Genomic DNA, 123058 nt, shown 5'->3' with positions numbered 1-123058 from the left:
TCCTCTCGGTTGGAATCATCTGAGCTTAATATGTTAAATGTGTTGCTTATTTGCTGCCTCTAATGAATGAAAAATCATTGCAGAACGACATGCGCATGGGAGGGAGATCCGTTGTCATTTCATTTTAGATTTAAAAGCAGCCTATTAGCCTACTATTGACTGTACTACAATATGGCTTAGTAACATGAACATGAACTTGGACGCATCACAGCGCCACGCCTTGTGAACTAGGAGATTACATATTTTCGAAGAAACTATAGCATTTAAGGAACTAGGAAAAAAATTAAGCATCCGTGCGCAACTTGGAGCTCTCCAAATTGCCACATTCAGAAGGATTTTTCTCACCTAATTCACAACAACTGTCTGTGATTCTAAGGTGTCTGTCACCACCAGAAGTATGATGAAATTACATTTTCACCTTAATCTGTCCATTTACTATAACAGTCCACTTCATATGCCCATAAATGAAGTCTTCAAGATGCGTCCATGAGATGAGATTGCGCACAGCTGTCCACCGACAGCCTGGTTTGGTTTGATATTAGACCAGACTGGACAGTGGACACTGTGTCTCAAACCAAACGAGGCTGTGCGTAAATGCTGTGCAGTGCAATAAACAAATTGATGCTATTATTATTATTAAGGTTTCGAGGCCTATCAGGCTTCGAAGCCTTATTGAGATTGTTGGCTTTCACTATTATTCTTCCGCCGGTTTTGGCAGTTCTGGCCTAACCGCGTGGTCACTTTTTATGAAACTCGGCAATATGGTAGAGGGCTATGCCAAACGGCGAAGACCCGAAACTCAAAACCATCGGCCAAAGGGTGGCGCTGTAGCAATCAATTGAAAAATGCCAACTTTGAACAGGTACCACTCATGCCCTGTTTGACCTACAACCATGAAACTTCGATACACACATGCGTCTCCTCATGCCTAACAACTTTCACTGTTTGACTTTTGACCTCTGACCTTTAGATCTCCCACCATTTCGAATTATGAAAAGCAGTAAAAAGCAGTAAAAATGACTCTCCTCCTGGGATTTTTGAGCAATCTGTACGAAACTGTCTACACATGAACTTTGGACCAATGCCGACAGACGTGAGCAAGCGGATTTTCCATACGTGAAAACGTTAAGCTTTTATAAGCCAATGAATATTGCAGTTTTATGAAAATGATTCATCTGCCCCTAACACATACATGCAGACTCACATGTGTTTGAAACTTTGCAATAATGTAGAGGGTCATTCCAGGTATCACTGAAACCAATCTTACTCCAATTGGTCAAAGGGGGGCGCTATAGCAATTTTTTTTAAATGAAAACTTTAAACAGGCAAAAGTCATGCCTCGTTTGGCCGACAGCCATTAAACCTGCTTACACATGTGCCTTGACTCATGAGGAACATATCTATCACTTTGACCAGTAAGCCCCGCCCTTAGAATGTCTGCAATTTTGAGCAGTTTGAAAAACATTTAAACCAAGGATTTCTGAGCAATTTGCGTGAAACTGTGTCAAATAAATGTGTGAGGACATTTTTCACGGGTTCAGGTGTGTTGGTCCAATAGGTTGATCGCTTAATCATCTGCCTTGAAACCACTGGGTTGCCGGTTCGATTCCCACCTCATGTAGACTTCATTATAATTGCATTGCACACAACATGACTGTATCAATGAATGCATGTGCAATTGTTAAAGTTAACGTGAAATGCTTACTTGAAAGTAGTTATTTTCAATGTATGACGTACTTCATTCGCCCTTTTGTTTTGTTTTGTTGTATTCTCGTTTCTCACTGTCTAAGGCTGTGTATTGAATAGCTCCATCAGTAGAGTGTGAGCCTCATGTGCCGAAGGTCCCTGGTTCAAATCCCACTCATTACAGTTTACATTTAAATTGCATTGTACAAAACATGACCCTGTTAATTCAGACGTGCAATTTTTAGACAATAACATGAAATGCTTTTGAGAGTAGTTGTTTTTTATGTATGACATACTTTCTTGTGAAAATAGCCGATCTACAATCTCACAACTTTTCAGATAGCAACGCGTTGTGAGCTTGTAGATCGACTATTTTCACTAGTTTCCATTTCGAGGAGACAAAAAAAAAACTTTATTGCTAAATGTTTTGTGAACCAGTGATCTACAGTAGTTAGCGAAACAGAGGCTTGGTTAGTTAGTTAGTTAGTTTATTTATTTCGGTCATGATTTCTTTTTACAACAAAACATTTGAACAGTACATCTTAGTCAACATGGTGACTATTTGGCCGAAAAGGTATGGGCTGAAGCCGAAGCTTATTTTGCCCACCTTATTACTATTTAAAATAAATTATCATAGTAGCTTAAAGAAAACGTAAGCGCAAACAAAAGAAAATGAACTAACACAAACTTCAAATATTACATTTCAGAACAGATGAAACAAAACAAAACAAAAAAATGAAGGAATAAAATAAATAAAATAAAAAAATAAACATTTTAATTTACATTATCTTTTCAGACGTGATCAATTTGTACCTTTTGCAAATTTAATTATAACAATATCTTCTATCACTAGTATCGTTGTTACTATCGCTATTTAGAATTCATTACTATTTTTATTTACTTAATAATTAAATTTTCTATTTTCTTTCAAAATACTAGGTTACATTTGTATCAATATATATCTTCTTACACATGATTTATGCATTCAAATACACATCCATAAATATATGTATATGTGCATATGAAAGTATGCAAAAACACATAAATGGATATACACTTTCATGTTTTTACTTGTTCATTACATTGATGCTTTATATCTATCAATTACATTTGCTTTATATAATTTCTTATATGTTTTAATTGAGTTGGACATTTTAATATCATTTTCCAATGAGTTCCACAGATTTACCCCTATGACTGATAAGCATCTCCCTTTGGAGTTGGTCCTTGCTTTTACTTTCTTGAAGATGGCAGTTCCCCTGAGCTCGTATCTGCATTCCCTGGGCTTGAACAGCTCCTGCATGCAGCTTGGAAGTAACCTATAATGTGCCTTGTACATTATTGCAGTGGAGTTAAGGTTGACCAGGTCTTCTAATTTTAGTGTGCGGTTTTCAATGAATAGTGGGTTGGTTGGTGCATAATAATCAGACATATTAACTATTCTTATTGCTTTTTTTTGTAGCATGAAGATAGGATGGATGATTGTTTTATAAGTATTTCCCCACACTTCCGCACAGTAAGTTAAATAAGGTAATAGTAGGGAGCAGTACAGTGTCTGGAGTGATTTTTTGTTAATGATACCTTTCATTTTATGAAAAATTGCTAGTGTTTTGGATAATTTTCTTTTTAAGATGTCTATATGCGGCTTCCAGGTAAGTTTATTATCAATAATGATTCCTAAAAATTCAAGTTAAAAATTAACTTGCTCTAATTCAATATCATTTATGGTTAAACGAATTGGAGATTTTATTTTTTTATTTCCAAAGATAATGAAGTTAGTTTTGCTGATGTTTAATGACAATTTATTTATGTCAAACCACTTTTTTAAGGTTTTTAAGTCATTTTCCACTGCATGCAGGAGCTGCCCCAGGTCTGCACCCGTACAGTACAAACTGGTGTCGTCTGCAAACAGAACACAGTGCATATCCTTCAAGGCTTTGCATATGTCATTTATGTAAAGAATAAATAGTTTTGGACCCAGAACCGAGCCCTGAGGAACTCCAAATGAAGCTTGCAAGATGTCTGAGTCAACTCCATTTAAATTAACAAATTGTTTTCTGTCTTTTAGGTAGCTTTCAAGCCAAGAGAGGGCAATACCCCTGATTCCATACCTCTGCATTTTTTTTAAATAATATCCCATGGTCAATGGTGTCAAAAGCCTTTTTTAAATCTATGAAGACCCCTACTGTGTATTCTGTATTGTCTATTGCTTTTGAGATGTTTTCCACCAGTTCTATTACTGCCATCGAAGTAGACCTTTTGGCTCTGAATCCATATTGGTGAGTGCTTAGTAGGTGGTGTTTTTCTATGAAGTCATCAAGCCTTAACACAAAAAGTTTTTCCAGGATTTTTGAAAATTGGGATGGGAGAGAGATCGGTCTGTAGTTTGTTAATTGCTGTTTGTCTCCGGTTTTGAATATGGGTATTACTTTAGCCGTTTTCATTTTATTTGGGAAGATACCAGTTTGGAATGATAGGTTGCAGATATGGGTAAACGGAGTTACAATGGTTTCAATTATGTTTTTTACTATCATCATGTCAATATTTGTATGGTCAGTCGACTTTTTATTTTTGAATTTGTTGACAATTTGTAATATTTCATATTCATTTACACTATTGATGAAGATGGAATGTGAATTTGACTTAATAAGACTTTCATCCAAACCGTTCTTATCTCTCGGCTCCTCAATCTCCGCCAGATTAGGACCTACATTTACAAAAAACTTATTGAAGTCATTTGCTATTTCCCTTGGATTTTCCATTATTTTATTATCATTTTTAAAAAACTTTGGGTACTCAACCTTTCCAATGCCTTTCTTAATTAAGCTGTTTAGTATTTTCCAGGTTCCTTGTATGTTATTTTTCTGTTGTTCCAGTAACTTATGAAAATAATATTTTTTACTTGTTCTTATTATATTAGTTAGTTTATTTTTATATTTCTTGTATTTGTTTTCTGTATCCTTGTTTCTATTCTTTAAGAAATTCTTGTAAAGTACATTTTTCTTTTTGCATGCATTATTTATACCTCTGGTTAGCCATGGTTTTTGCTTGTTTTTGTGTATGTTTTTTTTTCATGGGACAATGTTTGTCATATAGATCCATTAATACAGACAAAAAGGCTTCATAGGACTTATTGGGCTCTATTGCAGCATATACCTCACTCCAGGTCTGATTTTGGAGGTCAGCTTTGAGGGCATTTATAGCTTCTGGTTCATAACGGACTGAAAAACCTTTAGATATCAACAGACACCATCAGGGAGGCCATATTTCTAGCTCAATAAGAAGAGAGGCAGCCTGTGAATCCATAGGTCGCTGGTTTGATCCCTGTCCCCAACAATGCATTGAGGTGATCTGTCTGTCTGTCTGTCTGCCTCTCTCTCACTCTGTCACTGTCTGTCTGTCTCACTGCCTCTCTCTCACTCTGTCACTGTCTGTCTGTCTGTCTGTCTGTCTGTCTGTCTGTCTGTCTGTCTGTCTGTCTGTCTGTCTGCCTCTCTCTCACTCTGTCACTGTCTGTCTGTCTGTCTGTCTGTCTGTCTGTCTGTCTGTCTGTCTGTCTGTCTGTCTGTCTGTCTGTCTGTCTGTCTGTCTCTCTCTCACACTGTCTGTCTGTCTGTCTGTCTGTCTGTCTGTCTGCCTCTGTCTGTCTGTCTGTCTGTCTGTCTGTCTGTCTGTCTGTCTGTCTGTCTGTCTGTCTGTCTGTCTGTCTGTCTGTCTGTCTCTCTCTTTCTCTCTCTCGCTCTCTGCCCTATTCTTGAAACCGCTTATTGCTGCTTGCAGCTATATTTATTATTATTATTGCTCTAGTCTAGACGCTAGCATCGTTAGTCTGAAGAGGACTATTAACCACATGAACTAGTATCTCTATTCAGTGGTGAACATTCTGTGAAAATAGCACATCTACAAGCTCACAACTTGTTACAGTGAAGCATTGTTGTGAGCTTGTAGATCGGCTATTTTCGGCAAAGAGATTTGGTGTAAAGGGGAAAAGGAGGAGCCTTAGTATGGACCCCGAGGGCAGTGGTTCCCAAACTTGGGGTCGGGACCCCATCCTAGCAGTATAGGCCCCGGGGGCCATGGAAAAAGACATTTTGATTCTAACACCTATGGTATTGTATTGTATGTATTAGTTGAAAAATAGCAAAAGTAGCAGATCTACAAGCTCTAAACGTGTCGCTGTGCACCGTATTTCGAGCTTGTAAATCTGCCACTTTTGATGCTTTGGTGTGACACTATAGTATGATCGAGTACGGCGTTAATTACAACAAAAAAAACACAACAAGTTAGAATATGGAGATAAGAGGTTTCTGCCCGACAGCAACGATATGTATCACTGCTGAATTGAGTACAATAGACCATAATGGAAACAAGCCCCTGGTTCTTTTTGTGTTATCCTTTTTACTGTTATCCTTTGACTGTACTTGTACTTTTACTGTTACTGCTAATAAAGTATTAATTCAATCAATCAATCAATCAATCAATCAATCAATCAATTGTATGTGGTCCTTATTATTTCATTCATGTATAAAGATTAGAAGCATTGTGTGTGGTTATTATTACATTAGGGAAGCATTTGCACTCAGTAAAACAAGTTTACTCTCTAATGTTTTATTAGGAATCATGCCACAAATGGTGTACACGTTTTAATTTTTAACAGAGTAGATGTCATTTCCTGTGTTCTGGTGAATGTTGGGAGTTTGATACTTTTATCAGGCTTGCTTGATACACTACTGTGGCAGTGTGGCTCAGTTGCAGCCAGGAGCTTTTACCTTCAATGTTCCTGCATGGATCTCTGACATCTAGTGGCGCTCAGCGGTACACAATTAAATTGAAAACAATCTCTGCATAATGTATATAAATGATTCAACTCAAGACCAGTGCTGGTGCGAAGGTCTCAGCATGAAATGCTTAAAGCAATACCACCAATTACACATATTTCCATTATAATTGCTCGTTTTGAGGTTAGCCTGCTATTGTTCTTTAAAAAATATATATAAATCACCACCAATTCTCACTATATACATCTTCCTCCAACCATGAGGCTGTTGTTTTGAAAACCTACCCTCTCTTCTGTCATCTTGTCCCCTGTTTAGACCACTGTAGTCTACTGTTAACATCATATGATTATTGTATAATGTTTACTGTAGTCTACTGTACTATGATCATTGTTTTGATTGTAATAATGTTTAGTCCACTGTAGTCTGCTGTCACTATTAAACATGTCTTGGTTCTGTGTAGCCTATGTACTGTAGCTGACCGCCCAAGTTTCTCCCATTAAAGAGCTTTGTGACACCAAGAGGGAGTTTAAGGGGTTTATTCTTCACTTCATCAATGCCATGGTTTCTGACAACAAAGCAAAACCATGTAAATACAAATAAATACAGATAAACAAAGACACTGAGCTGAGGCTGGAGAATAAGTGAGGGCTTCTGTAGTGACACACACCTGACTGACATTAGTTAATGACACTAACTCATTTAGTGCCACTGGACGTCAAAGACGTCCGTTCTAACAAACGCCCTGAGTGCCAAACTCAGAGGCAAACTGCCATAAATAAGCTGGGGACTGAGTGGCCATGGCAGACACCTGTCTCTCATGATAAGAGTGGAACTGTGCAGAGGCTGTAGACAGCACAGGGGAAATAGGCTCTATGTGCAGCAGACATATTGTAAAGACATTGGGCCTCTTCCATACTTCCTTCACAGGTCTTACCAATGATACTAATGAAGGCTCTGTTCCATTCTGGTCAAACAGAGTCAGGGTGCTGATATTGTGCATGTTGGCTCACTGGAAACACTCTGCTACCGCAGTGGGTCTCAACGTGTAGTCCAGGGACCCTCATGGTGCCTTGAGGGGGTTCCAAATGGCCCTTTACGGGTGTGTAACTCTGAGTGTACAAATGGAACCCTTATGGGTCCACTTGGTTCCATTTGTACACTCACAGTTATGGGGGTCCTTTGAATTAAAATAAGTCTGTGATACACTATGGAGCAGTATAAGTGATAGTCTTATCACTTATACTAATTAAGGCTCTGTTTCTGTGAAGGAAGCAAGGAAGAGGCCCACTTTCTTTCCAATATGGCTGCTGTGCATAGAGCCTATTCTCAACAGTCTCATCATAATATGATCATTGTATTGATTGTAATAATGACATCTAGACAGGTTGTGGTTGCAAATTGAACACCAGGGGGCGCCAGGACAACATCACTCAATGTAAAACTATTATGCAGTTTAGTTTGGATGTTGAAACAAAGGGCCAAATAAATTGCACTTAAGCTAAGTGCAGTACTTGAGTAAATGAAGTTTACTAAGTTACTTTTCCCCACTGTTATACCACACATGTACTTAAGTCAGGGGTCTTCAAGGTTTTCCAGACCAAGGACCCCTTAGCTGAGAGAGGGATGAAGCAAGGACTATAAGGATTATATCATACTATCATATATATCTTACACTATTATATGTGCTACTACTGTTACTGTTACTACCTGCACTGTATCTCTTTCTGTCTCTCCTCTGTCTCTGTATCTCTCTCTCTCTCTGTCTCTGTCTCTCTCTCTCTCTCTCTGTCTCTCTCTCTCTCTCTCTCTCTCTCTCTCTCTCTCTCTGTCTCTCTGTCTCTCTGTCTCTCTCTCTTCTTTCCCCCGACACGGTCGAGGCAGAAGGCCGCCGCCCTAGAGCCTAGGGTCTGCCTGACGTTTCTTCCAGTTAAGAGGGAGTTTTTCGTTGCCACTGTCGCAAAAATTGCTTGTTCAGGGTGGGATTGTCGGGTCTCTTCTCTACATGTAAAGTGTCTTGAGACAACTTGTTGTGATTTGACACTTTAATAAAATTGAATTGAATTGAATTGAAAGGACCCCCAATACATATTGTATAACATTGTGTTGCAGAATAAACTTTTTCATAGTTGTCATATATAGTTTCAGACTTGTTTGACAGCACTATCATCAGTGTTTGATTGTTTGTTTGTTTACACATTATCTTTTCTATTAGATGTTGGATTCATGTTAATGAGTACTTTTAGACAGTTAACCACTTAAACTCTAAATCATTTCTCAATACTCTTTTTTCCAACTATACCAAACCTATTTGCCGAAAATGCTAGGGTTCAAGTGGTTAATGTTAAACAAAGTTCCAATCACACAAAGATTTGGATTTATTATTATTACGGGGCCAGGCTTCCAGCATGGACCCGTTTTGATATTGGCATTATTCCATTTCTTCTGCCACTTTTAGCAGTTCTGGCTGAACCGTGCATACGCTTTTTACGAAACTCGGCCATATGATAGATGGTCATGAAAAACTATCAAGAAATAAATCTCTCAATCTTTCGTCAAAAGATGGCGCTATAGCACTCAATTGAAAATGCCAACTTTGAACAGGTACAACTCATGCCCTGTTTGACCTACAGCCATGAAACTTCAATACACATATGCGTCTCCTCATGCAGAACAACTTTCACCCTCTGACTTTTGACCTCTGACCTTTAGATCTCCCACCATTTTGAATTATATGAAAAACAGTTCAAATCTATGGAATCCTGGGATTTTTGAGCAATTTGCACGAAACTGTTTACACATGAACTTTGGACCTATACCGACAAAAAATAGGGAGCGGATTTTTTCTAAGTGAAAAAATGAAGCTTTAATCGGCCAATGAATATTGCAGTTTTATGACAATTATTCATCTGCCCCTAACACATACATGCAGACTCACATTTCTTTGAAACTTTGTAGAAATGTAGTGGGTAATTCCAAATATCACTCAAACCAATCTTACACCAATTGGTCAAACGGGGGCACTATAGCAATTTTTGGAAAAGGCCAACTTTAAACAGGCAAAAGTCATGCCTCGTTTGGCCGACAGCCATTAAACCTGCTTACACATGTGCCTTGACTCATGAGGAACACATCTATCACGTTGACCAGTAAGCTCTGCCCTTAGATTGTCCACAATTTTGAGCAGTTTGAAAAACACTTAAACCCAGGATTTTCTAACTATTTGCGTGAAACTGTATCATCTGTGTGATCTCCTTTTTAACAGGTTCTTGTCTGTTGGTCCAATGGCTTCTCGCTTAAACGTGTGCCCCACAGCCTAAGGGTCGCCAGTTCAAGCCTCACTTGATACAGACTTCATTAAAGTTGCATTGCAGACAACATGATTGTGTCAATTAATACAAGTGTAATTGTTAAAGATAACCTGAAATGCTTATTTGAGAGAGTATGTTTTTTCAATGTACAGTATGACATACTTCATTGTGAAAATAGACGATCTACAATCTAACAACAGCTTGTAGATCGGCTACTTTCACGAGACAAAAAAAATCTTTATTGCTAAATGGTTTGTGAACCAGTTATCTAGAGTAGTTTAGGACACAGAGGCTTGGTTCATAATGGACGAAAGATAATTATAGATGTCAACAGACACTGTCAGGGAGGACATATATCTAGTTCAATGAAAAGAGAGACAGTCTGTGAGTCTGTGGGTCACTGGTGCGATCCCTGTCCCTGACAATGTATTGAGATGATCATGATTTGGCATTCTTGGGTTTACACATAGTGTTTCTTGAGGATAGGCATAGGCGTTGTTTTACTGAGGTTAGGGTTAGTGAGGGTTTAAAATGCTCATTTGTTAATTGCATGGTCTTCTTTCTTTCAAGTTCAGTCTTCTATGTTTCTATGGCTTATTGTGCATATTACTTATCATTGCTTCTTTCTAGGGAAGCAGTGATCTAGAGTAGTTAACAAAAAAGAGGCCTGGTCCGTCAGGGACGGAAAGAGTTATATATATCAACAGACACTACCAGGGCTATCATATCTCTAGCTCAATGAGAAGAAAGGCAGCCTATGAGTCTGGCGGTCACTAGTTCAATCCCATGTTTTTGCAATGTATGACATACTTCATTCTGAAAATAGCCGATCTACAATCTCAAAACTTTTCAGATAGCAACGTGTTTCTGAGCTTGTAGATCGGCTGCTTTCACTGGTTTCGGTTCCGAGGAGACATACACTTTCTCTATTGGTAAATGGTTTTTGAACGAGTGATCTTAGTGTTAGTGAAACAGGGTTCATGACAGAAGGCAAGAGTTTATTATCTTCAACAGACACCCTCAGCCTGGACAAAGCTATAGCACAATAGGTAGTGTTGCAGCCTGTGAATCTGAAGATTGAGGGTTCGATTCCTGTTAATGGCAATAGGTTGAGATGGCCAATCAATCCATTCCGTTTCCATCTCTCTCTCTTCAATCCATTCCGTTTCCATCTCTCTCTCTTCAATCTATTCCGTTTCCATCTCTCTCTCTCTCTCTCTCTCTCTCTCTCTCTCTCTCTCTCTCTTCAATCTATTCCGTTTCCATCTCTCTCTCTCTCTTCAATCTATTCCGTTTCCATCTCTCTCTCTCTCTCTTCAATCTATTCCGTTTCCATGTCTCTCTCAATCTCTCTCTCTCTCTCTCTCTCTCTCTCTCTCTCTCTCTCTCTCTCTCTATTATTACGGGGTCAGAGCTCAGCTCTGGACCTGTTTTATTCTTCCCCTCTTTCTGTCGATTCTGCCACTTTTCGCAGTTCTGGCTGAACCGTGCTGTCGCTTTTTATGAAACTCGGCCATATGGTAGATGGTCATGAAAAACGATCAAGAAATAATTCTCACAATCTTTCGTCCAAAGGTGGCGCTATAGCACTCAATTGAAAATGCCAACTTTGAACAGGTACAACTCATGCCCTGTTTGACCTACAGCCATGAAACTTGGCTAAGCTTTGGGCTTGCTTCTAAAGTGCAGCTAAGCTCCATCTCGAAAGTCATGGAAAAAATAGTCTATGAACAGGTCGATAAGTACCTTGCTGAGAACAATCTAATTTACAAATTCCAATCTGGTTTCAGAACAAACCACTCCACTGACACATGCCTTCTCTATTTGAACGACTCTATCAAACAAGATGTCGACAAGGGCAAATATTGCGGCATGGTCATGCTGGACTTCCAGAAGGCCTTTGACACCGTTAATCACCCAATTATGATCAATAAGCTCAAAGCAATAGGTTTTGATGATACGTCAGTAAACTGGATGAGATCCTACCTGGAAGGGAGGGAGCAAGTGGTGGAAGTAAACGGCACCCAGTCCCCTCCCCTCCCAGTGACTTGTGGAGTTCCTCAAGGAAGTATACTAGGACCTTTACTGTTCCTGATATATGTGAATGACATGTCTTCAGCTTGCGACTGCAAACTGTTCCTGTTCGCAGATGACTCGGCTCTGCTGGTCTCGGACAGGGACAGGCTGCAGGTTGAGAAAACTCTCAGCACTGAACTCAGCAAGATCTGCATCTGGCTCTCCGACAACAAACTTTCATTACACCTGGGTAAAACTGTATCCATCCTCTTTGGGTCCAGTCCTAACCTTAGCAAGGCTGAGAGTTTCACGATCAAAGTGGGTGATGATGTTATCACAAGAAAGGAGGAAATTACCTACCTGGGTTCTATCTTGGAGGCAAACCTCTCCGGTAACAAACACGCCGAAAAAGTGAACAAAAAGGTCATCCAAACAACACGCTATTTGTGGAGGATTGATCGTCTAGTCAGTAAGAATACTCTGAAGATTCTTGCAGCGGCCCTCATACAAGGTCATTTTGATTATGCATGCACGTCATGGTATCCCAACACCTCCAAGGCCTTAAAAACAAGGCTCCAAACATCCCAAAACAAACTTGTAAGGCTACTCTTGGCCTCAATTACAAAACCCATCTAACCCATGCTCATTTTGCTAGGATTGGATGGCTTAGGGTTGAGGACAGAGTACAGCAACTTGCTATGGGCCTGGTCTTCAAGATACACCACAACATTGGGATCCCCCTGTATTTGTCAAAATACTTCCAAAATGTTAATGAAGTCCATGATCATAACACCAGAGGCAGCTCCACTAATCATGTTCAACCCAGATTTGGCTCAACTAAGGGAATGAACTCGTTCTCATGCTATTCATCAAAAATGTGGAATGCCCTACCAAAAGGAGTAAAGGAGTGTAAAACCCTACTCACTTTCAAAACTGCCCTAAAGATACACCTTCAGGAGGCTGCAATTGATAAATGGCCCCTGTCCAAGTCCTAACCTACCCCACCCCCTACCCTCCCTCTCTCTTTCTTCTTTTGTACATATTTTTCACTTTTCATACCAGTAACCTGTAAACTGATTGTATGACATTCTATAGTAGTGTGTTTATCTGTCTGTCTCTTATATGTCATCATGATTTGTGTGCGTGGGGAACTCATGAAACAAGCTCAGTGCTTTAATGAGTCTTCCAGTTTAGTAGACCTTGTATTGTGAATTTGTACTTCCATGTACTGTTGTTCTCATGTCTTACTAAATAAAGTACATCAATCAATCAATCAATCAATCAATCAATCAATCAATCAATCAATCAATCAATCAATCAATCAGCTGCTTATTTGGGCTCGTTTCCTAATGTTGTTGAAACCAGTGGTTAAACATTTTCAAGTCAAAGACCCCCAAATTAATATATTTGTCTGCGGACCCCCATCTGAAAACATTTTGTATGCCAGGGACCCCCATACAAGATTTATGTTGTTAAAATGTTTTAAAAATAATCCACATTTAAAAAATATATATATATTGTTGAGAATAGCAGACCTACAAGCTCACAACGCGTAGTGAGCTTGTAGATCGGCTATTTTAGTTAACTTTACAAGGTAAAGGGCTCGCTTCTTTTGGCCTTTTCATATACCTGGTTGATTGTTTCTCTCGCGAAACCTGGCAAAGCTGACCGGCACTTTCTGATCCAGTCTGGGTCTAAAGCGGATACGGAAACGGTACTTGCATTAATGTGTGGGTACAAATGACAGGATACGGTAGACGGGCTTTAGACAGGATCAGAGCACAGAGCAGCAAATAGAAACCACGCAGTGTAAAACACAGCGGTGACCTGAGAATGAACCACCTTTATCTGGATGCGGCTTTCTGAAGTGAAAAACAAACAATTGCCACTTTTGAGACTTTGAGATCTTTGATGAATGGACACTTGCTGACACGGATATTGTCATCCTCTGATGATGTTTTGTTGCACAAAAGTACTGAAAATAGCAGATCTACAAGCCGACAACGTGTGACATGCTGTCAGCTTGTAGATCTGCTATTTTCACTATTGTAGCAGATCTACAAGCCCACAACATTTTCACTGTTTTTAAATGGGCTTAGTAATAAAAAAAGAAACGGTTTTGGACATCCACTCAACTTCCACCCAACAGTATGTAGGCCTATATATTTGTTGTCACAATGTTGTGTAAATTTATAGATTAAAAGTATATTTACTTTTCATGCCGTTGAATACCTTTTTTATTTAGTGAATGTAGCCTACTTTTACCTCAAGGATCCAGACTACTTCAATGTGTAACATAACATGCATTCCTCTATTTCCCTGCTCCACTACATTACTGTTCAATTCGTTATTTGCTGTAAATCATCCTCTGGAACAGTGTTCTGAGACTTCAGATAAATCTTGTTCAGGTGTCATAATATTCAAGATGTTTATTTATTACATCTCATACAGAGTAAGATAAAATATAAATAAGTAGTAAAAAGTGTGTAGATTTATCATAATGGCAGCAGCATTAGTTAGAATGAAATACAAGGTAGGCCTACATTTAAGTAAATTTGTTTCAAACCAAGATTATATAATAGATTAGATATCTAGATATCTAGATATATCTAGATATAGCTAATATAATAAGAGGTGGATCTCTGAATAAGTGAAAATAATTATGTACAGTCTAACAATAAATATAAAATGTACAGGGAATATATACATTTATATATAATGTAGTGAGTACGTCACCAGTGCAGTGAATATATGAATAGATCTACAATATAATAAGTCATGAATGAAGTACAGACTAGTCTCTGAAGGGTTATGCTTAACAGGCATCTGTCAAAGTTTGCCAATGTAGGCCTACATATTGTAATAATACAATTGTACAAATAGATAATGGTGAAAAAGGCGATTTCTTGGTCTATTTAGATGGTTAAAACAATAAGGATTTTCTTTTTTTAAATCATTGCAGGGTTTTTTTTCACGGCGTAGGTGGGGATCGAACCCATGACCAGCCCCGACCTTTGGATCCTCACCAAGCATACCTAAAATTGACAAAGTCCCAATTTTCATTAATCTATCATGTATACTTATAAAGAACTTGGATGAATCACTGGGAAGAAGCACAAAAAGACGGGCCTGTTGCATTTTTCATCTTTTCCATGTTTGTTTTCTTTTTCTTTCTCTCTTTCTTCTCTTTTTTCTCCTTCCCCCTTCTCCCCCTCTCCCCTTCCATATTTTCCCTCTTCCCCCCCTTGGTAGGCGTATGTCGGTAGCGCCTCACAGCTACACGCCTCACAGCTAGAAGGTCCTGGGTTCGATTCCCGCAGGGGACGCTGTGGGCGATACACACATGCGTCTACTCATGATGAACAACTTTGATGGTCTGACTTTTGACCTCTGACCTTTAGATCTCCCACCATTTTGAATTATATGAAAAACAGTTAAATACTATCTCCTCCTGGAATTTTTGAGTAATCTGCACAAAACTTTTTACACATGAACTGTGGACCTATGCCGACAAAACGTTAGCGGCGGATTTTTGAAGAGAAAAAATGAAGCCAAACCAATCTTACTCCAATTGGTCAAAGGGGGGCGCTATAGCAATTTTTTGAAAATTCTAAATTTAAACAAGCAAAAGTCATGCCTCGTTTGGCCCAAAGTCGTGAAGCTTGCCTACACTTGTGCCTTGACTCATGAGGAACACATCTATCGGTTTGACCAGTAAGCTCCGCCCTTAGATTGACTGCAATTTTGAGCTGTTTGAAAAACACTTAAACCCAGGATTTGTGAGTAATTCGCCTGAAACTGTGTGAGCTCCTTTTTCACTGGTTGTGGTCTGTTGGGCCAATGGCTCTCTACAGCATCTGCTTCAAATACAATTTCTCTATCGGTAGATGGTTATGGAACCAGTGATCTAGAGTAGTTAGCAAAACAGAGGCTTGGTTCATCAGGGACGGAAAGACTTATATATATCAACAGACACTGCCAGGGCTACCATATGTCTAGCTCAATGAGAAGAAAGGCATCCTATGAGTCTGGAAGTCACTGGTTCGATTCCTGTCTCGACGATGTGTCGAGTGATCATGATTTGGCATTCTTAGGTTTACCCATAGTGTTTCTTAAGATTAGGGGAAGGCATAGTTTTACTAAGGTTAGGGTTAGTGAGGGTTTAAAATGCTTTAAGGTTTTAAATCAGGTTCAGTATCTGTTCCCATTGTTCCTTTTAGCACACCTTACATCTCACCCACGCATGCTTTAAGACTCTCTCATCAACACAGAATACCTGTTCACATGAATGGAAACCACAGCTATTAAAGCTACCGTGACAAACACACATCTGGTCAAACCTGATCTCCTCTTGTCCTCAACTAACACTGTCCTCACGCTGTGGCATCCACACACCTGCTTTATTATGATTTATTATTATCCACACACCTGCTTTATTATGATTATACATTATTATTATACTTTATTATTATTCACAAATCTGCTTTATTATGATTTATTATTATCCACACACCTGCTTTATTATTATTATTTATTATTATCCACACACCTACTTTATTATTATTATGTATTATTATCCACACACCTGCTTTATTATTATTATTATTATTATTATTTATTATTATCCACACACCAGCTTTACTATGATTTATTATTATCCAAACACCTGCCTCATTTCCTTATTTTATTTTATTCCACACCTGCTTTATTATTATTATTATTTATTATTATCCACACACCTGCTTTATTATTATAGGTCAGCTATTTTTCGGCACCAACTTGCAATAAAGTGTAAATGAGTCATAATAACTCTATCTCTAATCACTAAACTAAACCTCTAAATGTCTAACCCTAACATGAATATTGTCATAATTGTAAATGTGTCTCTAAAAATCTTTCTTAACCATAAAACAAACATATTTCTTGTGAGGACACACACACACACACACACACACACACACACACACACACACACACACACACACACACACACACACACACACACACACACACACACACACACACACACACACGGTGCAGAACATAGTCTTGGTCACGCCTTCGTCTTGGAGGAGACACACCTGCTTTACTATTAGGATTTATTATTATCCACACACCTGCTTTATTATTATTTATTATTATTATCTGCTATTATTACTAACACTTAATATTATTATTTATTATTATTATCCACACACCTGCTTTATTATTATTATTATTTATTATTATCCACACACCTGCTTTATTATTATTTATTATTATCCAAACACCTGCCTCATTTCTTTATTTTATTTTATTCCATTTTTGTCATATAAGCCAAGAGCCTAAAATAGCTGATCTACAAGGGCTTGTAGGTCAGCTATTTTTCGGTGCACAACACCAACTTGCAATAAAGTGTGAATGAGTCATAACTCACTCTAATCACTAAACCAAACCTCTAAATGTCTAACCCTAACCTGAATATTTTCATAATTGTAAACGTGTCTCTAAAAATCTTTCTTAACCATAAAACAAACTATTTATTATAATATATTATATTAACAAACAAAATATTTCTTGTGAGGACACACACACACACACACACACACACACACACACACACACACACACACACACACACACACACACACACACAGTGCAAAACATAGTCTCGGTCACGCCTTCGGCTTGGAGGAGACAATAATAATAATCTGATGGTAGTTAGGAGCCCTGGCATCAAACCACTGACACTGCATTCCTTTAAAAGGTCTCATACCTTCATTAATGTGTTATCAGGTTCAGTATCTGTTCCCATTGTTCCTTTTAGCACACCTTACATCTCACCCACGCATGCTTTAAGACTCTCTCATCAACACAGAATACCTGTTCACATGAATGGAAACCACAGCTATTAAAGCTACCGTGACAAACACACATCTGGTCAAACCTGATCTCCTCTTGTCCTCAACTAACACTGTCCTCACGCTGTGGCATCCACACACCTGCTTTATTATGGGGCCAGGCTCTGCAGAGCAAGGCTCCGTTTTATTATTGGCATTATTCACTATTTATGGGGCCAGGCTTCAAGCATATGGCTCCATTTTGATATTGGCATTATTCTGTTTCTTCTCCTTCTGCCGTTTTTGGCAATTCTGGCTTAACCGTGCATGCGTTTTTTACGAAACCATATGGTAGATGGTCATGAAAAACTATCAAGAAATTAATCTCACAATCTTTTGTCAAAAGGTGGCGCTATAGCACTCAATTGAAAGTGCACACTTTAAACAGGTACAACTCATACCCTTTTTGACCTAGAGCCATAAAACCTCGATAGGGTCATTCCAAATATCACTGAAACCAATCTTACTCCAATTGGTCCAATTGGCGCTATAGATTTTTTTTTTAAATGCAAACTTTAAACAAGCAAAAGTCATGCCTCGTTTGGCCGAGGCATGACATTAAACCTGCTTACACATGAGCCTTGACTCTCTCTCTTTGTCTCAATTTCAATCTATTCCGTTTCCATGTGCTATTATTGCACTTTGCTTTTTTGTCTGTCTGTCTCTCTCTCTCTCTGTCTGTCTGTCTGTCTGTCTGTCTGTCTGTGGGTGGGTCATTCCACTTTTTAATTGCATCGCACAAAACATGACTGCATCAAATAATGCATGTGCAATTTTTAAAGATAACATGAAATGCTTATTTGAGAGTATGTTTTTATAATGTGTGACATACTTTAATAGCCGATCTACAATCACACAACTTTTCAGATAGCAACCCTTTGTGAGCTTGTAGATCGGATACTTTCACTAGTTTTCGTTCCGAGGAGACAAAAAAAATTAGGCTTGGTTCATAATGGACGGAAATAATTATAGATGTTGTAGAGCCTTTACCTTTAAGCCTACTGTGAGGGGCAACTTGGTTGAGTTTAGTTAGACGCATGCATGAAATTCAATGTCCAGAGCTGTTGTATATTTTCGGATATGTCAATCCATTTATTGCCCATAAATCATAGATACACAATACTCAGACAGAAGCATTGAATGCCGACCTGTACAGCACATGAAACACGGTCAAAAACTGTGTGGCTTTTCCCCATTGCCACCTAGAATAAAAAAGAAGGATGGATTACAGGGGCGTGTCCCAGCGTAGTACCGGGGTATTGCACATGCGCAGTAAAATCCTGCCTGAACATACAAAAAGGCTCATAGATGGCAGCGTGTGACCCTTAAACGGTAGTGTTTGTTTTGTGTCACTTCAGTAGCCACGGAGACCTGCTGAAGATCTTTATTTGCTGAAATTAAATGTTAATATGGCCAAAACAAGTAGGCCTATTTAGTGCCATAATAGGCACAATTGTGTGGCATATCACTGAATGAATATCAGCCCAAAGTTATAGAAATCATTAAAATTCTTATCTACTGATGCTTTACTGTCAGGTATTTTGTGCAAATTGAAGTGCTCGAGATTCAGATGTGCTGTAGTGTGGTAATAAACAGCATTGTTTTTAATTACACAATAACCATGACCATACACATAAATAGAAATACTTTTAAATAGGAAAATGTTATTGCTCCGAAATTGCATTTGGAACTACATACAGAGTATGGCAACTAGTGTAGGCTACTTTATTGGATTTGTAGCCCACATATTAAGACACATATTATTATATTTGGAGTCGCTGCCTAGAAGAGATTAGGTAAAAAAATTATATATATATATATATATATATATATATATATATATATATATATATATATATATATATATGGCCTATGCGTTTACATATGCTCACAGTATAAAAACTTATATTCGTCTTCAAAATGTTTTTTTATTTGTTGATTGTGAACACCACATGATAGATATGCATATTAATAACTTGGATATGGGGGTTTATGTCACTTTGTTGTTGTTCTTTATAACTATGTAAGTCATTTAGTCCACTTGTGTATTAGAATTACAAACCTCCAGCTGTTTAGGTGCTGAGTGGAGAGAACAACAAACACACACCTCGACCGACTGAGAAGGGATCCTGGGGTTTTTTATGTAGCGCCTCTGCTGGAACACTCCGTCGTGCACTTCCTAATAACACTGCGCATGTGCAATACCCCGGTACTACGCTGGGACACGCCCCTGTAATCCATCCTTCTTTTTTATTCTAGATTGCCACCTGGACACAATCACCCACCAACCAGGTATAAATGGGTAACCACCCCCTGTGGTGGTTGCCATGGCTACTGACCATGACACACCTCTCCTGTGGTGGTTGTCATGGTGACTAATAATGACACACCTCTGAAATATGAGGTAGATATTAGGGCCACCCACTGTGATTTAAGAAGACATCAGTGTCATTATCACCAAGGCCACATCATTCATTTACATATAACAAGCAAAATAAATATAAAGGCATTTTGGCTCCAAGAGATGTCAACAGATGCTGTCAGGGAAGCCATATATCTAGCTCAATGAGAAGAGAGGCAGCCTGTGAGTTCGTAGGTCGCTGGTTCGATTCCTGTCCCCAACAATGTATTGAGGTGATCATGATTTGGCTTTCTTAGGTTTACACATAGTGTTTCTTGAGGATAGGCTTAGGCGTTGTTTTACTGTGGTTAGTGTTAGTGAGGGTTTAAAATGCTCATTTTTTAATTGCATGGTCTTCTTTCTCTCAAGTTCAGTCTTCTACAGTATGTTTCTATGGCTTATTGTGCATATTACTTATCATTGCTTTTTTCTTTCTGCATTCACTGGCCCTGTATTATCGCTGCTTGCAGCTATATTTATTAGTATTATTACCCTTAAAGATTGCATCAAAACAAGGTGACTTTCTTACAGTATGTGTTTATTAGAAAGTGTGTCACACATGATACACAGGTTACTATAACATAAGAGTTAATAAGCACAACATTGTACAACCCATCTCAATGTCCCATACAATGAATTCATAGGTCATTACAGACCATTTGACCAAACAAATGGCTTTGATAAGCACAATAAATCGATACAATCATAGGTCATTACATTACATTAAGAAAAGGCTGAGACTAAGGAATACAATCAATAGAAACAGTGGAATGATGATAAAAGGAGGATGTGGGGTTGATGTTTATTCTTCTCTCTGTATGTATGTTACCTTTCTCTTTGTAGAACCCATTTGTATAGTTATACCCAGGTTACTTTTTGTGTTTCTCCTTTGCTATAATGTGGAATGAACAACCCCAAAAATGTAATTCATTATTACATTAATTACAAATCTGGACTCTCTACCCAAACTCAAAGCTAAACGTGTGTGCGTGTCTGTTACTGTACCTCCTAGATCTGACACAGAGACACTGAGCAACCAGAACCCCAGCAGTAGAACCCAGCACAGAGTGGTTCAGTGAAAGTGGTCTGGTAGGTGTATAGGTGTATCAATGTGTTAGATAACACTTTGTAGAAAGACAGACTTCCAGCTGGATGGTCTACATACACTGCTACTCTGTTGGAGCGACGGAGACGGAGGACAGAGTCAAAGGAACGGACAGAGAGTTTAGTCGGCTCCCCATTGTGACGGACAGTGTAATCGTTGTTATCATCACCACGACATCTCAGACTCCAGGATGCGTCATTGCCTCCTAACTTACAGTCATTACCCCGTCCAATCCTGTTGATTCTTCTGTGTGTCACTGATATATGAACCCATTCAATCCACTCTACTTCCCAGAAACAGCGGTCAGGCAGACTCTCTCTACACAGAACCTGTTGCCAGTAGTCAAATCTGTCTGGATGGTCAGGATATGGTTGATTGTCCTTCACACGTGTCGCCTTCTTGTTGTTCTCAGACAGAGAGAGTTCTCTGTGTGCTGTGTTTGGATCCAGTGTGAATTCACACATATCTGATGAGAGAACAACACACAACACAACACCAGTTTACAATCATATAGAACTTTATAATAATGTACAAATGTAACTTATTAACCACTAGGAGCACTGTTTCAAAAATGTCAGAAAATGACAGATCTACAAGCTCTCAACGCATCACAGTGTAAGCTTGTAGATCTGTAATTTTAAGTATAATGTTCACCTACTCTATAATTACCAGTGGTGGAAAGTAAGTACATTTACTTAAGTACTGTACGTAAGTAAAATGTTGAGCTATGTGTACTTTACTTGAGTATTTCCAATTTCCAATACTTTTACTTCTACTCCACTACATCTCAGAGGCAAGTATTGTACTTTTACTCCATTAAAATGATTTGAAAACTTTAATTACTAGTTACTTTTCGGATATATATATTATGATATTATGAAACATATTATTTTGCTATTTGAAAACAGCAGATCTACAAGCTCATAGCGCATTGCATCACGACACGTTGTGAGCACGTTGTTTGCCAGAAATAGCAGATCTACAAGTTCACGACTGCTTTATTTTGCCCCCCTGCTCGGCGGGCAAAATAAAGCGGTCCAAGTACAGTTGTAACTCAGGTCTGTTTAAATAATAATACAGGGTTTAAGTGGTTAAGCCCTATTTCCAATAGGGCAGATTTTCAAGCTCACATGAGCTTGTAGATCGTCTGTTTTCACTATAATTTTTCCTGGAAAATAATTTACACACACACACACACACACACACACACACACACACACACACACACACACACACACACACACACACACACACACACACACACACACACACACACACACACACACACACACACACTATAGTGACATGCAGCCGTCACCAGGCTTAGGAATTGAACCCCAGACTCGCTGTCAGGAATCAGAGCCCATGTGGTACGTGCCTTTACCACTCGGCTATCAGTGCCCCAACAGGAAGCTATTGATGGACATCCCCAGATAGTTTCTGTGTCGTAATGTGTCTTAATGGGGAACTCAGGATGAGGCTGTTTGTTTTAAATCAATAGATTAAGTAAAAGTATAAATACTGCTATGTAGAAATACTCTGTTACAAGTATTTATACTTTTCAGTTCCTTAATTGCAATTAAAGTAATTTACTCAGTATTTTATTGCTTATAAGGTGTTTAAAGTAGGTCTCTTTTAGAGTATTGTATCTCCTAGATGTAAACAAACCAGTGGTTGTACTGATAAACTGTGTATACTGTATTTCAAAAAATCTAAAGACAGTGAAAGTAGCCGATATACAAGCTCGCAACGCATCATGATGCAACACGTTGCGAGCTTGTAAATTGGCTATTTTGGCTATTCGTCACAGGTCTTAAGTATAGAGACTCTGAAATATATGTCTCCCTAATAGTTAATGTTCATTATTTAAGCCCACATCAAACATTTTTTAATTAGAAAGAGGCTATCTTTAATTAAATCACTCCTGTTTGGCGTGTTCTTACAGGCCAGAGAGTTTACATTCAGAGATGAAGTGCTGAAAGCTTTGACACCATGGTTCCAAAACTAGATTGTTTTATATAATAAACCCCAGGAAATATAATGCATGTTTTTGTTAATATAAACATGTTACAGTTATGCTAAGTGAAAGTCACAAGCTGCTGTTTATATGAGCTGTTCTACATAGCAGGATGTGTGCTGCTTTGATTTTATTGAAACAGAATAAACACTTACACTTCCTCAAACCTGGTTTCAGCCAGCACTCTCCACCATGGTCAACACTGGGGGTGAAGGAGAGACAAAGTCATGCCTGTATATTCTATTTGATAATAGAAACAATGATAGATAATGCATTTATGCCATTAAACAATAAATACTACTATAGTGCGTGGGGCGTGGTGCGTAGAGTAGTAGTTCATAAAGACAAAACATTTACTTATTTGCCGACTACATAGTGAACAGGATGGATAGAAATTACCTTGTGCTCAACACATTATGGCAATTAAAAGTATGGCAAGCTACCTAGTACTTTTCTGCGAATGTACTGGGAAAATAAAATGTTCCCTGAAGTGAAAACACAGTAATTTTACCGGATAGCGTCATGACGTTGAGCATTGATTTCAACCAGAGAGAGTCAGTCAGTCCGTCACTTTGGATAGCAGCTGTCAGGCAGCATATGCTTAGATTAATGTGGTGCTTAATATCGAGACGAGAGAGAGCGTGTGACAGTCAGCCTGTAGCCAAAAACTGTTCAGTGAAAAAATGCTTCAGAGCAATGTTGACAATGCTCTGAGAAAGGTGAAACGTATATGTGTTGCATGAAGAATATGGCTTGTCCTAAGATGTAAGTTAAAGTTCTGTTTATAGGAAGAGGGGGGGGGGGGGGGCAGAGAAAAGCAAGCACACTGAGTAAAATGAAGGGATTGCGATTGCTTTTTATTTGTTGTGAGCTTGTATGCATATAGGTGCATATAGGTTTAAAGTGCTCATGTGGCCTTTAATAGTCACTTCTTTTGGGGTTGTTTTCATAGACCTGGTTGCTATTTCTCTCGCAAAATCTGGCAACACAAGTCACGACACAGCTGTCTTGTATGATGAATTAATGTGGCCGTTTAAAAAACGAACAATTTTGACATTTCAAGCTATGTCATCTGTAACTACAATGTTGCAAGTCTGCACCATTGTAATTCAATAAAGTATGTAATAGCCCGGAAGAGTCACATTTTACAACCTCCGTCACAAACCCCATGATCCACCTCAATCTGTAAGAATAGTGTCATTATTATGCAGCCTCTGACCCCCAACATGGCCCCTGTTACCAAGTTACAAGTTGACGCCCCCTATTGTTTGGTTTTTTTGCCAGACCCTATACAGCATCACGGTATGATTTCATTACTCTTAAACAACTAAGAACTGGCAGCAAGTCTCTCCCTACCTGAGGGTCTGCAGTTGTCCAGCAGAGCGCAGCGTGTCTTCTGATTTTCCTGGGTGATTGTAGCTTATGTCCAACACTTTTAGATGGGGGTTGGATCTCAGAGCTGTGACCAGATAAGAACAGCCTTTCTCTGAGACCATACAGCCTGACAACCTACACACACACACACACACACACACACACACACACACACACACACACACACACACACACACACACACACACACACACACACACACACGGGCCCATTCAATTTTTAAGTTGCTTGATTTAATATATATATTTGATCAGACACGCCCCCTTTCTATACAAACTGAAACTAAAGGTTCATGTCACTACATTGCTTATTTCTAGCCTAAATGTTTTCAGATACATATTTAGATACATATTTATGTATATTTACAGTATTCATTAATTTTAAAACTAGTAATAAACCGTTTGGACGTCATCTTGAATGAGATTCAAAAAGGAGTAGCCCTGTAATTAATCAGGTGTGTTATGATGCAGTACATTTTCGTTTGACATGAAGTAATTAAAATTGGCCTGTTATGGATTTATGGATACATCTCATTTATATAAAAGCTTAAGGAATACTGGACTGACCTGAGGGTCTCTAGTCTACAGTTTGGACTTGACAGTCCAACACAAAGCTTCATTATTCCTACATCCTGCAGATCATTATTAGTCAAGTCCAATTCTATAAGACTAGAGTTGGAGGTGAGAACTGATGATAACTCCTCACAGCATCTCTCGGAGAGGTTGCAGCCACTCAGCCTAAAGGAAAAATACCGCTACAATTAGATGTTTCTATTTTCTTTCCTATAAAAGAAAGATGACATAATATATATCCATGTGTTAGTTCACCTACAGAACTCTTTTGGAGGCTTTGACCACTGGCATCAGTCTTAGAAGAGCCTCTTCTGAAGCAGAGTATTTCTTCAGGTTAAACACGTCCAGCTCCTTTCCTGATGACAGCAACATGAATGCCAAAGCTGACCACTGAGCAGGAGAAAGTTTGTCTGTGGAGATACTTCCCGAGGTCATGTACTGTTGGATCTCCTCCTGTAGAGAATGATCATTCAGCTCATTCAGACAGTGGAGCAGACCGATTGCTTTCTCTTGAGAGAGATTCTCCATGATCTTCTTCTTGATGTACTTGACTGTTTCATGGTTGGTCTGTGAACTATTATCTGGCTGTTTGAACAGAACTTTTAAGAGAGTTTGATTGGTTTCCACTGAGAGGCCCAGCAGGAAACGTAGGAACAAGTCCAGGTGTCCATTTGGACTCTTTAAGGCCTCATCTACAGCACTCTGGTAAAGGTTCTTCTTAGATCTAAATGGATTGGACAACTTGGAGGTTGTTTGTGACATTAGGTTGAGACCATCATTCTTGAATGAGAGAAAGACATAAAGAGCAGCCAGAAACTCATGAACACTCAGATGAACAAAGTTGAACACTTTGACGTTGTGCAACCCACACTCCTTTTTGAACATCTGTGTGAACACTCCTGAGTACTCTGAGGCATCTCTGATATCAATGCCACACTCTTTCAGGTCTGATTCATAGAATATGAGGTTGCCTTTCTTCAGCTGTTCAAACGCCAGTTTTCCCAGAGCCAGAATAGCCTTAATATTCTCTGGATTCAAGTCCAAATGTCTCTGATCTCCGTCCATCCTGGCATTCTGATGATTGAACTGAACCACTATGAAGTGGATGTACATCGCAGTCAGGGTCTCCGGCAGTGCACCATCCTTCTCTATTCTCAAGATATTCTCTAGAACTGTAGCAGCGATCGAACAGAAGACTGGAAGGTAACACATGATGTGGATGCTTTGTGATTTTTTGATGTGTGAGGATATTGTTCTGGCCTTGCACTCATCATCAATAAATCTCTTTTTGAAGTACTCCTCCTTCTGGGGGTCAGTGAACCCTCTCAGCTCTGTCACCCTGTCAACAGAAGGGATCAGACTGGCGGCTGCAGGTCGTGTGGTTATCCAGATGCGGGCAGAGGGAAGCAGGTGTCCCTTAATGAGATTTGTCAGTAACACGTCCACTGACGTTGGCTTCGTGACATCAGTCCAGATGGCATTCTTCTGGAAGTGTAGAGGAAGCCTACTCTCATCTAATCCATCAAAGATTAACACAGTTTGGGTCTCTTTGTTGCAGATTCTTGCTGGGTTGATTACACCAAAAAAGTGTTGAAGAAGTTCCATTAAACTGTACTTCTCATCCTTCACCAAATTCAACCTTCGGAAAGTGAATGGAAACACAAAGTGGATATTCTGGTTGGTTTTATCTTCTGCCCAGTCCAGAGTGTACTTCTGAGTTGAGACTGTTTTACCAGTGCCAGCCACTCCCTTCGTCATCACTGTTCTGATTTCATCTTCTCCAGGTAAAGGCTTAAAGATGTCTTCAAGTTTGATTGGCGCTTCTGGTCTGAATGGTTTCCTAAATGCGGTTTCAATCTGACTGATCTCATGTTCATTACTGACCTCGCCACTCTCTTCCTTTGTGATATAGACCTCTGTGAATATCTGATTAAGAGCTTTGTTTGATGTTTGACCGATTTCATTCCACTCTTCCAAACACTTCGACTCCTGCTGAAGATTAGACTTGAGTTGTTGAGTTTCTAAATGACAAAAAAAAAAAAAAAAAAACGAGACAAAAACAGACAGCATCAGTAAGTGCATCTTATGGTAAATATGGTCCTCAAAAGAGAGGACTTGATCATTCTGAAGTTAAAAGGGCGATTGTTTGTCTGCTGTTGTTACCATAACAGTGGTAGGATTATGTACAGATGTGCCACTTCAAAACTTCACACGTTACTGTTCTTTCCCTGAAAGTGCCCTGAAAATGAGTTTTCCTCCCTGTTCTGCCCTTAAAAATGCACTGTTTTGCCACTGAAAATGAGGTTGTCACTACACACCCCCGTTTTCCCTTCAACAGACATCCATATACATGAGAACAAAAGAATGTGTGTTGAAGAAGGTGTCAGACTCATTATGAGGCGAAAGGTGATTTCAAGAGGTCCTTGACCAGTTGCTCAAATTAATTAGCATCATAAAAGCAGTGATCATCAAAATAATTCAGCATTTTAAATGCCCTTCTTTGTCCCTCTTATTGCCCTGGGAATCCCCTGAAAATGTACTGTCTTGCCGATGGCAGGACATTTGAAGTTTTGAAATGGCACATCTGTAGTAATCTTCCATTTGAGATCAGATGAATTATTGACCTATTTAAACAACAGTTCTAAAACCACAGATCGGATATTTTTGCTACTTTTGTGTGACATAGAAGTACGGCATTAATTTACGAAAAAAGTTAAAATACAGAGATAAGAGGTGTCTGCGCGACAGTATATGTAATGTGGCCCTCTGGAGTGAGTGTTGAAATATAGTTTAGATAAATATACCCTCTCCATCATCAAAGCTGCCCATCCCTGCTCTGTAGGTGTCACAGTCTGTGGCTCTGTGTGGGCGTACTGTGGCTCTGTGTGGGCGTAGGCTTGCCTCCCAACTTCCAGCTTTAGCACAACCGCCTATGGTCACTTCGTCTCCCTCAGTTGACACACCTGCCGGCCCTCAACTCATCAACCCTCACAGTATTTGAACCCTGGTCTTCTCTCCACTCATCACCAGATCATTGCACAACCTCCCATGGTAGTAGCATGACTCTTGGTAATTGTATTTGCTAGTGAAGTTACTAGTCTGTATTTGTAGTTGTGTTATCTATTCCTACTGTTGTGTTACCTGCAACTCAAACTCTTCTCCTGTGCTTCAGAACCCAGCTCACCTGTTCCACTGCCTGCCTGCCTACCAGGCCTCTGCCCTGCCTGCCTGCCTGCCTGCTCACTTCCACGCCTACTTCCACCTTGGTTTGAATAAAGATCTTTTAGCCTGACTCTGTGTTTAGTCTCTGGATTTGGGTTCACCAGTTTCCCGGTACCGTGACAGTAGGCTCACACACCATTTACCCTGACCTAAAAATTGGTCCAATGAAATGTTTTATTGAAAAAATAAATACACTGACAAGAAATGGCTAATTATTTTTTACATACAATATAACAATCAAACATTGCAGGTGGTGGGACGTTTTGTCATAGGTGGGTTATTTGGTGCATAGCAGAACAAGGTAAGGGAAGTGCTTGTTTTACTCAGGCGCGTCGGGGGGGACGGGGGGGTTTTGTCCCCCCCTAGCTTCAGATTGGACCCCCCCAAGTAATTTAGGATAATTAAAAAATACTTTTTTAATTTATGTTAGTAGAATCCGTACCCGCTTTTGAAATCATGACATGCACTAATAAACACTAATTTAGCAAGTAGTAGCCTATTTTAAAACGGTGAAAGATACCGAGGAAAAAGAAACAGAGATAGACCCCCGCCGACTCAAACTAACGACCACGGGAGTTTATCATCAAATCCAAGGATTCGTAGTGTATAATTATAAACAAACAACCTCCTGGTGCTTCCAAGTTGGGGGGTTTGACCAAAACCAAAGGTATTGAAGAGAAGGATATGGAGAATGTTACGGTCATCAGAGATCAAAGGATTTAGCCGCTGCCGTTCGGATAATGTTAGGAGAATGGACTGAATGGAGTGACACTACGATCAGGTAGGGTCCAACCAAGTGTTTCCAAATGGACTGCAGTCTGCACAGAACCCTATCCATCAGATCCAAGTACAGTAGGTATTTTTTTGCGTCCAAAAGACCATGTATTATGCAAGTACATAATGAAGTTGACCAAAGTTTCTCAGGTGCATTATATTTATTATTAGTGTCTGTCTATCCTCTGAAACAAACCAACTCCAAGTGCGGCTGCATCAGTGATGAGTAAGTTTACTAAGTTAATATAAAGCAAACTTCATGTTCTGAACAAAACTCACACGTCTCTGTGCCAAACCTTCTATTCGTTATATTTACAGTAGCTAGCTATTGATAATCGTAGATGGTTGATGCTCAATTCCTCTGCTCTGCTCATTATTTGAAACAGCCAGTGGTGGGTAAAATAGAATTTATAGTCCCAAAATTGGACCCTCTGTCCCGCACACGCAGAGCAATGTCCCGAAAATCAGAGATATGAAAAAAAAAAAAAAAAACATAGCCCTAACCTAACCCTAATCTTAACCCTAAAACCAAAATAAAGAAACCAAAAACTGGAGAAAAAAACGAACCCAATCCGCCCAGAACCGTGCCAAAAAAATCGTGCGCGCACGGGAGGTCCTCATGCACGCACGCGCGCTGCGCGTGCGTGCATGAGGACCGTGGGGACCCCCCCCAGCCTCAAGACAGATTGACGCCCTTGGTTTTACTTATAAGCCCTGGCCGTACGGGGCTTCTATGCACCGCCCGCACATGACTGTGAGTGACTGAGGAGATTCGGGAGGGGCTTGTATCTCTAATCTACCACATGTAATGTGAGTGATGTGTTGAATTTGGATGGATTTTGAAAGTGTGCGCCAAAATAGGTCAATGTTCTATCTAATGCGCTCTTTAAATAGCAGGGAAAAGCTACACTGGTGTAATGCACCGGGCTTTAGATGAGGTCAGAGCTGATCTAAGGTGCAACCACTTTCTGACTCTTCTCACTTTCTCCCATGGTGCACATATGGGTGCAAGTACATTTGGTACTGGGCGTGGAAATGGGTCGGATGTAAACTAGCAGTGACTCTTTGTGTCAGGTGTAATATAGGGCCACATAACACTACCTGTTGCCTGATAACGCAGTTCCTGTCACACTTGGAAATAAGCATATACAGTATATGTATGTGTGTAGTTTCTACAATATCCAGTTTTGTGTTAAAACTTCTATGAAATTAATATAACCTATTAAATCACATTTTTGTGTTAAAACTTGTGTAAACTCAATATAACTTATAGCCCACAATTACATTGCACGTACGTGATGAATTTAACCACATTGTTCAAAGACTCCAAAGGCCGATATACAACCTCACAATAAAATAAATGAATGAACGAATAAATAAATAAATACAATTTAAGTGAGATTGAGGGAATTAGATCGTAATGGTAAAAATGTTCCTTTGGGGGTATTTTCAAAGGTCTGTACTGCCAGACTTTGATCAAGTCTGCATCCATCGCTTTTTTTCATCAAAATGGTTTGAAACTTAAGAGGTTTTGTCTTTGGCCTTTTAAGACAAAGTGTTGGTGGAAGTTCCAGACTATTTTCAGTTCAGTCAGGAATGCTTCCATTTAGACCCTAGATGACCAGAGTCCCTCAGGGGGTCTACACTTGTTCCCCTCCCCTTTCCTTCTAAATCATCTTTGCTGAAAATATCCAATGAACAAGCTTACAAGGCGCAACATAGTGTGAGCTTGTACAAGTAGTTTTGCTGAATGTTTGCCTATGATATGCCCAGAATAGGGTTCATGTGGTTAATCCTCTCCATCATGTTAACGCTGTTAATAAAGACTTTCTTACTTCTCTCCATCATGTTAAAGCTGTTAATAAAGACTTTCTTACTTCTCTCCATCATGTTAAAGCTGTGACTTTCATACTGCTCTCTAGAAGGTTGGCAGTTAAATCAAATTTTTCATAACTCACCACTGTTAGCTGAGGTTTCTGATGGAAGTACAGCTCCTGCATAAGAAGAGGAGTAATGAAGTGAGTTATACATAACATTCATTGAATAGGATTCTTGTCATTATCTAGGGAGGAAGACATTCATATCTTGCCAGTAGAACTATCACAAGTTCCTGGTAACCAATATACAATTGGGAAAATAAGTATTTAATGTGTCAACCTTTTCCCCAGTAAATATATTTCTAAATGATGCTAATTAACACCTATGAAGAAATCACAATACTAACCATAAATAATAATAATGATGTTGAATGACACAGGGATACAATTATTGAAAATGCTAATTGAAATACATTTTGTATGTTTTTAATGACGCTTCTTCTTCTTGATGCGGCTCACAGGTGTATCTCATGATGAATCCCAGGCAACAAGCACGTTCGCAAAACTAATTATTTCCATCAGTCAGTTGCATATCAGGCTTTATATTTCCCTTCATATTTTTCTCACTCATAGCTGACATCAATGAACATGTTGATCAACACTTCAACAGTAACACAGCGACAGATATACTATGTCCCTTTATCTTAGTATCTTTTGTATTTGAACGCAATAAATTCGTTAATTAAACTTTGCACACACACTCCCATGTAGCAAAGGAAGAATGTTAACTCAAGAATGTGTTTTTGCGTTAATACCAATGTCTGGTAGAAATGTCATGTAAATAGCATCATTGGAAATAATTTACTGGGGGTAGTTTGATGCTTTCAATACTTACTTTCCGCCACTATGTTGGCTTGTGGAGATGAAAATAAGGTAAATTTGTCTGGACCATTAAAGTGACATTACTTCAAAATGAGGAGATTTCTATTCATTTCTTTGAGAACAGAAGCTCCAAATAAGGGCAACAATCTTGCACCCAGATCCTATTTTAATTAAGTTGAGGACATAATACTGTAACATGATGTTGGAGTGTGTTTTGTGTTTTTTCTGTGTTTTGATATTTTGAACATGATTTCCTCGAATATGACATCATAGTACAGAATGTCAGTTCTTTCTGGACTACAGCCCATGTTTCCTGTAGTTCCAGTCAGACCTTCCCCTCCAGTCAACCACCTTGTTAAAGGTCCGGTCACACATATGCGGGTTCAACTATGAACTATGACCCGGCAGTGCTAGGCACCAACCAAATGGGACAGATGCGTCATGTGTCACTGGGTGGGTTTTCACTTGTAGTTTTCTTTCAGTGATCCAGCAGCACTCCATATGCAGGGTGAATACAAGGCAGACGATCCCAAACAAACGGCCAGACACATGTATTTCAATGCAAACATTGTTATTGTTGATGAATGGCCTGAATACTTTGCACAGTTTACCCATCTGAATATCTTATGTGAGCATAATATAGAATAGCAAAATGAAAAATTATTATCCCAAATAAAGAAGAAGTTTGCACTAATTATTGAGTTTCACATACAAATGTGGGCTACAAAAAACAAAACACCTCAATGCTTTATTGTCATAAATTGCACCCTTCTACCATATGAATCTGCCATTCATAATTATTGATGTCATTCACATGCACTTGTCTTAAACCCTCTATTCTCAGTAAAAATGGACCAACGTTTTCTTGGACGCTTTTTTCTGCCAACACCAAATCTCTTCATCAAAAATCACACCCTGTGTGAAGGTAGCGGCGCCTTTGATACATTATGTCATCGATATGTGTTTATAATGTGTTTATAGCCATGTGTCACGTGAAGCTTGACCAATCACTTTGTTGACGTGTCTGACCAATCAAAACGTTGACGTGTCTGACCAATCAGAACGTTGACGAGTCTGACCAATCAGAACGTTGACGGGTCTGACCAATCAGAGCGTCGACGGGTCTGACCAATCAGAACGTTGACGGGTCTGACCAATCAGAGCGTTGACGGTGAACACGGACAAAGTCAGGTATAGAGCAGGATCCGCTCTATACCTAAAGGTATAGAGCGGCTAGCGCCGCTAAAAACTTACCTAGAAGGAGACTTTAGCCAAATGAATAATAAAATGAAATTACTAAATATTTCTAGATATTACTCATTGTTTATTTAGTCATTGTTTATATAGACATCAAATTCTATATTCATGACATCATAGTGATGTCATGAATAGTCCCCTTGCCTGACAAATCAGAACCTTGACGGGCCTGACCAATCAGAACCTTGACGGGCCTGACCAATCAGAACCTTGACGGGCCTGACCAATCAGAACGTTGACGGACCTGACCAATCAGAACCTCGACGGGCCTGACCAATCAGAACGTTGACGGACCTGACCAATCAGAACCTCGACGGGCCTGACCAATCAGAACGTTGACGGACCTGACCAATCAGAACCTTGGCGGGCCTGACCAATCAGAACGTTGACAGACCTGACCAATCAGAACGTTGACGGAAAAGCCAGGTATAGAGCAGGACCGCTCTATACTATGTATAGAGCGGCGCCAGCGCCGCTAAAAATAGCCAATCTACAAGCTCTCTACGCAACGCATGGTGAACTTGGTTCGCGTGGTTCTAGTGTCCACTTTACCAGAGATGCTGTCTTTGAATGGTAATATTCTATGTAGAGACATGTTACACTTATAGATCAATGGTATTGCTGAACCAGCAAGAAAGAGAATAGTGTGTAAATAGACAGTGGAACAGTTGTTGCTTAATGACAGCAACAGGAGCTGTGAAAAGACCCTGCAGTGAGTTTAAACCCCCTTGGTTCAAATACAGATAGTTAGATAGTACAGAAATGATTTTAGAACAGGTTGGCATTCTAAAATGTCAATATCAATTACAGAATGTTCCCCCCAGAATAGGCTCCAAGTTGTCAGGGAAGGTAGAGGGTGTGACGGAAGGGTTTTTTGTTAGTTTGGCTTTTGTTTTGAATGTATCTAGTTCATTATGAATTTGTTTTAACCTGTATTAGGTAAATAGTCATTTGTATTGTGTGTGCAAGTATCAATGATGTTAGATGGTGTTTACATATCGTCATAAGTTATTGTGGGAGTGTCATGGTGCCGTTCACTGTGAAGGTGCTGCTAGGCCAAGGTATATAAAAGAAGGTATGGCAATCTACGTCATTTTCGTCGGCCGGGAGACTGCAGCCATGGAATACATTGGAGTCTATGAGAGCCATGGTGGACCAGCTTAGAACAAACACTATTTATGAACGACGCCGACTTTTGTGAAATACTCGGCCCATGAAAATAAAAGACATATCACACATTGTTTTCTGCTGTGTCGCTTTTAGATGTGTACACTGTATACATTTATTGAACTATCTAAAGAGCACAAAGTAAGTTTCTGAACGTGCCAAAGTATCGCGAGACTGTCCATCATTGACCGCCTGACAACCAAATCTGCAGAGCCAGAAAACAGTGTTGCCATGTCCGCCTTTTTTTGGGCTTGTTTCTAAAGTGTAGTTGCTTACTTGGGCTTGCTTCACAATTTTTTAATTGTGAACTAGTGGTTCTCTGAACCCCCAAATGAATATGTATTCGTCCCTAACCCCCATCGGAAAATGTCTTGTGCCAGGGAGCCCCCCGTACCAGATTTGTGTTCCGTTGGAATGTTAAAAAAAAATAGCATATCTACAAGCTCACGTGTCGCGTAGTGACGCGTTGTGAGCTTGTACAGTAGATCGTCTCTTTTCAATGTTTACAGTATATAGGTTTAAAGTGCTCATAATGGCCTAGCGCCCTAGTTTCTTCTTTTGGGCTTGTTTTCCTAGACCTGGTTGCTTATTTCTCTCACAAAATCTGGCAACACTGCCAGAAACAATACAGGCCTCAGATACCTCAACACAATTATACAGTGTGCACATCGAAAAGAATTGATTGGAAAACAACATATGATATATTTTCTTTTATATTCCTGAACGGATTAACTGACAAAGCACGCAATCGTTCAGAAATAGTGTTTGTTCACAAGCTGGTCCAGCCGGCTGCCATAGACTTCAATGTTTGTCACCAAATGTCCGATTCCAGTTTTGGCTCCCATGCACGCCAACGGCGTCTGCCCGGCCCGTAGGCTTACTGTACCTTCTTCATTATAGCCTTGTTGTAGACCAGGAAGAACTGCATTCTGTACTGTGATGTCATAGTTGAGGAAATCATGTTCAAAATACCAAAACACAGAAAAAACACAAAACACACTCCAAAATCATGTTTATTATGTCCTCGACTTTAAAATAGGATTTGGGTGAAAAATTGGTAGAGTTTCCCTTAAATGAGGAATTGATTTCAGTGAGTTTTTTCTCCTGTCTTGACAGTACATTGTATTGCATTGTTTTCAAATGAAAACATATATATAATGTATAATTGATGTTGTTCAGAAATGTTGATGATATATTGTTGAAACTGATGTTGACTGACTGCATCAAAATTGCTCCTTGTTACCACGTGTGTCTAGTAATGTAGCTGATAGTAGCTGAAGGCCATTTTGGCTGAAACGTGTCCAATAGGACTGCTGAATAATAAAAAGGAGGGTGGGGGGTAAAGTCATTTAGTTACATATGTTCTTACCAAGGCTCTCCAACAGGTGGGGCTCATGTTGCTCAAGGGCACTGTAAAATGCTGCTCTGGTATCAGTTCCCCCTGGATCTAGCCTGGCTGTGTACAGTTCCCTCATTTGGTCCATGCTTGTCTTCTCAGCTTTAATCCTGGCATAGAGCTCAGGAGGGACCATTTTCCCTAGTCTGTCTACTATAGGCATGACCATGGAAACCTTTTGAATCAAGTCTGCCCTGTTCTGGATCACAAAATGTGCTGTTTGAAAGAGAAATAGACAGTTGCGTTAAATGCATCACAGGCAATTATGTCATATCAATCAAACATAAAGCTATCTGCATTGCTACATCCCCACATGCATAGTACTGTAACAACTGGTATTTATATTTTTGGAATAAGATATTGATGTACACACTAGCAAACACAAGGTTTGACAAGCCATTGTTTACCTCAAGCATTGAATTGTACCATGAACAGAAAAAGCTCACCTTTTTTTTCTGCATCCTTTTTTTCTGAAGTCAAGCTGTCAACAGCCTCCTGTTGTACACAATCATGTTGTGTCAATAATATCATGCCTGAAGTGCTATTAAAAGCAGCACTATGTAACTTTTCTATTCTACCCTGGATTTTAACCTGGTTTCCTGCGCAAATGCACAGTGTTTTACCATTGAGCTAATAAAGCCTGCCTGCTTGCTCAGGGAATACATTGAATCTTGACCTTCAGGTCAACCTTTTTGTCAGATCCTGTGTCTAGGTGAGGTGACACATGACCTTTGACACGATCTAAATGTCTCAATAGAAGAGCAGGAAGACAAAATACAACCACCCCAATTTTATAAGTTATAGTGTATTCACATAAGTTATACTGTATTCACATAGTGCAGCTTTAAACAACATTATGTCTTGTATGGTTTTGTATGTTTTGATGTTATATTTTATATAGAATAATCTAGAATAATTGGTCCTTAAGCCCATCAATTTATACATCAGGGTAAATGGTGTGTGAGCCTATAGAGCAGGGGCGTGCTGGGACCAAAACCGGTTGGTTTTTAGAGCAGGGGCGTGCTGGGACCAAAACCGGCTGGTTTTAACCCAGCAACCCTATGTAAATTACAACACTGCTGAAAAACGTCCCAGCACAACAGTAACGTAATTAATAATTGGGCCACGCGACCCGGAAATTACCGTAATAATCCTAAAACAGGAGCAAAACATTTTTTCAATAATATAAAAAAATGTTTTTTTTTTTTTTGGATGGACCACCGGCCGTTCTGGAATGTTCCCAAATGTCCAAGTGGCCAGCACGTCCCTGCTATTAATAGAGACACACAACATGCACTGTGCACATCCAGAATAAATAATTAAATACATGTCACCACAGGGCGATGCAGAGGCTGCAGACACAACTGGACTAGAGAGCATTGAGGTGGGAATGTGGGTCACTAAGGCGGCTTTCCATATGCATGGCCTCACCCTACCCCACACCACACCGCCCACTTGCCTCGGTTTCCACTACAATGAAGTGGGAAGAGTGGTGTGTAAGTGGTACTACACTGGTGCCTAAAAAGTACCCAGTCCTGGGTAGGTCTGAGCATAGATATATATAAAGGCTAGATGACTCACCCGCGCTGCTGGCCAATGGAGTACGACGTCGCCACATGGCGGCCATCTTGGGACGGTCATTCATAACATTATGTCTATGGTGCATATACTTTGAAATAACCATAGCGTGCTCAATTTTCATCCGATTTTCAAACGGTTTGGTGTTTTGTAAACACCAATGATGTAGTTATGATATTATTGTATTAAAAAAAAAACATGATTATAATTATAAGTATGCAGTATCATAACTACATCTTTGGTGTTTACAAAACACCAAACCGTTTGGAAATCGGATGAAAATTGAGCACGCTATGGTTATTTCAAAGTATATGCACCATAGACATAATGTTATGAGTGACCGTCGCAAGATGGCCGCGGTTGAGCTACGCTTGCGCCGCCCCCTTGAGCCATCTAGCCTTTATATATATCTATGGGTCTGAGCTGGGCTAAGCGGGGCTAAATCTGTGACCTATAACACTGCTGCTACTGTTTGGTCGGCTCACAGCTGTGTCTGTCCACACAGGTCGCTGTAAAATCTAAACACTACGGTAGCAGTGTTGCCATGTCCACTTATTATAAGCGACATTGGGCTTATTTTCTTTTTATTGTAAAGTTGCTTGTAAATATTGGTAGTACTTTTACTCCACTACAATTATCTGAAAACGTATTAGTTACTAGTTACTAGTTACTTTTCAGATATAAATGATTACATTATAAAACATTAACCACTTAAGCCCTATCCCTAGGCTATTTGAAACTAGCCGATCTACAAGCTCACAACGCATCGCATCGCATCATTGTAGATCTGCTATTTTCAAACATTTTAGTACTTTTACTTTTGGTACCTTAAGTACATTTTGATACCAATAGTTTTTGTACTTTTACTCAAGTAATTCCAGACTTTCACTTGTAGAGTACTTCTACATTGCAGTACTTTTTCCACAACTGCTTGTTTCTAAAGTGTAGTTGATTATTTAGGGCTTGTTTCCATATGTCGTTGAAAGCTGTGGTTCTTAAACATTTTCATGTGAAGGACCCACAAATTAACCCTCTAAGACCCAGCGATGCTTTTTAGCAACAATTATATTTTATAAAGAAAGGAGTTTAAATAATTTGTTTTTCTGTTATTTTTTAATTTTTTCACCTCTAAATCCTCATTGGGTCCTATAGGGCATCGCAGTTCCCGCCCACTTCCTGGTGCCACTGCAAAATACTCAATGCATTTCTCCCATTGACATTTCAAAAAATATTTATATCAATTAATCTAAGCCTAGAATCAAGCCATCTAGGGTCCTGGTGAATCATGACCATAAAACGTTTGATTCTGTGAAAAAACTTTTTTGAAAAAGGCAAAACAAAGGGTATTTATTAAATATAGTATATCATATAATTAAATATAAAATAAAATAAAATCACAGAAATAAACGTTTTATGGTCATGATTCACCAGGACCCTGGATGGCTTGATTCTAGGCTTAGATTAATTGATATAAATATTTATGGAAATGTCAATGGGAAAAATGCATTGAGTATTTTGCAGTGGCACCAGGAAGTGGCCGCATAACTGCGATGCCCTATTGTTTAGTCTTACAATGCCATTGGCCAGGATATTTGCATTACGTAAATACCCCCCACAGAGCCAGGAATCATCACAACTTGAAAAGAATCCGGGTCTTACAGGGTTAATATGTAATTGTCCAACATTATGTACATATATATTTCTTAAATAGCAGATGCACAAACTCACAATGCGTCGCATCGCTACGCATTGTGAGTTTGTAGATCTGCTATTTTCAAATAGAAGTAGATAGTCGCTTCTTTTGGGATTGTTTTCATAGACCTGATTGCTTGTTTTTTTGCTAAACCTGGCAACATTGAATGTGCGTTGATGAACGCTAATAATGTTTAACAAGGTCTTCCCAACAATAGCGAAGATTAAAGTCAGGGTGAACATGGCCAAATAATAACTTAATAGCCAAACTAGCTCTGAGGAAGCACGCTAGCATTTAGGCTAACTCTGTAGCCTGAGGGTGGCATAGGGGGGTGGGGGATTCTGCGAGGGGGGACTTTTTTGCAATGGAAACGCAAGACATTTTGAAGCGGTGCGGTGCGGTTCTGGACTGTGCGGGACAGTGTCGTGCTTAAGCTGTCATGGAAAGCCGCCTATAAAGCACCCTCCTCTAATGGAGTACCAAGTTTAAAGGGACACTTCACCCAAAAAAAACTTTGCTTCAATGGAATGGACTTGAATTGATGGATTTTTTTTGTTTGTTTTTTGTCTCATTCCTAAGACAATAATTTGATGACCGGCAGCAGTTCCGATAGGAGACACAACGACTCGTTGTGTCTCCTACCGGAATCGCTACCTACCGGTCCGCTGGTGTCCCTTTAAAGGACAACTTTGGTTTTTTTACAACCATGGTTTATATTTTAGCTTGTAATTAAAGTAAATAAAAGATGAGTGCTATTTTTTTTTCATTTACTGCTTTCTATAGTTTTAGCAATTTTCGCTATATTTTTTACAGTGGGCGGGGGCATTCTGTCCAGTGGTTAAATATGCCTTTTTTACACAATAAAACATGGTCCTGTGGTCTTTGATGGCCAGATGTGAGTTATTGGGGGCTAGAAGAGCTACTGTAAATAATAATTAAGAAAACGCCGGGTTATTGTGTAAAAAAAATACATATTTAGCCACCGGACAGAATGCCCCCGCCCACTGTAAAAAAAATATCGGGAAAATTGCTAAAACTATTGAAAGCAGTAAATTAAAAAAATGTAACACTCATCTTTTATTTACTTTAATTACAAGCTAAAACATAAACCTTGGTTGTAAAAAAACAAAGTTGTCCTTTAAGCAGCAGCAACAATGAGCTTTTGATGTTGCTTTTCAGTTTTTAATACAGAGATATTTATGAATATTCAACAGTTTAAGTAGCTATAGTTAATGCGAAGCCAATATATCGAGGGCCAATGTGAAAACAAAATGTATAAAGTTTGACCTGTTCCTTAGCTCTTTTTGAAGAACAACACTTAAGGTCCTTACATACCGGCGAATATGCGAATATACGCAAAATTCGGACTCGTTCCGAAAAATTAAAAGACGCTTTTTTCGCTCCGCGAAACTGGTGTGGAAGCTTGCATTGACTTTGTAAGGTTTAAAAAAAAACGTATTATTTGCATGAAAAAAATCGCCCCGGTGTGTAAGGACCTTTAGTGTGTAAACTGTAATGGACTTAACATGAGCTTGTACTTGATATAATGTGCAATATTTTTGACAAATAAATAATAATAATACATTTGGTAGATTGCAATATCAAATGTTGTAAAGCGAGCAGATCAGTCAAACATTGCACATTGGGTTAAATTGCGGAGTTTTAAGGTATGTTACTGTATATACTTATAGAAAATACAGACAGTAAACCTACTACAGTCATGATGTGTGTGGTCATCTGAAAGCTGTCTGAGGACAAAGGTTGAAGCTGTTTACCTGCTCTGAGGAACCTTTTGTTTCTCCACAATCATCATCCACTCTGGACTCCATCTCTTTACACTGCTGTTGAAAGAGGTGTTGATTTCATTATTGAAGAAACTGTGTGTGTGTGTGTGTGTGTGTGTGTGTGTGTGTGTGTGTGTGTGTGTGTGTGTGTGTGTGTGTGTGTGTGTGTGTGTGTGTGTGTGTGTGCGTGCGAGCGAGCGCGCTTGAGCGTGCGTGCGTGCGTGTGTGTGTGTGTGTGTGTGTGTGTGTGTGTGTGTGTGTGTGTGTGTGTGTGTGTGTGTGTGTGTGTGTGTGTGTGTGTGTGTGAGTGAGTGTTTAAAGTATAATATAGGGCATAAGTGGTTTTGACAACAAGGTGGCACTGCTGAACTATAGTCCCACATGGATTGTGGGACTGTAGGGAGAGAGTTTCACAGTTTTACATGACTAATGCATAGTATTGCACTTTTCAAAACAATCAAATATCATTATTTGTAATTCTTGTCAAAATGGCATTGTAATCTGGACAGGCATTGACTTTCAGGACCAAAAAGTGTGGTCTTTCAGGATAGAATACCGTATTATATCCACTGCTGTCATGAAGGCCAGAGAACAGATTAACAAAGAACTTTAAAGACTTCAAACTCACTTGTCATCTGGTAACAAGTGCTTTATTTTCTACATCCAGCCTGTATTAACAGTGGATAAAATACAATGGAGTCAAAGCTACAGTAGCTAAGTGGCGAGTCCAGCTCTGAGATGATGAATCAGTTTAAAACTCTACAGCAGAGAAATCAGAGATCAGGTGGTGTAGTTGTACAATGAGTCCACTACATGGTGCACATTAACCACATCAAACAACAAAGACTCATTTAGGGAAAGATAAAACAGTGTTACTGGGGAGGTGACGGTGTTTTTCACTTAATGAAGGTTTATCTATTGTTACCTGGTGTTTCATCTGGCCATCACTGAAAACAAAGAAAAGAAATCAGTATGCAAATGTTTTTTATACAATTGTGAATGTTCACTCATTCCATCTGTGCAAATGTGTTGTGCAGTTATTTGTAGACAATGACATACCCGTCACCTACTCATCACGTAAACATACAATTAATCAAATATCATATCCACATTTTAAAAGACTACTGTTTGTAGAAACAAACACAGACTTAAAGCTTTGCCAGACTATACTGTACAGTGACAGGTATTCACACACCCCGAATGAAAACAAACCCATGTTGGTATGTGAATTATGTCTGTTTCTCTCACCAACAACAATCACATCATCCTGTACTAATAAAACCCTTAAGTCATTTGAAGTAGCCTATTATTAAAGAGAAGAGCTTCAGCTGCAGACTAAATTCTACAGGGCTCACACTACTGGGATACACAGCTCCATAGTAACTTATGTTTCTATTAAACACAACTCCATAGTATAACTTACGTTTCTATATATTTATATTAAGCACAACTACACAGTATAACTTATGTTTCTATTAAAACCCATGCAAGACTGGAGCCTCGTTTTGACCTTGAGGATTGATCATACTTTCATAGAGTTTTGTTATACAGTGCAATACATTGTAATCTACAGTTCTAGCCGTTATCTTATAATTCAGTTCAGTATTTCATACAGTCAATTGTGATTATACATGTAATGATATGAGCAAATCCTATTTGCCTACTCGATTACTTTTGCCTGTGTTGATCAGTACATCCGTTGACTAGTAATGCCTAGCTAGGACACACAGAGCATGCGCAAGGAGATCATTCATTCATGTCTGAAAGCCCGCCAGTGAACGTTGTTGTTGTTGTGCCTCTCCTGTAAAACTACTACCAAGATTCAACCAGTAAAGAACCTCTACTCTTTCAATAACTTGTCTTCATTGAATGAACCCACAAACACAAAGTAATACAATACATACTACTAAACTACTCTACTGTATTGTATTACAGTAGCATAGCACAGTGGTTCTCAACCGTTTGCAGGCCGCGACTCCCCAAAATAATCATATTTGAACTCGGGACCCCTCAACCATGACAAGCACTTGAAATTGATTAAGAGCGTCTGCTAAATGCCTAAACTGTAATTGTAAGAGTTGAGGCATATACATTTGGTTTGACTCGGTTCAGATGAAAAATGTCAAAATAGACAATCTAAAAGTTCATAATGCCTTGCAATCAGCTATTTTCAAAATGTTTGCCTTTGTTCTTATATTATTAGAAAAAGAAAAAAAATCCAGACCTGCAGGTTGAGAAACACTGGCATGGCACACTCTTTAACCGAGGGTGACGGCACCATAGCGTACAGTACGTAGGTGTGAGACATCACATACCTGCATACAGATTCATGAGCAGAAAGCACATGTGACACATGTGACAGGTGGGAACACTGTGGGCGGGTCTGGAGATGACTTATGAGAACAGCCAGCCAATCAGGGCATCAATAAGTTCACCTGTTGACAAACCTCTGTATCAGTTGGTGTAAAATGCTGACAATCTCAATCATTGTCATTGGTTCTTTGTTTACCTTTGATCTTAGATTACTATTGCTATGCATTTGATGTATAACCCCGTCTTTGTGGCTCTGGATTAAGAGCGTCTGTTAAATGCCTAAATTGTAAATTGTTGTTTTGGGGGTATTTGCACATACCTGGAACATCTGTATTCAGCCATACTAACTATTAAGATCAGTGGTCAACTATTTTAACATTACCCATCCTGACTTTTAGGAGCAGTGGTCAACTATTTTAACATTTACCCATCCTAACTATTAGGAGCAGTGGTCAACTATTTTAACAGCACAAGAGGAGCAGTTACGGGTTAAGTGTCTCGCTCAATATTGTTATTAGATAGGTACGAATCAGCAATCTATTTTAACATTAATTAGAAAGTGCACTGCTTGGAGCACAGATATCCATTCCAGTCGGAATGGAATAATGAAAAATATCAAATATATTAAAAATATAAGTATTTTATTATTTTCTGTATAACCTTGATATTTCTTTTAGGAAAATTAACATACTGTGCTAGTTCCATTGATTCAAGCCAAAACCAAATTAATTGATTGATTATTAAAATGAACATTCCCTGTAAATGCATGTGGCGCACCCATCTGATCTTTGTCAGCTGGCTTAGGTATGATAAGGTGAACTTCATGGCCTTTTAGGGCACTGAATTAATAGCATCCCAAACTTGAACGGCTGCTCCTTATAGTTAGGATGAGTAAATGCACAGGACAAATTCCGCTTATGTGAACATTTACTGTGGCAAATACAACAACAACAGCTAAAGGGCACAAATATATGATGAATTTTCTTATTTACAAAAAAAAGTGGTGCAAGACATCTTTAGCATCAGCATCAACTAATGATGATAATAATAACTAGAACTAGAAAAAGTGTTCCTCGGAGCACAGGTCTCCGCCAGGTCAGGTAGGTTATTGTGTGGCAGCAATGTTCGGAATTCAGCAATCAGGATGTAATATGAAAAATTGGACGGAACCATCTTGACCACTTGACTATAGAGATAATGGGTACTGATTTGCATGATGTTGGGACACAATTTGTAGGAGTAATATAAAAAAGAAAACTGTAGCGCTGCCACACATGTGTAAAAGAGGATTTAGTTTTATAATGGCATTTAAAAGTTTATGCCTATGAATTAAAATAGTCCTTAAATTAACGCCATCCTTTAAGGGTAAGGTCCTATCGTTTGTGATGGTTATGTTTTCATTTTGTTATTGTTTTGGGGGGTTTATATGTTTATGCTTTCATTTTGATGTATTGTGATGGATTGATTGACATTGATTGATGGGTCTGTGACGGACGCACCATATAGTGTGCGGAAGTTGCCGGCCCTCAGGGGGGGGAAAAGAAATGACAGAGACAAACCGTCAGGGAGTCCACGGGAGACCTGGTTTAGTTTGATTATTTGTCTGTTCCTCGAAGCTATCAGTGGAAAATAGCAAAGGCCACATTATCTGTCAATACTCACCGATAAAGGGAAGAAACGCTGAGGACATTCTTCTATTGGTGAGACCGTTTATTTTGTGTTTGTATCCAGCGTGGATACGTTTCTTTTCTCCGTGGAGATCTGCCGTTTCTTTGGATTATTCCGCTTCTGGAGAGGATTACTTTTGCTTTTGGATTTCTTTTGGACTAACTTTTTTCGTGCTGTTTTGGGGGAGCGTTTGGGAGACGCTACAAGGAACAATATTGGAACAATAGGCGAGTGCGCGCGAGCGTGCGCGAGACGCGGACTTTACCGTCGGGCTTCACGATCTGCTACTTTTGCAATGCATGTATTATTTTCCTGTCATTTGATTTAGATAAAAGGGTTAACTTGACCACAAACTTTCGTGCTTTATTTCTGGCTGTGTTTATTTGTTGTTTATTTGTTGAAGTGCACTGCTCTCAACATAATCAATTGTATCTTTAAAGAGATCATTCAATACCCGTGATTTAAAAAATAGTAACAGTCAAATATATAGTATCTGACCGTTACATATGGTGGCCCGTACGGGGACTGATTTAAATTGATTTTGTTTTGTTTGTTTTGTATTGAACATTGAACAATATGGCAGAACACCCAGTAGATACAGCCGAGGTTATTGATACTCCATCTACTCCAGTGAATGAAAATATGCCTGTATTTGGTGACCCCGATTTCACCGCAGGACCTTTCGTCACAAGGAGAAATCCTACTGATGAAATATCCTCTTTATTGAGTGATTTGTACTTAGAAAATGACGGTCAAGACGTTAAAGCACTTGTTGGAAATAACGATGATAATGAGGATGATGATGATGATGATGTTGATGATGAGGAGGAGGAGGAGGAGGGGGTTGGTGATGGTGTTGGGGTTGAGGCTGAATTAAATGTTACTGGTGACAGACAGGGAATACAGTATGCTACACAGGCTGATTTTGGGCAGCTTAAAGACATAGTGAATGCTATGAAGGATTATGGGGAACTTAAAGGTGAGGTGAATTCTCTGAAGGAACAGGTGGTTAAGCTGGAAACTGATTTCAGAGATTCTGTGGACAGTGCCCTGAATAGAGAGACCCACCTAAGGAAATCCATTGACACTGCCCTAGCCAGGGTGGACGAGGGAACTGCAGCAAGCATACAGAGACTAGAAAGAGAGACAGTGAACTGTATGTTACGTAGGGATGACAAATGGAAGAAGGAGCTTGATGGCTTAAGACCAACAAGCACTCCTGTGGCAAACCGAACCAGAAATGTAGCGGTTTCTACAGATGTCAGCTACATAGCACCCCCTAGATCCCATAGTCTGCCTGGTGCACATTCACTCTCCTCTCCGTCGTACTCCAAACCTCCCGTGAAGTTGGAGTTTCCTACATTCGGCGCCACGACTGAAACTTCTGATGTCCTTGCCTTTGTCGAAGAGTGTGAGAACTTCCTTGGGCTCAGACCCCTCTCCAACCCGGAACTCTTAGGAGCACTGTCTTCTGTCTTCAAGGGGCCAGCACTCAGCTGGTGGAAGGCTGAAAAAAGCCAAGTTCATGACTGGGTCTCATTTAAGAGTGCCTTCATGTCTGCTTTCCTTCCCTCCGACTACATGACTGAAGTAGAGGAGAGATTGAGGGCCATGGTGCAGAAACCAGAACAATGTCTCAGGGACTTTGCTTATGATTATCGTGCACTATGTCTCAAGTGGAAGCGAGACATGCCAGAGGACGAGATAGTGAGACGCATCCTGAGTAATCTCAACCCAAAAGTGGCTGGCTGCCTGAGGGGGACTGTGACGACAGTGACCCAGCTGGTGAAGGTGGGTTCCATGGTGGAGAAGGACTTCTCAGGGTCCCAGGAGTACTGGCAGAGGGTGAAGGCAAGTACCGAAAAACAGGGAAAGAAGGAGAAGAAGCAGTCTCAGAAAACAGCAGAGCTTTCAGTAGTACAACACCAGGGCTACAAAAAGAAAGAACCCAGGATCCTGTTAGTCCCGGTTACCATCAAGGGAATATCAGTAGAAGCCGTTGTGGACACTGGGAGTTCATACACGCTGATTAGGGAAAGTCTGGGGAAGCGGATCATGTTACCCGACGAAACCTTCTTACCGGCAGGAGGACAAGGATTTGTCCTAGCCGATGGGACAACTCGCCACGCTTTGGGAAAGAAAGGTGTCTGCTTCGACTGGCACGGTATGAAAACCACTATCGACACCCATGTGATGCAGGACCGCCATCTTGTGTTCCCATTAATCCTTGGGCTGGACTTCCTTTCTGAAACTGGTGCCATTCTTGATCTGGCTAAGAGGAGATATGGGTTGAAATCAGGTAAAGGTTACACCTATTATCCATTCTTAAGCCAACCCAACCCCGACTCCAGCGTGTGGGACAAGGCTCCCTCCATCATGTACCAACCAGGCATTCGCCTCTACTACGCCTTACCACCAGGGGAGATGAGAAGTTGCTGGGCTTCCACTGTCCAGAGAGAGTCAGTGGCACCCTACGACACGGACAGCCCGGAGGAGCTACACCAGCTCATGGGAGACTGGCCCACCGTCACCTCCAGTATACTGGGGAAGACATCGGTGGAGAAACACACCATCTTCCTGCAGGATGAAGTGCCGGTGCGATCCAAGGCTTATCGTGTCTCCCCTCTGAAGAAGAAGGTCATCGAAGACCATGTGGAGAGAATGCTCGTGGATGGGATCATTGAGCCGTCGCAGTCAGCTTGGTCATCCCCTGTGGTCCTAGTAAACAAACCTGATGGATCCTATAGGTTTTGTGTGGACTATAGGCGGGTCAATGCCAAGACCTTACCAGACGCTTATCCGATGCCCATCATTCACGACATCCTTGAATCCCTGGAAGGTGCCTCCTGGTTCAGCTCTTTGGACTTGCAGTCTGGTTACTGGCAGGTGGCGATGGCAGAGGAGAGCAAGCCAAAGACTGCTTTCATAACATCTCTTGGCCTGTTCCAGTTTAAGGCCATGCCATTCGGTCTGCGGAACGCTGCCGCCTCCTTTCAACGTTTAATGGAGCGGGTCTTGGCGGAGTTGAGAGGAAAGCTATGCTTCGTGTACATCGATGACATCATTGTGTATTCTCGCTCCAAAGAGCAGCATCTTCGAGACTTGGAATCTGTCTTCCAGAAGTTGCATGCTGCCAATCTCAGCCTCAACATGAAAAAGTGCCACTTCTTCAAGCGGGAGCTGAAGTTTCTGGGACACATTGTCTCCAACCGAGGCGTGGAGGTCGATCCATCCAAGACCCAAGCTGTGTCGGACTACCCTGTCCCTCGGGACCTAAAAGCCGTACAGCGTTTCTTGGGGCTTGCGGGATGGTATCACAAATTCATACCCCGGTTTGCGGACATGGCAGCTCCACTAAACAACCTCAAGAGGAAGGGAGTGGAATGGAACTGGACCATGGAGTGCCAGGACAGCTTGGACGCTCTGAAAGAGGCGTTGAAGAGTACACCGGTGTTGGCTCAACCCAATGCCGCCCTGCCATTCCAGGTACATACGGACGCCAGCGAAGTGGGTCTCGGAGCCATCCTCTCTCAAATCACCGAGGATGGTGAGCACGTAATATCTTACGCGTCGAGGGGACTCCGAGGCCCAGAACGGAACTATTCCACTTCTGAGAAGGAGTGCCTGGCAGTGGTATGGGCGGTGGAAAAATGGAGGCACTATCTGGAGGGACCAGAGTTCAATGTCTTCACCGACCACGCTGCACTGTCATGGGCTTTCAACTGTCCGAAGACCACATCTCGGCTGACTCGGTGGACACTCCGTTTGCAGCAATTCACCTTCAAGGTTCATTATCGGAAGGGTTGTCTGAACGCCGCCCCGGATGCACTGTCCAGAGCTTATGAACCACTCTCCATTCACTCATCACCCTGTCTGGTCATCTCCTCCAAAAGCCACTCTGACCTACCGACCACGTTGGCAGAATTGGCCCAGGCACAGGAGAAAGACCAGGTAGTATGTGACTTGAGGAGGGACATCGGTCAGTCAACATCTCCGCCGGATCGCATCGGCTTCTTTGAACACCAAGGGGTATTGTACCGAAGAGTTCCGGTGAAAAACCAGGGAGAAAAATGGCAGTTGGTTGTTCCTAAGTCTCTGGTGTCAGAATTCCTTCGGTACTTCCATGACAATCCTTTGGGTGGCCATCTGGGCAGGCTGAAGACCCTGTTGAGAGTTCTGGAGGTGGCTTGGTGGGCAAATGTCCGCAAAGACGTATGGGATCATACGAAGACCTGTGCCACCTGTCAGCAGTACAAGGCAGACAACACCAAACCGTCAGGGTTACTGCAGAGCACCCAAGTCACCGCACCCGGAGTGATGCTGGGAATCGACCTCATGGGGCCATTCCCAAGGAGCAAAAGCGGTAACTGTTACCTCCTGGTGGTGGTGGACTATTACTCCAAGTGGGTGGAGATGTTCCCCTTGAGAGACAGCAAAACACCTCGTCTCATCAAGATCCTCAGGGAGGAAATCTTCACCCGCTGGGGTGTGCCATTGTACCTGGTTTCGGACCGAGGACCACAATTCACGGCCAACTTGCTGATGGACCTCTGCAAGGCTTGGGGTGTTGTCCAGAAGCTCACCACCAGTTATCATCCACAAACCAACCTTACAGAGCGTGTCAACCGGACACTGAAAACCATGATTGCATCATTCGTCGGCCAGCATCATAACACCTGGGACCAGTGGCTACCGGAATTCCGTTTTGCCCTCAACACCGCCCAACAGGAGACTACAGGCAAAGTCCCTGCTGAGCTTGCCTTGGGCAGGAAGCTCCAAGGACCACTGGAGAGGCTGATCAATAAACCACCGTCTCCTGAACAGCAAGCCGCTTATGATCTGGTGGAGAGACAGCAGAAGATGGCGGAGGAGGTCAGGAGGAGAGTGGGTGTGCACCAGGCTAGACAAGCTAGGTTTTATAATGCCCGCAGGAAAGATGCGCACTTCCAGCCGGGTGACCTAGTCTGGGTCAGGACGCATCCTCTCTCAAAAGCCAGTGACAAGTTCTCAGCTAAGCTTGCGCCGAAGTGGGAAGGGCCAGCGAAAATACTGAGAAAATTGGGGCCGGTAAATTACCGAATAGGATGGAATAACCCACCTGATAAACAGGACACAATAAATGTGGTCAACATAAAAAAGTTCTATGGCCACTCACCCTAGAAGCCGCTGGCTGGAGGGGGGGTCTATGTAGCGCTGCCACACATGTGTAAAAGAGGATTTAGTTTTATAATGGCATTTAAAAGTTTATGCCTATGAATTAAAATAGTCCTTAAATTAACGCCATCCTTTAAGGGTAAGGTCCTATCGTTTGTGATGGTTATGTTTTCATTTTGTTATTGTTTTGGGGGGTTTATATGTTTATGCTTTCATTTTGATGTATTGTGATGGATTGATTGACATTGATTGATGGGTCTGTGACGGACGCACCATATAGTGTGCGGAAGTTGCCGGCCCTCAGGGGGGGGAAAAGAAATGACAGAGACAAACCGTCAGGGAGTCCACGGGAGACCTGGTTTAGTTTGATTATTTGTCTGTTCCTCGAAGCTATCAGTGGAAAATAGCAAAGGCCACATTATCTGTCAATACTCACCGATAAAGGGAAGAAACGCTGAGGACATTCTTCTATTGGTGAGACCGTTTATTTTGTGTTTGTATCCAGCGTGGATACGTTTCTTTTCTCCGTGGAGATCTGCCGTTTCTTTGGATTATTCCGCTTCTGGAGAGGATTACTTTTGCTTTTGGATTTCTTTTGGACTAACTTTTTTCGTGCTGTTTTGGGGGAGCGTTTGGGAGACGCTACAAGGAACAATATTGGAACAATAGGCGAGTGCGCGCGAGCGTGCGCGAGACGCGGACTTTACCGTCGGGCTTCACGATCTGCTACTTTTGCAATGCATGTATTATTTTCCTGTCATTTGATTTAGATAAAAGGGTTAACTTGACCACAAACTTTCGTGCTTTATTTCTGGCTGTGTTTATTTGTTGTTTATTTGTTGAAGTGCACTGCTCTCAACATAATCAATTGTATCTTTAAAGAGATCATTCAATACCCGTGATTTAAAAAATAGTAACAGTCAAATATATAGTATCTGACCGTTACAAAACTATTGCAAAAAAATTGCCTCAAGGTGGCGCTATAATAGGGCAATGTTAGAATGGTGGCATTTGTTCCTCAACGTAGTGCGAATGTGCGAGCAAAGTTTCACTGCAATCGGACGCTGCGTTCATGATTTGCGGAATTTTGTTCAAAACGGGCCACTCCTGCAAACTTTAGATGTAAATTTTAGTCAATCAGGATGGACTATGAAACATCTAACAGATCCTTCTTGATCACACGACTATAGAGATCATGTGTACCGATTTGTGTGAAATCTGGATACAATCTGAAGGCTTACAATCAAAAAATGTGTTTTACATAAGTCGGCCTCCTGGTGGCGCTATAAAAGGCAGATGTGAAAAATGCAGGGCAAAGGTCTTTTGCCCTGCAGGTCATTGGCCTCTAGAGAGTGTGCATACAAAGTTTTACACAGATCGGTACAGTTATAGGCAAAAACACAAATCGGCCTGTTATAGCGCCACCATGAAATTTTCAAGTAGCATTTCTTCCTTGACGTAGTGGGAATGTGCGTGCAAAATTTTACGGAAATTGCATGCTGTGTTCATGATTTGAGGCATTTTGTTCAAAACGGACCCCTCCTGCAAACTTTGGAAGGCAATTTTAATCAATCAGGAAGGAATATGAAAAATCTGAAAGAAAAGTTTCGTTTAATGACTATAGAAATACGGTGTACCGATTTGCGTGCTGTTTGGACAAATTCTGTAGGAGTACTGTCAAGAAATGTGTTTTGCTGGATCTGGAAACCCCCCCCCCCCCCCCCCCCCACCTGCCCTTCACGCCGTCACACTGTCTTCCTGCCTTTGTCTACTTTGCTTTCTACTGGGGAGGAGGGGAGAGGGAGAGAAAGAGGGGGAAAGGAGTATTCTTAGGTTATGTTTTCTTTTTTCTTTTTTTCCTTCTCTTTTCCCCTTTATAACATGTTGTGGACTTTGCTGATTTAACATAATGTTTTTCTTTTTCTTAGGATCTTTTTTTTTTTTTTTTTTTTTTTTGTCTATTCATTTTCATGTGGTGAAACGAACGGGGACTGGAGACCCATGAGGGAGGGAGGGAGGGAGGGAGGGTATGGGGAGAATTGAATGTTGTGTCGAACTGAACCAGCCCTGTACTCTGAACCAGCTAAGTGTTAAACGTTATGTTTAGTGAATTGTACTGTACTGTCTGTCTTTGTACATATGAAAAAGAAAAAGGCATGAGTCTTATTGTATCCGCAACTATAACTATTGTAACCTGCTATTAATGCTGAATAAAAATCATAAACACAAAAGAAATGTGTTTTGCACCAATCGGCCTCCTGGTGGCGCTATAACAGGCCCCTGTGAAAAATTTGGGGCAGAGGTTCTGCTCTGGTATCCAGGGAGTGTGTGTGCACAGTTTCGCTGCGAGCAAGCCAACGGTGCCAGAGATTAGCTGTACACAGACAGATCGAATGACGGACACACGGACACACGGACGGACGGACGGACAGGGGGTAAAACATACTCTCTCGCCAGGCCGAAACAATAAAGTGCCCTTCGGGCGCATGCATATTTCCTGTGTGAACACATTGTTGTGTTATTGGGAGAGAACAGTAAAATTACATTTGGTAGCAATCTGTAGCACGTAGAAAAAAAGAGAAATGTTTGTATCAACATATACAAATATAAGAAAGACGTGATAGTAGTAAAATGAAATGACATAATGACAATAGTATGAACATTAACAGTGAAGTAGTCAGTAGCAGCAGCATCCAGGTAGTAGTAACAAAAGCAAAGGTAGGTTAAATACGGGCCAACAGCAACAATTCAAAAAAAGAATGATAAGAAGCCTCAAGAGTTTCACATACACATTCACTGGCGCATGTTAAGTTTTTTAGCGGCGCTAGCCGCGATCCTGCTCTATACCTGGCTTTTGCGTCAACGTTCTGATTGGTCAGACACGTCAACAAAGTGATTGGTCAAGCTTCACGTGACACGTGGCTATAAACACATTATAAACACTTATTGATGACAAAATGTATCAAAGGCGCCGCTACCTTCACACAGGTGTGATTTTTTATTGTGCTGTGGGCACAATACAGAGGCACACACAGAGAGAGACACTGAGGGTGGATTCAGACTGGGTCCGATTGATTCGAACCGTTCCCGAGTACGATTGGCCTCTCCCAGCTGGCCAGCATTCACATTGGCCAAAAGTCTTCCGTACTCGAGAACACTTCATTCAACAGTAATGGTAAATATGTGCATCATGGGGGCGCTGTTGACTATGGGGCTTTGGGAGATAGAGAATATCATTCACAGAAGAAGAGTCACTTGTCAGAGTTTAAAGTGAATGATAAAGTTTGACTGTGTTCCTGACGTTGTCTTGAATTATAATAGTGAGATAACAGAACAACAATACACAACCAAAGCAGTATGTGCATTGGTCTTTGAAACCTCAAAATGTACATTGTCTCTCGCGTCTCTGCTGTTATCAATATGATAGTAGTCTGGGAGGCATTGCCTCGGAGTTTGGACGGCGGGGGCGCGGCCACTGCGTTGTGATTCAAATCAACAGCCAATGAAGAAAAGGGGGCGGGATCCACATGCAGTGGATGCTGCATCTAAATAGGATCGACGGGAAGCAATTTCCCCTTGAGAAATTTCGGCCGCCATTGTTGTGTCCTGCTGTTTGCCTCTCGTCGGACTTTTTAGACGAGTTGCACAGCTCCAGACCGGTAAGAGGCGTGTCCGCTCAGATTCAGAGCGTAAATTACATCCCGCCCACAAATGCCAGGGCTCTGGCCCGGAAGTTCCTCGCCGAGCCGGCGAAAACTTCTGGGAACTCAGATTAATATGATAGTGACGTCACTGATGCATCCTTGGTATTTTAGCAGTGACGTCATGGACTAATCCTTGGTATATTTATCCTTATATACATGTTCGCTACACATGTGTTTTTGCCAGACCTGAAAGGTATGGCCTACATGAGCCTTTGTCACCATTTCGTCCATACATGGTATGTCCGTTTGTGGTTAGGTTCCTTTGTCCGGTTGTGCTTAGATTTCTTCTGCATGAGTAAATAGGCATAGACTACTCATGACATCACTAGTATGTCACAAGTACAAATACAGATGGTATACTGTAAGACACAAAGGGTTAGGCATAGACACAGGCTGACACGTCATGTGAAGTCCGGCTTAGGTCTGGCAGAACCAGGTCTCCTGGTCTTGTTTGTTTATGTTTTTTAACGGCTCGCGCTAGTTAAACACTAGCGGGATTATTATTAGTGTGGTTGCCCAACAGGGCAACCAGACTATAGTTATCTTCACACTTTATTATTATTATAGATAAACAATACTTTCAGCCGCATCTCCTCCCACAGTTTTTATCCCCTAATGTTGTGCCATATATCAAAATGACCGTCTAAATCGGGAATCGTGCGCGTGTATAGGGCTAAGAGATTGGTTAAATAGTTTAATTGATATTGATTTATTAGTGCATTAAATGTCCCCATCCACTTTAATGTAAAAGTGAAAAAACTCAAATTCAAGTATTTTTTTCTCAGAAACCGTAAGAGCTAGAGTTACTCAATTTGGAGGAAAGGTTCATAATATTGTCCGAAATTATTATAAAAATAATTAAACCAATCGGCCTCATGGTGGCGCTATAACAGCCCCCTTTACGTTTTGGCCTATAACTTTTGAACCGTAGGTCGTAAAATCAAAATTTTTTTCCCCTGGATTCCTTGGGTCATTACGCAACTTCCCATATAGGCCACGCCCATTTGCGTCTGGATAGATTTTCCGCCATTTTGAATTTTCTTCAAAACACACTTTTAGCTCCTCCTCCCATATATTTTGTCCAAATTTCACAAAAATCGGTACACATGATCTCTGGACCCATGCGATAATCTGGACCGAAACAGAATTTTGATAGTCCATACCGTTCGTCCGTAAATGGCTTCCAAAGTTAGCGGAAGGGGCCCGTTTTACAAAAAAGGCCACAAATCACGAACGAAACGTCCAGTCAATCCCAAATTTGAATCACATGTCAAGGGTGGTTTACTCAACAAATCCCCAAAAGCATTTCCACTTTGATCCATAGGGGGCGCCACAAATGCTCAAACTGTAACCGTTTGATGCAAAAACCTTATGTTGGGGGATCAATCCTCTCAAAATGAAACGCAAGTGATCTCAGGAGTTATGTGACAATGTAATTGGCGCAGCCTCTGATGGTATTCCTCCCAGCGTATTCCTCGAGTCCCGACGGCAGCGATCCGCGACTCGCGTCGGCGCAACCACACTCTGCAATTGCCCTGAATTGCGACGCGTCTAGTTTCTTGTCAACATTCAAGTAGAACTATGAGAAGGTAAAACCCAGCTAAAATAATGCGTCATTATAAAAATATATAAATGATATAGGATTAGCAGTCCACTTCCTCCTGTCGGTACGGATGGATTCACATTGCAGCGTATCGTACCCGAGACTACCTCGGGAGGTGGGCCCAGGTACTGTACGGTGATCCGTTTCGGGGAACGGTGCGCTACATTCACACTACCACAACATCTGCGATGTGGTCCGGGGTGCACACCCGGGACCATAGTCTGAAGCCGCCCTGAGAGACACCTCAGGACCCTCTCAGGGGCCCTGATTCAACCACATTTTGATTATGCTAGCACCTCCTGGTACTCCAACACCTCAGTGTCACTGAAGACTAAGCTTCAAACCTCCCAAAACAAACTGATTCGACTACTCCTCGGATTGGGGCCCATGAACCACCTTTCTCCCACCCATTTTGCCAGCCTAGGCTGGCTCAGGGTGGAAGACAGGGTAAACAACTAAAAATGGGACTGGCCTTCAAAATTGTAAATGAAAATTTGCCCAATATGTCCCCTATTCCCGCATATCTGAGTAAATACCTCCAAAAGGTTAGTGACACCCACAGTCACAATACCAGAGGGAGCGTTAACAACAATTTGGTACCACCCACCCATAAAACAAACATGGGCAAATTCTCCTTCTACAGCACTGCCACCCAGGATTGGAATGGTCTAACCCCATCCCTCAAAAAATGCAGTTCGCTGGGCTCATTTAAAAGAGCCTTAAAAAATCACCTTTCAGGGGGCCAAAAGAGGAGGTAGTACCATTTTCCCGTTAGACAGCCGACCCCCCCCCCCCCTGTTCTTGTACATATCTTTCCCCCCTTTTTTATTCCTTTTGTTGTACATAGTGTTATATAGATATATATATAATCTTTTTGCTGTTTTATTTTTATTTTCTTTGTGTAATGATATTCGAACTGTGGTTTCACTATATATGTCTATGAATTGAATACCAAGGCCCTCATTGGAAACAAGTCCGCAAGGACTTTTATGAACGGACCTGTTAGACAAAGTATTTTAAATGTAAATGTGTTGTTTTACATTCTTTTGCCTAATAAAATATTCAATCAATCAATCAATCAAAACACCAAGAGACACCGACTCACACAACTGAAGTCCACGCTGAAGTAATGAAATAAGTAGCGTGACTTCATATGAAGTAAAGAAAGTAAGGCAAGCACATTAAATAATTAGCTGTTGCTACAGTTCTGCTCAAACGAAGCGTTGATTGTCGGCTTTGCGTGTCCGAAAGTGCAGTGATGTGTTTTGTCCATGTCTCCATGGCGACGCAGCAGGCGTCCCTGTTTTACCCTATACCAGGGGTTCCCACACCTTTTTGACTTGAGAACTACTTGTAAAATGAGTACCTTTTTACCTGAGAGGGCGTGGGAATAGCGGCGCTGGCGTTACATATAAGACAAACACACTTGGAATGGGAAATAGTGGGGGAAAATAATTGTCTTCCTCCTATTCTGTATGGAAGTGTATGGACCCGAAAACCTTTGCCTCACACAATTTTAATATCTATGTAATGCTACTGACGTTTGCTCACAACACTCTTGAAAACATAGCAGTTTGACTACTATAGAAGTCGTGAAGGAAGCTGACAGGCCCTTCTTGATGTCAATCAATCAAGTCACCTTGATTCAAGTGGCAGATGACAAAAAGGAGGAGTTTTGTGATTTGTATTTATAAATATTTTTTTATATTTGAATTATAGTTTTTTAGGGGCATGTCATGTGGTCTACCTGCATAGCTTTGTGATCTACTGGTAGATCGCGGTCTACCTTTTGGGCACCCCTGCCCTATACGGTTCCAGTTCCTACGCCCCTACACCCCTAAGCCCCTGCGCTACGATGTAGTTGGAATGCTTGTGTGCTGGCAGACCCCTGACGAACATGGCTTGGCATTTCAATTTTAGTAGCTAGATAATAATAATAAAAACAACAACGATGCATCTATAGTATTATTATAATCATCATCATGCCACCTCGGGGCGACTGATTCCCTCGTCACTCAATGGTCCTTCTGGTCGATCGACACGGTCACAACTTTTTTCTGTTCTGGCCCCACAGTGGTGGAATGAACTTCCCACTGATGTCAGGACATCAGAGTCACTGCCCATCTTTCGCCGCAGGCTGAAAACCCACCTCTTCAGGAAACACTACCCTTCCTCTGTGCCTGGCTTACTTGTTGTTAACTAGCTGTACGAACTCTTGTTTTATTGTGGTACTGTTTTATTGGATCTTATTTAGTTGATACACTTTTGCTCATTTGATTTTGCTATTTTGTCTCATCTGTTTAAGAAAGTAGGTAGCTGATATAATATTGCACCTTTACCTTGGCGCTAGGTATACTCTTGGTTGCTTGTTTTTGCAGGAAATGCACTTAAGACTTCTGGTGATTAGTAGTTTCGTTCCCTACCTATGTTGAATGCACTTATTGTAAGTCGCTTTGGATAAAAGCGTCTGCTAAATGACTGTAATGTAATGTAATCATCATCATTATCATTATTAGTAATAGTAGTAGTAGCATACATTGCTGTGATGTCATACAAGGATATTGTGCATCTTTCCCTCTATATGTCCCATGAGCTACATTAAATCAAGCTTCATCTCACCGTCATATCATTCCTACAGTATATGTGCTGTATATCAAACAACCACATGACTTCATTCACCGTCATGGCCTGTACACAATCTGTGCTTGTTTTGAAGTAAGCTACAGTTGAAACATGGAATGTGGTTAAAAGGGTGTGTGGAATGGTGTGTTTCAGTCCTGGGGAGGTGAGGGTGTTTTGCTCACTTAATGAAGGAAACGTTCATCTGTTAAATTCACTTCATCTATGACTCACCAATGGGATGAGGTTTAGTAACAGTCTATTGTTACCCGTTGTTGATTCTATCTTCCAACACTGAAAATAAAACAATGGATCAATGTTACCGAAAGTACATTTAGATCACAAGTCAAGGAACAAATGTTGTTTATTCATCAAACATTAATCTGTACGGTCGTATGTATCAAATATGTTTTTAAACTATCACCATTATTGTATACAATTATTTCTTGCAGTAATACAGTATACATTGTAATGTCACATGAACTACTCATTAAAACAATTGTAATTTTCCTTTTTAGTATCTTTACCTGGTGAATTCACAGCCAGATCAAGTCAAATTTGACCCTCATCTGCAGAGGAGACATTGAAAAATAAGATCATATTCTTCACCTTCATCAGTATTGTACAGATATGTGGACTCCTGGATGCTTTGCATATTTAATGTATTCATATCCGTCTCACATTTCTTTATTTTGAGAATAAAAAATGTCAATGTCATATTGTGATTGTCATACTATACTGCATGTTAAATGTGATGTTTTAGATGTTGCTGTTTTATGTTTACAGCATATAGCACACACTTTAAGACCTCTACACACTGTACGATATTTGACCCGATTTGGCTCTCGGGGATATTTCTTGGTGATCGCCGACAGGACCACCGATCTCAGTCCAGATCGGGCGTTCCTCGGCGAGGTGTTGATCGCGCAGTGTGTAAGGTACTCAGAGAAGAAACACCCAGATAAATTGCGCTCGGCGAGCGGTTCCCGATAATTTTTAGTTTTCTAGCATCTTGGATATTTGGGTTTGTCGGACCCGATGAGAGCCGTGCTACAGCCAATCAGAGCTCAGTACCAGCCAGCGAGGTAGCTGGTGGGAAAACTATTTTATAATAAGCATGATTCACTGTTGAGTCTAATACAACAGAGACGCACCGTGGCTAGTCCTCCCGCATAGAACCGCAATATTACCGTACAGACAGTCCAGTCCTGTATTAGTTTAAACATGATAAACAGATTGATAGAGTGAGCGAGCCTGCACGACGATGTTTATTATTAGAGAAGAATAGGGCTTGCAGACAGAGAGAGCTGTGTGTGTGTGTGTGTGTGTGTGTGTGTGTGTGTGTGTGTGTGCGTGCGTGCGTGCGTGCGTGCGTGCGTGCGTGCGTGTGTGTGACGCACGTATCTCTGAACAGTATTGCCAGGTTTTGTGCGAGAAATAAACAACCAGGTCTATGAAAACAAGCCCAACAAAAGCGACTATAGGCTGCATGAGCACTTTAAACCTACAGTATATACAAATAAAATAGCCGATCTACAAGCTCACAACGCGTCGCAAGTATTTTCAAAGAAAAAAAACAACATTAAGAAATAAAGCCAAATAAGCAACTACACTTTGGAAATAAGCTAAAAAGAAACGCAACCACCAATATTTTTTACAAGCAACTCGCTTATAATAAGCGGACACGGCAACACTGCTTCTGATCTGAATTGGACTCTGGTTGACTTTTGAAACGTTTGTTTCAGAGAGGGAGAGAGAGAGAGAGAGAGAGAGAGAAATACAGAGAAATTGAGAATTATTCAATGTCAATCATTAGCGTCCTGTCTCGGTCTCGCGCATATATCACGGGAGGCTTTCACGTTTTCGTGAGACGTTTGGAATAAAAACAAATGTATGTATTGGATCGGGATCACATCGTGGTGAAATATTTTGCAGTCAGTCCAATCCAATCCAATCCACTTTATTTATAGAGCACATTTAAAAACAACAGTGTTGAACCAAAGTGCTGTACACTCAGTAAAAAACTAAACAAACAAGAGAACACACACAGTGAACAAGACATCGATTGACACAATGCCTGAGGGAAGCAGCAGCTTCTCAATCTGAATTTTCAAACGCCAAGGAGAACAAGTGAGTTTTCAAACGTGATTTAAACACAGGCAGGGTTTGAGACACTCTAACATGGGGTGGCAGTTTGTTCCACAGTGTGGGGGCGCTATGGAGGAAAATGATCTATCTCCCCGCGTTTTCAACTTTGTTGCTGGGACCTTAAGGAGTGACTGGTCAGTAGACCTCAAGACCCTTGTACCAAGTCAGTGAACCCCTGTCACCGACCAATCAATCGTGCGAGAATCACAACGATATATTTAGCCCGATTTCAAGAGAGAAACTTGTGCAATGTGAAATGCTTAACGATCTGTTCAATCGCCGACCGTTTCAAATATCGTACAGTGTGTAGAGGTCTTTAAGCCAGTGTGACAAAAACATAGCGTAGGTGTGAGACATCACATACCTGCATACAGATTCATAAGCAGAAAGCACATGTGACAGATTTATGTATGCTGGCAATCTACAGCTGGCAACACAGATTGCGTGCGTGAACCTGGCGCTCAGTCAGGGCTGAATAACACAAGTATTTTATTGGCATCACTGCATAACATATCAAAGAACATAAGGAATAATTCATTTAATTTAATAGTGGTAATAGTTTGTTAGTTTATGTATTTATTTATGTATGTAGAATATGAATATTATTTTGTTACCATATTATTTCACAACAAAAGAAAACCAGGACTGTGATGGCTTTGCATTTTAAAGGGTACAGTATATCTATCCATATACTGTAGCAAATGGCAGCATGGTGCTAGTTTGTAGTTTAATATGAATTGTTAGCACAGGCACAGCCTACTTTCAAGGTGGCTTTCTCTGCCCATTAAATGGTAAATTGTGCATTTATATAGCGCTTTTATCCAATGCGCTTTACATAGATTAGATTGTGCATTACATTCACCCATTCACACATAGATGGCGGAGGAAACCATGCAAGGCACGAACCGGCTCATCGGGAGCAATTAGGCAGTGGTGTGTTCTACCGTCAGATGCTGTGTACGGCGTATACCTTGAGATTTTTTTTCGTCTCTACCGTATACCTTCAAAAACTGTTTCATCCATTGAAAACGCGAGAGCGTATACCCACGACCACGCGCATCGTATCGTAGCATATACCTTCCGAAAAAAACTAGAACACAACACTGCAATTAGGGGTTCAGTGTCTTGCTCAAGGACACTTCGACACTAACTGTGGGGGTACCTGGGATCGAACTGGGAACCAGTTCACTCTACCCGGCCACTCTACCCCTGAGCCACTGCCGCCCATTAGACCAAAGACCCCCGACAGATCACTGTCTCCCAAACAGTGGGTCGTGAGTACCCCCCTTTTCTTCTTTAAAACATTGTAAAACATTGTTGTCATTGTGATACTGGTAAATACAAGAACTTGAAATATACAACGATAGTTCCATTTGGTCCAAGTCAGAACAAAATGATCAGTTGGATCATTAAAATGAACATTCTCTGAAAATAAACTCAGCCATCTGTTACTGTAACCCATTGGTTGGCTATTAAAAAATAGCAGATATACAAACTCACTTCGTGCCGCACTATGAGTTTGCAGATCTGCTATTTTTGAAAAATCGTAAAAATGTGTGCACATCTTTGTATTTATATATTTTTTATAACATTTGAACTCAAATCTTTGCTTTTATGGGTCCCTGGAACATGAGATGGGGGCCGGCGGACAAATACATAATACTTTTGGTTGGTTCTTGACATGAAAGAAAATTGAGCACCCCTGATATAGAAACATACGTTTTTTTCAGAACACTGTTCGACCTTTTTAGAATCGGCCTCAGGTCTTAATGGGTTAAATTCATTCAAGCTGTCAGACTCTCTGAGACTCACCACTGGTTTAGTAAGGTTTAGTAACAGTGAATTGTTACCTGCTGTTGATTCTATCTTCCAGCACTGGAAATAAAACAATAAATCAATGTTACTGAAAGTACAATTAGACCACAAATCAAGGAACAAATGTTCCTGAGAAAATGTTGAAAATATTCCACAATTTTAGAATGCTTCATCTCTATCATCCTGTAGCAGCACATTAAACTTCCAGAGTTGTAATTATTCAAAGCAATACTGTTCAAACATCAATTATCTGTATCAAATATGTTTTCAATGATCACCATTATCATATACAATTATTTCCTGCAGCAATACAGCCATAGTAGGCCTATACATTGTAATGTCACATAAACTACTCATCCAAACAATTGTAAATGTCCCTTTTAGTATCTTTACCTGGTGAATACACGTCCAGATCAAGTCAAATTTAACCCTCATCTGCAGAGGAGATATTGAAAAATAAGTATTTCTTTACCTTCATCAGTATTGTACAGAGATATGATGACTATATTATTTATTCATATCTGTCTCATACTGTATTTGTTTATTTTGTGAATACAAAATGTCAATCAATCAATCAATCCTTATTGAATGTGTCATACTGTGATTGTTAAATGTGACGTTTTAGATGTTTTATGTTTTATTACAGTACATTTAGCACTATTTAAGCCAGTGTGATAGCAACATAGCGTAGGTACCTGCATACAGATTAATGAGCAGAGAGCACATGTGACACATGTGACAGGTGGGGACCGTACTGTGGGTGGGTCTGGAGGTGACTAGAGGGAAATGCAGCCAATCAGGATGTCAGGACCTGTTGACAATCACTGAATTAGTCACGCTCATCCTGGGGATGGAATGTACCCAAAATGCAGAAAACACTCTTAACACAAACAAAGTTGGCATACTGAAACCTCTTAGCTGAAATCACAGGTACACCTTGCAGGGCAAAACTTAGAAATACTCTCAAAACAGAAACTGGAGCAGAAGAAGCAACTTAATTGAGCACACAGCACATAATAATTCATAATAATTTAGTCCCCACCCCTTGCGGAGTTCTTTGTCACTGTATATAATAATAATAATAATAATAATAATAATAATAATAATAATAAACTTTATTTGTATAGCACCTTTCATGACATGAAATGCAACGCAAAGTGCTTTACAGAGCAAGAATACAGTTAAAGTTACAACGAATTTAACAGTAAGCAAACAAAAATAAAATAAAATAAAATAAAATAAATATATGTATGCAGCACATACGTATATGTATGCACATAGGTGAAATTCGTACACTGCATTTACCCATCCTATAACTACTATTAGCAGTGAGCAGCCATTCTACCACACTCAGGGAGCAATTAGGCGTTAAGAGTCTTGCTCAGGGACACACATCAACACGTTGCTAGCCTAGCCTGGAATTGAACCTGCGACAACCAGGGGTTGGCCAGGCGGGCTCACCAGTGGCGTGCACAGACATTTTGAGGGGCAGGTGCTCAAGTAAATTATACTTTTTTTTGTCTGCTCTTTTTTCCCTCTACACCTATACCTCTTTGCCAAAAATAGCCGATCTACAAGCTCACAACGCCTCGCAGCGCGAGGCGTTGTGAGCTTGTAGATCGGCTATTTTTGGCTAAAGTTCTCCTCAGAAAAGGGATGCTAGGTTTCGAGTGGTTATGGTAAAAAGGAAAAATCACATAAAGATTTGGCGGACCCCCTGTAGTAACTCTGAGGACCCCCTAGGAGTCCCGGACCCCCTGTTGAAGACCCCTGCTGTAAACTGGAAAAAAAAAAAAAACATTTTTTTTCTTCTTTTCAAAAGGGCACTTCTGGTCAAGAGGGCAAAGGGCAGGTGCTCGAGCACCACCTAGAGTCTATCTGTGCACGTCCCTGGGGCTCACTAATCACTCAGCTATGGCCACCCCATCTTAAGTAACCTGACAGTCTCATTAACTCAGACGGACCACAGCTGGGTGCCCAGGTGGAACCAGTCCTCTCGATCAGGGCCACACAGAGAGGGGAGGGGGTGAGCAGAACAAGGGCAAGAACACACTGGGCACAAGGACAGAGTCACATTAGGGGCAAAAACTGGACAGGGAGGGGGACACAGAGCAGGGGCAGAGGCCAAGATCGTGACAGTATCAGTCTGTGGTGGGGAGGAAGAGCCTGCTTGTGAAATGCTGGCAATCTGAATGGTATGTGCACGTGCACAGCCACACTCTCTCTCTCTCTCACACACACACACACACGCACACGCACACGCACACGCACACAGGGTTGGACTGGGTTCTCGCTTCTCACTATAATACAATAGTAAATAAAGTAATGTGGCCACATTTTCACTGATTATCAGATCAATGATGTTAGAGATATATCTAGACAGTGCCACACACTTTATGTCCAGGCTAATGCTGCTTCGCAGGTTCAGTACAGTATGTGTTCAGAGGCTTAAAGTGGCCTACAATGATGCCCTGAGGATTCTGCTTAAAGTCCCTAGATGGCATAGTGCCAGCCACCTGTTTGTAATGTGTGGAATCCATACATGTGAGGCTCTCTTAAGGCACTCTGTGTATGGATTTGTGTCTCGCCTGGATGAGTCCTGGAACAGTGTTATTGAGGATCTAGTTAGAAGAGCTGTCTCCGGCACTCGTCCAGGCTGCGTAAACACTTGACGAGTCAGCCTCAATGATTTTAACTGTTTAATGTATTGTATGTGTTTTGTTTATTATTTGAATATTCGATGGACTGTCTGGAATAGTTTTACTTGAATCACCTTTACAAATATGAAAACATTATTGGCGACAGCACACCTTAAGTGACACACATGAAAACATTGGTGACAGTGCAATGGCAAAATAAAACCTTTGCACACCTATATATAAAAAAGTAAACATACATTTTGATGATGCAAAATGACACATATGACAGTGCACCCATGCACAGGCCTTCACACTGTATGTTTTGTTGATTATTAGTCAAATGAATAATACTGTATGTAGGCCTAAGCAGTGGTTTTCTCGTGTTGGGTCCTGTGTTTAGCGTCTAAGGTGGTCATGGACCTGGTGCCAATTACATTTAGTTGTTTAACCATATCAGCAGTTCATAAACTTTTTAGGGAATGCACCCCCTTCTACATCTCAACCTAGTCGACGCCCCCCCTAATGTCAACACTTTGAAAAAGCCAACATAGTGTATTTATAGAGACAATTATAGCCACATTATCGTTAATCAAATAATAACACATAACATGAAATAGGCCTTTTGAGCACTCACATTAAAAGAAAAGGTGGGGGCAATATATAGGCTAGTATAAATATACATTTCTGTGCTCACATTAGGGAGTGCACAATTAACTATGCATATGCTATCATAGCAGCAGTTATTAGAATAATACCACAATAGTTTTAATAAAAATGCAACTCCTCTTTCATGTATGATAACTTCAGATGTCCCAACGCTGTACAGTTTCCCCATCTGATTTTAACCAGTTCTGAATATTTGAATGACCTACTGTACATGCTACGCTGCCAAAAGCAATGAAGCAGGTAGGTAGGCTGCTGGCAGGTCAAGTGCATATTTGGTACATTTATTCACTTGTTAATTTATTTAAACATTTTAATACAAATTTTACAAAGGATTTTCTTTTATTTCATGATTTCGTATATCCTGTATAAGCTATAATATCAAGCCAAGGGTCACCCTCACAATAGGTGAGGCTGGACAGCCGAAACATTTGTCATTTAAAGGGTCTACACCATGAATTTTAACTTTTTCTTCTTTTTTGTGGGTGTTTGGTCTCCCCTACCTCTCTTCTATCCCCAAAAATACCCCAGTTTGAACACTCACGGTGCGTTTTAACAGCGGGCAACTCTGGGCGACGTCGCCCAAAAATATAATGAAAGTCTATGAGAGCCGGCGATCGGGCGAAGTGGGCGGGGGGGCGATGAAAGATGTATTTTCTTTATCTTTTTGGGCGATATCGCCCGGCATCGCCCGGAGTTGCCCGCTGTTAAAACGCAGGGTGAGGCTTTTCTTAAAACAGGCCAAACTGATTTGTTCCCTGACGTGACGTGACGTCAGGGTACAATACCTCCCGTTTTTCAGTTAAAAAAAAACAAAAAAAACTTGTTTTATTTTTGTTTTTCTTATTATTTTCTCTTTTTTTTTTTACTTTTTCCACAGAACCAGGAGATAACATGCATACAAACTGGCTCAATAGCGCCCCGTGCCAAACAGGATAATGTGGTATTGCAGGTGAAAGTGCTTTATAAGCCAGAGAGAAGTTAGTTGGAATGACTATCTGAGGCTTGATTTAGGCTCAAACCTTTTGAAAAACGTTTGAGGGGCATAAACAATATGATATTAAATATAATTATTATTTTTTAAATGCATGGTGTAGTCCCTTTAAGGCATAATGGAGAAACAAAATAAAAATCAACTGCTTATTCTGATTGTGACCGTTTGCTTTGATTGTTTTTATATTATTATAATTATTGATATGTTTTATGAGGACAATGTCGCATCAGAAGAGTCAGAGCATGGTGGTAACAAAAAAAAGTTTACTAGTACAGTATGTAGGCTATACACCACCATTACACTATTAATATCACACACCCCATACTTAGAGGCATACTTACTGCTAAATTTAGGCATTTAGCAGACACTCTTAATCCAGAGGGATTTACACTAAGCAAGGACAACACAAGATAATACATCAAATGCATAAAAATAGTAATCTATAGGATCATACTGTAGGTAAACTAAGGGCGGTTTCACACTATGGTCCCGGGAGCGCACCCTGGACCACTTGGCTGATGTTGTGGTAGTGTGAACGTTGCGTATCGTTCCCCGAAACGGATCACCGTACCGTACCCGAAACCACCTCCCGAGGTAGTCTTGGATCCGGATCATGCGTGCTCGGGTACGGAACGATGCAATGTGAATCCATCCGTACCAACAGGAGGAAGTGGACTGCTAATCATATATCATTTATATATTTTTATAATGACACATTATTTTAGCTGGGTTATACCTTCTCATAGTTCTACTTGAATGTTGACAAGAAGTAATAATCCCGCTAGTGTTTGATTAGCGCGAGCCGTGAAAAAACATAAACAAAAAACACATCTGTAGCGAACGCTGCCACTAGGATAAATATGCCAAGGATTCGTCGGTGACGTCACTGCTAAAATACCAAGGATGCATTAGTGACATCGTTATCATATTGATAATAACAGAGACGCGAGAGACACCGTTACATTTTGAGGTTTCAAAGACCAACGCACACACTGCTTTGGTTGTGTATTGTTGTTCTGTTGTTATTATAACTCAAGACAACGTCAGGAACACAGTCAAACTTTATATTATTCACTCTACACTGACTCTTCTTCTGTGAATGACATTCTGTATCTACCAAAGCCCCATAGTCAACAGCGCCCCCATGAGGCACATATTTACCATTACTGTTAAATTAATGGTCTCGGGTGCGCAAGAATCTTGGCCAGTGTGAATGCTGGCCAGCCATGCGTACAGGAACGCTTCGCTTCAAACGGACCCAGTGTGAAGCCGCCCTAAGAACCTATCATCAGTCTAACAGCAGAATATCCAGTAGTTTGATGCTATTTCATCTTTACTAGATAAAGTTAAGACATAATGGAGGAAAAGAAAAAACTCATTTAATTAACTGTGACTCTCAAAGGGTATTTATATACCGCCGACATTAAGGTGGAATGTTTTCATGCATGTCAATCAATGCATGAGTCGACATGATTCTGTCAACACACCTTATGTCAATATGACAACTTGGATTGTCTCCCTTGCATGAGATCAGGGGTGCAATGCTCACTGGAAGGCCTTGCACGGCGTGCAGGAACCTATTTGACCAGGAGCACGCGCAGGCACACGCATAGATTTGAAACTACTTTAAATTCACACTTCAACAAAGTTTACAAAGGCTCCCGACTCACACCAGGTACATTAACATAGGAATGAGCCTAGATGCATATCAATTGTGCATTGTGGACCTATAGTGTAGGTGTTAAGCGACGTGCGCGTCACGTCATTAAAATACAGTGCAAGCACATCCCAAATGAGCATAGCAACACTGCATGACATACACTTTAGTGATGATTGATTCTGCCAGCGCTTAAAAAACTATAAATGACTTTGAAACGGATTATGCAAACTGTGACAATTACACAGTCATTGCTCACATGTGTGTTCTGGAAACACAACACCCCTGTTGATCTGTACTTTTCAAATATGGATTTTAAAAACTATCACTGTTATCTATATATACAATTTGAATCCTGCGCCATGTCGGTTGTCCGTATGCGACGCCAGTGTGACGGTGTGACGTAATCTGACATCACGATGACAACGCCAGTGTGACGTAATCTCACGACAGCATGACATCACATGACATCACATCCTACCTATAAATTCTAGGATGCCGTCAGATCGCACCAGTTCGACGGCTTCCATAGTGATAAATAGTAATAATCTATACAAGGAACTCTCTCCACCACAAGAACTCTCTCCACCACAATGACGACAACTTCACCAAAGCCACAACGGCTGGAGATACAACGCCAGACATGGCGCACTGCAAAGTGAACAACGCGTCACGCTAGACGTTCGGGCCGCGTAGCGGCCCGAACTTCTAGTCTTATACAATCATTGCATACAGACATTTGCATTATACACTACATCACATGTGCCACACACTCATCAAACATTTGTAATATTCTCTTAGGATTCTTACCTTGTGATATACACGTCCAGTCTGCAGAGGAGACGTTGGAAATGAAGACAATGTTGCTTCACCTTCATCGGTCCTGAGTGTATGATTTGAAGGAGGGTGTTGTCACACATCCTTATACTTCACTTTCAAAGTCTTCCAAACGTCTGTGTGACGTCAAACTGCTCTAAACTGAATCAAAGTGTCAGGTTGCATCTGTCACCTTAAGACTAATCTCTCAAGACAGATCCTGAAAGAATATGATTATTATTATGATTATATACTTTTTTTTTACTCTTCCCCCGAATGGGTCTGGTTCACCCTAGTAACTGCTCCTGGGTGCTGTATTAATAGCACCCATTGCTCCTAATAGTTAGGATTATAGGTTATGGGTAAATGCAGAGAACAAGTTTAACATATGTGGTAATGTACAGTAATAAATATCTCAACAACAACACCCTATATACACTCTCAAGACATATTCAGCTAAAAGAAAAAAACAACTTTTTTTTTACCGAACGGGTTCCCAGATTGGTCCCCCTATAACTCCTAGATATGTGGCTTATTGGTGACAGTGCACCTTGACAAATATGACAACTTTGCATTGTCAACACAATAACCACACAAACAGAAGCACAAGGCATGGAACGGGGTGGAAAAAAGCACAGTTGATTGGTACTGAATGGAGGATGTCACGCACGCACGCACGCACGCACGCACACACACACACACACACACACACACACACACACACACACACACACACACACAGCGGCTTCTTTGGTCTAAGGAAACACGATTTGATGATGCTCTTTTCATTCTCTTTTTGCGCTTTTTGCACTCTTTCTTTAAATCTTTTTACGTTTTCTTTATTCTATTGTTATTACTTATGCTGCTGCATTGTCTGAAGGAAGCCAAACCAAAATAAGTTTTACTCTTATGTACCTGTACACAAGATGTAACAATAAAGTACATCCTTGAACACACACACAGCTGTTTGGGTGTCTCCACATACACTTTAACATTTAATGTTTTCAACAGGGCCACGCAATTGATATTTCTATGAAGTGCAATATTTAATATTCTTTAAAAATAAAACAAGTGTTATTCTCTTGCTGTGACCGCGACTGTCTGAGTCAGTCTTGAGCAGATCCACATGGGCACACATTCAACTTGAGGACGCACACACGTTGTGATTGCTCTTATTGCCTATAACGGTCTGATGCTATGGTGCCTAATTGTAGTTGTGTTTTTAAACCTGCATTTATATGAAATAATTCACCATTTAGTTATTGATGATTGGCTGATTTTGCCTTGCGGCGGTATTACTATAGTATTACTTGTGAGGACATCAACATTTTAAGACAGTGATCTACAAGCCCAGCAGATCTACAAGCCCACAACGGGTACGCACTGTGATACGTTGTGAGCTTGTAGATCAGCTATTTTATCAGACACCCACACAACTAAGTATTGGAAATCATTTTGGAACCAAATAGTGTAGAAAAATATATAATTTTAAAGTGTGTAATCTGGATTACAGTAACAGGGGTGTGACAACGGGGGTTACAGGCAGATTACATTCTCCCCTTCCCCTCATCAATTTTACAAACAAGTTATAAATTATTATACCACCAAACAACCGCCCACAAGAGGGCACACTCCGTACAGGCTGCAATGGATTTGTGGAGATGGCCAGGAAGCACAGCGCGCATCTCTCTCTACTAGACTATTACTGTCAACAAATCTCTGTGATTCTAATTTTACTATAATTAGCAGAAGGGAGGGTGTCAATTCCTTATTGTGTCAACCGTGTTTATATAAGATGATAGTCTATTTAAAGAAGACAATGTGTGCATCGCGCAATGCAATACTCCAATTTACACACTCAGTTTTATTCATCGATTACGCAGGAAATAATGAACTGATTACAAAAACATAAAATTCTCTCTAATCAGTAACATGTAGGGGCAATCAAAGTCCAGAGCTTAAGCCAAACATCGGGTGTGTGTGCTCCATGTAAAATCCCCACAGTGCGGCTCCAGAGTGGTTGCCAGAATTTGCGAGAAATAAGCAACCAGATCTATAAAAACAAGCCCAAAAGAAGCGACTAATAGGCCACATGAGCACTTCAAACCTATATATGTCGTCCAATAAACAATGTGCATATTTATATATGTTGGCTATTTGAAAATAGACGATCTACAAGCTCACAACCGTTCTACAAGCAACTTCAGAAAAACAAGCCCAAAGTGGCTTATAATAATCAGACCAGGCAATTCTTCAGACAGGGAGATAGGAGAGCGTATATTGGATTGGGGAGGAGTTTTTTTTTTTTTTTTGAAAAGGTCAAATAAAATGAGGATTTTTATTTAAAGAGTAGCCTACAGTATAAATATAATGTTCTAGAGCTGAGTTCTTTGTAGACTATATAAATGAGTCTTAACTGTCTAGTCAATGTTATAAACTCATGCCGTGTCTATCTAAATGAGTCGGCCGGGAATGTCAAAATGCTGTGTTAAGAGATTTTAGTTGCCACTGCTAAACTTTGACCACACATGGATGGAGTTTAGATCCCAAAGGGACGGTTGTTACTTACAATTGGCTAGTTGTTGGTTGTCAAACAATCAAAATGGTACTGTCGGTCACAATGCATTTTGTTATGATGTGTTATTGGTTGACACAATGACACTACAGTAATGTAACTGTTCACCGTTCAGAGAGGTCAAATTTTGAACAATGAAATGACCTTAACCATATTTCTGTTATCCTTATCTTAATTTCATAGGCTCAACATTCTTATATATCAATGGTAAAACTTGTTTTATCTAATTAAATAGTTCTGCTTAAAAGTAATCCAAAAGTAACTGAAAGTAACTAGTAGTTACTTTTTAAATTGAGGTACTCGGATTACATTACTGACTACAATGTTTAGCAAGTAATTTGTAACTTATTGGGGCCGCTCATTAAAAATAAAAAAAAATAAAAAACTAACGTTATTTGTATTGTTGACCCATTTCTACCATATAGAGCAGGTTTCGCTCAATTTCGACCCCTCTGTCACATGGTACTAATGTTTGTGTCCAGAATCACTGCGCCGCGGCAGCCTACTCACGCACAAAATATATGACACAAAAAATAGTACCATGTGACAGAGGGGTCGAAATTGAACGAAACCTGCTCTATATGGTAGAAATAGGTCAACAATACAAATGACGCTAGTTTTTTTAATTTATTTATTTTTAATGAGCGGCCCCCACCAAATCTGCTAATCTACCGGAACTACATTCATATTTATCAGAAACGGACCATAACTCTGACCACGGGACTCGGGCAATCAATAAATACCTTTGCAACCACTACATTAATGGTAAGTATTTCCTACAGAAAATACTCAAAAAATCTGAACTAACCCTTTAATTATCACATAGATTGGAAATAGGGGAAAACAATGAACCATACTCTGTACAAACTAAGCTAACAAAAGCTCATGAAATGAACACATCTCAGATAAGTTTTGTAGCTAATCTGCACAAAACATGAACCGTAAAACTTAAAGCAACAATTTATTGAAGGGGAGTGAACTTAACATGCTTGCTGCCTGTCTCAAATCAAGTTGTTTGCAGCTGGAAGGATAACGAGGTGGGAGCAGGGCAGCCATGGCAGCTTGTGATGGACATTTTCATTAATATTTCATTTATGCCACGGACATGCAAAATAATCATCTTACTAAAAACACAGTGGCTTAGCCCTAAATGTATATTAATGGACTCCTAATGTGTCATAGGGTCTATTCTAATGTGCTGCACATTTTAAAACAATAGTACGTCTGCATTAACTACTGAGCCACTTAACGACCAAACAATTGAATCCTAATTATTTTGTATAATAATTATTGAGTCTCATCAGTACAGACAGTGCTTCAACCTCAAAAGGGCCACTTAGCTGCAAAGGTGAGTGGGTGCGTATAATACATCATATGGCTAATATAGAGATGGCTGGCTTTTCAAAAGACAGTGTTACTTGAGGATAGAAGGAGATCAGGTTCTGCCAGCTAAACCATTTGATTTGGCAAGGTATGGTAGCTCGTGGATTCCATTAAGGTGATCAGGTATTCTCTGTTGATGAGAAAGTCCAAGGCATGCACACTTAACAATGGAAAGAGACACACCCTACAAGCCACACTTGATTTGTTTTGGATTTATTAGACATAATAATTACATGTTAAATGCTTCTCACGGAAACATCAAGGATAAAATGCCAATGGAACACTGGAACAAAGAAACTTGAGAGACAAAAAAAGATATGTACATGATGAGTGATTAATGAAGGGCATGCCAAGATTTTAATTGAATGCAGTGTCACAATAGTTTAATGTTATGGCACCTAACTTTGATCAGAGGTGAGATAACTTTTAGGTTGGAGGAGGTCCTAGGCTGTGGATGGAGGGTTACCATCAGGGGTCATCAACATGTCCGTACAGCCAGCTTTGGGAATGTCCTGCGCACTGTGATTGGCCAGTAGTCACTTTGAGTGGCAGTTGGGGCAAACGCAGTCAGTGGGGCAAACGCAGTTCCCACCAAAAATATTTACGATTCTGTCCCTATCGGTACATAACTCGGACGGCGCTTAGTCGACTAGCAGACCATCGCTGGTCGTTGCGGGCACTCACGCCTGGAGGCGCTCGGGCGCAACTCCTCAGCCTCAAGGTCTGCTGAGTCGGCGCGCCTCCGTCATGGTCCAAAACTATACTTTATCGGCGAAAAAAATAAGTCTGCGGATGACTGAAAAAGTTCATCCCAAGCAGGAGTCGAACCCATACTACCGGTCGAAATGGATTGGTAGTCTAATGATTAGCGAGGTGCGCCAGGGCTGGGAAACATACGCCTACCAAGGGGGGGAAGGAGGAAAAAAATGGAAGGGGAGAGGGGGAAGCAGGGGGAAAGAGAAAAAAGAGGAGAAAGAGAGAAAGAAAAAGAAAGCAAACGTGGAAAAGATGAAAAATGCAACAGGCCCGTCTTTTTGTGCTTCTCCCCAGTGATTCATCCATGTACTTTATGAGTATACACCATAGATTCATGAAAATTGGGAGTTTGTCAATTTTAGGTATGCTTGGTGAGAATCCAAAGGTCGGGGCTGGTCGTGGGTTCGATCCCCACCTACGCCATGAAAATAAACCCTGCAATGAATTTAAAAAAAAAATGTCCTTATTGTTTTAAACATCTAAATGGACCAAGAAATGGCTTTTCTCACCATCACCTAACCTATTTTTACTATTGTATGATCACATGTACAATATGTAGGCCTACATTGGCAAACTTTAACAGATGCTTGTTAAGCATGACTCTTCAGAGACTGTACTTCATTCATAGACTTATTGTAGATTATTCACTGGTGATAGATGTACACACTACAGTATATATAAATGTATATATTCACTGTACATTTTATGTTTTATCGTTAAACTGTACATAATTATTTTCACTGCAAATGCACATCAGTCTATCTATTCTAACTAATGCTGCTGCCATTATGATAAATCTACACACTTTTTACTACTTATTTTTATTTCATCTTACTCTGTAGGAGATGTAATAAATAAACATCTTGCATATTATGACACCTGAACTTATCTCCCCTCCAATGGGATCAAACAAGATGTATCTCAAGTCTCAGAACACTGTTTCAGAGGATGATTTACAGCAAATAACTCATTGACTAATGTAGGCCTACTAGTGGAGCAGGGAAATAGAAGAATGCCTGGTATGTTACACATTGAAGTAATCTGGATCCTTGAGGTAAAAGTATAACATTCACTAAATAAAGAAAAGGTATTCAACTGCATGAAAAGTACATATACTTTTAATCTATAAATGTACATAATACAACATTGTGATATGGGTGGAAACCTTGCATGTCCAAAATAGTTTCTTTTTTTACTAAGCCCATTTAAAAATATCTAAAATCGTGAAAATAGCCGATCTACAAGCTGACAACACGTTGGCGCGTTGTGGGCTTGTAGATCTGCTAAAATAGTGAAAATAGCCGATCTACAAGCTGACAGCACGTCGACGTGGTATCGGCTTGTAGATCTGCTATTTTCACTCCAACAAAAGTTTACAAAAAAGTTCTGTAGGTGGCAGAGGGCTCACACTTGCACAATAATAACAGTCGTTGGCGGCAGGTGGGGTGGCAGCAACTTCATCCTTTGACCTTTTTCTTGTCTTAGCTTGCCCTACTGTACTCTGTGGCAGGTGGTAGACATGCTGAATACCAGGCGGTTGAGGAGGAAGAGTGGGGCGGACATAGCTGCTAGAAGGGGCCCATCACTGAGGGTCCCACCAAAACAACGTTTCTCAAACTGGAAAATAATGTCAGAATGAGCAAAAAAAGGCTATAGGCTACAAACAACACAATATCGAATCATCTCCTTTATCATGGTAAAATGTAAAGATGACATGGTATATAGTCACTGTTTCAAGTCTGAAGTAGCTTCAGGGGCAGATAGAGTGCTGCTGGTAGCTTCAGGGGGGACAGATGAGTGCTGCTGGTAGCTTCAGGGGTATTTGAGTGCTGCTGGTAGCTCCAGGGGGGACAGATTGAGTGCTGCTGGTAGCTTCAGGGGCAGATTGAGTGCTGCTGGTAGCTTCAGGGGCAGATAGAGTGCTGCTGGTAGCTCCAGGGGGGGGGGGGGGGCAGATTGAGTGCTGCTGGTAGCTTCAGGGGGGGGGGTGGGGCAGATTGAGTGCTGCTGGTAGCTTCAGGGGCAGATTGAGTGCTGTCGGTAGCTTCAGAGGTAGATTGAGTGCTGCTGGTAGCTCCAGGGGGGGGCAGATTGAGTGCTGCTGGTAGCTTCAGGGGCAGATTGAGTGCTGCTGGTAGCTCCAGGGAGGACAGATTGAGTGCTGCTGGTAGCTTCAGGGGCAGATTGAGTGCTGCTGGTAGCTCCAGGGAGGACAGATTGAGTGCTGCTGGTAGCTTCAGGGGCAGATAGAGTGCTGCTGGTAGCTCCAGGGGGGGGGGGGGGGCAGATTGAGTGCTGCTGGTAGCTTCAGGGGGGGGGGTGGGGCAGATTGAGTGCTGCTGGTAGCTTCAGGGGCAGATTGAGTGCTGTCGGTAGCTTCAGAGGTAGATTGAGTGCTGCTGGTAGCTCCAGGGGGGGGCAGATTGAGTGCTGCTGGTAGCTTCAGGGGCAGATTGAGTGCTGCTGGTAGCTCCAGGGAGGACAGATTGAGTGCTGCTGGTAGCTTCAGGGGCAGATTGAGTGCTGCTGGTAGCTCCAGGGAGGACAGATTGAGTGCTGCTGGTAGCTTCAGGGGCAGATTGAGTGCTGCGGGAAGCCTAAGGAAAATGCATTGGTTAAAAAGGAAATTCAGCACTGTAACGAATTGGACTGTAGAATTTACAGTTAATAGCTGGCAGCACAGTTGCCAATAAAGTACTGTAATAGCTACTGTAGTTACTGTAAAAAAGAACTACAGTAAATCTAAGTAAAAAAGAACTACAGTAAATCAGAGTATAAGTGTTTTGCAGTTTGTTACTGTAAAAAAGAATTACAGTAAATTACAGTATACATTTTTACAGTTCGTTGCTGTAATTTAAATTACAACAAGTTATTGTAAAATCCATTTACAGCTACTTACTGTCAACTTTTGCTGCCAGTAATAGCTGTAAATACTTAATACAATTTATTATTGTAGATCTGTTTTACAGTTATTTCATTGTTAAATGCAAATTCGTGTTCAATCCAATTAATCAGTGCATTAAATTCTCTTCAACGGTTAGATAAAAGCCAGAGTCATATCTGCAATAAAACATTTATTAAAAATGTTTACATTAAGATTGTTTACCTGTAAAACCATCAATATTACAAGTGCAAACTTCTTTTTTTTCTCTGTCAGGGGTCAGTAATGATTCTCTTAATTGCATGCTTCTTTAGAAGGCCCGTAGGACATACCCATTTAACCATACAGACATACACGTACCATACACATGCAGACATGGATTATGACACTGTCTCACACATCATGTGACATTTCTGTCTGCATTACAATAATCACATATCCAGAGGCCATACTGGTACGCCTAACACCCCCCACCACGCGCACAGACACACACGCATATGGGGGCCCTGATCCAGAAAAGGTTGAGAACCACTGAGATTTTAAACATGAACATCCCCAGCCAATCAAGTCAGCGGCAGGCAAGCCAGATCCAGACACAGTATTGACAGTGCTGTTAGCCACTGTCAATGCTGTGTACTGGCACCCACAATCTAGCTCACCCACCGCTAGCCCGACCAGCTGAAAAGGTTGAGAACCACTGAAAAATCTGAACCGTACATGAACAGCAAAATGTCACATGTCAGATACACTGTGCAAAGATAAAAGTGCAAACTTTTGCAAACTTTGTGCAAACATCCAACAGGAGAAATGGACGTGGAACCAAAAACATGGAGGTAGTCTTGAGGCATCAAACAAAAACAAAGGCAAATGGCAAAAACCTCTGTTGAGGAGATGGCATATGTCAAAATCCATTCAGGCAGGAGGTCTTAACCAGCAGGTATCCATGGAACACAAGGTTGGAAATCAGCAACATCTGTTAGGGCACAAAAAAGAACACTATAAGTATTGAATGCTGATTATGAGGTGCAGGTGGGAAACAAGCAGAGAAGCTCAGGTATCTACAGGGCTGAGAATTGGGGACAGTTGTGGGAATGGGTGGGGCAGGTGATGAGGAAAGGTGTGGACAGTTAGATGGCAGGTCTGGGGAGGTAATTGGCCTTGGGAGTAGTGACATCCAGAAACTGCCCTGTGATCCTTTCTTCTTACATTAGTTGACTTTCCCTTTTCTGAACAACACCTAGTAGGTATTGCTTTTGCACAACTACTTACACAGGATATGACAGCCAAAGAAGTCAATAAGTGCACACCATATTCACTTACTAAAGATGTATTTGAAGAAACATGTTTCGGTTAACTATGAAGGTCAGCTAATCGAAACCTTTCTTAAAGAAATAAATACAAATAAAGTGTAACTGAAGACAGTGTTCTAGACCACTTTTCTTCTGAACAACTCCTAAAATCAGAGCATGAGATAGAGATCTAAAAAACTAAATTATAAAACTGTACTGCTTTATTGTGTGTAAAATATGACCTAAGATGGCAAAGCAACATATTAAGAATTTCATTCATATAGTGGGCAAGAGAATGGTCCAAATTCTTTGCACATGACTTACACTCAAAGCCAATTGAAGTCCCATCAGTCGCTTCAGGAGGGAGGCGACGGGAGGACAGACCGAATTGTTCCTCTTCTCTCTCACCTTCCCACTTTTTTGGCCGAGCAGCTTGGTTGTTTTGGTGCCAGTGGTTGGGTTGATCCCAATGAAACATCTACAATCACAAATCACATACTCTTTATGTAAAAGGTGCACTCACAGCTGCTCTACAAGAGAGCACATCTTTTGAGTTACACATGATGGTTCTACTTCAAGCAGAAAGGTACCTTTGTATGAACTCCAGAGTGTAGCAGGCGTGCCTCTGGTACATAGAGCTGCCATTCCAGCCAGGAAGTTGGTTTGTGGAGCCACAACGACCTGCCCCTCAATGCTCAGCATCCACTGATTGGCTGTGATAACATCACCTAAACATAATTAGACATATGGTTTGCATGTTAACAGTGTTTGTCTGTTGCTTTCCACATACTAAAACATGTCCTCCATTAGTATTAGTATCTGCAATGCTTTAAAACAGATTAGAAACTGTATACACTACCTAGGACAATTAGACACGGAGAGTCTGGAAGGTTCATTGTCCTTTCGACATCTGCTGCTGTTGCCAACACCTAAAAGACAGAAAACATATATGTAGTCAGGGTAACAGCTTCAACTTGGGCATAACACAAGTTTACAGGTGTACAAGAGTGAAATTATCTTTTGTACAAGCTACCCACACATTAATTGTATTAATAAGAAAAAAATGCCAAACAACAAAACAGAATTCAAGTATTAAATGAAACTAAAAGATATACCAAAATTAAATACAAAATAAAGACATCGTCAGACTCATGTGCAAGTAAAGACAACACGTGGCAGCAGATATAAAAGTGGGTGAGAATGGAGTGCATCTACAGTATAGTCACATAAAATGACAGTGCTGCTGCGAGGGCACGGTAGCTCCTGGGCTCGATTCCCGCCGGGGACGCTGTGGGCGTGTCTTCTCCTCCGCGTCATCAGCGCCCATACCCTAGGTGGGATTGGCGAAAGGGCCTACTCTGTGTGGAGTTTGCATGTTCTCCCCGTGTCTCTCAGGGTAGTTAATACCCTCACAAAAACATGCACTAATGCTGGTGGCTATAACGCCTCCCCCATGACAGCCGGGGCGCCTGATGGAGGGGAAAGGAACTGGTTGGAATAACGTGTTCCTTCCACACGCTACGTCCAGGGAAACTCCCCCCTATCAGGTGACAACAAGGTCAGTTGGCTCTCATGCATTGAAGGAGGCATGAGCTCGGCCCTGGCCTCCCTAGGCTGGTGAGGAGAGTCTAGTGCCCAGGATCACTTAGAAAATTGGCACCGGGTGGAAAATAAGGGTTACAAAATTGTGGGATAAAAATTAAAGTAAAAACAAAACATGACAGTGCTGTGCCAGTATAAAATGACACAGCATCTAAAGGCTGGTTTATACTTAGTTGCACATCAGTGTCATGCACCAAAAATAGCAGATCTACACGCTCAGAATGCATCACAATGCACACGTTCTGAGCTTATAGATCAGCTATTTTCAGCGTTCAATACTGACATGCAAGTATAATTGAGACGTAAGCAGGGGCTCAGCACCTGTTCAGCAGCCTGACAACCTTGCTGTGGAAACTGTCCCTGAGGGTCAGTTCATTCAGCATTTAATGCTGCGATATCGCCTGCCTGACTGTAGCAGAGTGGGCTGATTGTAAAATACACAATATAAATGTCAAAAGCTTTAAACTATGATAATTTCATACTCACATCTGCCTGCAAAATGAGTCCATCTAGGTCTTCCTTGAAGTGTGCCATCAGCAGTAGGATCACACATGGTGATGGGTCACAGTTTTCTTCATGGTCGTACTTCACCAGGATGCGCTTGACCTCATCAGCATTAGACTTCTGCTGGAAAAACCGAAGGATCAGCTTCTCTTTTTCGTGCATAGCCTGCTCCATTTTATCCAGGATTCCACTGTCTGTGAGTAATTGGAAATGGCTGTACAGCAACTTTGGTGTGAACAGATATGGCCACTCATTCTTCAGCTCAGAAATCGAAGGAGATGGGCTGGCATTGATGTTTTTTCTTTGTAGGTAGTAGGTTTCTTGCATTAACTGAGTCAAATGTCCTCTCTCTGCCCCATTTGGCTCCTTGGTGCTGTACATGTCTTTCATTTCCCTCTGCTTCTCTTTGAGACTCTCTTCAGTTTCATCAGGTGGACAGTCAGGCTGCCATCTCACACAGCCATATTGGTCAGCTGGTCCTTTTGCCATGTCTGCAAGTGAATTTGAGCTCTTCCTTTTCAAGTCTCACCTATACAGAGATCATAAGCAGTCTCACAGGAGGAGTGTTACAGACCAACACATTGGCACAACACTGATTTGTCAGATTGAATTTTGTCAGATCACATTTACAATCTTAAGAATTTCCTTAATCATTTGAAAGGCCATATATTAGAGGGCAGGAAAATAACATATCCTTTTTCCCTGCAGAGAAAGCATGTGATAAATATTTGATCTATTGTCCGGCAAAATGTTAAGTGTCAGATACACTGCCAGTATCTTGTGTTTTTTTCGGCCTGATCCTAGCAGATTGGCGACCTCAAAAGCATCTTGATAAAGGATCAAGGCAAACGATGATGTTTCACTTTTAAATAAGACATTGTCAGTAGTATTCTGTCCATCCCATACATCCATGAACACATCACGAGTAGAGAGGCGAGAATGGGCCTTTTCATACTGCTGTTTGAAACCCTCGTTTTCAAACAGGGACGTTAGAGTTTCTTTTATTGGCACATATTGTGCAAAGCATTCTTTTCCTGACAAATTTGTATAGATACAAGGGGAGAGGTTGAACATAATTGAAGCTGTTTTTAAACACTGACTTACGACGCTGATCTGTACGCAAAATGTTGTTGGCCTTTTTTAATATGTCATCTTTTGCAAGCTCTTCAATTACATCTGTAATCGTCATGTCAGGCACCCCAAGCACGGACAATTTCTCTTTAAGCTTTGAAAAGAGATGTGACTGAACAACATCATGAATGTCTTGGACCTCTTCAATTATAGTCTGAATAACTGACGCTGGTAAAAGTAGCTTAGCCTGAAGCTTCAAATAAAACAAAGACAAGTTCTTTAAAAAGAGGTCTTTATCTACACTATCATAAAGTTCACCGGTCTCAGGCTGTTCATCACTCTCAGTGAGAGAAGTGGAGGGCTGACTCTCAGTTTGCGATGGGTTTTCAAACTGTGCTAGTTGGGATGGGTGTTGAAACATTGCCTCATCATGTAGATGCTCAGCTGAACTGTTTTTGTGTGTCCTCGAAACATGAGATGAAAATGTGGATTTCACACCAAATGTTTTCTCACAACCCCTAAAAGGACATGTTATTTTCCTGCCCTCTTGTATATGGCCTTTCAAATGATTAAGGGAATTCTTAAGATTTGTAAAGGTGATCTGACAAAATTCAATCTGACAAATCAGTGTTGTGCCAATGTGTTGGTCTGTAACACTCCTCCTGTGAGACTGCTTATGATCTCTGTATAGGTGAGACTTGAAGGCTGCAAACTTTCTGAATGCACGGGTACAATCAGGTGCACCACAGGTAAAAAGGAAGTTTGGCGCATTACTGTGAAGAGTCATATGACGAGTAAAACCAACTATGGTTTTACTCTCATGGGCACACTGTTTGCAGAAAAACATTTCTGGGTTTCTGAAGAGATTTGTTTTTTCCTAGTGGTTTCACCTTTTCACTTCTTCTTGACCAGTCTTTGCACTGCGCACTTTCAGCATCTGTAACAGTAGAAAGTAAAAACATTATAAGACATTATTTGTGCCATCGACAGTAAATTAAAATGTAATATTAACTCATCAGATTGCTCATAATTCATTCAGTTCTTCTGATGAACTCAATGCAGAACTGACTAATGAACTCATGTTATATCTGTCATATATATATGTATGTGTGTATATCTGTCTGTCTCTTATATTTCATCATGATTTGTGTGCATGGGGATCTCATTTTAAACAAGCTTAGTGCTTTATGAGTTTTCCAGTTTAGTAGACCTTGTATTGTGAATGTGTACTTCCATGTACTGTCATGTACTGTTCTCATGTCTTACTAAATAAAGTACATCAATCAATCAATCAAATCAGTGGTTCTTAAACATTTTCGTGTCAAGGACCCCTAATTAGTATGCACTTGGCCAAGGACTCGAGACACATTTTGTTCACTTGGTTTAACAGCTGATCTACATGCTCACAACACAACACATGCAATGCACTGTGAGCTTGTAGATCTGCTATTTTCAAAAGCAAATGTATAGGGTTTAAGTTGTTAAACTGATTTTGATGCTATTTGCTAATGTAGCTGGGGACCACCTGAACCCCCCCATGACCCCTGGGGGTCTCTGGTTTCCACTTTGAGAACCACTGTTATGCATTACCTGCTTTTGTTAGCTACTGTGTGCAAAGCAAAACAAACTAAAAAAAACGGATTACCAAATTTGTCTGCACACTAAAATCCTCAATAATATAATTCTCTTTAAGGATCCACTGGTACCATTTGTACTTCTCTATTAATTAAATTATTTTACTTTGTACTGTAGGCTCAAAACAAGATTCATAGATAAACTAATTACAGTCAAAACAAACGTGGCCTCACCAAGGGATATGTGGCCAACATTAGCTCTCCTTTAAGAGCTAATGTTACTAACTAACACGTTGAATCACATTTTAACGTTTTAGGATTCCTGGTCGCATTGTAACATCATCCATTTATATTAAATCGTACAAACACATGCTTTCCATGTAAAAGCGGTTGATATACCGTTAGTCCTGAAATATGACCGTCATATCATGACGTTTTCTACATTTACAACCCGTACATCTACATCAACGTTCAGATTTAAAATATAAAGCGCTTACCCCAAAGCCACGGATGTTACAATTTGAATCGGGGGGGTGTAAGTATCCGTACCTTCTGTATTGTTCAATAAAAATCATTTTAATCCCATCGGTGGCCATTTTCTCCGAGTTTTCTGCATGCTTTCAACTACGCGACCATCGGTTGGGAGGTGTATTACATTATACACATGCATTAAAACTATAAGAAAATGGCCACCGATCGGATTAAAATACGTTTTATCGAACAATACGTAAGATGCGGGTACTTAGACACACCCGATTAAAATTGTAACATTCGTGGCCGTGGGGTAAGCACTTTATAGTTGAAGTATGAACATTTATGTTGATGTACGCGTTGAAAGTGCAAAAAACAGGTTGAAGTTCCGGCCATGAGGCTCGTGAAAAGACGAGCGTCGTGTGAACCATGGCTAAAACACGGTCGTGCACGGTTACATGAACGTGTTAGTTCATGTAACAGTGCACGACCGTGTTTGTATAACATTTTAATTCCATAAACTAATTAAACTTACCTGTTATTTAGTACAGAAAGCACCACGGTTTGACAAACAAATCTCTCAGCCGAGAGCCGTTACTCTGCCTCCCGGGGTCTGTGCTTCAAAACTAACAAGCTCCGCCTTGTGAATGAAGGATGTCTGCGGTTCTCAACCTGTGGGTCGAGACCCCCAGGGCGGTCCCCACATATTGGTGGGGGTCTCCAGATAACAGTGAAGTCATCGATCCAGTTTAGAGGACCTTGTATTGTATTGTATTGTGAATTGTACTTCCATGTACTTTTACCATGTCTTTCTAAATAAAGTATTCAATCAATCAATCAAAGTGACATTTTAAGTAACCATTTCAATACCTTAAAAAATAAAAATAAATCAAAGAAAAAGACCATTGCTGCATTACAATAATCAACAAACTATACTATAAAAACTGGTCAAACATTGGCCAAATTGTCAAATAATATAAGAAAGAGAAGGAAAAAAAAAAAATAGCTGATCTGCAATAAGAAGTTATAGATTTTTGAAATAGTTCAAAGTTAAGCTTTTCTCACATTTTTCAAAAATATTTTTTTAAATTAAAAAACATGTTTTCAGACTCAAAAGAGGACGCTGAATCGAATAGGCTAGGTCTCGATTTTGTATGACCCTTATAAAGTGGTTTAAACAAGCGTTAAAGTTTCATAAACTTGGAAGCTTTTTTCACAAACATATTATTATTATTATTATTTTATTTTGACCCTTCCACCCTCTTATTTAGATGATTTTGAGTCGAACGGTAGGTTACACAATTGTCTAGAATTGTTTAATAGGGAAGTTATAGATTTTTGAAATAGTTCAAAGTTTAGCTTTTCTCACATTTTTTAAAAATATTTTATTTTTAAATTTAAAAACACTTTTTCTGACTCAGAAAAGGACGCTGAATTGAATGGAATAGGTCTAGATTTTCTAGGACCTTGGGAAATACAAAAGCTCACCAAAAAGATTGGACGTTGACTTTTGTCACAAAATTTAGCACAAAATCTGGAACTAATCGCTCCAGATATTTTTTTAAAATCTAAAACTTCTCTCCATCCATATTGAGAGTAAGCAGGATATTTTGGCACCAGCCCTGATTTTTTTTGACACTGATAAAGCTCAAAGGTCAGCGAAAAGACTGCAAAGGTCAACCCTCGTTAAATTTTTAGAAATTGTATTTTTCTTCGAGACTCTGGTTTTAGACAAATATGATGACGCTGATTCCAAATATTTACGTTTTATTTTTCTCGGAAAACAGGAAGTGCCTCAAAAGGCCACTTCCTAGTTGGTTTTAGGGTGTTCCAGGCCCGTGATTTCCCGATATATTTTTTTCCTAAATCTACACGTAAAATAATGCCAAAAGTCGAAATGATCAAACCCTGATATCAAATCATGATTTAATTATCCTTTAATTGGCTATGGTTACGGCTTCGCTATCTTGCTCAATATCTCGAATACGATAAGGACTTAGGGTCCACTTTTTGGATATGTTGTAGAGCTGGCTGAGACGCACGCATGGATGTCTTGTTTGTCCCAGTATGGCACTTTTTTTTTTTTAAGTTTGTCCTTTGGTATGGTCTTAAGGTTTAAGACTCTATGAGCCTTCCGAAAGTGTAGAAGGTCAACTTAGGAGTGTCGTACCGTGACAAACAAGACATCCACGTGTGCGCCTTAGCGAGCTGTACAACATATCCAAAAGGCGGATTCTAAAGATGTATAGTTATTGAGATATATCACTTTATTGCACGTAATAACTTGACATTGGACCCTAGGCAATTAAGGAGAACGGTATGGCCGTGTGTCAGGAGAGTTATATGTTCGCGTTCGGGGTGACGCGCTGGCCCAGAATTTGGTGTTCAATTTCATTTTTAATCCTTTCAAACAGTTAAATGCATTTTTTAGTGCATAAACAAGAAGTTGTAGGATAAAATTAATTATGATGATGATGACTGATAATGATGATGATGTTCACATCATGTAAAGCACTTTATGATTTCCAAAAATGTAAAGTGTGGTATAAATAAATGATATTATTATGAATATGTATACTTTACATATTACTGTAAAACTACATTCTACAGTTAGAATATAACCTGACTGTAATTCTTACAATATGTTACTGTGGAAAAATGCAGTAAGTTTCTGTAATGATTTTTTTTCCCATGATGCATTGCAAAATACAGTTAAACATTGTAAAATGACAGAACAGTAAATTACTGTACATTTTTACTGTAGAATATAACCTGACTGTAATTTCTACATTATGTTACTGTGGAAAAATGCAGTAACTTTCTGTAATGATTTTTTCCCATGATGCATTGCAAAATGCAGTTAAACATTGTAAAATGACAGAACAATAAGTTACTGTAATTTTTTACTGTAGAAATTACAGAAAAGTGTTACAGTGAGGACAAGGGGTTAAACAAGGCTTTACTTGTCCAGTGCCCAGATGCCAGATTAAACACTATATACCTCACTGACTGACTGGGGTCTATACTCGGTCCACTCCTTTTACCCTTGTTGGATTGATTGTGCGGTCACGAGGAGGCAGAGGCAGGAAATATATCAAACCATAATGGTGGGCCCTTATTCTAATATCACAGCGTCCATGACATACATCGTAACAATAAAACCATGTATTCCGGGCACATGTTACCCTGACCAGACCTACTTACAGTCTGGCTCAGAGAGCGGCATTTTATACTCCCCACCCTCAGGTGCTACCAACCACAGGGGGTGCTCTATCATCGCCTATTTCACATCCCCCCCCCCCCCCCCCCCCAATTCAATACCCAATAATATACCATCAAAACCCCAAAATGACATCCCTTAAAGGGCAAGACCACTTTGGTAGAGGTTTGGGTTAGTTGTGTAGTTACCTTGCCATGATGTAACTCCACAGGTGGACAAGAAATCAAAAATAATTCCTCCATTGATTAGAAATTGATAATTCAAAATATGCTCCCCATTGACTTACATTGTACGGTAAAACAGCTCTCAAAGTCACTCTTTAAGCACGTAAACGAACGCAAACAAAGTTGATTCAGACAATATAGAGCATCACCAAACCCAGTACTGTTTTTTTTTTAAATAAAAATGTCAACTTCCTGTTGATTTTGCCATTTTTAATAAGTAGAAAACCCGGACTGGATCCGCGGATCCGGATCCAGATCTTCAAATAGTATAATCAACAGGTTGACAAGTTGACATTTTTATAAAAAAAAACAAACAGTACTGGGTTTGGTGATGTTCTATATTGTCTGAATCAACTTTGTTTGGGTTCATTTACGTGCTAAAAGAGTGACTTTGAGAGCTGTTTTACCGTACGATGTAAGTCAATGAGGAGCATACTTTGAATTATCAATTTCTAATCAATGGAGCAATTATTTTTTATTTCTTGCCCACCTTTGGAGTTACATCATGGCAAGGTAACTACACAACCCAAACTTCTACCAAAGTGGTCTTACCCTTTAACTGATCTATATTAACTACCATCCCCAAACATCACAATAAAACCAACAAACATCCATCTACAACATTTGCCCCACCCCCTGCACAATCCTATCTGATGGAACCCTCCCAGGACCATAAAAGCAGCTGTTTTTTTGACTGGAGAGTAGCTCCAGTCTACTACGCAGATGTGGCGGTATGATCGGAATGTGGGAGTTAACCTCTGAAGCTATTTAAAGAGAGGCGGGGCATCGGTGAAAAAGGGGCGGGGTTGGGTAACGAATTCCCTGTTTGTAGGAAAAAGGGGGCGTTTTTGCTAAAAAAGGGTCTGGAACGTGTGATCATTTGTTGGCCGTCCACCAATTGGTTGTGATATTGCCCTGACAACCAACAACAACCAATCAAACCCATGACTGTCCCTTCGGGCTATAGCATCTAGCTCCATGCTAGTAGCCCCTCCCCTGCGACAAACTTGTGTGTGTGTGTGTGTGTGTGTGTGTGTGTGTGTGTGTGTGTGTGTGTGTGTGTGTGTGTGTGTGTGTGTGTGTGTGTGTGTGTGTGTGTGTGTGTGTGTGTGTGTGTGTGTGTGTGTGTGTGTGTGTGTGTGTGTGTGTGTGTGTGTGTGTGTGTGTGGTGCCCTGCCGGCAGGCACGCTGCTAGTAGTCACGTGACAACAACACACACACACACACACACACACACACACACACACACACACACACACACACACACACATGTTGCACACGCACATTAAGCCTACACTTTTTCTTCGCTCGTGACTCAAAATGAGGAGTTTTTGTTTGTGTGTTACGCACTGGATTGGAACTATTTTTGCAATATTATTCTTCACAGTTTACCTCAAAGAAAGGTAGGCCATAATCTATTTTTGTTGTTGTTGCTTGCTGGGGTGAGGATCATGACGCTGCTGTCTTGATTTCTTGTGTGTGTGTGTGTGTGTGTGTGTGTGTGTGTGTGTGTGTGTGTGTGTGTGTGTGTGTGTGTGTGTGTGTGTGTGTGTGTGTGTGTGTGTTTGTTTGCCAGAGATGTCGTATATGTATGGTTCCTCAACAGTATCTGTTTATTCCGTGTTGTTCAATAAAAAGCATTTTAATCCGTTCGACGGCCATTTCCTCATACAGTTACAATGTATCAGAGTGCAATACACCTCCCAACCGCTAGGGTCGCATAGTTGAATGCATGGAGAAAATTCGGAGAAAGAGGCCACTGATCGAATTAGAATGCTTTTCATTGAACAATACGGAAGACACGGGTACTTCTGACGGCCCGTATATAATTGTAACATCCATGGCCATGTGGTTAGCACTTTATATTTGAAACCTGAACGTTTATGTAGATGTACGGGTTGTAATGGAGAACGTGCAAAAACCAGGTTGACGTTCAGCCATGACGCTGATGACAGACGATGCGATCGTGTTTCCATAGTGTTTCTTTTTTTCTGTATAGTTATTGTTGGAACTACTACAGTACTAGGCTAATGTTAACCTTGCTAGTTATAGTGTTATGTGCACACTACAGTAGGTCTATGTACATTATGTGAAGGCCTGTTATGTGCGCAATATGCCTACCTTTATTTGACAACTTCACTAGTTCCTTTGTAGATTTCGATTATTACAAAACTTACATTAAGCACTTCACCTTCATATACATTTTGTCCATTCGAAAATAGCCGATCTACAAGCTCACAGATCTTGTAGATCTGCTATTTTCAAAAGATGTCATACATTTGACAACTTGTGCAATGGGATATTCTGCATAATGAGTAGCCTACTTTCTAGTTTTGGTTTTTAGTTTTAAGTACATTTAGATACCAATGTTTTTGTACTTACTCAAGTACATTTTTATTTCTGGACATTAGCTTCTAACATAGTATTTCTACATTTTCTACATTGTAGTATTGATACTTTTACTAAAGTAAAAAATGTGAATGCTTTTTCCACTGACTGTATGTCCATGTCCAACCACAAGGTTAGTGCCAGGGACCAGCATAACATTTGTGGTCTAAAAATGTTTGCAAAAACATTCCACGTTTTTTACATTTTGTCAAAAGTTTTTGTAAATAGCAGATCTACAAGCCCACAACGCGTCACACACTCTCACATTGGATAATATGTCCTAGCTCTCCAGGTACAATGACATCTATTGTATGTCATTCTTTTCTTGTTTAGAAGTCATCTGCAACATCATGACAACAGGTTGTTAAATGCTAGCCAGTATCCTACTATAATCCTAATATAATTCTAGTAACCTCTGTAGTGGTGAGTAGGTGAAGCTACCCGCTTCTCCTCAGTGGCTGGACCAATTGCTCTGATTTTGCAAACACACATTGACCATTACCATCTGAACTTAACTGTGAAGCCCGTTTTTCAATTTCATCAAATCTCAGCTTCTTATTAGCGTTTTTGTGTCAAACACTGTCGCCATGGTTACGGGGCTGCCAGGCTATGGGACGAACTGCCTCCCGGGTTGCCAGATCATGTGCGCATATCCCCCCACGGATGCGTCGACCGGGTATGGTCTAGTCCTACTATAATTCTAGTAACCTCTGTCTGTAGTGGTGAGTGAGTGAGTGAGTGAGTAGGTGAGTGAGTAGGTGAAGCTACCCGGTTCTCCTCAGTGGCTGGACCAATTGCTCTGATTTTGCACACAGCCATTGACCATTACCATCTGAACTTAACTGTGAAGCCCGTTTTTCAATTTCATCAAATCTCAGCTTCTTATTAGCGTTTATGTGTCAAACAATGTCGCCTCCCGGGTTGCCAGATCATGTGCGCATATCCCCCCACGGATGTGCTGCGCCGACCGGGTATGGTCTAGTATACCTAATGCAGTTATGTAATTCTGGTCAGCCATTTGTTTGGTATGCTTTGTTGATGAGCCAAAGTGTTTTCCCCACCTCACTTGCTTGTGTGCATTTAGTATTAACATACTATATTCATGTTTTATATGGTCAATTATGTTTATATTTGTGTGATCCTTAAAAGCTTATCTTGATTGATTGATGTACTTTATTTAGTAAGACATGAGAACAACAGTACATGGAAGTACAAATTCACAATACAAGGTCTCCTAAACTGGAAGACTCCTAAAAGCACTGAGCTTGTTTCAAATGAGTTCCCCACGCACACAAATCATGATGACATGTAAGAGACAGACAGATATACACAACTACTATAGAATGTCATACAATCAGTTTACGGGTTACTGGTATGAAAAGTGAGAAATATGTACAAAAGAAGAAGGAGAGAGGGGGGGGGGGGGTCGGGGGGTAGGTTAGGTTAGGACAGGGGCCATTTTCCAATTGCAGCCTCCTGAAGGTGTATCTTAAGGGCAGTTTTGAAAGAGAGTAGGGTTTTACACTCCTTTACTCCTTTTGGTAGGGCGTTCCACATTTTTGATGAATAGCATGAGAACGAGTTACTTCCCTTTGTTGAGCCAAAAAAGGGTTGGACAAGGTTTGTGGAGCTTCCTCTGGTATTGTGATCATGGACATCATTAACATTTTGGAAGTAATTTGACAAATACAGGGGGATCCCAATGTTGTGGTATATCTTGAAGACCAGGCCCATAGCAAGTTGCTGTACTCTGTCCTCAACCCTAAGCCATCCAATCCTATCAAAATGATCAGGGGTTAGATGGGTTTTGTAATTGAGGCCAAGAAGTAGCCTTACAAGTTTGTTTTGGGATGTTTGGAGCCTTGTTTTTAAGGCCTTGGAGGTGTTGTGATACCACGAAGTGCATGCATAATCGTAATGACCTTGTATGAGGGCCACTGCAAGAGTCTTCAGAGTATTCTTACTGACTAGAGTGGGGTTCTCAACCTTTTCAGGCCGCGACCCCCAAAATAATGATATTATTTCTCGCGCCCCCCCGCGTGCACGCGCGCGGTCCCGTTCGCGCGCGCGAAGGTTATTTAATTATAATAGGTTGTTTGATAATTGTTTATTATCAAAACATTTTTGCAAAAAGTGGGGTAAATTGAGTAAATTAACTGATAAAACGTGAATTAATGATAACATAAAAAAATATTTTGTTAAAAAAAAAAAGTTTTTTTTTTCATTTTCTTTTTCAAATTCACCAAAAAATCTGGTGACCCCCCCAAATTATTTGGCGACCCCCCTGGGGGTCGCGACCCCCAGGTTGAGAACCACTGGACTAGACGATCAATCCTCCACAAATAGCGTGTTTTTTTGTGGACCGTTTTGATCGTTTTTTCAGCATTTTTGTCACCAGAGAGGTCAGCCTCCAAGATAGAGCCCAGGTAGGTAATTTCGTTTTTTTCTTTTGATGATATCATCACCCGCTTTGATCGTGAAACTCTCTGCCTTTCTAAGGTTAGGAATGGACCCAAAGAGGATGCATTCCGTTTTACCCAGGTGTAATGAAAGCTTGTTGTCGGAGAGCCAGATGCAGATCTTGTTGAGTTCCGAGCTGAGAGTTTTCTCAACCTGCAGCCTGTCCCTGTCCGAGACTAGCAGGGCCGAGTCATCTGCGAACATGAACAGGTTGCAGTCGCAGGCTGAAGACATGTCATTCACATATATCAGGAACAGTAAGGGTCCTAGGTGTAACGTGATTACCCTCTGCTGGACCTACTGTATGGAGGAACTGCTGTCACACTCATCCACATCGATTGAATTATTTACTTGAATAAAAGCATCATGTACTGTAGATGCATTCATTTTGCATAGTAATTTAAGGTGAGTTAAGTGGACACAGCTTCAGTTGTCAAACTGAAAATGATCCAGAAAGGATCATAGCATTGTTTTATTTAAAATGAACATTTTGTTCATTGGTGTAATGTTGCTCGGGTCTCTCTTCATGACGAATAAGCCTTTCGCCCTTTACTAAAGACTTCCGTGGAGAGGGACATTCATGAGTCATGCATATTTTTGGAAGGTCTTGCCCCTTGGACAAGGCCAGAAAAAAAATGTACAGAGCAATAAAACAAGAGCTGCAAGCTTTCCTTTTTATTTTTTAAACAGAACTACTGTGCTTTGCAATTTGACCTGGCAGCCAGATTTGATTTTATTGACTGCGCCAAAGGCTCTTTAGCTCTTATAGGTCTCTCAATATGGCAACATGTGTTTTTGTATAATTCCGTGTTCAAGCCATCATGGAAAATATCCTTTGCTAGTCGTTTAACAAACCCATTGAAAGAATCATCACAAGGAGAAAGTTGTTGAATTTCCAATATCCTTGCATATCTGAGGAATGGGTAGCTCCCAATTACAAATGTATTTGCCTGCCAAAAATAGATCAAAACTAGATTTCAAGTTTAACTTTCTACAAAAACAATAGAAGAGAGGGACCACTGTATAATGCAAAAATAGTTTTCAAACTTTTTATCTTTTTGTGTAGGCAAATGTGATAACATTTCTTAATGAGCAAGTTCATTCTGGAAACTCTTTGCAGTCCCTGCGGCCGACCATTGGATGACCTCTGCTACACACTTGACTCCACTAATAGAGTGCTTAACTTAACCACTTGAGCCTATTTTATACTTTGTCATACTAAGGTGTTTTGTTTCAAAAATAGCTCAAAATGTGTTGGGATGATGGGAGGTTGGGTTGGTATACCTCCTATTTGATAGAGGTGATTGTGCTTGCTGTTCTGTATAGGCTATGTGGACAGTACTTAAAAGAAGATCCATTCATTGACAAACCAAATAAATCAAATTTTGTATTAATTAAAAAACAGTTTTTTAACCACATGTGCCCTAGCGTCCATATTCTGGGGCCGAACATTCATACAAAATAGCAGATCTGCGAACTCACAATGTGTAGCAACGCACCACTTTGTGAGCTTGTAGATCTGCAATTTTCTTCAAAGATAGATACCTCTTTCTTTTTCTTCGTATACGTCGGAACAATGAGCCGTCGGAACAATGACATGGCACCATGACCCCATGTTATGGTTGAATTGTTTTGGCGACCCCACTTTGTTTATAGTGTAATGTCAAAGTGGAAATAAAGAATATCTTAGATATAAATGCATACATTGTTGGCCTTATGTATGAATATTTATTAGAAAATGAAATTAAAACAGTGATCCCTGCAGATTTGTAATTGACAAACTCGATTGTCCACCAATCATCCCAGAAACCTGCACTGAGGCCTACTTGAACTGCCAGTGCAGCATGATACACTCTCATCTGGCTTTTTTAGAATGTGTCTGTGTGTCTATGTGTGTTGGACATCAACCTATAGGGACACACATTCAGCTTCAATCAATCTACCAAAGAAAGGGTTAAAGTTTTTAACCCTTAAAAATTGCACATATTATATTTGCAGTCTTAGTCTAATGTCCAACAATATTCACATTATTTGCTATATCTGAAACACATTAAGATACATGTGATAAGGAATTAACAGTGCAGGGGTATAATATCTATAGGAAAGATGTGGTGTGGCTTTTACTACTTTAAATGATATTCCAGTAAAGAGGAGGGTAGACCTTATGATCAGTGGTCTTGAAGCTCTGGTTACAAGTTTACTTGCCTAACATGATCATTATTCACCAGCAACTTTAAAACCAACATTATAAAGTGCTTTATATTTAATCAACAAAGATAGTGAAAAAGAGGTTTAATAGTATTATATAGCCTATATGAAAGAGAAAGAAAACACTATACACACTATTTATAAATAATCACTTAGACAGGACTCCCGGCTGGACAGACTATATGTGAAACTGAAGTTTAAGAGCGCTAGCATTATTATCTAACTAAGTTTATATATTATATTAAATGCAATCAACCGTCACTTTCTAGTTGTATTCCTATCCTATATATATATATATATATATATATATATATATATATATATATATATATATACATATATATATATATACATACATACACACACACACACACACACACACACACACACACACACACACACACACACACACACACACACACACACACACACACACACACACACACACACAGTGTCAGTGCCACTCTATATTTTTATGTTTTGTTGATAATTGTGTTTAGAGAAGTAATGTTCATTCAATAGTTGTATGGTTTTGGTTTTGCACCTCGAGGACGCGTGTTACCTAAATGACATCTGTATCCTCTCTCACTGACTGAATCGACCTTTTCAAGGAGCGAGCTCTCTGACCTGATCTCTGTTCTGACCTGTATGTTTAATGTTGAACACATGATATTTCCCTCCACATTTATCAACCAGTTTCTTTAGGTTCTCGTCCTCTCTGATAAACTGCTCTATGTTTGTGTGTCTTCCTGTATGTCTCCATAAGTGAAGAGAACCATGACGTAAGCACTGATGTCAGGTGACAGGATTCTCTCAAGTGTCTTCATGGCCTTGTATTCCTGTTCAGCGTCCCAGCTGGACAACATAGAAGAAGACATGTGGACCTGGAGCGCTCAGCAACATGTGGACCTGGAGCGCTCAGCAACAAGGCTTCTTCCAACTCTGTTTTCTGCTGTTCTTCTGACCGTTTACTGTTACACAGTCCAGGGGTGTCCACCACTGTTACCGTCTTGTTGAACACATCTCCTTCTGCCATTTCACTTTTCAGAGTGACTAGTGTAAAACCTAAACTACAGGCAAACACCTTGCTTCCCATGTTGGTGTTTCCTGATGAACTCTTCCCCACTTTCTCCTGACCTACCAACACCATTCTCAGCTCATAGCCTGAAAATAACAGGTTATGGAAATGAGACTAGATTCTATAAACTTATCATGTGAATGAACAGAAAAATCATCCATTCTAAAAAAAATATTATTAGAAGATGCATTTTGATGAAACACCATAGTCTTTAACAAGCTGCACAGCACAACATATGGGCATGACACATATTATGTTCAATCATGTTTATTAGAATAGACACAATAATACAAATTGATTGAACATAGAAAGGAGTTTTGAAAGATAAAAATATACAGTTTATAAGATAGTATTACAAATATTAATAGGAGATTAATTGTGATGAAACACCATAGTCATTCAAAGGCTTTAAAACAAATTGTTTTAAAAAATATATACATTTGAATATTGTAGTGTATTACTCCAATGCATCCAAGAATATACAGAATTAAAATGCTTTTGAATAATTATTTAGAATCAGATTACCATTATACACAGGGTATTATTAAACCAAATGTAGGCATACTTTATTTAGACAGAGGCGACCTCACATTTATGGGGAAAAGCTGGACACATGCACACAAAATCAAAAGGAATTGAAAAGCCAGCTATAATACAAATTAATAAGCAGTCAGCATGACACAATCAGCTTAAACTAATGAATGAATGAATGAATGAAATCTTTATTTTGAACATGTTTAAAAAAATAATAATAATAATAATGCAATAAATTGCAATACAGCCTCTCAGGCAACAACAAAACTATAATTTTACATGTTCAAATGATAAGAGACAAACTTGGATATCACTGCACTTTGCATTTGTCTGGAACCTTAAGCGTAGCTGTAACTCCACCTGTCACTGCACTTGAGGCGATGGCGGCACTTGCGACTGCTATAGAACCAGCTACAAGAGTTACTGGTGCTGCAACGATAGCAACGGCACCTACAACCACAGCTACAGCCACACCTGCAGTTACAGCGAGAGCTGCCCACACGGCAGGGTATTTCTTAATGAAGGAATTATCTTTCTCAGCTCTTTTTCTTGCTTCTCGCAGGGTCAAATGAGGATTTTCTTTCTTAATCTTTTTTGTTTCTTCTGTTATGGATTTCTCAGCCTCTTGGAACAACTCATTGGTGTAGTAGCGGTCTTCATTTACCTTCATCATTTCCTTGATTTTCTGTAGTAGTTTCAAGACTTGAGAGGTATCTTTGTTTTTGTTGTTAAAAACATGATATCCTCCTTTGCATTGATTAGTAAAATTGTTAAGATTTTCATTGCCCTTGATCATTTCCTCTATGGAAGTGGAACCATCTTCTTCCAACTCATCTCCCTTGGTGAACAAGACCATTGTATACTTTCCTGCCTGTTCTCCAAAGACGGTCTGGATGATTTGTACTGTGTCATTTTCTTCTTTTGTAAATCTGCCTGCTTGGATCACAACCAGGAACACATGGGGACCAGGAGACGCATAAGAGATGCATTTCTTAATCTCCGTCACTATTTCTGCTTCATCTCGTTTTGTGTCAAATAAACCTGGAGTATCAATTATGGACAATGTTTGTCCGCCTAACTCTCCTACTTGTTTTAAACATTCCGCTGTCACAGAGGAAGAGGCTAGCTTGTCTACAAATGCCTTCTTTCCTAAGATGGTGTTGCCAGAAGCACTCTTCCCAACTCCAGTCTTTCCAACAAGAACAATCCGTAGCTCATCTTCTTTCTTGAATTGCTCTGTTGAGAGTTTTACAAGGATGTTATTTATATTAGGCGTTTCAGTTCCACCACCTTGATTTATCATGGCACTGTTGGCACACTCCATTGGTTGGTTAGATTTAGACATGGGCTTAATTAATTACAGTTAAAATGGTATATGTGTGTGTGTTTATATATACATTCATAAAAGTGTCATTTTACATGATCTGAAATTGTTAAAGTTGTTATATCTGTAGAAAAATTCAAGACTTTAGACTAAACAGATCAAATGTTGTGGCATTCATCCTTAACATAATAAATATTGTCTTTGGGAAAAATATTATCTGTCATTTGTCTCACATATTGTATCAGACATAGTCTTTACTCCTAAACTCAACGGGCTAGAACAACATGCAAGAATGGCCGTTAATATACCTTTGTCCATGGCTTTGAAAACCAATCCTCTTACTGTCCAAATTTGAAGGAAGGCCTTAAAGCAGTGGTTATCTAACTGTGGGTTGATTGATTTTGAGGGGGTCCCCAGATCATCTGCTTAATGTGCAACGGTGTTTTCTCACTCAACAGTAAACAAACCAACATACAGTATAAGTGTATACAGGGTATCCGTATATTTCTAAAGTGACAATTTAATGACTTTTAATACCTTTTTATTTATACTTCTAAAATAAGACCATTACCGCATCAAAAGTAATCAACAAACAGCTTTTAAAAAATCTCAAACATTGGCCAAATTGTCAAATATTACCTAAGAAAGAGGCAGACATTTTGAGAATAGACTATATTCAAGCTCGCAACGTTGTGAGCATGTAGATCGGCAATATTTATCTCTGGAACAGAGTCAAATTAAAAAGTAAAGTAAAAGTAAAAAGAAAAAAAAACTGGGTACCGAGCCTGCACAAAATGTAATGCAACTCCTACAATTATAAGTGCTTGTCAGCTTGTTCAAATATGACTATTTTGGGGGACCGCAGTTCAAATTGGATTTTTTGGGGGGGCCGCAGCCTGAAAAGTTTGAGAACCACTGGCCTTAAGTCTTTGTGTTTGTTCTGCAGTGCTGTTATTTATTTATTTATTTGCTACTCAAAATTGTTTCCACACAGTTTTAACCCATACGTTGAGTTTAGATGTCACTATTCACTACTTAGTTATTAGGTTTCTTGTCCTCCTTGCACTTTCTTTAAATGTAATTTTTTTATGCATGTATTTTGTACGGAAGCAAACTAAGTCAGATTAAATTGACAACTGATTGGAGCCATGTATCTTTTAATAAGGTTTTAGCATTAGTGTAAATGTGAAAGGAACAGGATACTGAGACCGGAATTATATCAATAGTGCATGACAGCATCTTACGTAATTCAACATTTTCCAAATTCCAAATGTATAGTGAAACTTTCTGTTCATCTGTCTTGAGTGGTTGGAACTCAAGACAGATCTTTCCTCACTCTAGAAACTAGTGTAATACTCTCTGTTCATGCACAGTAGCATCAACAGCCACATTTTTGTTTACTTTCTTTTCATACGTTTCTATTGGCTCCGTGGAGATTTTGTCAATATGCACCAATGAATATTTAATGATTTCACATTTAGACTCATGATGGTGTCTAAGTAGTGCTTCGAGCTGCGTCCACACTTTGCAAAGAGCAAAAATCCACTCCTACAGTATGCAGCTCAAGTAAACAATAAAATAATAGTTATAATCTTAATCTTAATCTATTAGGCCTTTCTAACAAAAGATGACATTTTATAGTGTGATGCCATAGTTCATATGATGACCTGAGCAGCAGTAGATTACTTACCATGATTGCTGGCCATGGTTATCTCGGTACTGTAGTTGTTTAATGATGTCTTGGTAGTTCTGATGTCTTCTTGCTGTTGTACAGTTGAACCATGGGAACCCATCGTCAAATAAAAAGGAAAAACAGCACCCCCAGCTTTTTCACTTTTGCATTTGATAAATAAGCGTAGCTCTGAATCTGTTCTTAAGAGATTAGAGTTGAACTTCTTCCACACTATACTTTATAGAGTATTGCACAACCAGTCTCCTCCCCTCAACGCACAACCTGGTCAACTTGTAATGCAGCTGATGTTTTTCTTTTTCTTTTTTTAAGTAAAGGAATTGCTTTCCTGAAGGCGTAGTAGGCAGTATTGTTTTGTTATTTTCTTAAATACATTGAATGCATTTATTTTCACTTTTACTTTATTTAAAGAAGCCAATGACCACTTATAGTGATTATAATGCATTAGGCCTATGTAAATATTATAATGAATTACAACTATGATAATTATAATAAATATGATCCTGGACAAAATAAAATGTCAGTGAAGGCCAGTAATTATGAAGTGTTATGAACCTCAGTCATAATAAAAGGCTTTATAATGTGTTATGATTGCATTATGAGTACTTATAACTGCAATTATACACTGTTACACGCCAATAACGATGCTTTTATACTTGACATTAAAAATCATTGTAAAATGCTTAGGCATAGTATGTAACACAATAAATCATTTCCCTTTACTGACAGTTATCAGCCACTGGAGAAGTGTGGTGGTGTTTACCTGCAGAAACACATTGCCCTCTTGTTTGTTTTGGTAGATGGGGATGTTTTTGGGTTACAATACACAGTAAAACACCAAACAGCTGATAACTGCTGGTATAGAGGGAAATGATGTTGTAATGCATTATAACACTGACTAATATATTATTACATTATTATATCTATGGCAATTACAATAGCGTACAAATGATCCTTGCAAAAAAAAGGTCTAATGAAATACTTGAGGCGTTAAAAAAGGCTTTATAAAATGTTACTTTATGATTATTGTTATAAAGCATTATGATTATGTATGAGTTCTTATAGCTATACATATACAGTGTTATAAGCAGATTATAATGCCTTATACGTATGTTTATAATGTATTATAGGAGATATAGCCAGTCTGACAACTTACCCATGTGAAAACTATTCCCTGTCTCCCCTACAGTATTATGACACTATTACATTTGCTGAAAGTAATTGAAATCTGTACCTAAGTCCTACTTTTTCAATTAAACAAAAGTTATTGTTGATCTTTCACTGGTATATGTTTCACATTAACCATACACAAATATGTTTTTGACAACTTCTCTAAACATTATTAAACAAAATGTTTATTTACTGTATTTTAATCTCTATAAATACAGTTTCTGACATATTGAGTTCCAAAATATCTCCAGGTGCTAGGACCCTGCTGCATTCCTTAAATTTTACACAGTATAATTTTGATTGATTGAAATGTTCAAATATAATGTAGCACAAAAGCATAATAAACTAGAAAAAGTGCTCCTCGGAGCACAGGTCTCCATCAGGTCAGGTAGGTTATTGTGGGCCAACAATGTTCAGAATTCGCCAATCAGGATGGAATATGGAAAAGCGGACAGAACCATCTTGTTCACTTGACTATAGAGATAATGGGTACCGATTTGCATGATGATTAGACAACATTTGTAGGAGTAATACAAAAAAGAAAAGTATCCTGGTGGTGCTATAATAGGGCAATGTTAAAGGGTGGCATTTGTTCTTCAACATAGTGCGAATGTGCGTGCAAAGTGTCACCTCAATCGGACGCTGCGTTCATGATTTGTGGCATTTTGTTAAAAACGGGCCACTTCTGCAAACTTTAAATGTCAATCTTAGCCAATCAGGATGAAATATGAAAAATCAAACAGTTCCATCTTGATCAAATTACTACAGAGATCATGTGTACCGATTTGTGTGAAATTTGGATAAAATCTGAAGGCTTAATATCCAAAAATGTGTGGCGCTATAAAAGGCAAATGTGAAAAATGCAGGGCAGATGTTTTTCCTTGGCCTCTAGGGAGTGTGCGTGCAAAGTGTCACACAGATCGGTGCAGTTATAGTTAAAAACACAAATCAGCCTTTTATAGCGCCACCATAAGGCTGATTTGAAAAATTCCAAGTGGTATTTCTTCCTCAGCCTAGTGGGAATGTGTTTGTGAAATTTCACGGAAATCGCAAGCTGCGTTCATGATTTGAGGCATTTTGTTCAAAACGGACCAATCCTGCAAATTTTGGAAGGCAACCTTAGCCAATGAGGATGGAATATGGGAAATCGGACATATTTGAGGCAGAGGTTCTGAATTGGCATCCAGGGAGTGTGTGTGCACAGTTTCGCAGTGACCGGGCCAACAGTGCCGGAGATTAGCTGGTAACACACACACACACACACACACACACACACACACACGGACGGACGGACGGACGGACGGACGGACGGTAAAACATACTCTCTCGCCATGCCTTTCGGCCTGGCGGAGACAATAAAATGAATGCAATGCTAATAAAATATGTATATTTGAAAAGAAGTATAACTTATTTACTCCCCCCGCTTCTCCCTAAAAAAAATAGCACAACAAGCTTCCTTTCCGGCTCTATTATATATACACACACGTCTAATATGTATTATTAAATAATGTCATTTCTGACATATCTCAAAGGAACAGTGGAAAATAAAATATGACAGTCAAAACTGGCACGTACATGATGAGTGATTGGATCATGAGGGGCATGGCAGGATTTAAAGGATGCCATGTCCTGGTGTCCCATCAGCGCGGGGACATAGAATTTCTTAGTGTTTCTATTGACCCGTATCATTCTTTTCTCCCTTTTAAAATACAAGAGAGCCCAGAAACACCCGTCAGCAGCCATTCAAGAGGGAGGGAGAGAGAGAGAGAGAGAGAAAGAAAGATTAGATAAGATAGTATTATGTTTCATAGTACATTGTGCTTGTCATGCCGTTTCCATTGTTGACCTGCATCATTCAGACTTAATTTAGTTTAGTGTAGCAGTAATCAGGTCCTGTCAGCAACTCCTATCTCAAGAACCAAAGTAAATGCTTGGACGCATGGAGACCAGGCAATGCTACAGCCACGTCATACTCCTTATTCATTGACTTAAAAAAAACGTAACTAGATATCAAAACCTGCAGCCCATGCATTATGTGCACTAAGAACACACTCATACCGGGCTTTACGGGCCTCATCATACTAGGGTTTGCCTAAAGGGGCTTTAGGCACATATTACATACATATATATATATACATACATACGCACGCACGCACGCACACACACACGCACATATGTACTGCTTCATTGTTTGTGTTATAGTGAACTAACGGCGGTCGCTAGCGGCGGTGGCTCAGGGGTAGAGTGGCCGGGTAGAGTGAACTGGGAACCGCAACATTGCCAATTCGATCCCGGGCTGGGGGGCTCCCCCAGAGTTAATGTCGAAGTGTCCTTGAGCAAGACGCTGAACCCCTAATTGCTCCCGATGAGCAGGTTGGTGCCTTGCATGGTTTCCTCCTCCATCGGTGTATGCATGTGTGTGTCAATGGGTGAATGTAATGCACAAACTACTGTATGTGAAGCGCTTTGGATAAAAGCGCTATACAAATGCACCATTTACCATTTAACTAATTTATTGATTGTCAAGCAAGGACTTCCCCCCTACACAGGTGGGGATGATCACATGTATGCCTTAGTAGTCCCCCAATGTTACTTTTGAATCTGCTCTGCGCCAAAACAGAGCGTTCTCAACAAAAAACAAGACGAATGTGCATTTGACCCTGTTTTGCAGTTGTTATTTCTGCAGTGCCGCTTTTTCCACTTCCGTGCTATCTTTTGAATTAGTTGTCTCTGTAGCTGAGCACCCACTGACTAACAAAAAAGGCATCCAGAGGAAGCTCGCCTGCTTGACCCCTGACCAGTGTTTGTGCCAAGTTTGGTGCGGATCTGAGCAGCAGTGTTGTTTAGTTTGTGACCTCCACCCTCGACCCACCCTCTATACGCAATCTTACTATAGGATGATTGTGTCAGGTGAGGACAAGAAGTAATTTGATGATAGCTACCTTAATTCACTCAAAATGTCAAAACGTGTGTTCAATCCTTGAAAGAAGGGTTAATGTTTTTGAAAATTCAGTTGTGGTCCAACATTGAAACAATTAAAGTGAATGGTATATGATAGGGGTGTGCCGATATATCGTCCCGCGATATATCGCGATACGTTTTCGCGACGATATGTATCGTTTTGGAAAAAAAAAAAAAATCGTTTTTGAAAAAAAAAAAAAAAAAAAAAAAAATTACAATCATAATAATTAGGCATGCAAACGTCCCCGAAGTGAAAAGAGTGACAACATGTTTTTTTTTCGGGTCAGGTGTCATACTATTTGGATTCAAAACGGCTATTGTAGCTGAAAAGCTACAAGTTTGCATGTCTGAATATCGTATCGAAATCGTATCGAAGTTGTGAGCCAAATATCGTATCGTATCGTTTGGTGAAATTAGTGTATCGGCACACCCCTAGTATATGACCACAGTGAATAATGGTTGAAGAAATAGGCGAAGACAGATGGCATGTCATCTGTTGACATGGAACAGTATGCTAACAAGGCAAAGGAGGGCAGAACTGGACAAGTAAAACAGATTATCATCATCAAGAGAAAGTGCAAAGAGTCTAATCATAATAATCAGAGAGAGAGAGAGAGAGAGAGAGAGAGAGAGAGAGAGAGAGAGAGAGAGAGAGAGAGAGATGGAAACTGGAGAGAGAGAGAGAGAGAGAGAGACAGACATGGAAACGGAATAGATTGGAGAGAGAGAGAGAGAGCGAGCCATGGAAACGGAATAGATTGAAGAGAGACATGGAAACGGAATAGATTGATGAGAGAGAGAGATGGAAACAGAATGGATTGATTGGACATCTCAACCTATTGCCATTAACAGGAACCGAACTCTCAACCTTCGGACTAATAGGCTGCAACACTAGCTATAGTGCTATAGCTTTGTCCAGGCTGATGTTGTCTGTTGAAGATCATAAACTCTTCAGAGTCAGAGAGTCAGAGTCATTTTATTTGCCATTTGTAGTGAACTACATTGGAAATGGGGTGCAAGAGCTAAACACATTTAAAAAACATTTACAAGACATTGATACAAAAAGGTACAAAAAGACATCAACAATTCATAGAGGCATAAGGAAATAAATACGAGAGGGACATGAGCATTTTTGGATACACCTTGGACCAGTCCTTCCTTACAGGAGATTGATAAACAGGAGAAGAGGGGGAGCGTGGTCTAGGATCTAGACAGGGGCAATTTTTCATTTCATTTACGCACTGCGCTTGGGAAAAAGCTGTTTGCAGAGCGGTTTGTGGAGCAACCAATAGATTGGTAGCGTCTGCCCGAGGGGGGTAGTGCAAAGAGGCCTGCGGCCGGATGACCAGCAGAGCCCTCCATGATACTGGAGGCCCGAGATAAGAGTCTAGCACTATAGAGCTCTTCTAGAGCTGGTAGGTTGGCACCAGTTATTTTTCGGGCAAGGCGCACTACTTTATTCAGGGATTTTCGCTCCTTCACTGTGAGGTTACCAAACCAAACTGTAAAAGAACTAGTAAGAATACTCTCAATAATGCAGCGATAGAAATTAAGAAGAATCTGACCATTGAGAGTGAACTCTTTTAGTCTTCTTAAAAAGAAGAGCCGTTGCTGGGACTTTTTGAGAATTAAGTTGGCGTTAGAGTGCCAGCTGAGATCCTCCGAAAAGGTTACACCAAGAAATGTTATGCTTTTTACCATCTCAACCTCTGTACCATTGATTGTTAGGGGATGAGGAGGTGTCTTTTTACGGCGGAAATCAGTGATGAGCTCCTTCGTTTTTGAAGCATTAAGAATGAGGGGTGTTCACTCTCCATTCCGACATCTCACCACTCCGACTAGTGGCTTCCGCGTGCGGTTAGGGTTAGGGTTAGGGTTAGGTATAGGGTTCATCAACGTCGGAAAGGCGACATGTCGGAAAGGAGAAATGCACCCAGAATGAGGTTGTTGTCCTCGCTCCACCTAACTAGGTTCTGAACCTCTGATCTGTAATTGGACTCATCGTCGGATTTTATCAGCCCGATGACGGTGGTATCGTCCGCATATTTTACGATTAGATTGTTGAGGTGGTGAGCAAAACAGTCATGAGTAAAGAGGGTAAATAAAAAGGAGCTGAGAATACAGCCTTGAGGAGAACCAGTACTCAGGATCAGAGTATCAGACAGGACGTTACCGATTCTGACTGTTTGTGGCCTTAGGATTAAAAAGCTAAAAATCCATGCATTCTGTCATGAACCAAGCCAACACTAAGACCACTCGTTCACAAACCATTTACCAATAGAGAAATTGTATGTCTCCTCGCAACCGAAAACAGTGAAAGCAGCCGATCTACAAGCTCAGAAACACGTTGCTATCTGAAAAGTTTTGAGATCGTAGATAGGCTATTTTCAGAATGAATATGTCATACATTGAAAAAACGTACTCTCAAATGAGCATTTCAGGTTAACTTTACCATTTGCACATATATTCATTGATACAGTCATGTTGTTTGCAATTCAACTTAAATGAAGTCTGCATCAAGTGAGGCTTGAACTGGCGATCTTGAGATTGTGAGGCACTTATTTAAGGGAGACGCCATTGGACCAACAGACAGGGAACTGTGAAAAAGGAGATCACACAGATGATACAGTTTCACATAGATAGATAGATAGATAGATAGATAGATAGATAGATAGATCGAAGAGAGAGAGACATGGAAACTGAATAGATTGACGATAGAAACGGAATAGATTGAAGAGACAGAAAGAGAGACATGGAAACGGAATACATTGAAGAGAAAGACATGGAAACGGAATAGATTGAAGAGAGAGAGAGAGAGAGCCATGGAAACGGAATAGATTGAGTCATGTTTTTTGCAATTCAACTTAAATGAGTCTGCATCAAGTGAGGCTTGAACCGGCAACCATGCGGTATGAGGCACTCTTAGGTAGCTGCAACACTACCTATAGTGCTATAGCTTTGTCCAGGCTGATGTTGTCTGTTGAGGATCACAAACTCTTGCCTTCTGTCATGACCCAAGCTCCTGTTTCACTAACACTAAGATCACTCGTTCACAAACCATTTACCAATGAAGAAATTGTACATATCCTCAGAACCAAAACTAGTGAAAGTAGCCGATCTACAAGCTCACAAACCATTAAAAGTTGTCAGATTGTACATCGGCTATTTTCACAATGAAGTATGTTATACATTGAAAAAACATACTCTCATTGCTATCTGAAAAGTTGTGAGATTGTAGATCAGCTATTTTCACAATGAAGTACGTAAAAAACACTCAATTAAGTATTTCATGTTATCTTTAACAATTGCAGATGTATTCATTGATAGTCATGTTGTGTGAAATGCAACTTAGATGAAGTCTGCACCAAGTGAGGCTTGAACCTGTGACCTTGAGGTTGTGAGACATACACTTAAGCGGGACGCTATTGGACCAACAGACAAACCTCTGAAAAAAGAGATCACACCGATGATACAGTTTCACGCAAATAGCTGAAAAATCCTGGGTTTAAGTGTTTTTCAAACTGCTCAAGATTGCGGACAATCTAAGGGCGGTGCTTACTGGTCAACGTGATAGATGTGTTCCTCATTAGTCAAGGCACATGTGTAAGCAGGTCTAATGGCAATCGGCCATGGCCCTTTACATTTCTGCAAAGTTTCAAAGAATGGTAAGTCTGCATGTAGTATGTGTTAGGGGCAGATGAATAATTGTCATAAAACTGCAATATTCATTGGCTCATTAAAGCTTCATTTTTTCACTTATGGAAAATCTTTTGCATACGTTTGTCGGCATAGGTCCAAAGTTCATGTGTAAAATGTTTTGTGCAAATTACTCAAAAATCCCAGGAGGAGATAGGTTTTAACTGCTTTTTACTGCTTTTCATATAATTCAAAATGGTGGGAGATCTAAAGGTCAGAGGTCAAAAGTCAAACAGTGAAAGTTGTTATGCATGAGGAGACGCATGTGTGCATCGAAGTTTCATGGCTGTAGGTCAAACAGGGCATGAGTTGTACCTGTTCAAAGTTGGCATTTTCAACTGAGTGCTATAGCGCCACCTTTTGACGAAAGATTGTGAGAATTATTTCTTGATAGTTTTTCATGACCATCTACCATATGGCCGAGTTTCGTAAAAAGCGTATGCACGGTTCAGCCAGAACTGGCAAAAACGGCAGAAGAAATGGAATAATGCCAATACCAAAACAGGTACAGAGCTGAGAGCTCTGTCCCTGTAGTAATAATAATAATAATAACAACAACAACTACTAATAACACTCCACAGCCATAATCCCTGGAAACCCTCGATCCACAGCATGGGGTCTGCAATTACCGTCTGACTTCCACCTAAATGTTTGCTCACCAATGATCAAAGTTAAGAGCTCTTGCATTCAACTAGTTGTGGCACTGCATTCCTTTAAATCCTGTCATGCCCTCCATTAATCTGTCAACAAGTACATAAATCTGCACATAACACCTGCATTGTCTAGACTAGAGTCTACTCTCTAGGGTTTCTCATCAGCACCATAGAATTCCTGTTCACCTTAATGGAAACCACACCTATTAAGCGATCTTGACAAACAAAACAAATTGTTTAGCTGGTAGAACTTGTATCTCCTCCTGCATGTCCTCAAGTGACACTGTACTCAGAAATGCCAGCAATCTCGATAATAATCATAAGACCTAATTGGCTAATACAAACCCATTCACCTTTGCAGCTACTGTAAGTGGTACTACAAAGAGGGAATAGATAGAAAAAATGTCTATGGTCTTATACTGTGGCCTCCACCAGCAGGCAGATCTTCGTAAAAGGTCTCTCCAAGACCCTGGTTTTGGTTTGGATGCACACAAAGCAGACCAATCCTTTGCAGTCAGACTTAGTACTCAAAACTTGACCCATCTTCCAGGATCCTCTTGGAGCTGTAGTGTGGGCAATTATGACATCTGCTGGGGATCACTGTAATTTCAAGTGAGAACGTGAGACGTGAGAACATCCTGCGGACCTGCGCAGAGAAATTTTGAGGGGCAGGCGATTCTTTTTTTCAATCCTAGCCAGATTTGGAGGAATATCTCATTTTGTAGCTTGTAGATCGACTATTTTTGGTAGGCGACTATTTTTGGTAGGCAACACCACGCGCAACAAATTCTTCCTTTCCACATTAATGCTGCATTCAAGTTCAGGAGAGTAAGGAAAAGGCAATTATTTTGAATGCTGCCTTCGGGTACGGCATGGAAAGTGGGCATTTGCGTTTCTTTCACCATGTAAATCAAGGGTCATCAACATGGCAGCTTGTGATGGACATTTTCATTAATATTTCATTTTTGCCACGGGCATGCAAAAATAATCATCTCATCAAAAACACAGTGGCCTAGCCCTAAATGTATACTAATGGACCCTTAATGTGTCATAGGGTCTATTCCAATGTGCTGCACATTTTAAAACAATAGTATGTCTGCATTAACTACTGAGCCACTTAATGACCCAAAAAAAAATCCTAATTATTTTTGGATAATAATAACTGAGTCTCATCAGTACACACAGTGCTTCCATCGCAAAAGGGCCACGTTACTGCAAAGGTGAGTCAGTGTTAAAGACATTGCTGGCTTTTCAAAGGACAGTCTACTTGTCTTAAGGAGAGAAGGAGATCAAGTTCTACCAGCAAAACCATTTGTTTGGTTTGGCAAGGTAGCATCAATAGTTTTGGTTTCCATTAAGGTGATCAGGTATTCTCTGTTGGTGAGAAAGTCCGAAGGCATGCAAATGTAACAATAGAAAAAAGACACACCCTACAAGCTACATTTGATTTGTTTGGATTTGATGACATAATAATTACATTATTAGTTAAATACTTCTCAAGGATAAAGTGCCAATGGAACACTGGAACAAGAAAACTTGAGACAAAAAATATATGCACATGATGAGTGATGAATGAGGGGCATGCCAGGATTTTAATTGAATGCAGTGTCACAATAGTTGAATGTAAAGGCACCTAACTTTGATCAGAGGTGAGCTAACTTTTAGGTTGGAGGAGGTCGGCTGTGGATGGAGGGTTTCCATGGATTATGATTGTGGAGTGTTATTGAGGGTGCGAGGCCTTTAGGCTCGAAACCTCTTTGCATCTCTTGGCTTTCGCTATTATTATTATTCTTCCGCCGTTGTTTCTGTCACGGCCTAAACGTGCGGTAACCTTTTATGAAAAGCAATATGGTGGAGGGCTATGCCAAATGGCCAAGGCCCGAAACTTACAACCATTGGCCAAAGGGTGGCGCTATAGCAATCAATTGAAAGTGCCAACTTTGAACAGGTACAACTCATGCCCTGTTTGACCTACAGCCATGAAACTTCGATACAAACATGCGTCTCCTCATGCCTAACAACTTTCGTGTCTGACTTTTGACCTCTGACCTTTAGATCTCCTACCATTTTGAATTATATGAAAAGAAGTAAAAAAAACTATCCTCCTGGGATTTTTGAGCAATCTGCACAAAACTTTCTACACATGTACTTTGGACCTATGCCAACAAAACTTTAGTGGCGGATTTTCCATAAATTAAAAAAATCAAGCTTTTATGAGCCAATGTATATTGCAGTTTTATAACAATTATTCGTCTGCCCCTAACACATACATGCAGACTCACATTTCTTTGCAGTAATGTAGAGGGTCATTCCAAATATCACCAAAACCAGTCTTACTCCAATTGGCCAAAGGGGGGCACTTTAGCATTTTTTTTTAAATGCAAAGTTTAAACAGGCATAAGTCATGCAACTAGCTTACACATGTGCCTTGACTCATGAGGAACACATCTATCACTTTGACCAGTAAGCTCCGCCCTTAGATTTTCCGCCATTTTGAGCAGTTTGAAAAACTCTTAAACCTGTGTTTCTGCAGTGATGTTTGAGCAATTTGCGTGAAACGTTCTACACTCGATCTACGGACCATTATCTAGAAGCCTCCATGAGCCAATGGCTATTGTAGAGGCCTGGCTTCATTAAAAAAAAGCATCTTTGTGTTTTCCTTTCTCTTTTTCTGAAGGTCCCCGGTTCAAACCCCACCCTCAATGCAGGCTACATTTAAATTGCATTGTACAAAACTTGACCCTGTTAATTAATACATGTGCAATATTTTTTTTAAATTACATGAAATGCTTTTTTTTTTAGAGTAGTTGTTTTTTATGTATGACATACTTAAGTTTACTTAATTCTTAGTTTTACAAATAGTGTTTCTTGAGGTTAGGCTTAGGCATTGTTTTACTGAGGTTAAGGTTAGTGAGGGTGGGTGTAGAAAAGAGTCATCTATTCTAGTCAGCAACCCACCCCCTATTCCCATGGATTGGATCCACCCCTCTCACCTGTCACTCATCACCAATCACACCTGTCTTCACTCACGACTCATTAGTGGCCCGGTATATATATACCCTGACTGTCGTTCAATTCTGCTTGGCAGCAGCAGCAGTAACAACTCCACTGGAGAGCCCTCTGTCCTGGAGTCTCAGCAGGCCTGGGTCATGCGTCACTTAAGTTAGTTCACTTGTTCATGGTTGCATGTTGCAATTTGTGGGTTATGTATTGTTTGCCTTGAAACTCATAGATAGGTGTGTGTTTGTGTGTAATGAACATAGCACATAAGTACTTAATATAGAATGCAGGGAAATAAAATAATCATTGACCTTAGCGAAATATTGAATGTCACTTGGTGTATTAATTGAATGTCACTTGGTTTATTGTAGTGTTAAATGTTGAATTGTATAATAACCATGTGTTTCTATCTTTCCTAGTGTAAAACCATGACTCACCACCTCCTTGCCCAATCATAAAATGCTCACGTGTGCATCGGAACAATACATTTTTCATTTATTTATTTTATTTTGTTTCGCACATGGTATTGTATTACAGTACATATAGTTCATTTCATAGGATATTAATTCATTAAATCCAATACATCCATGAGCGAAAAGGAACAGGCAGAAGAATAAATTCTTATTGATGCCTGACCCCATCCCGTTTAAAAATGGCTTGAACGGAACTGTTTTCCCACATTCTTGTAGATGTGCCATGGTGATGTTCAATATTCTGTGAACCAAAGTAGAACTCTTATTTTACAGTGGGTGAGGGGGGGCATTGCACAAAACATGACCATCCTCCTATAATTTGAGAAACGTCTGTCTGTAGTGGTGAGACCAAAATTTGTGAGGGGGCCGTGTTTATTCGATTACTTTTTTTCATTTATTTAATTGTATTTTGTTATTGTATTTAATTGTTTTCATTTTCCAAAGAAAATATTAAAAATAAATGAAAACAGTTATTTTTTGAAAGTGAAATATCCCTTTCCCTTTAATTGATTTTTTTTTTGCGTGTGATAGCGGCTGACCCACTCAGCCTGAAATTCTGACTCGACCCACCCGCGCCGCGGGTTACGGGTCAACCCACACATCACTAATATATATATATATATATATATATATATATATATATATATATATATATATATATATATATATATATATATTAAGGCCGGGACCTTAACGCTGTTACCGGGCACAGTTAACGGCGGACTCTTATCGTGCGATAAAAAAAATACCGCCGTTAATCTATTCTCAAAGTTGGGTCAATTACATTAGCTGATGTATGCCTGGTCGAATTACTCTGTGTCTGTGTGTGACTGGGGGGATAGGTGTCGGGTTTCACATGGTGTACCGACGTGCGCACTGCTGCCTCTCATTCACTCAGACAGAGACCGAGTGTGTCTCACTCGGTTGCTCCACACGTTAATTCATTTGCTTCAGGAGTGTAAGCCCAGCGAAGCTTATTAAAGTGGTCATTGGGCAAAAGCAAAGCCTCCACTACCGTGTTGGTGGACAAATATAGCAGTAGTTGGGCGCTGTTTGGCAATACTTGTTGCTATAGAGCATGCTAATGAGTGCTACGTGCTAACAAGTAACAACAAACAAATGTATGCTATTAAGCGTGCGGGTGCACACACACACACACACACACACACACACACACACACACACACACACACACACACGGGTGCAGTACGTTAGTCCGACAGCGCATTCCTCCGACAGCGCAGCGCTCCGACGTTTCCAATACTAAACCCGAACCAAACCCGCACCCTAACCCTAACCGCACGCGGATGCCACATAGTCGGAGAAAAGGTCTGTCGGATTAACGCATGCCTCCCAGCACACACACACACACACACACACACAAGATAGGCCTACTGGAGAAACTTTTCAATAGCAGACTAGATTCTTTTTTTGGAAAGATTTAATGTAGCCTACTCTCAGAGAGTCAATATGGTTTTAGAACTAACAGATCAACATCTCAGGCATTGATGGAATCCATTGAAAGAATCACAGTTGCAATTGGAATATTAATTTACCTCAAAAAAAGCTTCTGACACTATCAATCACAACATATTAATAAACAAACTGGAGAAAATTGGCATTAGAGGCATTGCAGTAGACTGGATTAAAACAAAGTTATTTGGACAGACGTCAACAGTTTGTGAAGCTGGGCAAATACAGCTCAAATCATTTGGACATTGCTTGTGGCGTCTCCCAGGGGTCAGTATTGGGGCCCAAACTTTTTATTCTTCACATCAATGATATTTGCCAAGTTTCTAAGCTGCTGTCACTGGTACTTTTTGCAGTTGACACTTATGTTTTTTGCTCTGGGGATTATCCAGATGATAATATAAAATAATTTGAAATAAACAGGGATTGCTTTTTACAATGTAGTGTTTACACATGTTTTTCAGACTGGATAAAACATTTTTTTTTATCGATCATATCGACATTGGTTATATCGGTTATCGGCCATAACAGCATTATATCATATCGGATATCGATATCGGCCAAAATGTCTCATCGGTGCATCCCTAGAACACACATATTTTGAATGCCTTCGGCAGACTTCAAATGAGCCATTTTAATCTAGATTAATCTAGATTGACTCCAGGATTGCAGATAGATTAATCTAGATACAAAAAAATAATCTATGCCCACCTCTAATATATATATATATATAAATATATATATATATATATATATATATATATATATATATATATATATATATATATATATATATATATATATGTGTGTGTCAAAATAAAAAGATGTGCCACTCATTCGGACTCATTCGGTACTGGGGTCATAAATGGACCCAGATAGATCAGACAACACCAGACTAATATCCACGCAGTGTGTCGTGTGATATTGTCGGGCCACGCGAGGCTACGTCATATACAGTGTATTTAGGCGTAGATAATATTCAGTTGCTCCTGGGTCCTAGTATAGTGTCCTAGGCTCATAATATAAAAGTTTATTATTATGCTGTGCTGCTGTTATAAACGTAGGCTATAAATGTACTGCCCGATCCCGGCTCGAAGCCTGACAAATTCGGGCAGGAATCTTAAAGGACAACTTTGGTTTTTTACAACCAAGGTTTATATTTTAGCTTGTAATTAAAGTAAATAAAAGATGAGTGTTCTTTTTTTTTCATTTACTGCTTTCTATAGTTTTAGCAATTTTCACGATATTTTTTACAGTGGGCGGGGGCATTCTGTCCGGTGGCTAAATATGCCTTTTTTACACAATAAAAAAAGGTCCTGTGGTCTTTGATGGCCAGATGTGAGTTATTGGGGGCTAGAAACAAGCTTCTGTAAATACTAATAAAGAAAACGCTGGGTTATTGTGTAAAAAAAGACATATTTAACCACCGGACAGAATGCCACTAGACACACACTGTAAAAAATATCGCGAAAATTGCTAAAACTATAGAAAGCAGTAAATTAAAAAAATGTAACACTCATCTTTTATTTACTTTAATTACAAGCTAAAATATAAACCTTGGTTGTAAAAAAACAAAGTTGTCCTTTAAGCTCTATAACAGGGTGTGATTTAATGCATGAACCCTTTCTGACATTTTTATTTGTGTATATAAAACATATATCCCCTATCAAATCTCTTAATTAAGTCAACATTGTTCATGTGAAGCAGTATGTTTATTTGATCTATATATCGGCTAAAACAAATAGTTTGTTTAAAAACAAGCTGCGGCATTCCTCTATGTCTGTCCTGTCCGGAGGTCCCTTGACCTCCGCAGGAGGCGGTCTTTCGTGCCCAGACCGGCCGGGGCCGGTCGCTGTTGGATGCACCTCGACCAGCACGGATCCAACGAGCCGTCCCCTGTCCCGATACAACCCACCATCTGCTATTATCACTACTTCTTATACGTTGTTTTTTACCAGGTTGCCAAACCTGGTCTATATCTACACCATAGACTGTATAAAATGAATGGACAGCGTCACGCCATTGGTTTCTAAAGACCGTAAATGAAGCTGATTGTTCAGGAATGTGCAATCCTTCATCTTTAATATATACCTAAGGGCACGTCGGAAATCGAAAGCTATTGTTTGAGACCAGACATGCGACCAAAGCGGGGGCGGGTCAACCAGACATGTGACCAGGGAACCGTAAAACAACCCCCAAAGAATGCTATTGGTTCGGTAGCTTGTCAATCAAGAGCGGGGGCGGGGAATGAATGCTATTGGTTGTGTAGGTTCAATCAAATCATCCCGCCCCTCCTGGAGCCTACTTTATCGTCAATTTTAAAATAAATGGGACCATAATTTAGCAAAACGCCTATCATGGTGATTGAAAGGAGACTTTAAACTAGCGACTGGAAGCATATAGTATTTATGACAATTTTTATTAAGGTAAGAATCAAGTCTAAAGTTCGTCAAAATGTCAGGCTGGCCCCTTGATCTACACTCGCTAGTCCTGACTTGTTTGTTAGTCGTGACTTTTTCCTCATTGGCTGGTCCTTTTGCAAATGAGGGCTCAATGTCCTCTCAGAATATGGGATCTAAAGACGACCCCCCAATACTGTTTTCGGCCACTGTATGTATCTCTACAGGGCCGGACTGGGACCAAAATTCAGCCCTTGCATTTAGGTCCAGACCGGCCCACCAAACCGGCAGACACTCTACCACTCCACTCCGTCGAGGCACATACAAACGCACGTCCTTAATACCACCACTTACTGAAAAGCATCCCAGGCCAAACATTACCGTAACTAATAATTGGGGCGTGCAACCCAGAAATGACGTAATAATCCTAAAACAGGAGCAAAAATATTTTAAAAAAAATTGGGTGGGGCATATGCTCAGTATGCAAATGGCCAGTCCGCCCCTGTAACTCTATGAACTGTGGCGCTGCCTGTTCCTCATTGGGCCTTTCAACGTTGCCATGTTTAGTAAGAGAAATAATCAACCATATGGGATCCAAAAACGTTGCCATGTTTAGTGAGAGAAATAAGCAACCTGGTATTCATTTTTTTTTAAATATCTTTGATTCCTTCAATCTAAAATGATTAGATTTTTTAGGAAAGGAAAAAAAGGGGATATTTAGTCAAAAAAAAATGGGTCCGCGACCCACAAATGGGTCCCGACCCATTGTTTGGGAAACTGCTCTGGCACCTCAACGGCACTAAAATCTACAAAAACTACAGACCTCTCAAAACAAACTAATCAGACTACTACCTCACACCTCGGACTCACCTAACCCCTACTCATTATGCTACGATGGGATGACTCAGGGTAGAGGAGGACAGAGTAGTACAGCAACTTGCAAACTTGCAACTTGGCCTGGTTTTCAAGATACTCAAGGGACCAGTGTTTGCAAACTGGTTGTGACACTGCATTCCTTTTAATCCTGTCATGCCCTTCATAAATCACTCATCTGTGTTGACTCTAAAGTGTATTTTTCTTTTGTTCCATTGGTATTTCTTACATAACACCTGCATGGTTTAAGAGTTTCTCATCAGCATAGAATTCCTCTTCACCTTAATGGAAACCACGCCTATTGAAGCGACCTTGACAAACAAAAAACTAGTTTGGCTGGTAGAACTTGTATCTGTCCTCAACTAACACTGTACTCTGAAATGCCAGCAATCTCTTTAATAACCATATGACCTTTAATACACACCCACTCACCTTCACAGCCATGTGGCCCTTTTGCGATGAAAGCACTGTCTGTACTGATGAGACTCAATTATTGAAATCCCAAACACAGAAAAGACCATGCCACCTGTAATGCCTGTCCCCGGACTGCCACCTGCCAAGATACAATGGATTACTTTGCGGTCTCCATGTTTTCTTCAGAATAGTTAACCATTATACTCAAAGGACAGCGATAGCCTAAAAGTTAATGGAGCGCATTTATTGCTGGAAGGATGCCGGTTCGATTACCCGGACCGGCAGGCAAAATCTGTGTGGGGAAGTGAATGGTCACCACTCACCCCTCCCCTAACCTACCCCCCTACCCCCTACCCCCCCTCTCTCTTTCTTCTTTTGTACATATTTCTCACTCTTCATACCAGTAACCTGTAAACTGATTGTATGACATTCTATAGTAGTTGTGTATATCTGTCTGTCTCTTACTGTATATGTCATCATGATTTGTGTGCATGGGGATCTCATCTTAAACAAGCTCAGTGCTTAATGAGTCTTCCAGTTTAGTAGACCTCCTTCTACAGCACAGCCACCATGGAATGGAATAGTCTAACCCCATCCCTCAAAAAATGCAGTTCGCTGGGCTCATTCAAAACAGCCCTAAAAACTCATCTTTCTGGAGGCCTAAAGAGGAGCTAGTACCAGTTTCCCTGTAGACAGACGACCCTCCCCCCTCCCCTTTTTTGTACATATTTTGTATTTCTATTTTCTAATGCATCGTTTGTATATATATTTTTTGTATATAATGTTTTACTTTCTCATGCCTGTTTTTGTACATAGTGGTATATGTTTTTTCCTCTGTATTCTCATGTGGATTTTTGAACTGTTTGGTTGCTACTTTATATGTCTGTGAAATTAATTCAAGGACCCCAACGGAAACAAGCCCGCAAGGACTTTTTTGGCCGGACCTTTTAGACAAAAGCATTATAAATGTAACTGTGTTGTTTTACATTCTTTTGCCTAATAAAAATTTCAATCAATCAAAAAAAACCTTGTATTGCGAATTTGTACTTTCATGTACTGCTGTTCTCATGTCTTACTAAATAAAGTACATCAATCAATCAATCAAACCGCTGAAGTGCCTTTGAGCACGGCACTGAACCCGCAACTACTCCAATGGAGCTGCTCAGTGGCCAACAGTACAAGACGGTGGTTGTACTGGTTAGCTCCCATGCAGGTTTTAATGTGTGTGTGTGTGTGTGTGTCTGTCAGTGTGTGTCTATGTGTATGCCATTGCTAAAAATGAGCACAGCTACTACCCTGGGTAAAAAAAAAAAAAAAAAAAAAAGGCAAAATGGGAAAATAAAATTAAATAGGTGATATACAAGATCACTCCATGTTGTGAAGTGTTGTGAGCTTTTTGATTGTCTTTTTTCAAAGTAATTTATATTTATATTGTGGTTATATGTGGCTCAGTGGTTAATGCAGAAATCCTTTAAGGGATAATTCCATCCAAATCAACGCTGTACATGAGCACGTTCATGTCCATGTTCGGTGGCATATGTTGGTATGACGACAAGAGCATTGAAAACACGCAATAACAAACATCGAAGTGACATTAGAACTCAGAATATGCACAGAACAGTTGCCACTCATTTTAGGAAAGTTGGCCATAGTGTATCTGCTTCATGGTCTATGGCCCATTGTGTATATGGCCTTAACAACAGAGCCACTTAACCACCAACAAATCTAAATGATTAAAACAAAAATCTGATGTACAAGCTCACAAGACATTGCAACATGTTGTGGGCTTGTACATCAGCTGTTTTGAAAACATTTTAGAAATTGAACTATTTATTTTGTATTTATTAATTTTCTATTCATTGTTTTATTAATGTATGTACATTATTTGTGTGTGTGTGTGTGTGTGTGTGTGTGTGTGTGTGTGTGTGTGTGTGTGTGTGTGTGTGTGTGTGTGTGTGTGTTTATTTAGCCTATAATGACATGCCCAGTGTATACCTATTCTTATTAAAATAATAATATTATTTCACTATTTTTTTTCTTCTTTTTTTTATGTCACCAATACAAATCATATGAAAAAGGCTAATATATGCACATCCCCACAGTTCTTTGAACAAATAAAGCAAAAAAGAAAAGCAAAAGTATAAAACAACATTAAAATAATTGCAAAAAAAAACAGTGAATCAGGCAAAACGGTGAGGACGTGAATAACAACACATGCAGAGATTTAAAAATCAACTAAAAGCATGAGTGAAAAAATAGGTCTTGAGCTGTACTTTAAAGCTATCTACAGAGGCTGCTTGTCTTAGGTGTAATGCAAGTTTATTCCAAACCGTCGGCCCGTAAAAGCAGAATGCTGCTTCATTGTGTTTTTATATGCCATTGTAGGCACTTCGAGTAGGTCAGCACTAGATGACCTGAGGGGCGTTTTGGAACATAATAGGCAGGCAGTCATAGAGGTAGGAAGGTGCCAGACCATTGAGAGCTTTATAAACAATTAAAATACTTTTTAAATCAATGCTAAAAACATCCAGGAGACAATGTAGTGAAGCTTAAATTAAAGTAGTGAAGCTTAAAGAGTAATATGTTCTCTCATCTTAGTTTTAGTTAAAACTCTGGCTGCCTCATTTTGAACAAGTTGTAATCTGTCAGTTGTTTTCTTTGGCAGGCCAGAAAAAAAGTGCATTGCAGTAATAAGCCGAGAGAAAACAAAAGTGGGGATCAACGTTTTTGCAGGGCTTCATCAGGCTAGAGGAGCATGGCTTTGGACCCCTTACTACTTAAGGGTTCTATAAAAGACAATGTACCCTAATAAACCCTGCATTTTGAGGGAAATTCATGGCTATAAGAAACAAAATGTGTTTAAAAGTGGGGACCTTTTAACCAAATTGGATCTGTGGAGACATCCTAGGTCCCTGTATGTAGGATTAATATGTTTTGCCAAAAATCTGCCTCCTGGTGGCACTATAAAAGGCCGATGTGAAGACTGCAGGGCAGAGGTTTTTCCTTGGCCTCTAGGGAATGTGTGTGCAAGTTTCACACCGATAGTGTTATAATAATAATACATACAATTTATAAAGTGCTTTTCTGAGTAGTCAAAGTTGCTTTAAAAAACAGCAAAAAAATTAAAGCAACTTTTATTAGGAAAAACTAGTTAAAAGGTTAGAAGCTATAGAAGTAAAGGTAAAAAATGTTCTGAATGTGTTTTAAAACAAGGGTGGGGACATCTTTGATGTGAGCTGGGCCTGGGAGTGAGTTCCAGACGCAGGGGGGGTTCGTCTCACCAGGTTGGGGTCTGGTGAGCAAGCAGACAGGTGTTATAGGTAAAATGTGAATCAGCCTGTTATAGCGCCACCATGAGGCCAATTTGAAAAATGTAGGGTGGCTTTTCATCGTTGGCCTAGAGGGAATAGGCATTTATCAGATGCACAATCTTTCTTAAGTCTGACGGGTCAGGTTACCAGTAGCTGCATTACATAATATCCACCAGATGATGTGTGGAGGGGAGGAGACTGGAAGGAATTATTAAATATAATGTAAGTGAAACTCCTCAGCAGCTAGGCATCGACACTGACAAGACATCATTAATCAACTACCTTATCAAGATAATCATGGCCAGCAAACATGCTCAACGTAGTAAGTATATTTATTTAATCTAATGTTGCTCAGGTCATCATACCATACAGATTTTTTTTGCCTTTTAAAAGGCTTCCTCTTCTTTTTCTTTTTCTCCCTCATTTCTTTCTATTTCTATTTTTTACAGCTATACTGGCACTGCATAGGAAGGGAATGTTGCTGCTCTTTGCAAAATGTAGGCACAGCTCAAAACAGAACTCAGCCTCCATGTGTCCAGACTAGAGTCCAATTTAAGTGGACTCCACAGATCCAATTTGGATTTAAAGAAATGGGTAACACTTGCTCATAAGGTACCCGCAATTAACGTTTAATTTATGATTACTTATTTAAGCTTTAATGAAGCATTAACAAAGCGTTAATTAAGCATTAATTCATCATGAAGTCCTTGTAATTCATAATTAATTAACATCATTAGTTAATAATTAGTTAGGCAAAGTTACTTAATACATGAATTACAAGGAATTTATGCTTAATTAATGCTTAATTAACACTTCATTAACGCTTAAATGATGTATTAAATAATTATACATTAAAGCGTTAATTACGGGTACCTTATGAACAAGTGTTACCAAGAAATGTATGACACTAGTCTCAGTGAGGAAATTATCTTTCTTAACAACTTTCAATCTGGCGTCACTATTTTGGGCATGTTATTATGTGGAAATTGTCAACATTTAGATGTACAAGCGTCATGTCACATTGCAACACATTGAGAGCTTAAAAATCGGCATACCGGTATGTACTGAATACTGTATATGGGCTTAAATGGTTAACTGAGCTCCAACCAAGTGGTTAGGGTGTATTTAATCAAAGCAGTGAAGGTGAACATATGTTTTCATTGTATAGATAAACCTGGAATTGGTCAATTTTGGAATATAGCTCATTGAAAAGGTTGAATTGATGAATTCTTCTGCTCTCATACACTATTGATATCGTTCATGTGACAGTCTCTTGTTCAGTTCACATATAATAATAGAACTTCATGCAAGGAAAGATACATGGCTCCATTATGACTTGCCAGCATTGCCCCCGTGTTTGCGATAACAATGATGCATCAGATGGAGATCAGTAATGTACATACAGTTAGTCTACCTTTCTGCATTGCAGTAATTTTCAGATTTTTATCGCATCCTAAATACACAATACTAAAATATATATGAACTATTCAAGGTCATCACTGTGTTCATGTACTGTAACTTTAGAGGTACTAAACATGCTTTCCAACGGTAAGGTTTGCCAAGAAGCAGTGTTACCAATTGCCAACAGAGAAATAATAATATGTATGAATAAATGTATGTATGTATGTATGTATGTATGTATGTATTTATGTATATATATACCTCAATCTAGACACATTTCCATGTTTCAGGGTCAAGCTCCACTGAAGTGATTATAGGTGCCTACCGGCTGGTGTTGCTAGGTGTGGAGAAAGTGGGGAAGAGTTCATCAGGAAACACCATCATGGGAAGGAAAGTGTTTGACTGCAGTTTAGGTTTTGCACCAGTCACTCTGGAAAGTGAAAAGGCAGAAGGAGATGTGTTCAACAAGAGGGTCACAGTGGTGGACACCCCTGGACTGTGTAACAGTAAACTGTCAGAAGAACAGCAGAAAGCAGAGTTGGGCAAAGCGTTGTTGCTGTGCGCTCCAGGTCCACATGCCTTCCTCTATGTTGTCCAGTTGGGACGCTTCACCGAACAGGAATACAAAGCCATGGAGACACTGGAGAAAATCCTGTCACCTGACATCAGTGCTTACATCATAGTTCTCTTCACTTATGGAGACAGACTGGAAGACACAAACATAGAGCAGTTTATCAGAGAGGATGAGAACCTAAAGAAACTGGTTGACAAATGTGGTGGGAAATATCATGTGTTTAACAACAAAGATACAGGAAACAGAGATCAGGTCAGAGAGCTCCTTGACAAAGTAGATACAGTCAGTGAGAGAGGATACAGATACTTCGGAGAAGGAGTAAGACATACTTCTGGGGCCTCTTGGTGGGGAGCTTGCATGTTCTGTTTCTGAATGATGTATTGTGACTGTATTGAAAATGTCTGATCCTTTTAAACATTATTTTTCAATGTTCAACATTGTTTATGTTTTAAAATGTTAAAATAAATGTTGCTTATTACTGACATGCTGTTTTGTTGGGACGCTTCACCGAACAGGAATACAAAGCCATGGAGACACTGGAGAGAATCCTGTCACCTGACATCAGTGCTTACATCATAGTTCTCTTCACTTATGGAGACAGACTGGAAGACACAAACATAGAGCAGTTTATCAGAGAGGATGAGAACCTAAAGAAACTGGTTGACAAATGTGGTGGGAAATATCATGTGTTTAACAACAAAGATACAGGAAACAGAGATCAGGTCAGAGAGCTCCTTGACAAAGTAGATACAGTCAGTGAGAGAGGATACAGATACAGAGAAGGAGTAGGACCTACTTCTGGGGCCTCTTGGTGTGGAGTTTGCATGTTCTGTTTCTGAATGATGTATTGTGACTGTATTGAAAATGTCTGATCCTTTTAAACATTATTTTTCAATGTTCAACATTGTTTATGTTTTAAAATGTTAAAATAAATGTCGCTTATTACTGACATGCTGTTTTTTGAACATAGCCAATCTGTAAAATGTTGCATTGCTTTGAACATTTTTGAATATGCATGAGAAAAATAGGGACGCTTAGGATAAAGTGGTTAAAAGTGAGTGCATCTCTCAGTCAGTCTTGTGCTCTTATTATTTGGGAGTGGCACTATTTGTGTGTTTTTTATACTTAGTAATACATTTTAATTCTGCCTGCAGCTTTCCATATGAGATCACTATGCAAGGGATAATTGACCAGCATGGGGTGTTTCCTCAACAACAAATTCAGTGATTGACTAATCATAATCAAGCGTTCAACCAAGCCGTGTAGGCCTAATAAACGGCTGTAACATTTAATCGTTTTAGTGTAAAACTTTGAAACATCTGCTTAACGTCCATGTCTCAGAAGTTTCTGAATTAAAAAATAAAATAAAAGATTATTTGTATGTCACTTTAATGTGCACTAAATATGACTCTACATACTGACTTATGATGTGATTAAACTCAGTCCGTTTGTGAAAGGTGATCACACTCTGCTGGATGTTTGGAGGAACTGCATGTGCAGATTTTTTGCAGAATTTTTGCAGGTCACCAATGGTGTACCACAAGCAGTGCCGCTTTAGACTCCACAGGGGCTCTACGCATGATACGGGACACATGCACGTGCGCATGCGTCCCCCGCGCGACGGATTTTTTTCGGGTTTCCCGTGGATAAAGTTACTTTTTTTGTTACTTTATTTCGGTTTTAGGGTGACAAGCAGCGCTGCGCAGCCTGCGCTGATGTGAACGCAGTAATGCACATTATTTTCTGCTGAAGGGAGGGGGCGGAGAGGGGGCTTTTATGTCAGTTTTGGACGATGGGGATGTAATACATAGAAGGGCTGCCCCTACTACTCTTTTACCCCTGGACACAGTCTTTCACTCAGCACTTATCACTGGAGAAAGCTACAGCACTCACCATTGTATCCTCTACGACAGAGGTTGCTCTTCCCTCTCCGAGAGGAGAACTAGACACTGGTACCAGTTTATTTTTAAGGCTATTGATGGGAAGGTACCGCTATACATTACATTGTTGTTAGATTGGAAAAAAAGCACTCGCCAGACCCGCTCAAGTGACTGGCTTACACTCGAGGTTCCATCTGTGCAGTCTGAACTTGGGAAAACTGCTTTCTACTTTGATGCTCCTATTTCATGGAATACCTTACAACTCAAGCTAAAAATGAACACCCCAATTTCCTATGGACAATTTAATAACTTACTCTTAAATCTCCCTACCTCAATATGTGATTGTTTTTAATTTACACATTTTCTGTTAGGTCTTATCTTGTTGTTTCTGTGTTTTTTTTATATGTTGTATTGTTGAATTGTAGAATGTATAGGCTACTGTTGATTTCTCTTGTGTGTGTAATCTTAATCTTGTTCTGTAATCTCAACAGCATTGCAAATGAGGGTGAACCTCAATGCTCTTTTTGAGAATAAATAAAGGTTTCAATCAAAAGCTAGTCAGCAGGGGTAAATTAAAAGATGACTGGACATTGTGTTCTACTCAGATATTTAATGCCAAAGACTAGAAAAAACGCACTCTTCAGGTTTTTGGCCCCGACCTATCTAAAAGGAGATAGACTATTGAGTTTTCGACTTCAGGTGCAGTAGGATACTAGCTAGACACAAGACTGAATTAAACAGAACTGTAATGGATAATAATCAGGGGTCATCACCATGGCAGCTTGTGATGGACATTTTCATTAACTACCCCATCCGCTGCACAGGGTTTTGTGTTTGTTGGTCCCTCCGTGTCCCTCTCTCTGTGTCCGTGTTGCTGCAGCACAGAGTGGGCAGTAGAGATGGGATTTATGGCTCTTTTAAGGGAGGTGGATCGTGGGGTTCCGTTCCTTTCAAAGAGGCGTTGTGAATACTGACTCATTTATGGCTCAGGTGTATATTATAGATACGTAAAAATAAATATAAATATGTATGT

General features: G+C 40.1%; 4 protein-coding genes and 1 long non-coding RNA gene across 9 annotated transcripts; 1 reads left to right on the top strand and 4 right to left on the bottom strand.

Annotated features, from left to right (window-relative positions):
• Positions 1 to 20669: 20669 nt before the first annotated feature.
• Positions 20670 to 68589, bottom strand: LOC311055341 (protein NLRC3-like). Of its 4 annotated transcripts, none has more exons than XM_084071490.1 (17): positions 68513 to 68589; positions 62445 to 62560; positions 62143 to 62184; positions 61785 to 61809; positions 58314 to 58355; positions 58021 to 58080; positions 43041 to 43160; positions 41651 to 41672; positions 40717 to 40782; positions 36117 to 36165; positions 35644 to 35886; positions 31110 to 31145; positions 25415 to 27176; positions 25150 to 25320; positions 24547 to 24699; positions 23346 to 23392; positions 20670 to 21639 (listed from the first exon to the last, which is right to left on the bottom strand). In XM_084071490.1, exons 8-17 carry the CDS (start codon positions 41660 to 41662, stop codon positions 21077 to 21079), a joined length of 3102 nt encoding a protein of 1033 aa, XP_083927616.1. In that variant the 5' UTR covers positions 41663 to 41672; positions 43041 to 43160; positions 58021 to 58080; positions 58314 to 58355; positions 61785 to 61809; positions 62143 to 62184; positions 62445 to 62560; positions 68513 to 68589; the 3' UTR covers positions 20670 to 21076. The 4 variants fall into 4 exon arrangements, with proteins under 4 accessions (XP_083927616.1, XP_083927617.1, XP_083927618.1 ...); XM_084071491.1 differs by having other exon boundaries at positions 62505 to 62560; positions 68513 to 68575; XM_084071492.1 differs by lacking the exons at positions 58021 to 58080; positions 58314 to 58355; positions 61785 to 61809; positions 62143 to 62184; positions 62445 to 62560 and having other exon boundaries at positions 68513 to 68547.
• Positions 68590 to 75621: 7032 nt separating this feature from the next.
• Positions 75622 to 78123, bottom strand: LOC311055625. 2 transcript variants are annotated; one of them, XR_014601809.1, is made up of 4 exons: positions 77993 to 78123; positions 77727 to 77880; positions 76992 to 77086; positions 75622 to 75829 (listed from the first exon to the last, which is right to left on the bottom strand). It is a non-coding gene; the product is annotated as an uncharacterized lncRNA (long non-coding RNA). The 2 variants fall into 2 exon arrangements; XR_014601810.1 differs by lacking the exon at positions 75622 to 75829 and having other exon boundaries at positions 76924 to 77086.
• Positions 78124 to 78241: 118 nt separating this feature from the next.
• Positions 78242 to 80025, bottom strand: LOC311054778 (uncharacterized protein; the record flags this gene model as incomplete). Its single annotated transcript, XM_084070782.1, has 2 exons — positions 79491 to 80025; positions 78242 to 78331 (listed from the first exon to the last, which is right to left on the bottom strand). The coding sequence occupies exons 1-2, from the start codon at positions 79995 to 79997 to the stop codon at positions 78242 to 78244; spliced, it is 597 nt and encodes a 198-aa protein (XP_083926908.1). The 5' UTR covers positions 79998 to 80025.
• Positions 80026 to 94508: 14483 nt separating this feature from the next.
• Positions 94509 to 97924, bottom strand: LOC311055346 (GTPase IMAP family member 9-like). The gene is made up of 2 exons (XM_084071499.1): positions 97751 to 97924; positions 94509 to 95972 (listed from the first exon to the last, which is right to left on the bottom strand). The coding sequence occupies exons 1-2, from the start codon at positions 97851 to 97853 to the stop codon at positions 95047 to 95049; spliced, it is 1029 nt and encodes a 342-aa protein (XP_083927625.1). The 5' UTR covers positions 97854 to 97924; the 3' UTR covers positions 94509 to 95046.
• Positions 97925 to 118296: 20372 nt separating this feature from the next.
• LOC311055350 (GTPase IMAP family member 4-like) lies at positions 118297 to 121094 on the top strand. Its single transcript, XM_084071508.1, has 2 exons — positions 118297 to 118492; positions 119862 to 121094. The coding sequence occupies exons 1-2, from the start codon at positions 118468 to 118470 to the stop codon at positions 120515 to 120517; spliced, it is 681 nt and encodes a 226-aa protein (XP_083927634.1). The 5' UTR covers positions 118297 to 118467; the 3' UTR covers positions 120518 to 121094.
• Positions 121095 to 123058: the final 1964 nt, after the last annotated feature.

This window comes from Gymnoscopelus microlampas, assembly GCF_963454915.1.
Source record: "Gymnoscopelus microlampas genome assembly, chromosome: 11".
NCBI classification, from domain to species: Eukaryota; Metazoa; Chordata; class Actinopteri; order Myctophiformes; family Myctophidae; genus Gymnoscopelus; species Gymnoscopelus microlampas.
Note: the sequence above shows the minus strand (reverse complement) of the source record. Positions and strands in the feature narration are given on the sequence as shown.

What these genes read in the sequence shown, in the direction of transcription:
- LOC311055350 (XM_084071508.1), top strand. Translation starts at nt 118,468, where the DNA reads ATGGCCAGCAAACATGCTCAACGTA. An exon ending in CAGCAAACATGCTCAACGTA is followed by an intron (nt 118,493 to 119,861) that starts GTAAGTATATTT and finishes TCCATGTTTCAG; the next exon opens with GGTCAAGCTCCACTGAAGTG.
- LOC311055341 (XM_084071490.1), bottom strand. An exon ending in CCACCTGTTGGAGAGCCTTG is followed by an intron (nt 31,146 to 35,643) that starts GTAAGAACATAT and finishes CTTCTTATGCAG; the next exon opens with GAGCTGTACTTCCATCAGAA. An exon ending in AGAAACCTCAGCTAACAGTG is followed by an intron (nt 27,177 to 31,109) that starts GTGAGTTATGAA and finishes TTTGTCATTTAG; the next exon opens with AAACTCAACAACTCAAGTCT.
- LOC311055346 (XM_084071499.1), bottom strand. Translation starts at nt 97,853, where the DNA reads ATGGGTTCCCATGGTTCAACTGTACAACAGCAAGAAGACATCAGAACT. An exon ending in AACCATGGCCAGCAATCATG is followed by an intron (nt 95,973 to 97,750) that starts GTAAGTAATCTA and finishes AACTCTCAACAG; the next exon opens with AGCAATTCAAGAAAGAAGAT.